The sequence below is a fragment of the Mytilus edulis genome, chromosome 4, assembly GCF_963676685.1.
Source record: "Mytilus edulis chromosome 4, xbMytEdul2.2, whole genome shotgun sequence".
Classification (NCBI taxonomy): Eukaryota; Metazoa; Mollusca; class Bivalvia; order Mytilida; family Mytilidae; genus Mytilus; species Mytilus edulis.
In genome coordinates this window covers 88,886,485-89,030,663 of record NC_092347.1, presented here as the reverse complement: position 1 = coordinate 89,030,663, position 144,179 = coordinate 88,886,485, and the positions used below count along the sequence as shown (strand labels likewise).

At 32.8% G+C, this 144,179-nt stretch overlaps 3 protein-coding genes across 3 annotated transcripts; all 3 read right to left on the bottom strand.

The window, feature by feature from the left end:
• Positions 1-8,257: 8,257 nt before the first annotated feature.
• LOC139520938 (conoCAP-like) lies at positions 8,258-21,327 on the bottom strand. The gene is made up of 3 exons (XM_071314039.1): positions 21,014-21,327; positions 20,247-20,445; positions 8,258-9,784 (listed from the first exon to the last, which is right to left on the bottom strand). Exons 2-3 carry the CDS (start codon positions 20,337-20,339, stop codon positions 9,368-9,370), a joined length of 510 nt encoding a protein of 169 aa, XP_071170140.1. The 5' UTR covers positions 20,340-20,445; positions 21,014-21,327; the 3' UTR covers positions 8,258-9,367.
• A 7,939-nt stretch (positions 21,328-29,266) lies between these two features.
• LOC139520937 (latrophilin-like protein 1) lies at positions 29,267-64,389 on the bottom strand. The gene is made up of 26 exons (XM_071314038.1): positions 64,182-64,389; positions 63,891-63,957; positions 62,228-62,320; positions 60,688-60,859; positions 59,788-59,898; positions 58,708-58,814; positions 57,612-57,886; positions 55,000-55,116; positions 54,017-54,082; positions 52,029-52,128; positions 51,128-51,226; positions 50,368-50,443; positions 47,008-47,140; positions 45,765-45,823; positions 42,450-42,561; positions 41,556-41,659; positions 39,532-39,634; positions 37,299-37,452; positions 36,632-36,698; positions 35,297-35,363; positions 34,100-34,185; positions 33,748-33,874; positions 33,133-33,174; positions 32,168-32,245; positions 30,023-30,155; positions 29,267-29,420 (listed from the first exon to the last, which is right to left on the bottom strand). The coding sequence occupies exons 1-26, from the start codon at positions 64,323-64,325 to the stop codon at positions 29,365-29,367; spliced, it is 2,748 nt and encodes a 915-aa protein (XP_071170139.1). The 5' UTR covers positions 64,326-64,389; the 3' UTR covers positions 29,267-29,364.
• Positions 64,390-79,758: 15,369 nt separating this feature from the next.
• LOC139520936 (serine/threonine-protein phosphatase 6 regulatory ankyrin repeat subunit C-like) lies at positions 79,759-143,850 on the bottom strand. The gene is made up of 8 exons (XM_071314037.1): positions 143,755-143,850; positions 135,376-135,591; positions 119,347-119,768; positions 116,432-116,600; positions 106,447-106,658; positions 105,413-105,461; positions 102,342-102,380; positions 79,759-83,898 (listed from the first exon to the last, which is right to left on the bottom strand). Exons 2-8 carry the CDS (start codon positions 135,476-135,478, stop codon positions 79,895-79,897), a joined length of 4,998 nt encoding a protein of 1,665 aa, XP_071170138.1. The 5' UTR covers positions 135,479-135,591; positions 143,755-143,850; the 3' UTR covers positions 79,759-79,894.
• Between the last annotated feature and the right edge of the window lie 329 nt (positions 143,851-144,179).

Sequence of the window (144,179 nt, the reverse complement as noted above, 5' to 3'; positions counted from 1 at the left end):
CATTCGATACATTGGTTTTGTACCTATTCTGACATCCGACTATGGCGTCTTTAAACCTGAGTTTTACTGTGCGAAACAAATGTGTAGTAAAACTCAGGTTAAAAGACGCCATAGTCGATGTCAAAATAGGTATTAGATGAAACTGAGCAAATTGACCAAGAGTGTGTGTTAGTTCTGCATTGGCTAGAGATAAAGGGATAGGGGTTGAGATTTAACAAAACACGTTTAACCAGCTGCATTTTTGCGCCTGTCCCTAGTTTGGAGACTCTGGCCTTTAGTTTTGTATGTTTATTATTTTTTATCTTAGTTCATTTATATGTTTTTGAGTTTGGCGTGATGTCCATTTTTACTGAACTAGTACGCATTTTTGTTTAGGGGCCAGCTGAAGCCCGACTCCTGGTGTGGATTTTTCTCACTGTGTTAAGACCCGTCGTTGGTCTTGAAATGTTTTCTGATATATTTGGTTTGGTTGTTTTCTTTTTAATACATTCCCCATTTCCCTTCTCAATTTTATTATTGATCTCTTCTGATTATAATCATGTAGAATATAATGAATATATATGTGAAATGCATTTTGATTACCTCGTTTTGTTACATGTATATCTAAAATTAATGATAAATCGTACATTCTTTGAACATGTCTAGTATATTAAATAGGACAATTTTGTGAATGTACCCCTCAAATTATGTTATGGAACATATTGACATTTGATCGAGCATTTAGTCAAAACCATATGTTTAATTATTTTTTTCTATAACACTTACAGCATAAACAACTGTTAAACAGTCGTACAAAATAGTTCATAAGATTTATAAAACTTAAAGTGGCTTTCAAATTTAAGACTTGACATATTTTAAACGCATATAATAAAGTAAATATATGGCATTAGTGCCAATGCAACAATTCTCCACAATAGACAAAATGACACAGAAAATCAACAAATAAAAGTCACCATTCGGCCTTCAACAATGAACAATGCCCATACCGCATACTCAGCTGTAAAAGTCCCCAAAATGACAATGTAAAATAATTCAAACGAGAAAACTAACGGCCTTATTCAAAAATGAACGAAAAACAAATGTGTAACACATAAACAAACTACAACCACTGAATAAAAGGCTGCTCCTGACTTGGGACAGGCACATACATACAGAATATATGTATCATGTTTTAAGACTATATTCTTCTCTACAGATATCTTATGTGTCGTTTGGTTATAGTTTCTTGGAGTACATATAGTCGTTTTAAATTTCAAATGTTTCTTGAGGCGCATTATAAAGATAGACATTTATCCTGTCTCGTATTTTCTCAATACTGGTAGCAAACGTATGATCCGTACTGCATGTTAAAGCAATGGTTTTAAGGAAAAAGACAAATAAAGTTTAATATCTTTTTTTTATAAAATATTGACATTTTGTTCTTCATGGCATAAAAAAATTTCCAGTTGTTTTTATGATATTGTTTTGTGTGTTATATACTGCAGAATAGAATTTTGTAATCATTATGGTACTTACTATACAATACTGGACGTTAAGCAGTAACACTTTACAGATTAAACATTTAGTTTCATTTGGATGAACCTTTTCACTTTAGACAAAGTATTTATCTTGCCGACATGGAAACAAATAAAGTTACAAAATATTGTCACCTTTTTTATGAAGCCTATCTGACTGCTAACAAAAATAAATAATTAATTTGGTTTCGATAAATAAGAAAAAAACAAAATAATTTAAACATTGGAGTTTTGAAATATATTTATTAGTCTACAAAACTAAATTGAATAATATGATACTTGGTTTAATTGTCAATAAGCCAACTATCGACAAAATACAAATAAGGGTACAAACAACAAATCGTCAAAGCTGGTCGAAACAATGAGCAAACTCCGTAAACCGTAGAGTCGGCATAGGACGTTTGCAATTTTATAAACAAGACATTTTTTACCTAATTGACGTTTGCAGCTACATTGTGTATTTACGCTTTTTTGAAGGGACTTTTGCGCTTTATCAAAATGACATTTGCGCTTCGACAACTTATTATTTGAGTTATCATGGTTAATTCATAAATGTTTTTAAAAAAATCATTACATATCCAAAACGCAATACATTCATATATATGCATATTAATTTCTGTGTTATTTGGTCTCTTGTAGAGAGTTGTCTCATTGGCAATGTTATCACATCTTCTTTTTTATATACGTCTTCAAACCATCATTTTTATTTCTATTGAATTCGGTAAACTTGGTTAATATTTTATGTAAACTATCGTCACAGGTAAAAGGCGCAAGTGTCCGGTCTATTTAGTTCAGATGTTTCAAATTTTAAAGCGCAAATGTCAATATTGATAGTGTAATAAAAATCGCAAACGTTCTCGTAAAGTGTGGCAAAAGGGTGACAACTCAAAGAGAAAACTTATACTCAAGCAACTAAAAACAATTACAACCGCTGGACTACACGTTTAAATTATGTGACAGGCATATATAAGATTGCGGCGGTGTTTTAGTTGTGCTCAACATTCGACTTACTGTGATGATTCATACAATCAGAAATAAAATTTGTTAGAACAAGTTGAAAAGGCTTTCGGGTTAGGGTGGAGGTAAATCAAATGTATTCGTTCAGCGTATATTCACTTGTCATTTGATTGAGTTATAAGCCATGTAAATTGATATTTTATACTGTGTCTATATACTGTGTTGAGATGTTTCACCATTGTTTCAAGTAATGGGGAAGATTGGTTCCTATTAAAACGTTTAAACCCACTACATTTGTTTGCACCTGCCTTTAGTCAGGAAACTGATTATCATTAGTTATCGTCTGTTGCTGTGGTTCATAAGTGTTTCTCGTTTCTTAATTTTTATATAAATTAGACCGTTGATTTTCCCGTTTGAATGGTTTTACACTAGTCATTTTTGGGCCTTCACATATAGCTTGCTGGTCAGTGTGAGCCAAGGCTCCGTGTTGAATTACTTTTACCTATAATCGTTCACTTTTACAAATTGTGACTTGGATGGGTTGTCTCAATGGCAATCATACCACATCATTATATATATCTACTAACAACCAGTAGATAATAAAAGAACAAAATAAAAAAAGTCCCGGATTACGAATTCTCTCAGTTACTTAAAGCTAGAGCATAGCCTAAGTCCAATTAGTAAATTATAGATCATGATTGTGTTCCCGGACCAAATTACCAACCTTCTCATCTCCAGGGGCGGATCCAGAACTTTTCATAAGGGGGCCTGCTGACTGGCCTAAGGGGTGGGGTCGCTCCAGTTATGCTTCTGTAATTCCCTACATAATCAACCAAAATTTTCCCACGAAAAAGGTAGGGGGCGGGCACCCAGCACTAAATTCTAAAATAAGGATGTTCGCTACACTGTTTTACAATAGAAAAAGCTTTTTAAAAGACTGTTATACATTGATAGTATATATAAAGGAATTTAAAAAGCAGAAAAAAAGAAAAGGTCCGTGTGCTTGTTTTCGAAATATAAGCCATAGAAAATCTGGCGGGAACCGTTTCTCTCTAGTTTTTCATGTATTTAACATTGGCACTTTTTTTTCTTTCAAAAAACATTAAAAAAAAAATAACAAAGATTATATTAGATTTTTAAAAACGGCTTTTAAAACAACATGTTTAAACAATATGAAAAAAATAAGGGTTAGTGGGTAAATTTTTATTGGCACTTACAAGGATAAAACTAGAGGATACCAAATATCTGACAAACAGTCAAAAATAGGGGAAGCAAACATCCCTAAACCCAAGACCTTGCTAATATGAAAATAAGATGTGGAATGAGTTCCAATGAGACAACTCTCTATCCAATTCTCAATATATATGTTTATACAAGGTAGTTGCTATTTCTTTAATGACAACATGAAAGGGTACATGCTATATATGGCTTTCTTTTATTAGTGGCCATTGATGACGGATAAAAACGTTAAATTAAATCATTATTCCATGGGACGGATTTCTTCCATTTTAATCTGAACCAATTCAAGAATATGACAACGGATTTACTTATGTATCATACGTGATCATGGAACACTTAATCTATTATTGGCGATCTTTGGATATGATCTAACGTTTATTTCAGATAATTACCAATTTTTAACTTCATTTCATGTATCTTTTTAATTATAATTGAACCACATGGGATGTCTAAGACATTAACATTCATATTTATTCACTTATTTATATGGTAAATGGTTATATTATATCTAGTTGTAGCATTTGTTTCCTCAATGATGCATTTAATAACCACACCTTAACGATATTGTTTATATATCTACATCATTATATATTTATGAATTTCCACTTGAAATATTAAACGACTCGGTTTTCATTCATATGACGCCTTTTCTTTTCCAAAGATTCTTCATGCTCTGTAATGTTCGTTTCAGGCCATATAAGAAATCGTTCACATCAACATGACCAATGACTAAATGAATAAATAAAGACCTCAATTGTGTAGATTTACAAGACATTCCTTAAATAGATATTAAGTCGATGAAAGAAAAAGAAAAACTTTTTTGTATGAGGCTGAGAAACTGGGTAAGGGTAAGGTTCTACCGAGCCCTTCCACAGTAAAAATGTTTATATTTTTATGACATTGACCTAATATTGTTTTTATACTGCAACTAAACTAATACTTAAACATTGATATGTTATTAAATCATAACATAATTGTCAAATTTATTTTCATCCCTTAATTAACCCCTAGCTGATTGTGGAGAAAGTGTTTCATGATGAAATTGACAGTATACAAAATATAGGTATATGTTGCTATATTTAGGAGATAAACACAACGATAGTTGCAGTATAAATAGTCCTAGATATATTCAAAAACCAATCTGTCAAACGAAGCACAGTTCAAATTGTATCTAAATTTGGTGCACGAGGAAACATATCAAGAGGCTACACTGACATGTGCAACTAAGACTAGTATTATCTTCAAAGGGGCTTAACAGAGGGTCTTAACAGTATATTAAAATGTATAATGTCAAAGACATGTTCTTAGTTTTATGGCGTAGTTTATCATAGAGGCATGCACCGAATTTAGTTCAAAGTTCTCAAGTCAGGGTACGATTTGAGTTAAATGATTTTACACATTCTGTCACATGTCGATGAATGTGCAGTTACACCACTGTCTAATGTTAGGGTGCTCACAAACATGATTAATCCTACCACATTCTATATGGCTTTACATGTATGTCTATCCCAAGTCAGGAGTCTGAATTTTAGTGTTAGACGTTGATTTATATATCTGTGATATGTTTTCGGTAAATATGTTTGATTAAAATAAGGCCGTTAATTCTGTTTTGTTATCCTTTTTACGCTTTTATAAATATGTAATTTTATCATTGTTTAAGGCCGTACGACAGACTAAAATTGCTAACATTCACATCATTTGAATATACTGTATATATATATTAAGTTGTCTCAATGGCAATCATACCACGTCCATTTATTTTGATAAATATCTTCATTTGTTTAAATTTTAACACAAAACCTTTTAAAATATGACAAACGAAAGCTACTGACGAGGTACCATACTTGAGACTTGTGAAAGACAATGTGACTGAGATAAACCAGCTATTGTTTTACATCACACTCCATCTTGATGCATACATATCAAAATCACCAAAGAATTACAAAAGATACAGTATTATTAAAGAATTTAATGCTTGCGGGTTCTGAAATCAAGCTAACAGTACTCCACATGCTGATAATTAATCATGCCGTCTATATAATAATTTTATAATGATATTATATTATGCTCCTTGTGAGCCCATTTTATGGAAATAAAGCATCTTCTTCTTCTTCTATAGGCGCCAAGAACGCCAACAAAGAGGAAAAAAAATTAGGGTTGACGCCTTCGAACATGTTGAACACCGCCAAATTCTATATGTGCCTTTCCTATGTCAAATAACGAGCCTGTAGTTCAGTGGTTGTCGTTGGTTTATGTTTTACATGTTTGTTTTTCGTTAATTGTTTTGCTTTACATTAGGTCGTTAGTTTAGTCAATTGTATGGTTTCATGTATTCCATGTCCTGGCCTTCTTTGGCCAACTATATGGTATGGTTTTTCTCATTGTTGAAGGTCGTATGGTTGCTTTTATTGCCAATAATTGCTTACAATCCCTTCATTTGCACTTTAGTGAATATTTGTCTCATTGACAATCGTACCATATCTGTTGTTTATAAAGTGTGCTGCTGGAAGCTAAGTAGTTTCTGCTCCAGAGTGATATCCATCAGTAATGTGCACACACTAGACATATCGTTTTATGCATATAGTAGTGTTAGTATTAGTTTTGTAATTCAGGTTATATTTTCCACCTATATAGTCTTCGTCTTTATTGGTCCTACGTATTTATACGAAATGGACAATGACTATATACATGTATATACAAATTAAATTGCATCTGGGTCAATATCCCTAATGCCCCTCCAATTGACAAAAGTTGTGTGTAAACAAAAAAAATGTGTAGTGATATTGTACATATTTCTATTTTTAACAAGCTAAGTGACTGAGCTTAACCATTTATGTTGATTTGGAAAGTAGAGGACCATAGAATAAATGTGCAAAAACTATGGAGTTGATATATATATATTCAAAGTAATAAATTTTCGAAGAACTTATTGTGTGAAAAAAAGAGATTTTTTTCCATGAAGAGCTGCATCACGAAAGATTTTTTGGTGTATGCTTATTTTATTGAAAAATGAATCACACTTATATTCAAAACAAGCCATCATACACATATAAGTTTACGATATGGACTGAGCTACAGAAGAAAAAGTTACCATTGCCGCCTATGGAGAAACATTTGCGCATATTGCCCGATCTGTACATTTGTATTTACATTTCCTTAATCGTGAGCAAGATAGTCGCATTGACATCAATAAAATCGTATTGCAAAGTGAATTCAAAAACAAGAAAATATTTAATACTGGAACTACTGTCTTCTGTTACAACAAGGACTTGGTTGTTGTTTTTATTGTCCAATTCCTGTCGTACGTACATATTGTAAATGGTATAATACAGACGCGGATACAGCATTATGGATAGGACATCCAATCCGGAAAACTATGAAACGTTCACATAATAAAAAAAAAAGATAAACGAAAAATTATAAATCGAAAAAAAACATGTGTGTGTGTGGGGGGGGGGGGGGGGGGGGCAACTTCATAACACGACTCCCACCCCTGTATCCAACAATGTAATCTTGTTATGGACATCATATGTATATAACAACATAGCTACAATCCATTTAGGTACCGCAATGACTCTAACATACTTGAACAGTTCAATCCATTTAGGTACAGCAATGACTCTTACATACTTGTACAGTTCAATCCATTTAGGTACCGCAATGATTCTAACATACTTGTACAGTTCAATCCATTTAGGTACCGCAATGACTCTAACATACTTGTACAGTTCAATCCATTTAGGTACCGCAGTGACTCTAACATACTTGTACAGTTCAATCCATTTAGGTACCGCAATGACTCTAACATACTTGTACAGTTCAACACATGTAGGTACCGCAATGACTCTAACATACTTGTACAGTTCAACACATGTATGTAACGCAATGACTCTAACATACCTTACAGTTCAACACATTTAGGTACCGCAATGACTCTAACCCGCAATGACTCTAACATACTTGTACAGTTCAATCCATTTAGGTACCGCAATGACTCTAACACACTTGTACAGTTCAACACATTTAGGTACCGCAATGACTCTAACATACTTGTACAGCTCAATCCATTTAGGTACCGCAATGACTCTAACATACTTGTACAGTTCAACACATGTAGGTACCGCAATGACTCAAACATACTGTTACAGTTCAATCCATTTAGGTACCGTAATGACTCTAACATACTTGTACAGTTCAACACATGTAGGTACCGCAATGACTCTAACATACTTGTACAGTTCAACACATGTAGGTAACGCAACGACTCTAACATACTTGTACAGTTCAACACATGTAGGTAACGCAATGACTCTAACATATTTGTACAGTTCAACACATGTAGGTACCGCAATGACTCTAACATACGTGTACAGCTCAATCCATTTAGGTACCGCAATGACTCTAACATACTTGTACAGCTCAATCCATTTAGGTAACGCAATGACTCTAACATACTTGTACAGTTCAATCCATTAGGTACCGCAATGACTCTAACATACTTGTACAGTTCAATCCATTTAGGTACCGCAATGACTCTAACATACTTGTACAGTTCAATCCAAATTTATTTGATAATCAATGATTTACATTAGTGATTATAGATAAAAAGAAATCTATTAGCATGACCAGTTCTGAAACTTCACTAATGTGTAATATAATTCCACTGACTTGATCGTTAAAAATTATATAAGTAAGCTCACTATATTAAATATTTATCTCTAAATTAGAGAACTAGTAAAGATAGAACCAATCAGTCCCATTTCCATAACGTCATGACAGAAATAGTACAATTAACGGTCCATTTCAGACAGAAAGAGTCGTAAATTTGATCTACAACAAGATCTGTGGATAATTCCTTTTAAAGCAAGCGTCACTATATGTTTATAATGACGTTGTAGAAACGATTTCATTTCTTTTAACTTGAAAAGAAAAACAAATACTTGTTAAAAAATAAAAAGTAATTAGATATTTACTTGACTTTATCTGCATTATTCAGAATAGAAAACTTTCATCTGTCAACAGTCCTTAGTGCTAGCATACAATAATTAAAACTGAAAAGAGGAAATTATCCCGTGTCCTTCTACAGCAAAATGGATGAAACAAGATTATAATAATAACGTTTCAAAATAGTTAAATAAATAAGTAACCAATAAATAAATAATAAAAACTAAAAACTAAAATCAAATATAATGCAAAATATAAAGGAGGTATTGAGGAAACATCTTATAACATTTAAGATACATCGTAGGTGTCGTCTGCTTCAAAGGCCGATTTAAATCTTCTGATCATGTTTTTTTTTAAATATAATATTTCAATTTTTGAAATAGTCTAACATCAAAAATCAACAACAAAAGCAATCGAAAAGTAACTTGCTATTTTAAGAAAATAAAAGACAACTAATATTATTATATTTACAAAAATAGTGTTCGAGATGCATCCTTAGGCTTTCACTATCACTCAAGCGCCAACGAAATCAATAGAAATCTAATCATATCTCCAGAAGAAAATATAAATACTTTTTTATCTACTTTAAAGTTTTGGTGTAATTTTTTTTCGACAATTTCAATGCACAGACGACTAAATATCGTCAGGAAAACCATCTTGATTAGAAATTGTCTGTTGTTTTATTTAAAAAGTGTTATCTTTCGCGCCTATTTTCAAAGGCTTTTGTCGTCTGCTTCCGGTTGAAGTCGGTCAAGTAAAGCAGAATAAAGCGTTCTCTTTCCATATCCATTTCCACACCCACCCATGTTACAGAAAAGCCTTTTCTGTTCTGGTCTTCTTTGTTCATCTCTTATCACAGGTACATTATAGGACCGTTTCCCATTCCCACATCCGAAGAATCCATTACAGAAAGGACGCTTTTTAATCTGGGGCATCTGTTCTTCCAAATCTTCTTTCTTGCGTCTAAATCTGTTTATACAACCGACAGCCCCGTTACAAAATATTCTTTTTCCTGACGTCAGTTGTCGTTCGTCAGCTTCTAACAGAGCGTCAAGGGAAGGTGTTTCTCGTTCCAATAAAAGTTCATCCACAATGTCTCGAAGTCTGTCCCTTGATGGGTCTGTTAGCAACTAAAAAATAAAAGACGATCATGATCATTATGTAATTATGAGTTGAGAATATAATCATAATTTATCGTTTTAAAAATACAAACTATAATGACATTTAAAAAAATTGTTTTGTAATGCTAAAGACATTTAACGATAAGAAAGAAAAAAAAAAGATAAACCCTTCTTCTATAGTATCTGAGACTGACACAATATTTTTAAGTCACAGCTGAAATTGACCTTTCTTGACTTTTCTATTATTACTGGTTTTCAAAAAAAAAATCCTGTTTGTTAAAGTCTATCTTACACTGGATCCGTCTTTTTAAATAACAGTTCTAACTCAAAGCTTTGTCTTATACGTAATCATTAGGATAACAACAAGTATCATACAATCAGCCAATAATTGTACAAGTAACAGGTACACAACTACAAATATGTGCTTTATTTACACTCAATGTCTCGTGTTACCAAGGTTCCATGTTGAGCCAGGAGTGATTTGAATATATTTTTATGTAACATAAAATTTAGAATGGAAATGGGGAATGTGTCAAAGAGACAACAACCCGACCATAGAAAAAACGACAGGTCTTCAATGTAGCGAGAAATTCCCACACCCGGAGGCGTCCTTCAGGTGGCCCCTAAACAAATATATACTAGTTCAGTGATAAGGAACGCTTCATATTTGTTTTTTGTTTGTGAATTTTATTATAAAGGAGCAAAGACTGACGTCCAGAATATGAACCAGCATTCAATAAATTAAGTTATGTAAAAATGATAAATCTGTTCGGCTAAAGATGTCAATCGCTATCCGCTGAAAACAGTTCGATTTATGGTCCTCTTCGCGGTCCGCGTTTAAACTATCCCGATTTCTTTAAAACATTTGATTTTTAAGTGTTGGGTGTAAATTTAATGATAAAAACAATCTATGCACATTGTTGGAAAATATACAATTTATTTGTACCTGCTACAGACCAGGAGAAAAGTTTGACGAGCCCGTTTCGCGGGGGAAATTTGGCTGATTATATAGGAAATCATTGAAGCATGACTGGAGCGGGCCCCCCTTAGGCAGGAAAAAATATTATCAGGAAAAGGTTGACTTCAAACGTGGCGTCAAAATGTCCATTTTTGTCCCTATGAATTATACAAAACAGTCTCAGCATCGAACTAGGTCACGCTCATTTCAAAGACCAATCGTTCCGTCCAAAGCTCAGATGTTCACATAATGCAGTCATCAAAACAGAATCAGTTTATTGGCTCAACAATTGTACAACCAAATATAACATTAATGAACAAAGGGTTTATTGGACTATTGACATGCGGTCATATGTATTTTTCCGTCCTTTATTTAGAGCTTAGCGAATAAGAAGGACTTCCGTTTTGGTTGTGTGGGATGTATAGATACGCAGCCACGTGAGGTCGGATTTGCCGGTAAAGTTTAAATTTGATTCTCAATTTTTTTATGCATAGTAAAATCTTCATTTAAAATATTAGAATGCAGGTTTAAATTTCAATCCCATTGTAGATTTTAATTATCATGAAATCACTAGTTTAACACCCAAAGAGAAAATTTCAAAAACATTCTTATCATAATGATATTTGATTGTGGTGAGGGTCAAAATCGGATAAATGACCTCTCAAAACATATCGAAACAAAAACATTAAAATTATACAAAATATAAATAAAAATTAGTTTTTCTAATCTATTTTTTACATTTACTATTTTAAAAGTCACCTTTCATACTGCTTATCCCTTTATATAAATACTACAAACAAATAGTGATCGGTGTACAAATGTACATTTGTTATTTATATATAATAATTCTTCCTCGTGAGTATAAAAGTACAAAATCGACAACGTCAAAAGTTAAGTGAACAGTCGGATAACCAGTGAACGACCAGCGTACGACTTTGATACAACATAATTCCCGTATGATACCAGACAGTAGTGCCGTCTACTTATCTTCCCAATATAGTTATGACTTACAATGTAAGTTCTAAATAATAGATTTATCATATCTATTTATTCCCAGTTATGATACGAGATAATTGCATTATTAACAATAGAACTTAAATAATTTGCCTGTAAACATTTGAATATTAATTTTCATCGACTATTACCCTGTTATTAATCGTCACAAGATTTGTGTAGGTAAACGATCATTCAAATCAATTAGTGCGTAATATATACAATCAAAGTACTGAAGTACTGAACATTGGATGACCGCAAGTTCTTGTGGATAGTCAAAAGATCTTGTCTCAGAAAAAAATCACATTTCTATACCTGAAACTGAGGTTAATGTACAGAGATATTTTTTTCTGAGACAAGTTCGTGCGTGGAAGATGAATAAATGACAGGAAATTCAACCTGGCCGTAATATATATTATATTATAGACTAAGTGACACAAATCAGTATACACTTGTTTGTTGTTACAAGGATTTGTATAGTACAAATCCTTGGTTGTTATGTTCCAGACCATATGAGTATTTGGACCGTACGCGTACGGTCCGGACCGTATACGTATACTCGTACGGTCCGACCATACGCGTACGATCGGACCGTATGAGTATACGCGTATGGTCCAGTATGAGCTGACCATACATGTTATTGGATAATATGGGTTACATCTATACAAACATTTATCACAATCTTTATTTTTAGTTTTACAAATTGTTATTATAACATAAGATGGATAAAATGACCTACCTAACAATTTAAATTAGATATTTGGTTAATTGTATATCTGAATCCTATTTGAAACTCTCGCCAAAGGTGACACTCGCTACCAAAAGTATATTTTTCATATTTACATTTTTTCAGTTCATGCATGTTCCTTTCAATTAGCATTTTTTTGAAAAGTTGCTACATATTCTAAAGCAATTGTCCTTCCACATTATTCGCATTCAATTTCAGTGAAAATAATTGTCATAATTCAAATAGTGTATTATGTATTACTGATCTACATGCTAAATACTAGAGATTTACAGATTTAATTAGCGTGAATTTTTTAAATAGTTAAAATGTAAAGTTTTTATTTCAATTACAATTGATTTTTTTTTCTATTCATTTGAGAGTTAAGTTATGTTGATCTGTTATATGTATTTGTATCTAGTACAATTGACCAACTCCTTGATATTAGTCAGACCGTACGCGTACGGTCCGACCGTATGAGTATTTCGAAAAAGTACGCATACGGTCCAGACCGTACGCGTACGGTCCAAATACTCATACGGTCTGGAAAAGTTATAAACAAGTATTATATTAATGTAACAGTTACATGTATATATAATTTTCATCCATTTGTATATCATTCTATTCTACTATTCTAATAATAGTGCAGTGCAAGTGCATAGGGGACACTCTTCTGTAAAAAAAAATATTTTTCTAACAGATTGGATTTGAGAAGCCATTCATATTTTCCCTCAAAACCAATCTTCCATGCCGAGTTATCGGTAAAGCAAGGTCTGGTAACTCTGCATGAGGGATTGCCGAAAAAAGTTCTTGAGCTATTCTATAATAGAGCAGGCTAATGCCACTACAAGGCAGCACTCGCACCCGCAAAGTGGAAAGGAATTAATATAAGTTGTAATAACTTGTTTCCCAATCCACTATAAACAAATATGTTTAAACTAAATTTATAAACCTTGGGACACTGGATTGTTGGCAAAATGTCAAATAAGTTTAGTGTTGTCCATATAGCCAGAAATTAGTAGTGCTTTTGCTAATAAATATTTATAATATGTAAATGAGAATTGTAACACATGATAATAGTTTGAACTGGACTGGCTTGATAAGACTTGATATCATTAAAATCTTTAAAACACGGATATTATAAGTTGTCCGTCACAGAGTCCTTATTTACAATCACTCTGATATTTTTCCGTAAAGTTGTCAGGCGGTCAAAATCAAAACAATGAACGCGAATTTAGTAATGTTTTCGAGTTTACGTGAGTTCATTCTTCTTGAAACAGGGGCATTTTAACTTTACGTGGAAACCTAATGTTCAACGACTACACATACAAGGTTTGGCCTTGCTTATTCTTTGGACATTCAAGTTTCAAATTTCACCCGGCAACCTGTTTTTCTAATGACCTTGTATGCCAATTTTCAACACGAAGTTCGCAAATTTGACGTTTCAGCCATTTTAGCCGGTGTTTTACACTGCAATGTTAAAAGCCTCTCACTTCGATTTTTAAAATAGCTCAGGAACCTTGATTTTTTGCACCAACAGTCATTATATTTCGTTTAAATGGTGTAGATTGTTGTGTATATTTATTTTCTGCCCCGGCAACCTGTCTATCACTTAAATTAAAATTTAAAATTAAAACAGACATTTTTTTCAAAATTCCCTACTGTATCATTTTAATATAATTTCCGTGACCCGTATCCGATTTCTTTTGTATAATATTCAAATAAGCAAAGTGGCGTTGATTTCTGGATATGATTTATATAACATGGGTTGCTGTCTCTTTAAGTATATGCATAAATCCTTTTATTCAAACTTGCAATCGGATTAAAATACAAATCTTGTGTCCACGCTTCGCTTTTATTTGTATTCTCATTCTAATGTTTTTGTTGTGGGATTGCGGTCTCATTGAACTATATTATATACAATATCTCACTTTACTTAAACTTACAGAAATCAGAACAAAAGCAATGGATTAGAAAACATGTACAGATTTTAACCTTACTCAATCCTTATTGTTAATAGAATGTTTTCTTTCTTATTCCCGATCTTCGATAATCTAATCAGAATATGCAAATCTTTAACTGAACACGTGTTGTATTAACGTATGTGAGTGATTGAATAATAACTGTTAAATTCAATAGAGTATCCTTGTTAATTGTAGTGCTAGTTACTTTTAATCCCCTGAATATTTTATTCTTTATATACTTCATGAACAATCGAATCACTACTAAAAAGATATTTAAAATAGCCATCCCACAATTTGTATACCGTCTACACCCTTAAGAAAAAAGATCGCTCGGTATAATCTAAATAAAAGGGGAAATATTTCACCATTCTTCAAAACTCAAAAATGTACTTTGAAATTACGAGATTAAGTAGTTTTAAACGTGTAGTAATTTCGGGGCCCTTTATAGCTTGTTGTTCGGTGTGAGCCATGGCTCCGTGTTGAAGGCCGTACATTGACCTACAAAATGTAAATTATGGTTTACTTTTATAAATTGTTATTTGGATGGAGAGGTGTCTCATTGGCACTCACATCACATCTTCCTATATCTATATGATAATAAAAACATTGTCTGCATGAATCATATATTTTCAGGACCAAATGACTACATGATTTATGCAAATATAACAATGTTGTTACTAGTCTCTATTTTCCCACGAAACACAATATGTTGAATTTTGGAAAATAACTTCAAGAAATATATAAACGAGCTGATAAAAAAATACGTCAACTGTTTGACTTAAATGAGCTTCGGACATTGGACCCTCTGATTTTCTTTATTTTGGTGTTTTATTTGTTAAAAGTAAATTCAAAATATTTCATTTTTTTTTTATCACTATTCAAACGATCTTACAATACCGATGGTTTATACGTGCTAATAAATAGAAAGGAGAAACATCACGTATACAACTGCCAATTAGTATGAAATTCAAAACAGTGTAGCTGTGGCCATTGATTGACCCATCAAAATCATCCATTGACTGGGACAATTTACGTGAACGTTTGTCTGTAACAACCACTGTTCATGACGTACCTACGATAGACATTTAAACTGTGGGGTCACCAAAGGTTTCTTAACGCCTTTAATTATAAAATAATTCGAAAAAATAATCAGGAATAAACTTTGTGTTTTGATTTATATAATTGATATAAATCAAAATATCGTGTTATTTCTGATTAATTTTTCGAATTACTTTATTTAGGTTTTGAGAACCTTTGGTGACCCCATAGTTTAAGTTTCTTTAAAAAGTACATAGTGAGCATTGGTCGTTACATACAAACGTTCACCTAAATTGTCCCAGTCAATGAATGATTTTAATGTGTCAATCAATGGCCACAGCTACACTGTTTTGAATTTCATACTATATAAGACGAATAGGAGAAATTATACACCTTTAGCGTTGACTCTAGCGAAGGGAAAATGACAGATAAACCAAGATCCAGATACTATCTCCAAGATAAATGGTTTCAGTTAGTAACTTTTTAGTAATTTTGGATCGGAGAACGAGCTGTGTGTCTGTCCTGCGAAGACAAAATGGTAGAAAAATAAATATATAGTATGGTCTAAATACATGTACTTATATTGTCCAGACTGGAATGACCAAACATGTATATGTAGGACTTTTATCTGCGATGGTACTGAACTCAAATGTGCGATGGTAACGCACAAGTGCAATGGTCACGCTGAAGTGCGATGGAAACCTTAAAGTGAGATGGTCGCGCCAATGTGCGATGGTCACGCTAAAGTGCGATGGTCACGCTAAAATGCGTAGGTATAATATAAGGTGCGATGGTGTATCAGGAATGGGCTTCTGACAATGTTTTTTGTTTGTCGTTAAGTTTCTTTTATTGTATATCTATACTATTAAACGAGAAGACCTCATTTTTGGTGTCGCTTCTCTCCTTTCCACAATAAATTAATCAACACGCCTCTGTGTCCTATAGGTACAGTGCATAGTCGCATTTGTCATCCATTCATATGATTATTCAGATTGAGTTATTTTGGGAGAAAAACGAGAAAAAGGCATCCGGATATTGTCCCGTCATTGGACAAATTTTAAGTCAGATTAGACTTCCGGTTTGCGTTTTTCTGTATACTTTGAACATACATATACAAAGAATAAAGTGTATTTTCAGAATTCTATCTGCTATCATTTTCAAGTTTACTATCCACGGCGGTCACAGAGTTTATTAAATAGAGAGGGTCTGTATACTATATCAATGACCACCATGGATCGATTAGTAAACTTAGAATTGAAAGTAAATACACTATATTTATATAATAATGATTCATGTGAACTTTTGATACCTTTTCTGAAATTCTCCAGTCATTAAATCTTTTACAAAATTCATTGATTACAAAAAAAAGAAGATGTGGTATGATTGCCATGTTGAGACAACTCTCCACAAGAGACCAATATATGACACAGAAATTAACAACTACAGATCACCGTACGACCTTCAAAAACGAGCAAAGCCCATACCGCATACTCAGCTTCAAAAGGCCCCGAACTGACAATGTAAAACAATTCAAACCAGAAAACTAGCGGCCTTATTTATGTACAAAAAGTGAACGAAAAACAAATATGTAACACATAAACAAACGACAACCACTGAATTACAGGCTCCTTACTTATATGTTCATAACATACTAAATGAAAACTATGTTCATATTGAAATTGATAGAAAACCAAAAATTGGGAATTTTGGAAATAAAGGAGGAGGGATAAAAAAAAAAAGCAGCATTTTCCTGTCCCAAATAACCTATATATGACTTATGATACTTTTGCTGAAATTCTCCAGTCATTCAATATTTTACAAAATTCTTCCAACAACACTTTACATACTTTAAACTACGCTCTGAATGCCCGCGATTTCGCGGGTGTGTTCTAGTTTAGTTTACATGTATTATGTTTATTAACCAAGCCGTTGTCTTTCTCTTTTAATTTGTGTTACACTAGTCATTGCGTGGACCTAATATACATGTATATAGACTGATATGCGGCCTAGAATAATGCTCCGCGTTAAGGACCGTAGTTATAAGTTGCATATATCAACGACATTTTACCCCTTCTCTATAACGATTCATTCTAATTTTGCCAAACCATATGGACAGGTGTTCTTTTAATTTGTTTATTATTTAAAAGGAGGCGCATGTATACCCAAGGGTAAATGTAACAATACAAAAATAAGTGATATATTTATAAATGCAGTATTCTATTCTCGTAAATTAGATGAATAAAAAAGAAATGATCCGAAATAATCGAAATTAATTGAATTGTTCTATAACTCAAGGACATATCATATCGACTTAATGCCTACGTAAAAAGAATTAGTTGAATTATAAAGTTACTTTACACAAAAGTAATATTATATTTTGTATTAAACGTAGCAATTTAAACTAATCCACATTTGGTAATCAAATATTTGTTTGTAATTCGAATAATATTTTCAACAAGAACGAAATCCAATTGGGACTGGTTATCTTTCTTTTCCTTTTTTCGTCTCAAATATTGACATATATTTCCATATTAAAACAGCAATGCATATACATGTACAATATATATAGATGTCACCACTACACCAAGTGTGTGTTGCGATATTTCTCTAATGTTTGTGCTCTTTTCACATTTCTTGAGCGGATTGATAAACATATTTTTTTTTATCACTAGTAAAAAGTAAAATCACAAAAATACTGAACTCCGAGGAATATTCAAAACGGAAAGTCCATAATCAAATGGCAAAATCAATAGTGCAAACACATCAAACGACAACAACTGCCATATTCCTGACTTGGTACAGGCATTTTCTTCAAGAAAATGGTGGACTAATAAGATATAAGAACATGTGGTATGAGTGCGAATGATACAGCTCTCTTATCCAAGACACAATTTGTAAAAGTAATTAAAATATTATAGATCAAAGTACGGTCATCAACACGGAGTATTGACTCACACCGAACAGCAAGCTATAAAAGACCCCAAAAATGACTAGTCTAAAACCATTCAAACGGGAAAACTAACGGCCTATTTTCTATAAAAAAAAATGAGAAACGAAAAACGCGTATGAACCACATCAACAAGGGACATCTACTGAACATCAGAAACCTGATTTTATATAGCTAACTTAACCTCTCACTTGTATGACAGTCGCCTGAAATTCCATTAAATTGACAACGATGTGTGAACAAAATGAACATTGGTAAAAATGTCACAAATAGGTGTACAGCAGTCAACATTGTGTTATTATCTAATCACTATAAAAACAAACAAATATATTAACAAACATTTACAATGCACAATAACGGGATGTAAATGTACAGAGCCACGTCATATGTAAGAAGAAAATACAAAAAGGCATAAAGACAAAGCATATAAGCAAATATAAAAGACAAGAATACAGAAATTTTCATAGAACAAAAAGACAATGCCGGGATGTATAACTACAGAGCCACGTCAAATGAATACCACCGAAAAGAGACTAAACAGTAAAAGTGGTATAAGCAAAGACAAATAAAAGAAAACTAAAACACATTTTTTATATCTGTTCTCATGATTATTTGAAATTTGATTATGACGTTTAATTTTCTTGAATTCTTTTGAATTTCCTATTGTGGCGTCTTGAAAAAAAAGACGACCATGCCCGATGACATCACATAATTAGAACACAACTTTCTCCAAATGTGTGAAAAGGAAGGATAAAAATCAGTAGAAAAACAGATTCCTCTACTTAACGCGTGTATATCAATATTTCTCCACTGTCAACAGTTAAATTTTAAATATTTAAAGAGCTCGACAAGCCTCGCGCTTTAGATTTTAAAATTAAACTGTCTCGAATGGAAAAACATCGTAATACACTCGCTGCAGTGATGGAATCTTTATTGTTCTACTCGAGACAGTTAAATTTTAATATTTAAAGGGCGAGGCTTGCCGAGTGTTTGAAATAATTGAAATTTAAGTGTTGAGAGTGGAGAAGTGTCATAATACACGAGTTATGCATACATCAATACTTGTGTCTTCCATCTGTTTACGTTCAATTCAGTAAGTTTTCGTATTCATTGTTTTAAAATAACTCATCTATAGTTTTATGGAAGAAACAATGGTCGTTTGATAATCAAACACTTAAAATTAAAGAAGTCTTTAGATATTCTAGATAAATTCGGTTTGAGTCCAAATTTTTAACTTTTAAATTATTTTTTTTTACAATATATATAAGAAGATGTGGTATGAGTGTCAATGAGACAACTCCTCGTCCAAGTCACTTTTTATAAAAGTAAACCAGTATAGGTAAAAGCCTGAATTTTTATGTTTAACACCTTTTAAGTTTGGTTATATTCGTAGAAAGAAAGTTGTTCATCAAAATGTAAGTTATAATGACCACACTATATACTTTCTACCAGTAACATTTTGTAAGTCTTCTTGGGGAGGGTGCAACTTCATTTATTTGGACAAATAATTAAAGTTTGTTCCGACTTTGATAAAAATAAAAACAAAAAAAACAGAAGGAATTTTTTTTTAAATCTTAATGTCCAGTCCTTTTTTTTTTTCTTTTTTTTAATATTATATATTACTATTAATTTTCATATTTTAAAAATAATTTAATACATAAAAAACGAAAATATTTTTTTTATACAAAAGAATAGTTTAAACATAGACGCGTTCATATATACGACGCGACGTGTTGTGCGTTAAGATAGCTTTCCTGGAAAATATATTTAAATACACAAATATCTATTTGAAAAATTATTATTTAAAGTAAATAAATAAATAAAAAAAAATTTGCTTGTTTATTTACCGTTTTTAATAATTCTTCGTCTGTTACATCGTCTGCCAAGCATACCAAAATCATTGATAGCAAATAAATACTCCCAAAAACTAATTTCTCCATTGTGTTTGTTGTCAGTCTGTGTTTTGTCGTCAATTCTTGTCAGTTCTATGGCGTGTAACAACGTGCCTGGCGGTGCAAGATTAGGATGCCGTCTCACTTTATTGGTCTTGAAAATGAAATGAAAGCTAAATGAGCAAACTATATAGGACAGAAATATAAACTTATTTAAAATTTATGATGAGAATTCCCCAGTAGTGCAGGCGGCTATTAGAATGACTTGAAACATGATTATCGCCATTTTATATCATTAACTATAAAGTGTTAATTTGTTGCTACCTACGGTAATTTAAGTTTTGACTAATGGTACAGTTTTAAATCAATATGCTTCATTACATATTTTAATAATCCATATTTGGAAAACGGAATCGGATACAACTAGTGAACATGTTAAAAAGCATCCAAATGTAAAAGTACGAATTACAGTGACCAGAGAAAAACTTTTGGAAAAACAAGACCAAGAGACATTATTTTTTTTTTTCAATGCGATTTTTTCAATAAATGTCCACTATACTATGCTTTAAACATGTTATTCCTGATTAAAAAGTGTTGAAAGATGAATAGATGGTAAAACTTTTTATGCACGATAATTTATTAATTCTGAAACCTTTTTTTTTTTAATTTTTATTAAACAATGATATGATTTCTTGATTTCTCATAAGTACTAATTTACTTACCTGTCGTGTCAAAAAACTGATAAAGTTTCCATTTTAAAAAATATATATCGTTTAGACGAAAGTTCGGAAATAAAAGACTTAAGAATATGTGGGATATAAATTTCCGTATGGCGCATGCATACAATTTGTAGGTGCGTTAGTAATATCTGTTTTTGTCTTAATCAAGAATATCCTCTTACAACCTCTTATCCCCGGGCATTGTCAGATCTAACTATGACAACATCAATTGAATCACACTAAAGACCAAAAAGGAATAATTTAATTTCCTTGTATGTTATGTTCGAGTTTATATGATAATTCCTATAGAACAAGCATTCCGTTGTGTTGTTGAAACTTATCGGGGGCAAATGAATAAATGGATGGGACAAGAAGTACTATCGAGGGAATTTGATTTGAGAAGAATAATTGTAATTTTCAATAATGGGACACACCGATTTCCATTTACATATGGAATATCATTGGCAATTACAATAAAGAACATCTCTTCTACATGTAACTTGTTGTTTGTCATCTGTCTTTTTAGACAGTCATTGAAAGATGCCATCCAAGAACGCCATACATCAAATCGGAATATCTCTATGTTTTAGGAAACACTTATTGACACCTTTTATTAAAGATAATTGTCTTTATTTTATAATCTGATTTGCAGTCCAGACTTCGAATATTGTTTTGTCTATCCAACAATATTTTATTGCTTTCACGGTTTTATGTGTACCATTGTGGATGTAATTCTCTTTCTCTTATATAAAGTAACTAATGAATAGATTTCTTTTATGCTCATTTAAGAATTATATTAGAATGCGAGGGTGTCTATATACTAGGATTAAACTCATTCTAATGGGACAGGTTGTGTGTTTTTTTTTTTTTTTTTGGGGGGGGGGGTACAATAATGGAACACGACAGTCTAGAAGAAAAGAAGAACTGGATGGGATTTGAATTCGTCTGTTGAACAGAATTGTCTGAGGTCAGGAAATCAAAACGACAGTTTTAACATTTTAAGATACCAGTTTTGGTATACCAGATATGTGTCACACGCAGAAATTTTGTTATAAATAAGCAACGAGGTATATAATTGCATCAATTGGAATGAGAAAAAAAAACATATTCTAGACTTTTGTACAACAAAAATAAGTTGTTGCATACACAGGTTGGAGATTAACTTCACATATGCATGGAACCAACCAGAAGTCAACATTTGGGGTCTCCTTAGTTGATGACATCCAATCAATGTGCGAGGAAATAAGTTTTTTTTATGGAAACAATAATATCTTGAGATTTTGATGGTATTAAAGGATAGGTTCGGACAAGATCTTATTCATTGAGTATCATTTATCTTTTTAAATTTGCATAAAATTCTTGTCTGACTTTAGCAGGATTCTGGAGGTGAGGATTAGATTTGTATCGGTGCATAATTCTTTTTGCCTTATTGTCAATGCATTTATAAATCATAAAATCTCTATGCTGGACAAACACTCACATTTACAGGTTTTATATATATTCGCATAAGCACGCACACATATTAATTACTCAAAACCATAGATTTACTTGCATATAAGCTTGAATAATTTGTTCGGGAAAATCAAATTATAAATCGGTGAAATTCGAATGATTTATTGTAAAATAATTGGGTACTTCCACGTTAGATTAAGCGTCGACAATTGTAGATAACACTTACGCACTAGCATTTGTGAGAAATTGAAAAGAAATCCAAAAGAGACTTAAAAATCCTTCTCCTTCATGTAACTGTTACGTGTGTACCTCGTATATCATGCTGGCAGAACAACGGTCTAATATAAAAGTAAAATCACTGAAATCAAGTGATTGAAAGGGGATATTCTAGAATATTATTCTCATGTTTCATACATGTTTGTCTGTTTATGACACTCACTTATTCGTCTTGTAATATGCTTGACTGCTTGTTGGTTATCTGTAATCTCGGGCTCGGAAGTCGGTTTAATGTGTCATTGATATTTCAACCAAATACGAAGACCTGTATCTTTTTTCTGTCTATCTCAAAGCAAAATTACAAAAGTGTCCTTACAAACAACGTTATATTGCTAGATATTACGAATACGTAACGAAACCCCTTTCCAAATTATTAACAATTGTTTTTATACCAGAGATCAAAACCGGGCATCATAGTTAATATGAATCTATATTCTCTTTGAGTACCATTGTTTCGGAATTTGATGTGGAAAATGAACAGAGCGTACCACTATTTCAGAGTTTGATGTATAATATAAATCTAGAGTACCACTATTTTTAGAGTTGGATGTAGAATATAAATCTAGAGTACCACTATTTCAGATAATGATGTAGAATATAAATCTAGAGTACCACTATTTCATAGTTTGATGTAGAATATAAATCTAGAGTACCACTATTTCAGATAATGATGTAGAAAAAGAACAAGAAAAACTAATTGTTTTTATGTTTGCTGTAGAAAGCGAACCATGAGTACTACTTATTCGGCGTCTGATGTACGGCATGAGTACCATTGTTTCTGAGTTTGGTGTAGTGTTTGAAACAGGAGTACCTCTATGACAAAGTTTGATGTAGAAAATGAACTAGGAGTACCATTGTTTCAGAGATTGATATACATAAAATGAACCATGAGTACCATTGTTTTGGAGTTTAATACTAGAAAATAAACAAAGAGTACCATTGTCTCTGAGATTGATGTAGAAAATGGCGTACCATTGTTACGGAGTTTGATGTAGAAAATGAACCAGGAGTACTTATTGTTTGGTGTTTACAGTAACAAATGAACCATGAGTACTAATTGTACGGCGTTTGAAGTAAAAATGAACATGAGTACTAATTGTCCGGCGTTTGAAGTAAAAATGAAACATGAGTACTAATTGTACGGCGTTTGAAGTAAAAATGAAACACGAGTACTAATTGTACGGCGTTTGAAGTAAAAAATGAAACATGAGTACTCATTATACGGCGTTTGAAGTAAAAATGAAACATGAGTACTAATTGAACGGCGTTTGAAGTAAAACTGAAACATGAGTACTAATGGTTCGGCGTTTGAAGTAAAAATAAAACATGAGTACAAATTGTTTGGTGTTTACAGTAACAAATGAACCATGAGTACTAATTGTACGGCGTTAGAAGTAAAAATGAAACATGAGTACTAATTATACGGCGTTTGAAGTAAAAATGAAACACGAGTACTAATTGTACGGCGTTTGAAGTAAAAATGAAACATGAGTACTAATTGTACGGCGTTTGAAGTAAAAAATGAAACATTGTTCGGCGTTTGATTTTGAAAATAAACCAGTAGTACCATTGCTCTGAGATTGTTGTAGAATAAAAGGAGTGTAGATTGCTGGCCTCACTAGTATCATGATTATTGTTTTACATATAAATACGCCTTCGATTTGAGACTGGAATTTTTTTATGCTTTTAATTTGATTGTTTTTCAACACAGGGGAAAATATCAAATTATGAAAGCCACATACAATGTATGATACTATTCCCTTATGTTTTGGCTCTTGAATTAATTATTGTACTCGCTTTATGATTATAATCTGAAACGGACTTGTGCCAGAGACCTATTTCTTGGATGAATTAACGTAATCACAATGGGTTTTGATAATATGCAGTTCATTCATGTATGCAATTAAAACCATTAAAATTTAAACATAAAATAGGATAAATACCTGTTTAAAATTTGATTGTTTTCAATGGTCATGCTAACACATTTGTTTTCAACTGGTACTTTCTCTTTAAGTATCATCTACAATTCTATTTCTACTCGTACTAAAAGATGTTTTTGCTAATTTATGCATCGCCGGACGTTTCTAACCAAAATGATTTAGTTTTTATCCCAAAGACAATGTAAGATTTACTTCAAATAGAATTTCGATTGTGGCTAAGAATATCTTTCTTACATATTTTAGATATAATATTTTATACTTAAATAAAAATTGACATATTGATCTCTTTTTAAGCGTTAACGTTTTGGCGATTTTTTAAAATATATCCTATCTTTGTGAATACATGCACATAGAGCTGTCATGCTATGTTATAAGGATAAAAAGACCTTCACATAATATTGTTCCTGTTGTGAAATAAATGTAGGGAAATGTTTCCATATTTCTTTCAGAAACAAAAGAATAAATAGTCTCCTTTCATTGACAATGGATATTGGTAACCCGGTCAGCGTCATCGAGCATTTCTAATTGACAAAGAATATGGTATTCCGTCATCGAGCATTTCTAATTGACAAAGAATATGGTATTCCGTCATCGAGCATTTCTAATTGATAACGAATATGGTATTCCGTCATGGAGCATTTCTAATTGACAAAGAATATGGTATTCCGTCATCGAGCATTTCTAATTGACAACGAATATGGTATTCCGTCATCGAGCATTTCTAATTGACAACGAATATGGTATTCCGTCATCGAGCATTTCTAATTGACAACGAATATGGTATTCCGTCATGGAGCATTTCTAAGTGACAAAGAATATGGTATTCCGTCATCGAGCATTTCTAATTGACAACGAATATTGTATTCCGTCATCGAGCATTTCTAATTGACAACGAATATGGTATTCCGTCATCGAGTATTTCTAATTGATAACGAATATGGTATTATGTCATGTAGCATTTCTCAGTACCGATTGGGATTTATTTTGACCTGGATTTGAAAATTAAAAACAGGGCTCCGGAGGAAAGCGAGGTTTCCAATTTACACTTGTTCCAAGTGCTTATGATGAAATCCTCCCTTCGAAATTTTACAGACATAATCACAAATGAAAACATCTGTATCACACATATGATAGATATGGTTTAATTGTCATAACCACAATAACCACAATACCGTTTTCTTTTCCTCTTATGTAACCTACCGATCCAGATCAACACGACGGGTGCTACATGTGGAGCAGGATTTGCTTACCCTTCCCGTGCACCTGTGATCACCCCGGGGTTTGTTTTTTTTTGGAGGGGGGGTCGTGTTTCCCAGTCTTTAGTTTTTCAATGTTTTGTATACTGTTCACACTTTTACCATGCCATTGTCTGTTTATTTTCGACTTTTGAATGTTTTTTGGTATCTTTGTGAACTGAACAACTTTTTGGAGATTTTAGATTGATATTGACTATGTTTGAACTAGCTACAAATTAATTTTTAAACACGTTATTTCACCAATTTTGTTTTGAAATTCTTTGATATATATAAATTTTGATTCGAAAGTGTGGATGTATCTGTAAAACCTTATAAAACGGGATATACCTAGATAGATAGTTTATAGAACTCGTACATTTACTGCAAGATCTTTAAAGGTTGTCTTTTTTCGGTACTAACATTGATTATGTTCTCGAACTATACTAGTATATATGACGTCTTTACGTTTCATGATTAATTGTTGATATTTTAGCCCGGAAAACATTGTGATTTATTAAGTTGAATTGACTTTTAATTAGCTGTAGATATTTGCACTCTGAGATTGGACAGGTATTTTGTGTTGTTTTTTATTTTGTGTTTTTTTCTTTTCTTTCGTAACGATCTGATATTAGTCTTGTAATTTCCGGATTTGTACAGCTGTCGTCTATGTTCCGCTGTAACACCATGTACCCAGGTTAACGTACGTATCTATTTGATATTGTCAAATAGCGAATACGATGTTTGTAATAAGTCATACATTCTTCCATTACATGTTTTCGGCATAACTACTTACTATAAATAACTAACAGACGAGTATAGAAAATAATGACACTACCAGTCGCTGGGATATTTGTAACACTTATAAGAATGTTGAAAACCAAAGGAGTTTTTAGGAATCTATCCTTTTTCCATTCATACAGTTTAAAACGTTACTAAAACTATTTTTAGTTAAAAAAAAATCAGTGAACTGCTCTTTCAGTTTGTTTTAACAAGTTAGCAAATGGAAATAGAATGAAACGTAATGTCAATGATATTTATATTTGAAAATAAACGCTTGTAATGATATTTAGCATTTAGTGATGATTAACTGAACAGTGCGTGAGAATTATTGATCACTTGGAATATTTAGTCCTAATACAGTGGGTGTATTTGTTCCTCTTATAGTGGGTGTGTTTCGCGCAAATAAATCTGCACATTTGTTGTAAATGGGTTTTTATGTAATCAAATCATCAATTATCATCAGTCGCGAGACGTTACTTTTTTTCTATTTCTTTCTTATGCAAAGGAAATATTATTTTTATCAATATTAACTGTTTGTTATATTGGTTTCACAGTTTTCTAAAATCCAAAAACAAATGATTATTGCTGGCCGCCATAATGTGTATACCATACAATTATCCCTTTCATACATATTGCAGATACTCTCTTTACAGATATTTGATTTGATTATAGCGTGAACCTCCGGGTCCTTTTTTTTTTTATAACGCATCAAAAATACCGAGCTCAAAAATAGTGACGCAGAAGATACTATAACACGATATTCATGGAATATAAAACTGTTACAGTAAGTGAAGAATCTTTTTCTCCAGACGATTATTAGATATTAATATGATAGTCTGATGTCCTGCATATAGACTTTTATTTCTTGCAAAGTGAATATAAACAGCGTGTGAATGATCTATACGTTTACATTACGTAGGGCTTATAAAATGTAAGGTCGGTAGCAGGACAAGGAGGTCTTAGCAATTCAGTTAAGCAATGACTGTACTATTTTTGCAACTATTTATGGTTGTAATTTCTTTTAATAATTAATTATTATAAATCGTAAACCACATTTACACTTAAGATGATCTGAAGGTATACGGTCATATCCTGGAAACAAGAATTTAATGTCGGATCTTTTGAATTATATTTCATCCCAGATTTTTTTAGATTGGTGTACGTTTACTTTGTCCGAGTCGTCATTGGCTCGAGTTGTCTTGTTGCTTGACTCGGGACGGGCAAATAGAGAATGTGACAGGGTCAAACATGTCTGTGAGCTCCGAACCATACCATAACTTCTGATATCAACAACAGTACAATACAAGATGGATCACCTAAATCAATACATCTGTACGGAGCAAGAGACACAAAGCATAGAGTAACAGTTACTAACGGATAGTTCAACGCTATTTTATACAACGAATAAAGCAAATCATGTATTTCAAGACTTATTATTGTCTATGTAGTATATCCAATCATACGACTCTTTCTGTTAGCGTGGGTAAACTTCTGGTGATCTGTTTATTTAGTCGAAGATGCCCTAATGTAAAAGGTATCGTTGTGTTTTTGCTGTTGCATTGAAACAATCTCAACATTTTCCCTTTTTTTATACGTATTTTGACTACTATTATATCGCACATACAGTTCTGTTTTCTGAAACGTTTGTATACAGAGTCACACCCTCATAATGAGCTTGATATATGTTACACAAATTACTAGTAAAGCAAATAATTTATTGATAATTATTCATCGTGATGTTTAAATGATCATTAATTTGATTTCTAATTTAATGCACTTATAGTATCGATGACATTGGACAACTGCTCAAACAAGAACGTTGCATATACCAGATGTTAACGATATGAAATATTTAGTATTTCGTGAAATCTAGACATTTCAATTTAGAATATTTGTATACCCCGATCATAGACCAATATAAGGTTACTTAATTCGTCATCATTTTTAAATATGTTTTTTTTGTAAAAGTGTCATTTTTTATATCTAGTATATAATTTCTGATTAATGCTGCATATTGCTTTGGAATTGCCGTTACTAGATCAGTTTACCAATGTGATATAAAACACAACTGAAAATCCTATGTTGGTAGTATTCAATTTATCTTTTGCATTATTAAAATAATCAAACAACATATGGCCAATTATTTCATTTAAAATTATTCCTTTTTGTAAGTCCGTGTCTAGTGTTACTTGTAATATGTAGGAAGTATAAACCAGTTAATATTACTCTCTCCACAACGATAAAGTATTGTGTTTGTACAGAAAATCGTAGGCTGTTAACTGCAGTGGAAGTGGTTTGAACCGAGTACAAAATTCTTCAGAATTAGCTTTGGTATCTATCAACATGTATTTACAATTATATTCCGTATCCCAGCAGTTATATTTCTATGAAAACATGTTATAACAAACATTAATCGAAACCAAATCAACAAATTTTACAATTTTATATGATAATGTAACCATGGGAGTGCAAAAGTTCATATCAAATATAGATGTAGCAAGAATTGTGTTGAACGGAAATGGAATAGAAATTGCTAAATAAAGTTAATTAACTTGACCAAAATTAAGACTAAAAGACTGCTACTCTATTTACTAGATAAATTTAAACAGTCCAGTTCAAGTTCCATCAATTTTTAAAAATGATGTCGTCGTAAGCCGGTAACACGCCTATGTTATATATAACTCAGTTCTAATTCTTCTCCATTTATATCTTCCACCACTATATCATCTAAAATTAATAAATATTCTATATGTAAGCAAATTTATTCTAATACAAATTAGTTCGGAAAGATAAAGGGATAAAACAAACTTTTTTTTAATTTTTGCATTTTATGTTAGATTATATGTTGTATGCGTTTTATTTGGTCGACTACACCCTTTTTTTCTGATATCTTTGTAGTTTCAATTTCCTGTAAATTTTAAAAACAAACGGTAATCCCTAGTAATCGTAACCTAAAATATGTTGTCATTTTGAATATTTGACGTCTGAACTACACTAAGAATCTGAAATGAACTTTCTTAGTACAACACCAGACGAGCCTGCAACCCATTCGGTTCACCACTCTATTGATACTATACGTTTTTATATCCGGGTTCGACCGAACTAGTTACTCCGATTTAAATTAAGGTAATTGGAACGCCTTCCTTAGGGTGAATTATTTACGGGATAATTTCCTTTGTTTTAGGAGGAGTTTTTGGAGCAAACCCAGGTTAATTATTTGACCTTCTATATGTGAACGTAAATTGGAGTTTGAATGCGGTTATTGCTATGGTGATAGATGACGTCTTCTATACCCATTCTAGTGCCTAATCTTTTTGATGATAATGTACCTGTCAACTTTGAACTTCTACTTGCTATACTATTTCTACTGCCTAAACTGGTTGACGTTGTGCCACTAGAATTTTTGCGTTCCAGACGAATAATTCTCTGCTTCAAATCCTTATCCTTTGATGAACTATTTCTCTATTCAACGAAAAATTGGAAGTTTAAACATAAAAATTATTCACTTTTGATATCGATTTAGGCTGAAGTCGGAAAATAAATATTAACCAATTGTTTTTAGTTTTGGTTTTTTTTGTGTTTTTTTTTTTACATTTTCAACATTAAAAAATAGTGTTTTTTTTTAATTGAAGTAATTTTTTTTCTTTTTGAAAATATTTACAATTTTTCTCCGTTTGAAGTTATAATTTCAATGATACTGTCTGATAATTAAAACATTTAATTATTTTGTTGGAAGCATTCTTCGAACCGTAAAAATCCATCGTTTGATATTCTAATAATGTGAGGTAGTTATTGAAACCATAAGCTAAATATTTGATATCACAATTATACATATAACTCTCCTTTTTTATTGTCTCTATAATAAATCTTATGTAAATTACAAGGTAAATCCTGCTAAAAAAAGGAATGTAGTATTTGTTTTTAAGCCATTTAACGTTCCAAATATGTACACAATACAAAGATTTTTCACTTCCAATCAGAAAACTTTAAACTGATATAATTCATTTCATCCTTCTTTGAATTTTATAAATGAGGTACCAAAAGAAAGAGGAAAGATTAATCTTTCAAATTGTGATAATTTCATTATGACTTAATTATTACATAGTTAATTGTTATGTACTCAGTCGATATATTGTGATGTCCACACTTGAATGAATTTAGCTTCTTTGTTATTCATAGCATCCCAAATATATATATTGAGATTCTTGTACAACGCAGCTTGACCTCCAAAACTGTGTCTCAGATTTCCACAATCATCAATAGAACAAATTTCATACCCAATTAAATTTAGTGATCTCTTGTGAATTGATGTTGCAATTTTCATTTGAGGTTTATGAGAGAATGAAATATTAAAGGAAAAATCTGAGACACAGTTTTGGAGGTCAAACTGTGTTGTACAAGAATTTATTAAATATTTTGAGATGCTATGAATAACAACGAAGCTAAATTCATTCAAGTGTGGACATCACAATATATCAACTAATTACGTAACAATTAATTATGTAATAATTATGTCATAATGAAATTATCACAATTTGAAAGATTAATCTTTCCTCTTTCTTTTGGTACCTCATTTATAAAATTCAAGGAAGGATGAAATGAATTATATCAGTTTAAAGTTTTCTGATTGGAAGTGAAAAAATCTTTGTATTGTGCTACCTCAAGCTGACATACTTGTTACAGTTATGATAAAACAAATCAAATAGTAATATAGCATAAAATCGAAAACAACCGCTCACTTTAAAATATAATGTATTAATGCTTTCAAAAATACAATAGAAACGGTTATTTTATTTAGGTATTTGGATTTCCAAAATGAATATTAAAATTTTTTCAACCATAACATTTGTTATTTATCTAAGGTTACTTTATGTTGATAGATGGTAAAAGATTGCTTTGACGTCTGACGTCTGACGACCTTTTTTGGGACTCTGTGTGGTAATTGCAATGCGTTATACACAAGAGAAATCTCAGACTGCATTATTTGGTACTTGATAGAAAATGTTATACATTTTGTAGCAAGAAATGAGAAGTCCCTTTTTCCAAATCCGGTTTGAATTTACACTCATATGATTCTATTTTACTTGGACATGTGTGATAGAAAATTTGACGGTATACTACTGTTTATATTTGTTAGCATTTTATTACAATTAAGGATTGACTGTAATATTTTTGGTCTATGAAGAAATACCATAAAAAATGTTGTGAGAACTGAATAACCAGAGTAGCGGTCTATTTTAAAGTGTTCATCACATTTTTTATTTTATTTCGAATAGACAGAAAAAATATTACAGTCATACCTAATAATTTAATTCTTAATTCCATTTTGAACTGGAGAAAATCATGAAAAAACGTTGATGACGTCACGATCCGGTTTCATTACTAAATGATGTCCATGAGCCTATAAACAAAACACTGTTAGCCAATCAGAAGACGTGTTACATCCAAAATTAAATTGTTCATATATTACGTACAGAAGATGCGGATGAAAATGATGTAAAATCTCTCATTAACCGCTGACGTTCTTGAAGTCTTTTCAGTGCTTGTCTAACCTTTTGGATATAAATGTTATACATTCTATATTCATTTGATTGATTTAACGTTGAATAAAATATACTAGGTTAAGAATGTTTAACAATTTTCTTATGGCATTTTCAAAATGGAGGCCTTGATGACAAAGTATTGGCAACTTTAAATGCTTTAATGTTTAAATATTTATGTGATTAGCATCGTCTTACATTTTATCGTCGTCACAATTATTCTTATTGTATTGGCCCAAATAGAACATTTCAATCCTGGCATCTTTGATGATTTTATTGCTAATTGTTAATTCAAGAAGGTTGCGTCAGCATCGTTTACTTAATTGGATGTTTGGTATGCTTTTATTAAATTTAAACAGAGAAAATCTGTGTTTGTTTTTCTGTTGTTTTCTATATTTGAAAACGCCTGTACCAAGCCAGGACCATGACAGTTGTTATTGATTCGTTTGATGTGTTTTATCATTTGATTTAGCCATTTGATTAGGGACTTTCCGTTCTGAATTTTCCTTGGAGTTCAGTATTTTTTTGTGATATTACTTTTGCTTGCTGTTGCACAAAGCCATTTTAATCATTTATCTTCTTTCTGGTGTTCTTATTTTGGGGAAATTGATAAAAACAAATCAGTTAAAATCGTTATCGCGTGTAGCTTATTTCTGTCCTGTTACGTCAATTACTTTTCAAATCACTGCATATTGCGACATTTTGTTTATGTAAGGTCTAGTAGATTTCTCGTTTGAGTGTACTTGTCACAAGTACGTCCCATAACAATGGGTTGCGTTTATTGAAATCGACATCATGCAATATCACCTATAAGATAATCAGTTATGTAGATTCATAGTAAACGTGGATGTTCTGTATACTTTACCTTAAGGAATATAATACGTCAAGAAATGATTTACCTCTGAATTGAAGACACAATGAAAAAGGAATATGAAAAATCCCTGAAAACAAAGTAAAAGTTGTTATACAGAAGAAATTGATTGACATTTTAAATTGAATCACACAAAAAAGTAGTGGTGGCTGACATCGACAAAACTGTATGAAATAAATTTCTTATATATTGGTTCTTAACATTATTCGTATTAATGATTGACATTGCTTATTTTGTGTATGCAATCTATAACGTTTAATGAAACACTCGCATACTAGGATAATTGAATTTCATCAATACAAAAATCCTTATTCGTGTTTTCCGTCTTCATATCCTGAAATAATAGTAGCTCCACGGTGCTAAACCAGAAACCGTTTGAATTTACGTTACTGTCAAACAAAGTGTAGAATTCATTTAAAGTTATGAATTATATGATAAGATATCTCTATATGCCTTATACTTTTTTAGTTTTTGAGATCTTTGTAGGGCATGCTGGCTTTTCATTGAAGAGAGGAAATATTATTTCAATCGACATAGCTGGTCTAACTCAATTATGTTTTTGAAGTCGTTTTGGTTCACTACCTCTATATATGTATAAAATCTCATTTGAAAACTAATGCATCTGTTTACCACAAACATTTACCTGCAGTGAATTAAAGATAGCAAACAGGTACTGAAATATAACAAAGTCTTCATTGACGGCCATAAGACCAAACATCCACGTCAATCCTAGTAGTGGTATCAGAATCAAAGCTCCCTTCACTCCAGCCCTAGGTCATGAATTAAAAATATTAAGAAAACATATTACAGTATGGCATACAAAAAAGAAACATAATTATAATTGCCAAATAAAATCTTCCTATCTTTACAAAATCTCGAATAGTCTTTGAAGTCAACCGTATACTGTCAAATTGTAGACTGCCATTGACTATTTACACTTGTATAATATACTATACAGATATTTAATGATATGATTTAACTTATCTAGGACCTACCTTATTTGACTGTATTCTGTTTTCTGGTCATGTTTTGCTGATGATATGACAATCTTGATTACCATCCATAAAATAACAACATTCACCTATAAATGAAATTAAATTGAAACACATGTTTAAATTATGCCACAATATACACTCAATACAAATGTATGTAAAACGACATAGCAGCATTACTGTTTCACTTTGAGTTGTTCAATTTTGTATAAGAAACTAAACTTTTCTGTTAAGAATAAGAAAGCTATGTGTATGAAACACGCCCAGTAATCCCTTAAGCTCTTCGAATGAACAATATACTATTAAACATTGGTGATATAGATATGTGTTATTTTTGCTTTATAACTCATTGGATATTAGTAACCTCATGTAAAAAGCATTATGTCTGAGTACAATTCGTCAACGAATTATTCATTCGATAGGTTTAACCCTTAGAATAGTTTAAATTGGTCTAAGCTCGCTCTAACCAACACGATATAATATTGTCGTCAACATCAGACACCTGTCTCTTTGGTTAAGCAAACATATACTATATTTAGCTAAGTTGACAAATTTTCGGTGGCCTTTTACATTTTAAACTAGTACGGAAAAACGTCGAATTTTTTAGGCGTGTTTTGTACACCATAGATTGACATTTGAAACATTTTAATATCTAAATGATGTAAATAAACTCATCATAGATACCAGGACTAAAATTGTTGAAACATCTATCTTTAATGTTGCAAACATTACCAAATTAACCTGTTTGAACTGTTTGCAGGTCCTTTGGTACATGTCCTCGATCATGTATTGTGTCCACGTTACTATTTTTCAGGTCCATATTTGTTAACACATATTGGTTTCTCTGTTTTTGATAAACTGTCCACTGGTAAACGAAGGCTATGTAGCCACTATCATATGTAGTAATATTTTTTAAATTTAATAAGTACATTGAAATTTCTAGAAAAAATCTTCGTTCATTGGTATTACATTTTCACTATCCATTTTATTGGTGTCTTTACTTTTTAGAGGAATAGAAAACCTTCTTTCAATCACAAAATGTAAGTAAATACATATAAACATAAGGGGATGTGGTATGATTATCAATGAGAAAAGTATCCATTACATTTCAAACAAAGTAAATGCATGCAGTTGTAGGCAACCATGACGATGTATGTTGTGTTATCTTTGTGATTTTACTTTTTAAGTAATTACAATTACCAAAATAATTGCGATGGCTGGTCCAACAAATGCCCAAATTGCTCCCGTCCTTGTTGATAACCAACAACTATTTGAAAGTAAGAACATAATTTTGTATTGAAACTGTGCAACATATAGTATCACATGTATTTAAAACAAATTGAAGGAAAGCCATAAACATATTATAGGTTACTGCAGTTCACTTCCTTGATAAACTTCATAGTATGACCAGTTCACATCAACATAAATCGTACTCAAAAATGTTTCCGCGTCGGTATCTGTTTTGATCATTTATTTCGTATGCCTGCCATAACCCAGGAAAATGAAATTCGGTGGCTATTGTGTTCATTTTCTTGACTGCTTTCTCGTTTGAAATGTTTCATTTTTGTCCGGTTCTTTTATGTCGTTATGGAGTTTGTCAGATTTTTTTACAACTGAAAGATATTGATTTAACTTAGGCAAGGAAGAATACTATTTTGCAGTTTTTCTTGAATTAAAACTTCTAGGAATCTAATAATCTGTTGCAATTTGACAAAATACAACTTTGAAAGCCAAGAAAGTGGAAGAAACACTGACAACGCAAGAACAAAAACGAAAAACTATTAACAGTTAAACGTTGATTAATAGTTGTTAATTTCTATGTCATTTGGTATCCGATGACAAAAATATTTTCATTTTCACACGTCTACAAAACCCAACATAGAAAACCAGACTGAATAACACGAATACCCCCAACACCGATTGTTTTCTTCTGAGGTGTCTCGATATGTCAATCAGATCCTGTTTAACATACGGCATCTATATAAAATGTGAAGATTGGAATACTTCTAAATAATAACTATGAAAGGTATGTTGTCTGCTCTATGGTCGGCTTGTTGTCGCTTTGACACATTCCCCATTTCCTTTCTCAATTTTATGGAAATTTTGTTAGTTGAGGTTGTTATATTGCACATGAGACAACTATTAACCCGAGAAAAGATGTAACATATGCATAACACTTTATGGAATTTTCAATGGGAAACAACCATACCATGTTTTGCATCTACACGTCTTTTTTTATAAAATGGAATAGCAATTTACACACCCTTTACTATTTTATATTGTTCTGGTCTATAAACTGTGATAGGGTAAAACATATCTTAAACTGCTGTAGGTTAGAACTATCATATACTCGCTAGTGTAGAGCTTTTATAAATCTATTTTTTTTTGTAGAAATATCCATTACTGTTCAGGATACTATCCTACCTGTTCTAAGGTAGACTATCAGGAGTACTGTTTTACAAAATCTACCAGAACAGATTACCTGGAAGTTCCTGACATGTTTTTAGAGATAACAAAAGACATTACTATATTTACCTGGAAGACGTCCCGTATCCGTTCCAATTAGCAGAAGCAGAAATAGCAACTATAACGACTGGCACTCCTAACATTGAAATCAATAAAGTTAAGTACAATAGTATTTTTGTTTTAAGATTAAAGAATACTATTATGTAAGACACTCCCTACTAATATTTTTACATTTGACCGAAATATTATACTACTTAACAGATCATCATAAAATGTAAAAGTACATTCAAAATATGTAGATGTCTTTCGCATTAACAATGTGTTTTAACTTTTTCTTGGTCTTATATCTCAAGACACCAGACTAGTAGTATGATCAGTAGTATATTCGTGTCTGATTCCGTATCATAATATGTCAGACCGAATCTGGATTTGAATTTCTGAGAATGCATGTATAACAAGAGACTATTGCCGATTTAAGGCATTCGTTAACATTATCTTGGGTTCGTGTGGTTGTTGTACCTATTTTATATTTAGGATTTATAATATCAGCCTCCGATCAGAAATAATAGTTTTTACTGCATGGAAACTACATATTTTACATGACTATAGTGTTCTAGGTATGACATATGTTTCGACCAGGAAATGAACGGCATTTTTCTGTCATTAAACATTGACAAACGTATTTTTGATGTTTGGAAATGGCAACATAATTCATAAAGATAATACGGAAACTCACCCCAACCAAATATACAATAGTATGTCACACGTGACTTCTCTGTGCCAAACACTTGAACTACTTTACTGTACAGGAGTAAACCTTCCACCAACATCCATACAAACACAGCTGTGTAGAAATAGTGCAAGACAGCTGCTACTATAGCACATACCGTCTGCATGAAAATATATATAAATGTAGTAAATAAATATGACAATTTCATTAACTCTTTGGTGCGATTGGGGAGTGAAAACACAGTAAACAAGGTATAATGTCCAGACTGGTTTAAATTGCACCTTTAAATTTAATTTATACATTCCATATCATAACATATCTTTCAGTCAACAAAAGGTATATTTATGCAATTAATATGCTCTCAGGTTAGTATGGTATTATATGCTTTACTATCAAGATATATTTTGCATAAAGCCGATGCTTAAAAAAAAGGAACAAGAAGATAACAATGGGAGAATAACACCAATACAAGAAGGCTATTTATGATAAAGTCATATCGAGATATGTTTACGAAGTACAGTTTGATTTGGTATGTTCAATTGGTAGTTGCTGCTGTCCCGTTTGGCTCTATTCATCGATGACTTAATTGAACAAAGAAGATCAAAATATACCAGAGGGACAGTAAAACCCATAGATGTACGACTTATTAAAGATACCATCCGGACTTACAACTTAAAATGTGTGTAGGATATAATTCTTAGATGATTTGCATATTAGGGAATACGTTGATATGATTGGTCGAGATGACTTCCGATAGTTGATCTTGACGTTGGTTATTTTTCGATAGACGACGTTGACCGAACTTCTTTTCGTAACCAACGTGAACAAGATGGCGGCGATAATAATACAGACGTTAACAAAGTTATTTCACTGCACGTTAATCGTTAAATAAAATAACAAAAAGAAAAAGATTCGTTTGAATGTTAATAAGAATTTTTGTAGTTTATTTTTTTCAGATTGCAAATTTCACGGAGTACATATTTTTGCGTAAGTCAACAAATAAATTCATGCGCCAGGCCTATTCAATGACAAACATTAATACAACTTACGTGGGATAGAGGTTACGAGTGTGGAAAAATATTTTTCCTATTTCCAAGAATTGAAGGGATTAAACGGTTTTTTTAAAGGAATTTATTGGTGTATAAACTGGACCAAGTCACTCACAAATATATCATAAAAGTCCAAAGTTGTTTGTGAGTGAATTGGTCGAGTTTATACACCAATAAATTCCTTTAAAAAGGCGTTTAATCCTATAATATACACATTGAAATCGTAAAATATCAAGCCATAATGTAAACCTAGATATGGCCAATTTATGCAGAAGTTTTCATTCTAAACGAATATTACTTGTCAACGGATATCAACAAAGAGAAGTAACGCAGTTAGTATAATTAATGAACCGATAATAGATGACTTATGTCATTACTACAATCCTGCTCCCTTTCCACGAATGTGACCTACCGAATTAGGCTTTTTATCGATTTGTAATAACACGAACAACACGACGGGTGTCACATGTGGAGCGGGATCTGCTTACCCTTCCAGAGCACCTGAGTTTTTTGTGCGTTTCGTTTGCTTAGTCTTTAGTTTTCTATGTTGTGTCTTGTGTACTATTGTTTGTCTGTCTTTTTCTCTTTAAGACATGGCATTCTCAGTTTATTTTCTTTCAAAGAGTTTGAATGTCCCTCTGGTATCTTTTGTTTTCTTTTTTTTTTCACTCCTCTTACATTTCAATGCACTGTCGATGTTATCTTTGGTCGATTATGATATTCGTCTATATTTTTTTTTTGCTTTGTTTTTCAGACTGTTGTTTGTATTTAGAACCTTTTACAGTTTGAGTCATGTTTTTTATCCGTGTATCATAAACTAACGTTTTGCCTCCAGGGTTTTTATTTTAAATACAGCGGATCACAGAAAATAGGTCAAACAGTATCAAACACTTGTATTATACTGCTTAAATGAATACATAACTGTTTGTTGTTTGAATTTAGAAATATAGTGTAAGATGTTGAGTGTATGTCAATGTGACAGTACCTTAACAAAAAACAATTTAAAAAGTCACCATTTATATAAGGGAAAATAAGTATTTAAACAGAACACCTGTCTTTCCTGTTCGCCTTTAACACCTGTTATCGTTGCTTTTTGATTGCAATGTGCGTTTCTTTTTCTCTTCTTGTCAATTTTAGATCCACCTTCTATCATAGTTGGTTATAGATTTTGTACTTGTTGTGATGATTACCTTGTATTCTATTGCCTTGATGCCAGACAGAAATCCTAACTGGGCACAAATGATTGATATACAAAGATTTCTGTGTACAAACACACGCTCCGAGTTTAAGGATCTGAAATTGATATATGAATATCAATCATGATGTTTCATAACATATACAATGTATTTTAAAGATACAACACTTCTTAAAATTTTGACTCATAAAGTAATTTGAAAATGAAATTATAATGAAGAAGCGACATGTTCGGGATACGCAAATGAAACAGCAACTTTTTTGTAAGCATTTTAAGATATGTTAGGGACTAATAACAATTGTCAACCTCTAAACCTTAGACAGATTTGGTTATTTTGTTCAGATTCTTTTGTTCATAAAGCTTCAAACCTTATCAATGGAGGAAAATCAAGAAAAGCGCTTCGAACGGAGGAAATTTTATCACGTGTTATCTTTCTTCACTGTCAGATCGTCTTTCGCATCGTATAGGCAGAATTAAAAGCTGTTAGTATATTCCATGTTCTTACGAGCACCTAGTTACGATATTACCATTAAGTAAAGAAAATCTTAATATTTACATTGAAACAAGTTTTAAAAATATTTCAGACTTGGATTACGTAGATTAAAATTATAATAGTTCCCCTTTGAAATATACTTTTGTGAAATGACAAACGCATACAAAAAAACCTACAATTTAAAAAATCTGTTTATTTAACAAATTTAAACGGTAATTATCCTGAATAAAGAATATCTCAAATTTGAATCTGTAAGTAACACATATTATTGAAAAAAATACAAATGCAAGTTAGAATTTATTCAGGTGCTTCTCAGTAGAACAAAATGAGGCTAGCTAAATCCTTCAATTACCCGTTACGGTAATATAACCATTGTAGTATTTGACTTCTGTATAGTTTGGGTTTTGCCGGGAGTTATCTTATTGACACTCAAATTCAGATTTTAGTTGCTGACGTTTTTAATTACCTTAATTACGTGTTATAGTGTTCTTTTATTTGTCTACATAAATGATCACTTTAACTGTTTAGTTTAATATTGGTGATATCCATTTTGTTCGGTACTTTTACATCCCGTCATTGTGCTATTGTACTACGTTACACTTTTGTATTCTCGTCTGTCGTGTTTGCTAATGTGTTTCTGTCTATATGCCATTTTTCTTTTTGTTGTTGGCATATTTGTTTGTTTTTATAGTGATTAAGATTATAACACAATGTTGACTGCTGTACCCCTATTATTGACATTTTATCTATCATGTCTGTTTGTTTTGTTAACACATTGGTGTCAATATAATTGGAATTGTATGCGACTGTCATACAAGTGTGATATTTGGCTAGCAATAAAATCAAGTTCAATACTACATAAAATGCCTGTATCAAGTCAGGAATAAAACAATTGTTATGCATTTTTTTGATGTTTTTGAGCTTTTGATTTTGCATTTGATAAGTGACTCCGTTTAGAACTCTCCTCGGAGTTCGTTTATTTTGTTATTTTACGTCTTATTATTTTTGTTTAGGTGTTTGAACAGCGGTATACTACTGTAGCCTTTATTTATGTATATAAACAACTATCACTTAAACGCAATTTGCTTTTTTGCAAAAGCATTTGTGGTAGGATTGATGTCTTATCAAAATTCTTATGGACGCCATCATAAGTCAGATGAATATCTATTTCAATGGCAACAGTCACTAGTAACTAGTCACCCAACACTTGTAAATAACGTTGATACTCACCTAACACCTGGTAAATAACGTTGATACTTCCCCCCTACAGTAACAAAACGTTGATACACCTCAAACAGGTAAATAACGTTGATACTCACCCATTACAGGTAAATAACGTTGATACTCACCCATTACAGGTAAATAACGTTGATACTTACCCAATACAGGTAAATTGCGTTGATTATAACCCAACACAAGTAAAACCGTTGATACCATCCAACGCAGGTTGATGACGTTGATTCTCCCCCAACACAAGAAAAAGCGTTGATACCCACCCAACACAGGTTGATGACGTTGATACTCACCCAACACAGGTAAATACAGTAAGCGTTATGAGCTGTGTCAGTAGTGATATACTACATCCTATGTATGTTATAACGTCCAATACCAAAACATGGACATTGTCTAGCTGTAGATGAAATAAAAACAGACACTGTATTTCCATTTTAGCATTGCCACAGTTTGAAAACGTTAATAATATATAAAGGCAACAGTACTTTACCGCTGTTGAAAAGCATAAATCGATTGAGAGAAAACAAATCCGGGTTACAAACTACAACTATATTTTTTTTAAAACTTTTTTGGAATCGAGCGTCACTGATGAGTCTTTTGTAGACGAAACGCGCGTCTGGCGTATATACAAAATTTAGTCCTATGATGAGTTTATTTATCTACTATGAACTGAACTAATTAATCTGGCAAGAAAAAAAGTTAAAAATGAGTAACCTGTCTGACAACAAAACCAGAAGATAATTGTATGCAAAAGTAAAACATAAATTGTGAACAGCGCTATGCCTCGAAAAATAATAAAAAGAGCCATCTATCAATAGGTAAACATGAACATTCCGGGTGCAAACAATCATCCTCCTTCTCTAGTAAATAATTTTGCCGGGCCCGTTTACATTTGAAATACGATCATAATATAAGATTCAATGAATATATCCTCTTTTCGTCACATGCTGTACACCGTGATATAATCGACAGCTTCACAAATCGCCTAAATGACTGATTTTGATTAATCCTATTGAGCCTGACATGCAGTTACAGAGGAGATGTCTTCGTGTACATTTGAATGGATACAACTCTGCCTACTGATCTGACAGTTAAAAATTGTTTCTTTTCACAACACACTCTTAGTTAAGATTTTAGCACCATTATCAATCAAAGTAGCCATAACAAACAAAATTAGGAAACGATACCTTTAGTTCACGAACTTGCATTAAAATAGCAAAGTTTGTTGTATGGTTACATTTACACATCGTCTGATGACTATTTTCTGTCAGTTTCAAACATCCATAATCTGACCACACACTAAAACATAAACCATCCTTTTTATAACAATATTGAAAAGATGTTTATTTTCATATGATACCGTTTTAGGTTTAAATAGTATCTTTGGCAAAACCTTCAGTATTTTATTGCGTTTCTTTTTCCTGGTTCAAGGCTAAAATCCACGCGTGGTATATACAGCGTATTTATCAAGAATTTATTAGTCGATAACATGATTCTAATGTAAAAAAAAGAAGATGTACTAGCAAATTGATCAAATTCATCACAGAATAATTAATTAAACATTTTTGTCAAGGCTTACTTGCTCAAGGACGTGAAAGATATATATACCTTATATAATATTTTTTGTACTTGAAAAATAAAGGCAACAGTAGTATACCGCTGTTCAAACTCATAATTCCATGGACAAAAAACAAAATCGGGGTAACAAACTAAAACTGAGGGAAACGCATTAAATATAAGAGGAGAACAACGACACAACACTACAATGTAACACACACGGACCAAGCATCAGACAAAATCCCATGAGAATAACAAATATAACATCAAAACCAAATACATGAATTTGGGATAGACAAGTACCGTGACACGTCTTATCGAAATGTGAATTTACACTCAAAAATAAGAGAAAACAAACGACGCAACGTTCATGAGAGCCACCTAGAGACCAAAGAATAAAATGGAAATAGTTTCCATTTTATTCTTTGGTCTCTAGGTGGCTCTCATGTACTCATTTGAGGTTTATAATTATCTTTTGTTAAATATGGCTGTTTTGACACCACTGATTGTCGTCTGAATAAAGACAAACATTTTTTAAAGACGTGACAGGAGACGAATAATAGTCAAATCTATTTAAGTTTCAGAATCTTATCCGAGAATTGATAGTTCATATGAACTACAATTTTTTTCAAAGGTCAAAATATAGGGCTGTGCGGCATATTTTCAACGTTTATATGACCTGAACTTTTCAGAGTTTAAACTAACACTAACTTTCTACGTCGAATGAAGGGTTACCACAGATTTCAATGTAAACAACATGCAGATGTATATTCACTGGAAACATTCCCAAGTTATGTCTCTATGAGATGGAACACAGAGAGCATAACTTGGAACCAGTATGTAAACAAAATTAATTGCCATGAATAATCTAGATCTTCCAAAAAGAGGCGTGGTTTGCGAAACAGCTGTATTTACAAAGTGCAATTTATCAGTACACAAGGGAACATTGCAGTCAATAAAAAGGACGACGTGCCTTTGTCAAATTCGTTTTTCTAAAAATATATTATTTGAATACTTTCAAACCAGAGACAATAACATTTCTTACTCTTTGAATACACAATGGTATAATCATTCAGTTCGGCGAATGAAAACCAACTATACCCTTTTATCTGTGATTGCATGAACTTCACGTTTGTTTAAAAAAAGTGCAATCTCATTCATCAAATTCGGGAAAAATAGAGTGAAACGCCATAAGTTTGTATTTAAATTTTCATATTGTTTTTGTTATGCCACGAGAGTATTGATTTAGAATCTATAAAAATCACCAATAACTACCATTTATAGCAGTCGATAATGTGTTATTTTTATAACAGTACAACAGAATATATATCCTTTCGGATGAGATCTCTCGAGGGACTTTTACCAGTGTGAAGACGTCAGATTATTATTCGATTGAAACGATCAGTCTCTAATTTTCTATTTATGTATCGAAAAAATTGCATTTTTATCTTGTCCTTTCTGAAAACAATTAAGATAAAGCCTTTGGAAAATTAATAATTAAGAGGAAAACTATTGTTATATACGACATATACGTAAGAATTTAAAAAAGTGTCGCTATGCCCTGACGTGTCAAACCCAAAGGGAATTCCGTTCTATTTATAGATCCTATTTAAGATACCATCTAGTTGTATTGCACCAATTTAAGTGGCAATATCATTGCTTGGAGGGATTTACACTATACAACTCAGAAAAAAATACATCAAATTTCCCAACTGTTTTCTTTCTTTTTTCTATAATGAAAAATGTATTACCTTTAACTACACACTCATTGAAATCGGCTGTAAATATAAATACAATGATGGGTAGCTTAGTCGATTTTCTTAAATTGGAGAGAAAACCTATTGCGACTTCTATTTAAAACCTTTCCATCCTTATTTAATTCCAATTCCAATTGTGAACTTTCCATTTCTAAGTAGCAATATTCCAGCAGCACCTGCATACGGGGATATATCTCCCAATTGATACGATATTCCCGTGCTTGCATTTCCTATCATGATTTCCTTGATAGAGGGTTGCTGCTTACAAGGAAGCTATTAAACCAAGAGTTCCAAATGGTGAAGTTGAAATCATCCCTTCGTAAATTTTACGGACGCCAGCACGAGTAGGTTGACCGTTATGGAATAACCGTTTCACAAATGATATCGGATATGTTCCTTACGTCGTAACTACAATCCCCTTCCCTTTCATCGTCCCTCTTTTAAAGCATGTTTTTTATATAAATATCCCGATGGAGAATAAATCATTAAATACAAATATCATGGTGGGTAGCTTAGTCGATTCCTAAATTGAGGGGTGTAACGTGTGCAAATCGTTTGCATAGGTCATAGGAAAATCTCGAAAATGTTTACAGAACTAGAAAGAAAACCTATTGCGACTTATATTTAAAACCCTTCCGTCCTTATTTTAAACATGTTTTTTTTTTATATAAATAATTTTCCGGATAATTATGATTAAATATAAATACATTGATGGTGAGTTTAGTCAATTCTCAAATTGAGGGGTGTAATGTCGGATCATCTGCTGCAGGTATTGGAAAATTTTGAAAAATTGACCTAGATAGTCAAACTTATATTTGTTATCTCTATATTGTTGTTAACTATTCGATACCATATGCATATTTAAAATATCAATTAATAAGATGATCCGATATTCCTATATAGTAGATTTCCTCGAAATATTTGTTTCATACTGTCAAGATGTCCTTGAGAATCTTCAAATGTCAAAGGTATAGTTTATAATGTCTGTGGAGTTACATAGACACAATCGGGATTTGGTTTTGAACATCACGAAATATAATTGTCATGTTTAACTGTTTTGTTACAACCTTATCATCTTCCCTGTGAATATCAACGTAGTAAACTATTTTATTAATGTTTTCAATATGTTTACCATAATCAATAAGTTAAACTATTCATTAAATTTGTATTGTTAATATGTAATCCTACCTTTCATTTTTATCATAATAAGCACACACAGTATTGTTTGCGCCTTCAGATATGTTGATCTGCAATAAAAATATAAAAAAATCAAATATCATTATAAAATATATGGGCATGCTCAGTGTATTATAAAAAAAATAGTCAAAACAGCAATCTTGCAAAAATAATTCAAAACATATTTGCAAAAGTTTTGATTTTATTTGACTGATCTGAAACAGGCAATCAAAAAAAGAACATTCAAATATCGTTTTCCTTTATTTTGACCTCGAACATCACTGAAGAGACAGTTGATGCAGTTAGGTTTCCATCGGTTAAGATTTTCCTATTGTCAACTTCCAATTTCTCAGCAGCAGCATACCTTCTGTATCGTATAGCGTTTACTCATTTTCATTTACTTTACTTTAAACGCCGTTCATATGATTTTATTTAAATGGTTGTCCTCCTTGCTACTGATATCGACTATACATATGTTTTCCGGTCACCATAACGATTTGGTTGACCGACACGTTATGTCTGTTCCCAATTCATCAGCAACACATTTTCGCACTCTATGATTTTAAGATACCAGACTAATCATCTAATACGTTATTTTACTGGTTGTGTCCTATTTCTAAATGTGATTGTTTGGTTTGGATTCGTATCGCGTGTATTGCATACATTTCAGGAGACGCTTATCCTCCTTCCCTTCTTTAGAGTTCTTTTTTTTGTAATTGTTAACTATATTTGTCTTCTAAATCGATTGATTAAATTTGAACATCGGTAAACACTGATAATTATCGAATGTAATTTATAGGACCATGTAAATCATGTTCCAGCCATTAAGTCAATTAATTCGGATTTTGTTGCGACCAATGCAAGTCAAGTGTAACAGTAAGTCGAAATAATACAGGACAAAATTCCGGAAGATTATCCAAATAACAGTAGAGACAGTATATAATCTCATCATTTAACAGTTGTTTTGTTTTTGATAAAGGTACTGGTATTGTTATTTTTGTTTTGGTCTTACCAGTATTCTTTTTTTTTCTTAATTGTCTGTTTGATTTTTTTTTATGAAAACAGACGTAAAATGTCAGCTTAGATGTCGTTATAATAATAAACGTTCACTATAATAAAACGTTTTGCATTTCAAGTACTTAAAATGAATAACATAAGTACAATATGCCTGTGTTAACTATTCCTCAAATACAGTTGAAGTAAAATTGACTTTTTATTGAAATACAACATATACACTAATATTGAAGCTTCTTACCTGAGGTATTAACGTATAATGTTGAATTTGAAATATATGACTAAGTGATATATCCTTGTTTCCAGAAAATGCTGTTAGAGACAATATAGGACTAATAATGTAGGCTTTGTCACTATAGAACGAGGTATTTGATCTGAATAAAAAAAGTCTAAGTGTAAACAACAATATTTTCTAATGCTTTTGTAACCATATAACCATGAATTCATTTTAATGGCCGAATTGTTACCAAATTTGTACTTCTGATAACTAATAAATTGATATATCCAAGACAAAAAAATTGGCTACAATAAAATGATTGAACTTTTAAAAAACATGGTGTAGGAAGGACTTTTTAAAACTGTTTACCTTGTGTCATTACGTAAATGGTAAGATAATGGCTAAATTTATTAGTTGTATTTGTACTTGTATATAGAAATAAGAAGATAAGGTATGTGTGCCAATCTCTATCCAAGTAACAATGTGTAAAATAGATCCAATAATAAGTTTACACTTTTTGCATTTACTGACGTTATTTATTTGTAGTTTTCTATCAATTTTTTGTTGCAAAGAAGGAGATATGGTAGAAGCCATTGTTTTGACTCCAAAGTACAATATTTTTCTTTTGCAGGAACTGTATGAGTTATGCGATATGGGGTTCATTGTTGAAAGCCGACCAGTGTTCTATACTTGGTAGCATATACATACTTTGAACTCGGGTTGATGGTTGTAGCGTTGGAAATCATGCCAGAGCTCTAAAATCATGGCAAAAGATATCCAGAGTCAGATTCATGGAAATTGATTTAAGTATGAAACACATCTATTAACCACCTATTCTTATATTTTAATTCAGGCAAATACACGTCGTAATGTCTATTTTTGTTGTTTTGTTATGTTTTGTTTGTGTTTTTTTGTTGTTGTTTTGATTTATTTTTGGTTAGGGGGCATCAATATACATGTACAACACCATAAGTTGGCTAATGTTACTATTACTATAGGTATTCTACACAATATTCCAAGCAATATTATAAAATAATAGTGAATTCGAAAACATTAAAGGTAAGAAGCTTGTATTTACTGTGTATAATTATAATGACTTGATGTGCCCAAAACAGTCTGATTTTCTGTTGTTCATATTTAAAGATAGTTTAGGAAAAATACATCAATTTATTTCATCCGAAATGTCGTGTGATTTTTTTAACTTTGTAAATTATACTCCTTAGTGTTTTTCTGACTACATATACTACTTCATCGACCTGCACCATAACATTTCTATAATTATGCAACAACTCATAACAAGAATGTAATTCAGTAGCATATATCCTACATCGTCTACGATTCATTAATACATTTAGCAATCATGCACATCAAGGTCAACATTTTTATTACAATTATAAAAACAAACTATGTCCCTAAAGTGATACGTCTTGCGATGTCAAAGTGGATTTAAGGCTAGTCTTAGTAGTTATTCCGAATTTATATTAAAATTGCAAGATATTGTCATTATATCCTATTAATATTTTATTATAATTACAGGTAGAAGTCACGTTTTAAATTGGTAATATAATGGAAATTGAATATCAAATATAATGTATAATGTGCTGAAAAATAAACGATTTAGTTAATAGGTAAAATTATATAATTATAAAATATATCCAGGATCTTCTTTTTTCAATCAACTCGGCGGTCCCATTCAATGAAATATTAACATGAATATTTCGCGTATACATCATCATAAAGATCAGGAAAATATAAAAAAATAACATTGCAGTTATAAATGTTAATATCATTATACATTAAATGGAAAAGTTACTGTTATATATATTTTATAAAACATATCGAACTCCAAGGTACATTTCTATTATATAAAAGAAGTAGCATATATATGTTCTTTGTTGATGTCAAACATCTGCGTACGTAAACAATTAAACACTGACCGTTACAGTTTGTGAAATATAAAAGGGTAAAATATAACTAACAATTAAGTTTCTACGAAACAGAAGTTTACACATACTGAAGTTTAGAGTATTAGTATTTCCCAACTTATTCGATATTAAAGAGCTTGCAGCTCCTACTCAGACTTTGTAAAACGTCACCAGTGTCTGAGCAGGAAGTTGATGAACCAGGGGTATGTCAAAGAACGTCTCGTCATTTTTCGAAACAAAAAAGTGCATCGGAAGGTAACAAGACCTTGTTGATAAATATTCCGTATCAACTTCACAAATAAAACATGATGGTCTTGATGTATAGATTCTGAATACTGACGTTGTTTATCATCTTAACAAAGTGTTATATTGTTCTTTGTTTTGTCTTTGTTCTATTATTTATATTACTTTTACTATTTGGATTGTTTTTTGTGATATCCATTTGACGTGGTTCGGTACTTATACATCCCGTCAATGTGTTTGTATTATCTTTCATTTTAGGTGGTGTGTTTTGTATATGCGACTTTTTGTGTTTCTTTGGTTCTTATAACGTAAATCTGTAATTTAAAAGATCCCGTCATTATGTTATGGTTCTATTACATGTCATTATGTTATGGTTCTATTATATGTCATTATGTTATAGTGCTATCATGAATAAGAAAATACTTTGAACGACAAAATTACTTTAATCGCGCAGTGGGTTCTCAGAAATTCTAAGGAACTTCTCGACAATCTTAAATTTCAGTCTATTTCTGAAATTAATTCTAGCATAATTTTGATCCTGTATGCCAACATTCCCCATGTGAAATTATAAAATTGTTTTGTATAAACATTGCACGACAACATTTCTTGCTATGTGACGTATAAATTTTCTGACGTCAGACACGCGAAGCCATGCATGTGTTTTTAATTTGATAGATGCTTTTGTGGTTTTTTTTTGTTAAATTGTTTGAAGTACAGTGATGACTGCTGTAACCATATTTTGACTATTTTATTTATTATGTCTTGTTTGTTCACGCATCTTTGTAAATATAACGGAATTTGATGAGACTGTCGTACAAGTGAGAGGTTTGGCGCTTTAAAACCAGGTTCAATCACCATTTTATACATTTGAAAATGCCTGTACCAAGTCAGGAATATGACAGTTGTTGTCCATTCGTTTGATGTGTTTTGGCATTTGATTTTTCCATGTGATTAAGTACTTTCCGAATTTTCCTCGGAGTTCAGTATTTTTGTGATTTTACTTTTAAGAACTAATATTGGGAACAAAAAAGAACACATGCCCAAATAATCAAAACAATAGACTGAGGTTTAAATTATGGAAATAAATAGAGGAAAACGGAACAGTTATGCTTAAAGTTTGGGAAATACAGCTAGGGACAATTAGCAGTATTCGATGGTTATTGAACGTATGTGTACATTATTAATAAACAGTGATATTAGTACAAAATATACTAACCTATTCATTCCTATGAATTTGACCTCTGTTGATAGGTTTAGACGTAATACCAGGATTGACAAAACCAAGTCTGTATCTGTAAAAAATAAAACAAAAGAGGGATAACTCATGGTATAAACAGGTTCAAACTAAAAACTGCTATAACTACTTTGATTTCAAAGACTGAATATTGTTAATAAAACCTGCCATGCAAAACTTATTTTTACACACCATATGTAATTAAACGCGTATTCTGCCAAAACATATTTTAAAGTAAATGTTAAATGAAGATTGGAGCATGTTGATGAGACAATAAAAAATACCAACACACCTCTACAGAGATGACATATGTTGCACAGGAATCTGTGTTTATAGGTTACATATCTGTGATTTTGGTATTTTTAATAAATACTTCTGAAATGAGGATTGAAGACTAATACCACAAATAGGCAAATATATAATCAACATTCACCTGAAGTCTAATTTCAAGATTAAACATTATTGTAAACATATTTTTTCACAATGAGAAGGGTAAGTTTAAAATAATATTCTATTTTATTGTACTACTATAATCGGTTTGATGACGGAAACAATACCCGGACGCCTTTTTTAACTTTTCTCGCAAAATAACTCAATCTGAATAATCATACGAATGGATGCTAAATGCGACTATGCATGGTACCTATAGGACACAGTTGCATGATGATTAATTTATTGTGGACGGAAGAGAAGCGACACACAAAATTAGGTCTTCTCGTTTAATAGTATCGATATGTAGTACCTGCATTGTCCATGGGTTCTATCTCCTGGATTCTAACGTTCTGTAAATTATAGTTTTTATCCGAAACATTGTTTATGTTAACTATGTCTAGAATATAATCTGAAAATTATAAGAACAATAAGTAAGTGTAGGCAACAAATGCATATGCAAGCCCATGTAGAGTAATAATGTGCTAGCATATACATATATAACCATACACGTGTCATTACATGTTTAACACGATGCATAGATGTGAGTATTGCAAAAATACAAAAAATGACATGTTTTAAGTTTCCCTAATATCCAGTGGGTAAATTATACGCCGTTTTAAGGATTTGTATAATTTAATTTTTTAATCAATTTTATTTGAAATTTGAAATATCATTGACATGGTCATAGTTGTTGTTACGAAACGTGTTCGAATACATAGGATTTTCTAACCCAGAACTACATTTGTAGATAACATAAGCCATTTTGTACAAAATCGTCCAAAATAGGTGGTTCTCAATGCTGTTTTTTACTTTGCTTTTTTATTCGGGCGTCACTGGTGACTCTTGTGTTGACGAAACGTGCATCTAGCGCACAAAAGTCTGGTTTCTTTGATTATTGTTTTTATAAATGAAAGTTTGATAGAAAAGGGCTTGTTGTTCGATAACGAGACACAGGATTCAAAGTACCATTTCCATCTTTCGTGGCTGCATATTTATACATTTAAAAAGTTTAACGGTGGACATTCCTTGAGTACTAAGTGTATCTGTCGCTTGATTATAATACAAAATTAAGAAGAGGTGGAAGGGTTGTCAATGAGACGACGATCAAACAAATGACATGGAGGTTAACTAAATTTACAAATGATTTAGTCACCATAATTTTGTGACAAAGGATTATGGACAAATTACTTTTTTTTTGCTATTTATCTCACCTAGGTTTTGCAGATAAAGTTCTTGCTTCGAAGTTATGTTCAATCTTTTCAAAGCAAAACTAACAAATGGTTCGATCAAAGTTATAAATTCTTTAGATTGCTGAAATATTTTTTATACAATTTAGATAATACGTTTGTTGTCAATGCAATAGTGTATTAATTTACATGAAAGTGTTTTATCCACGTCTTTTGATTTTTGGTGGATAGTAGGGAAAGAGTCTCTTGTAGAGAGTTGTCTAATTGACCATCATACCAAATCTTCTTTTTATATATATATATATATATATATATATATATATATATATATATATATATATATATATATATATATATATATATACGCAATCATAACACATATATATCCTTCTGTTTTTATATATCTATCAATATATGTTGTTGAATATATTTTACATAAGTACTGTAACAGTTGGTTATCAATATGAGTAAAGATGATTTTATTGCTACATTTTAATATAATTTAATTTTGGATGTAACGCGTCTTCTGATTGGCTGACGTTATTTTGTTATCAGATCATAGAAATAATTTAGTCATGTAACCGTGACGTCATCAACGTCTTTTTATGGTTTTCTACGGTTTAAAATGGAATTTAGAATTAAATTATAAGAAATGACTGTAATATTTTTTCTGTCTATTTGAAATAACATAAGAAATGTGGTGCACACTGTTAAATAACCCACTACGCTCGTTATTCAGTGTGCACCAAATTTGTTATGTTATTTCTTCATAGACAGAAAAAAATATTACAGTCATTCCTTAAGTGTGTTTGTTTAAGTATTTTCACCAAACATATTTAGAAAGTGATAATCCATATAAGCAATTCTAGATAAAAGTATGACATGTCAACTGAGTTGGAAACCCCATGACGCAAAAACATAGAAAAATAACTCTTCTTACGAAAAAAATCCAGAAAAATAATAGTAAATTAATGTCTGTAAACGTTCTGAATAAAACAAAATTATGTGTGAATTTTAGTACATTTTAAAGAAAATATATGCAAGGGAGGTAATACTTCATCAGTTTATTCTCCAATGAAAATTACCATGAACGATTTTACTTGCGTTCTGCTGTTGTGCTTCTAAGCGTCTAAGAATCTAAGAATTAACTAAATTGTTCATTTACTGTACATCCTTAAAAGAACCTGTATTGTTGGTTCAGAAAAATATAAACGATATCTCTTTCAAGATTAATTAACTTCTATTTAATCAACAATACAACAGACCTGGTGAGTTATTATGAAACTACCTTCTGTTTGCAGCAGTGTTTATTGTATTAACAGAACATTATTTGAAATAAGGCAGCAGTAAAAAAGAGTTTTATATCTAGACTAATATCTGTTAACCGTCATGAAAATCACTTAATTATTACTCTGTTGATGTTGTGCTAGTCGCTGACATAATCAAGTGGACGTTTCCAAGATCAAACCGAAATACAACGTATCATTGAATGCAAACGCTTGAAGTGAGAAACACGATACTAGTGGAGCACTAATTTGTTATCATATTGGAACACACGTATTTAGTATTGGTGTGTTCGTGTCGTTCGGGTTGCTTTTTCTAAAAAAAAACAATTATGTGGTTTTTTGTCGACTGTTTAAGTATTTTCACCAAACATATTTAGAAAGTGAATTTTCTATCCCAAATTCATGTATTTGGTTTTGATGTTATATTTGTTATTCTCGTGGGATTTTGTCTGATGCTTGGTCCGTTTCTGTGTGTGTTAGTTACATTGTAGTGTTGTGTCGTTGTTCTTCTCTTATATTTATGCGTTTCCGTCAGTTTAAGTTTGTTACCCCGATTTTGTTTTTTGTCCATGGATTTATGAGTTTGAACAGCGGTATACTACTGTTGCCTTTATTTATTAGTATCACACAGAGTAGTTCTATTTTTCCGCGATTAATTGATTGCACTCCTTTAATCCTCTCTAAGCCCTGTTTGATTTGCAAGAAAATTAAAAACAAAGCTCTTACCAGACATTTGTGAAGGCTGCTGTCGATATTGTTTTCCAATGCACTATCCAAGATTTTTAATAGAACCTACAATAAAAATATGTCACAAAATTATTCAAATCTAGAAAAAATATGAATCCCGCCTTAGTCTAGTATGCACTTCCCAAACTGGGAGTCTGTAATTTAGAGACTGTTTATCATATTTGGTTTTATTAATTAGTTTTCTCGTTTGAATTATTTTATATTTTTCATGTCGGGGCATTGAATAGTTTGGTATGCTGTATGATGTCCGTTTACTCTTAAAAGGTCGTACGATTACTGTCATATTTTTTGAAAACTTATTGGACGTTTTTTCATTCTGTCAATAGATCTACGGAGTTAAAAAGTTAAAAAAAGACAATTTAAGGAGACCATGTGATCTTCAACCTGGCAAACGTCGCAGTCTTATAATTGCTGTTACCCATAATTTATGTTGATTAAAGAAAAAAATCATTTTTAAAACGTTGTTTTTTGTTTGCAGCGAGAATCTTTAAAAAAAAAAAAAAAAAAAAGCTTTATAAACGTATTCTGCATTTAATAAACTTAATATTATATTATGGTCGGTGTTTAGGTGTAAAGTTAACATTATCGGGAACACAGATTTGAAATCCATGATGTTGTCATGGCTGCATCGTCTTCATTAATGTATGGTTATTAAACGTTATAGTAACAAACAGTTCCTAAATGTGTGTTAAAACATCTACCGAAGCATTAAGATTATCATCGTTTGTTAATGTTAGCCTACATAAATGGAATAAAAATCATCTAAATAGAGAGAGCTGAATAAAGGTATGTGGGAACAAATATTATACATGTACCTTTGATATGAAACTGTCACCGCAAAAGCCAATTTTCAAAGGATATAATTTGATCGACTGGTTCGTTTTTAAATGTAAGTGTACACTTGATAATATCTACAGTCTGACATTACGTACGTTTAAAGAAGAAATTTACCTACAACTTACCTTCAAAAAGACTGTGTAGTCGATCACATTAAGACAGTTTGTACAAATTCCTACAACAGCCTTTGTCATATTATCCATTCCATCCGCACTACACTGAACATTGATTTGCTGTGAAAACTATATTAAAATGAAAATTTAAACAAACGGAAAATTTCATGCCATAACATAACTTAGGTGAAAAGAATACTTTAAAAATTTAAAGCGTTTCTATCACCTTTGTAGAAGAGGAACGAAAGATACCAGAGGGACAGTCAAACTCATGAATAAAAAATATACTGACAATGCCATGGCTAAAAATAAAAAAAGACAAACAGACAATCAAAAGAAAATATGACACAACATAGAAAACTAAAGAATAAGCAAAACGAACCTCGCCAAAAACTAGGGGTGATCTCAGGTGCTCCGGAAGGGTAAGCAGGTCCTGCTCCACATGTGTAGATTTACTTCCATCAGCAACACTCAAAGCAAAATTTTGTATCGAAGGATGTTAGTATTGATAAACTTAAAAAACTATTTTTACAAAATATAATCCAACAGTTAGCATCAGCAGGAACTTGATGAAATAGCTAATCTATTCTAAGGTTAACATTGCTTGAGAATGGTCCAACATTAGTTGTGTCTGTTTTTATATTCATAGATGGATATTGAGCTAAAAACATTTTTTTTGCTCATTATACCCTTTTGTTAACACAAGTATTCTTTATCTTTTGATATATATTAAACAAAAAAGCCAAACAAAATCAATTATACTAGGAAACGAAGCAGTACTAACACATTGATCTCAATCTTCAATTCTGGGGGAAGGAAATTTCGATATCAATTAATAATTGATAAATAAAAAAAACAAAGAAGGTGCACAATGATATTTTGAGCAAATTACATAAAATTCTGATTTCATGTTTAGACAGAGACAGAAATATAGATAAGAACTGTGGAGTGTACATGGTTTGCTGGAGAAAAACATCCCAAATATATTCTAAATATTCATTATTGTTTTATATGGTTACGATTTGTCACCAAATTTTAATAAATTGTAACAAATGGTATAGGAAGATTTGTGGATCCAATCTTGCTTTCCAAAATGAGCAATAGCCATTTATTGGAGAGAAAAAAAAACAAAATATAATTCGGACGAAAACAGGAGGTAAGCAAGTTTATTATCATAATTATGGGTAAATATACAGCTTAAGTTTAATCAAAACATTTTTAAGGGGTATATAAAATCCCGCTCAGAATATTTTTTATCTCTGTAAGGGACAATCCTCTTTTACGGAAAACAGGATTGGAAATCCAGCTCTGAAATATCGTATCAACTCAAATATATCATTATCCAGGCGCAGCTGAAATATTTCTACGTAGGAATGGAAATTTCAAAACAATTGTTAAATGAAAAACGAATAAATCCATAAACAGAACTATTATAAAAAAATTTAAGAAGCAAAACGGCACTAAAGATTTAATAACACAAAAGAGTAGGTCCAGTTAGACACCTTTTTGGCACCAAAATATAGCAGTTTTACAAAATTGTTAACATGTTAACGTTAAGTTATATATTGGAAAGTAGAATGCCTCTGCTACATAAGTATGGGCTGTTTTTGCCAATACAATGCACATATATCGGGTACTAGCATCGTTTAGTCATGCTTAATTACTGAAATTTTCACAATTTTAGCATTTTGGTTAAATTTTAGACGGTTTCCGTCTTAAATGAAAGACGCCGCATTTGTGGTCATTCTTGATATTGCAATGTAAGTTGTATTTGATGATAATACATAACATATATAAAGGTTAAGGATGAACACGGATGCAGCCACTTTATTTTTTGACAAAATCATCTGACATTTTTCGGCATATTTGATAGATTTTTCATATTTAAGCTTGAATTGTAGCGTTTTTAATGACTAAATCAGTTAAAAACTTACACATCAACAAATTGAATCAACTGAAATAGACTCTTAGGTGTTTGAAAAGTATCCCAATCTTTCGTCAGAAGAACCTGATATTTCATGCCAAAATCGGCCCTTACCGGACCCACTCCTTTAGTAATAACAACCCAATATTCCACCAAACAGAACGTTACTGTGAATATCTCAAATTTTGATGGGATTAGTTGACGACAAAACTGAAAAATTACATATATGTGTCAATTTAAACTAACATAATTTGTTTATACCACTAGTAAACCAAAATTATCTGACAGTCATTTTGATATTAGTAGCTCTTAAAACCGTAAACAATATATTATATTATTATTAATAGTAATTTTCAGTTTTTAGTCTATTTGCAGACTTATCCATTAGCGGTAAATTCAGTATTGTTCAGACAATTCACTTGCAATATTTAAATCTTTTCCATCCATGTCTAGACTGTTCGTTAGTTTTTTTTTAGCCTGTTCACATCAACATTACGTTGAATTGCCTGCAAACCTTCTAAATTGTATCAAATTAACTGCAAGCGGATTTTCAGAACAGTACTGAAATTATTGCAGTTGCAAAATTTACTAAAAGACAAAACATGACTGAATGATTAATTGGTCAGACCTTTCCAGATGATGTATCAAATTGACCGTAAAAGACTAAATTAATTTACGAGAAACAGTGTGATATTCAAACCTGCAATGCATCTTTTTCAAGATGATATTGCCTTTCCTGTGGAGAATATGCTGTCATGTTGTTATTTATATTCTGTGTTGTAAGCCCGGTTATTGCATCGTTGGTAGACATCTTGGAAGAAGGTGTAAACAATTCAGTGGTGGTGTTTCCATCTAACGTCGACGATACTGTCACCGTTACTTTTTCGTCTATCGTTGTTATTGCATCTGTTGTTGGTGATGTATCTGTTGGTGTTGATGCGTCTGTTGTTATATACGTAGTTCTACGGCCAGACACTATTCAAATGAAAGCATTAAATATAAAATTGGACGAAAAAAACGGTTTTTGGTACACGAGTTAACTAATCAATATTCCTAGTTGGAGGAAAATCGTTGTTGTCCTGTATTGAATATTTAAAATTAATATTTTAAGGGGCATAATTTACGAGATAAAAAAAGTTATTCATTCTTTGATATTGGCTATGAACTAGCTGTCAGTATCCTACAATTACTCTTATATATGAACATGGTGTTGTTTTTGTTGTGGGGAGGTGTAAATACACTATCACGTCCGGACAGCGACAGTTTCTTAGACACCTTGAATTACACCATGTACTTTAAAATGATATTTGTTTTTGTATTCTATAATGTTGATAGATTTCGATTATTTTCTAATAAAAGTTCTGAATAAGCTCAATCTTTTTTTTTTTGCGACTCGATAAACAGAAATGAACTGTCGAAAAGTGTTGTTATAAACTCAATGTTTTCAAAATCACGGAAAAGTACATGTCACTTAATAAAATCGCATTTACATATTTTGAGAATTAGACATAGCGTTGGCCGAAGGTTTTCTTTAGCAAAGTACTCATTGACATATTTTTTTTTCAATTATGAGAAGGAAAAAGATCTTTTCGAAAGGTGATAAGATATGAATGATGAACAGTCCAAACTTTAACTAAAGACCTTCTGAAAAACTAGATATATATATTGTACAAACATTGAACATATTCTTTATGCATATTGATTTTATTTAAGCTACCGTACATATAATTCATCTTATTCATTAATAGTTACATATAAATATATATTCGTGATATCTCATATTAAAATGAACTCACCAAGTTGACAAATAAATCCAATTTGTTCATCACATGATCGCTGAGTCATTACCGATTTCTGTTGATTATCATCTGGTTGCAAAGCTATACACTGTTTTGAGGTTGAACTAAAAATTAGAACCGATAGATCAGAACAACACAATATACTGAATTGCTTTCCTTTTAAGGGGCAATTTTTGTTTCGTGTGATACATGTATTTTTCTTTCGTAAAATTTAAAACAAAACAAAAATACTTAAAATATCGGTTGAATCAAGCACAAGATATTCAGACTGACAAAATCAAACGCTTGACTATAGCAACTTACGGAACGCAACAACTAGAAAACTACTGCAATACTACTGAATGGTATCAGGCTTTGTTCAGATACATTATAAGAGAAGGTTGTTATCACAAATAAGTTGAATCAAGCGCGTTAACAAATATATGGGTAAGTGTCAAACATTTGCCACTTGACCCTAAACAGACGACAATATCTAAATCGAAGCTTAATTGAACAATTCAATAATTTATGAGACCAAACGGTAAAAGTTTATTAACCAATGCCAGATGTCATTCAAAATAAAAAAAAACAAAAGAAGACCTTGATTAACTAAGACGTTCGAGCATGGGTGATTTTTTCATCGCGTGTATCCTCATATTTGTAGTCATTGCTCTGAATGTCAGTATGACAAAAAAGAATGATATAGCATGATGAACAATGAAAACACTATTCAAAACGGAAAAAAAGTAGAGACGTTAAAATCATAGATCACAGCACGGATTGTAACAATGAACAAAACCCCTAATGTATTGTTAGCTATAAAACAAGAACAAATTATAAAAGGTTTTAAACGAGGAAAAAAAACGTATGCTTTATGTTCTAACCTTTAATGAAAATCTGATATGATAGATAAAAATTATATCCATGCTTTTTATACTGTATTATCTATTAGAACTTACTTAGAAAAGTAGATATTATTAATGATGCTAAAAACTCATAATTCGAATACAGGATACTTATCCTAAATTCTAAGGTGTATTAATATTGTTGAGTTTGCTTTTGTAACTAAACAAGTCTTTAATAGGCATTACTACTCACGTAAATGTGTGTTGACTTGATATAACTGTGGATGCTGCTGTTCCATTGACCCAGGTAAATAACTTATTTGAATCGTTGTAGTAAAGTCCAATCCACAAAGTAATGTCCAAGCTGTAATATAATTATCTAACACAATTGCCTTCTCATAAAACTCTAAGTCAAACAAACTAAACTTTTATAAAATAAATAAGCATAATTAAAGATGTAAGTATGAATGAAATCAATTTTGTAATGTGGCAGTAATTAACGTGAAAGGGATGGGAGAACACTAACATGTGGTTTGGAAGTCATTTATGTGTTATTTTGTAAAGCTTATACCCATAACATATTAAACATAAAGTATGGATAGTCGCCTATTCTCTTTTGTCAAAGATAAACATGTTAACAATCGATGATCGTGTGAATCATATCAGTTAAAGATGTGTGATTAATTAACTAACTGAGGTTTGATTGACGTCCAGTCCTTAATGTATCCAAGGAGAGCGCTTACGAGGGATCTCTTTCCCTAGTAGCCAATAATTAAGTGTTGGCATGTTCCACTTGATAAATTATATCTAGAATATGAACTTGTACTCAAACAAAGCTTGCAACTACTATCGTCTGAGCTACATTTTCTCTACTGATTTTAGACGATTATGTTGTTGATTCGTTTAAGTTTTAATGCTCTCTTAGTTTCATTTTTTTCAGCAGGTGGTACAGATTTGGTCTTTTGATAGGAATTACCTGAACTTTGGAATGCTACTATTGATGGTCCTTACGACACTATTTTCAAGTAGCAATTACAAACGGACAAATCATTTCTGTAAATGATTATCCAAGATGGAACAATTAAACTCACTTCGATATCTAGTCATTAATCATAGCTTACTGACATGTTAACATAGCATACTTATAATGTACCTGACGCTGATATTTTTTAAAATCTGTAGTTCAGTATTGCTATCCCATAAAACCAGATCTGCGTTGTCGTTTTCACAATATTCTCGGGCTTTGTGCCAAGTTGTATTTGACTGTTGTGCCTTGATACAATGATAGCTTGGTGTTAACACCCATTCATCTGCAATATCACATTCTACAAAAAAATGTGAATTGATCATGAGCTGTTTAAAGTTCCATGGTACCTAATATTTTTATTTTATTTTCATGACTTGCCCATCTCCTTCTATTAAATATTCGTTGAGTTTTGTTAGTTGTTAGATGCGTATTTAATTGTACACACAATTGTACATTGTACGTACACAAAATTATGTTATTTGACTTAAACTGATGGTTTTGTCAACTTGAATAATAAAACGGGGATAAAAGTTAAAATAATTTATTTTCGCAGTTGATAGCGATAAGGTTTGTTTCTGAAAGAGAGGCGAAATATACAACAGGGACATTTACCCTTTAGTGTCGAACATAAACTGAGAACGTCATGGCTAAAAAAAAATCCAACAGACAAACTGTAGGACACAAAACGCAACATCGAAAACTAAAGACTGCGCACCACGGACAAATCAAAAACAAAGGGTGATTTCAGGTTATCCGTAGGATAAGTAGACCCTACGCCACATGCGTTGCTCATCTTAGTATAAATCCGGTTATACGTCTATTTTGGTAGATCACACTCGGGGAAAATTGAAAAGAATTGTAGTTAGACATTTTGAGCATATCCGCTATCATCTGTGAACCAGATGTTCAATAACGGTCAACCAACTCGTCGTTGTGTCCGTAAAATTAACGAAGGAATTATTTAAACGTCACCACTCGAACCTCTTTGTTTGATAGATCTTTTATGCGCATCAACCCTCTAACAAGGAAATAATGGTAGGAAATACAAGCCCTGAAATATCGTATTAACTTGCAAATATGTTCTCAGCCATACACAGGCGCTGCTGGAAAGTGGTTTGCATAGAAATCGAAATTTCATAATGGGAGGTTTAAGTCATATCTTTTGTCGCAAACCTTTATTGTCAAATTATTGATGTGCCAAGATATGAGGCAGATTTAAATGTAGCTCGAATAGAAGCGTTCAATGTCACAAAATGTTGATTTATTTAGTTCCTAAGAAGAAAGTTGACTGTTCCTGTAATCTGTCATCTGTGATTATAATGTACTTTGTATTGATGGTCGTGTAGCGCAGTTACTGCGTCTGAGTTTGTTTAATAAAGTTGAAAAGTTGTATGAAGTCAACCTTATATGGGTAAATAAACAAGTTGACCAGAAGAAGGGTAGATTACGTTCTAATGGGAATGCCGATTAAACATATGTATGAACAGTTTATTTAAAAAAAATATTTGAAGGTTTTGAAATATTGCATATTTTCCAATTTTTGATTTGTCTGTTCATTTTTTCAAAACCGGATGGGTTTTCAGAACAAACATGCATTTGCAGTCGATCACGCACCTGCAAGTTGCAATTTATAACACATCCGTACCTTTGTGGTAGAAGCACATACCTGTGGGCACAGCCTGACACACAACTGGACGATTGTTGCTGCAGTTTGTTTCATACCAAAATCTTCTATCCATCATCACACATTGGCCATCGTCTGGTTTAAAAACATATATATTTGCAAATGCTATCTTGTGTTGATGAAGACTATTATCATATATTAAATTGACAAGAAATGGCTAAAGGAGTAGGTCCGGTAAGGACCGATTTTGGCCTCAAATTTCAGGTTCATCTGACGAAAGATTTTGACCACTTTTTAAAGACTTAAGTGTCTATTTTATTTGAATTAATTAGTTTATGTGAAAGATTTTAACAGATTTAGTCATTAAAAACGATCCGATTCAAGCTCAACTATGAAAAATCTACCTAATATGCCGAAAATTGTCACTTTTCAGATGGTTTTTGGTAAAAACGAAAGTGTCCGCATCCGTGTTCATCCTCAACCTTTATATATGTTATATATTATCATAAAATACAACTTACATTTCAATATTAAGGATGAACACGAATGCGGCCACTTTCGTTTTACACGAAAACCGTCTAAAATTTAACTAAAATGCTAGAATTATGAGGATTTCAGTAATTTAGCATGATTTAATGGTGCTAGCACCGGATATATGTCCATTGTATTGTCAAAAACAGCCCATATTTATGTAGCAGAAGCATTCTACTGTCCAATAAATAACTAAAGGTTTACATTTTAACAATTTTGTAAAACTGTTATATTTTGGGGCAAAAAAGGGGTCTTACTGAACCTACTCCTTTCCAATGAGACAATGATGCACCAAGAGTAAAAATGAAGATGCATTAAGAAATTATAAACCACAGTACGGACTCTAACAATTATAAAACTATATAATTTGACTAAAAAAGGCACGAAGAATAATGTAAACGAGAAAAACTAACGGTCAAATTAACGAAAATAAATAAAACAGTAGAAAAAACAGTTTTTCATTAGTTTGATAAGGTTGAGCTTTTGATTTTGCCATTTGTTGAGGAACTTTATGTTTTGAGTTATCCTTGAAATCGGTATGCATGTTATTCTACTTTTTTTAATAAATGAATCAACAACAACCACTGTAGTACAGTCTCCTGACTTGGGAAATGAACATAAACTATTATTTGGTGGGGTTCAGCATGTTTGTGAGCGATTAAACATCCATCTGCCTACCTCTATGTCCAATTTTTGTATTAACAAACTTTTATCAAAAAGTAAAAAAATAGACTAGAAGGGAGAGAGAATAAAATATGCGAACAAAATAATTAACTTCAAATAAAATTTCAAAACCTCGGAAATACAAATATAGATTTTGCTGTAGAATGCATTTGTATGTTTTGGATGCCTCCTAATTTTATAAACCGCATCTTAATCATGTTATATGTAAACAAAACAAATGAATGCATTCTTATGATTTTCGGAGCTGTAAACATTTATCCTTCAAGTGGGAGGCTTAGTTAGCTATAATACCAAGTTTAACCTAGTATTGTATATGAAAAACATTTGTACAACGCATTTAAATTATAACTTCCATGGTTGATAATGTTGACTTAGAAATTTTTTAGGACTTTCTATTTTTGAATTTACCTCGGATTATCTTTTTAATACATTTTCTTATTTCCAAAAAGCAATATATGACATCCCTAACATGTACATGTGGCTTTTGTACCTTGTGTTTGGTCTTTGAAACTGTTATATTGGTTACTCTGACCGTCTGTCCAGGTCCAACCAGTTTTCTGAAATTTATAATCTAAAAGCTGTTTAAGATGACGTACAACATCAGTAGGCTGTAACAATACAGAATTTCTTAAATCATATTTTCTAAATACTTTTTATAAATATTCTTCCCATCCAAATACCGAAGACATTGATGTGCCAGTCTCTGTAAATAATAACGCATGCAATGTTCTCGAATCATAGTTATGATACACATATCTATTTTAAAACGATGTTGCCTTACATTTGCTTTCAAACCGATCCACACGTCATCATTCATATTAGAAAATAAACTCTTCTGAACCTCCGTTTGCTGAGGTATATCTTCAAACTGTACAAGATGTCCTTCAATGGTAATACAATGGACCCTTGCATCCTCCCAAGACATATGAGTATGTTCTACTATGTAGCAAAGATCAGAAAGCCAAGTCCATCCTTGATAGCATGCTCCAAGATTTCTAGATGATGCTAAAATGATTAATTCATTACCATTATAAGAAATGTATTTCGTTCAGAAAGGAAAAACACTCACACATCTTGATATTTCATACAATAGTTAAAAAGATACAAGTTCAGGAATACGACATAATATCGCATTTAACAATACTCGCAATCACAAAACGCAAGCTTAAAGCTCTACGACTTAATCGATACACTCCTGTTCATACAGGTGTGAGAGGTGTAATTAGCAATAAAACCAGGTTCAATCCACCATTTTCTACATAAGAAAATGCCTATACCAAGTCAGGAATATGACAGTTGTAATTCATTCGTTTGATCTGTTTGAGCTTTTGACGTTACCATTTGATAAGAACTTTTATCTAGAGAAATTGACTATGAGGGTCGTATGAAAACAAAACATTACGAAATAAGAGATGATTTTAGCTTCACAATTATGATTCTTTATTTCTAAACTAAGAGTTCTAAATTTTACGGACGCCATCACGAGTTGGTTGACTGTTATGGAATATATGTTGCACGGATGATATCGAATAAGTTTCTTATGTCGTAACTACAATCCCGTTCCCTTTTCGCGAATGTAACCAACCAAATTAGACTAATTATCGGTTTTGTAATACCATGAGCAACACGACGGGTGCCACGTGTGGAGCAGGCTCTACTTACCCTTCCGGAGCAGCTGATATCTGTGACATTTTTACATATCTTGTCTGTTTGTTTTGTACACACATCATTGTCAATATAAAGGAATTTGATGCGACAAGTGAGAGGTTTAGGTATCTTTAAAACCAGGTTTAATCCAACATTTTCTAAATAAGAAAATACCTGTACCAAGTCAGGAATATGACAATTGTTATCCATTCATGTGATGTGTTTGAGCTTTTGATTTTGCGATTTGATTAGGAACGTTCCGTTTCAAATTTTCCTCGGAGTTCAGTATTTTTTTTATTTTACTTTTTTCATATAGCAAACAGTAAGCCTAAAGACATTATAGGATTTAACTTGAGTTCATGTGCAAAAACACAAAGAATATTATAAGATATTTTGTTTGAAACACAAAACACCAAAATAAAACTTAATAAAATTAAACAACATAACATAACAAGAAACCAAGGAAAATAACACATAGTCATATTAAAAGTCCCTTTCAAAAAACAGTTGGAAGGCAACATTTTGGTAGGTGACCATCTTGTTTGACGTGAGTTGTTTTTGTTTGGTTTTTTACTATTTTGACGTTGTGTTAACTTGTAATTATTTGTAAAGTAATATTAGAATTTTTTGAAATACTAAGGCTTTTCTACCTCAGGCATAGATTACCTTAGCTGTATTTTGAAACACTTTTAGGAATTTTGGATCTCTATGCTCTTCAACTTCGTACTTTATTTGGCTTTTTCAACTTTTTTGGATTCGAGCGTCACTGGTGAGTCTTTTGTAGACGAAACGCGCGTCTGGCGTATATATATAAAATTTAGTCCTGGTATCTATGATGAGTTTATTTACCCAATTACTATTGAAAGATATGGGTCTACAAGTTATTTGTTTAACTTTGTTCTCTGAACAACTATTGGAGTTGCAATTCCCTCAGTTTTCTGTATGTTTGATACCTTGATTTCCCTCTTCGTTATCAATTTACAAAATTTACACATCGCCTTATCTTAATAAATATGTTTAACGTTGTATCAATAAAGTATTTCCAGAATCTTTAATATAATACATTTCAATCAAATATATAATCCTACCTCACTGTTCTTATCTAGTTAATTGATAACTTGTCATTTACTTAATGTTTAATATGAAATATTTCAACGTCAAATAAAACAGCAGAATATGAAGAATTTCTTTGTAACAACTGCAATATGTTATTATATTATACTGATAGCAGGTTTATTAAACGTATACATGCTTTAGTGTGGCGTATACATTTTATTGGTTTTAATGAAAACTTTTATATGTTATTTTAGATTCTTTTCTAGTCAATGCTTGAACAGCTAGGAGTATGTGCATTTTGTTTTACGTCGGTATTTTCATCACGTAGTTTAATTATTAATTGGTTCAATTATCTATACTATTGAGAAGACCACATTTTGTGTGTCGCTTCTCTTCCTTTTTGATTCAATCATAGTTTGTATACCACCCGATATTGTGGAGTACCTATATCACTTTGATCCATATCTAATTGTAACACATACCTGTACATATCAGACTGTAAGCAATAAACAGTGTTACCTGTAAATAAACAATAGGCATTGCTCTATGGAATAATGCAACTATGGGATATGTTTAAATAGGAGCATATAGTGCTGCTGTAAATCAGGTATAAAACAGTATGCAGCAAAAACATTTCAAGCTTCTACTCCCATGATGTTTTGTTTAGAACAGAAGTGTTGTATTTATTCCCTTATCAAATGTATTTGCATCTTTGGCATAAAGCATTCCAGCAGGGATTGCATATGGACTATTTGTATAACCCGCCAGTTGTAACAATTATTCATTATAGTATGCTGCACTATCATTATTTTCCTGATTGATGGTAGCCGCTTACAATGAAAACTTTTAATTTTGCCTTTTGATTTTGGACTTTCCTTTTTTAATTTTCCTCGGAGTTCAGTATTTTTGTGTTTTTACTTTTTAAGCGTTCTTATCGGTAAAAAGTGATATAACAAAAATACCGAAACGAATTTCGAGGAAAACTCTAAACGGAAAATTCCTTACCAAATGGTTTAATCAAGAGCTCAAACACATCATTTGTGGGTAAAAACTATCATATTTCTGACTTGGTATAGACATGTCCTTATGTAAAAAATGGTGGATAATTTGAAGTTATTCGTTCAAATGTTTGATGGATGTCATCAAAATTTGAATGACCCTCACGAAAAGGTTGACCGTTAAGCCTCGGTCACACCTTACCCGATAGATCGAACGGACGCCTAAAGCCTCGGTCATACCTTACCGGATAGCTCGAATGGACGCCTAACGGATAACTTTTATTTAATCCGTTCATGTCCGTTAGACGTCCGTTCTTATCCGTAAGGCCTTCGTCCTTATCCGTTGGGCGTCCGTTAAGCGTCCGTTTTATCCGTTGACGTCCGTTCTGTCCGATGGAAAATTTTGAGCATGTTTGAAACTTTGAACGGACGTCCAATGGATAAAATGTCCGTTGAACGTCCGTTAGGCGTCCGTTTTGTACGGTACTCGTCCGTTTTGTATCCGTTACGTGTCCGTTATGCATCCGTTGGAGATCCAGTAGACCAATTCACCAACGGACGTCTACTGGACGCCTAACGGATAAAACGGATGTGAAACGGACATTAACGGAAGGATAACGGATAAAACGGATGCCTACCGGATGTAAAACGGACAAATGCCAATTGAAATTTCTCATGGTTTATTGCCTTTAATTTTCAGAATATTTTGTTCATCCGGTACTCGTCCGTTGGATGTACGTTCGACGTTCGTTCTGTCCGGTACTCGTCCGTTGGATGTACGTTCGACGTTCGTTCTGTCCGGTACGTATCCGTTTCACGTACATTCAATTTCCGTTGTGTGTCCGTTAGTCATTCGTTACATCTCCGTTAGTACACCAACGGACTCCCAACGAATAAAATTTTTTTTTCAACGGATAATTTTTTTTTCATCCGTTAGGCGTCCGTTCGAGCTATCCGGTAAGGTGTGACCGAGGATTAACGGATAACTTTTTTTCAATCCGTTCATGTCCGTTAGACGTCCGTTCTTATCCGTTAGACGTCCGTCCATATCCGCTGCATGTCCGTTAAGCGTCCGTTTTATCCGTCGACATCCGTTCTGTCCGATGGAAAAATTTGAGCATGTTCAAAACTTTGAACGGACGTCCAACGGATAAAATGTCCGTTGAACGTTCGTTAGGCGTATTTTTTGTACGGTACTCGTCCGTTTCGTTTCCGTTTTGTATCCGTTAAGTGTCCGTTATACATCCGTTGGAGGTCTGGAAGATAAATTCACCAACGAACTTCTACCGGACGTTTAACGGATAAAACGGATGATGAATGGATCTGAAACGGATAAATGCCAATTGAAATGTCGCGTCAGAAATGCAAATTATTGGTATGTCAGATTTCTTAAGTTTATGAATTCTTATTATTCATAATCGATCTTAGAGTATAGGCACATTTTCACAATCAAGCAGGGAACTTATTCAGGCTAGACACTGCCCTTTGGCGGAATTTTGAAAAACAAACCAAAACCAGTTACACAGAAACATTTCGAATATTTATGCGATTAACATGTATTATATTGTCGCCTTTGATTTTTCCGTATATCTTGTTCATCCGTTTTATCCGGTACGCTTCCGTTTATGCGTTACTCGTCCGTAGGATGTACGTTCGGCATCCGTTATGTCCGGTACGTGTCCGTTTCTCGTACGTTGCATATCCGTTGTGTGTCCGTTATGCATCCGTTACACGTACATCAACGGACTACCAACGGATAACAATTTTGTCAACGGACAACTTTTATTTTCATCCGTTAGTCGTCCGTTCGTGGCAACTTCGTGCTATCCGGCAAGGTGTGACCGAGGCTTTATGGAATAACCGTTTCTCAAATGATATAGGATATGTTCCTTACGTCGTAACTACAATTCCCTTCCCTTTCATGGATGTGACCTACCGAATTAGATTATTTACCGGATTTGTTATCATAAAAACAACACGACGGGTGCCACATGTGAAGCAGGACCTGCTTACCCTTCCGGAGCACCTGAGATCATCCCTATTTTTTGGTTGGGTTCTTGTTGCTAATTCTCTAGTTTTCTATGTTGTGTCATGTGTTCTATTGTTTGTGTTTGTATTTTTCATTTGTGGCCATGACGATGTCACTCTATTTTCGATTTATGAGTTTGACTGTCCCTCTTTTATGTAATATGTCTGTCACATATGACCACTCTTTTGTTCCATTTGTCGTAGTCATGATTATTTCCCTTTTTCCTCATTTTTTATATCAACTTATAAGAGCAACGTGGTATATAAAAGTACCGGCGTTTTAGTGTGCTTCGTGCTGATTATAGAAATAATAAAGAACAACTTTCCAAAGTTGAGAAAGAGAAAGAGTAAGAGAAAAGTAATTGAAAATACGACAGTACTAACAAGAAGAAAACAAGTTGAAAACAAACACAGACTTAATTATTTTTCTTTGAATTGACAGGAAGTATTCAGAGCGGAATATTTTAGACATTACAAATGAAATGTCATTGTAATGTGTATGTGAATTAAATGGTAGAATGGGTAAAACATGTATACGAGTGTAAAAGTAAAATCACAAAAAACACCGATACCCAACTACAAAATAACACAATATACTGCATGTATAGGGCAACTAACAATTTAGATTTATTTAGATATAAAAACTTGGAAAACATTTAAATCATAAAATAGAAACTCTGCCAAAATTAAATCCCTCAAATACATAAATAAGTGTCTTTTTTTTTACTTTTTGCAATGCTTGTTGACGTATTCTAAACATTCTGGACACATAACTTTTCAATTTCTAAAATATTGCATGTATATTTGGGAAGGGATAAGCAATTAAACAAATGTTTCTGCGATAATAAAAACCTGAATAATGCATTAATATATGTGATAACTCAGTTCTAATGCAGCAATCAGAATTTCTTTACATGTATAAATTTCATTATATGTTTATAATGTCTTTCATGTTTGCATATATGCTGTGTCGATATGTCTTTTGTGATTTTTTGTTACAGATTTGTTTGTTTTTATAACGATTAAAATTATAACACAATGTTGACTGCTATACCCCTTTTTTAACATTTTTGCCTGTATGTCTGTTTGTTTTGTTCCCACATCGTTGTCATAATTGATTTTGTGCGACTGTCATACAAGTGAAAGGTTTAACTAGCAATAAAACCAGGTTCAATCCACCATTTTCTACAGATGAGAATGCCTGTACCAAGTCAGAAATATGACAGTTGTTATCTATTCGTTTTAGGTTTTTGTTTTGCAATTTTAATTTTAACATCACATTTTAAATTTTCCTCGGAGTTCGGTATTTGTGATTTTACTTTTTTCAGAAATCAATAAATGAAAGAATTTTACTATACACCAATTATCTTTCAATACGAACTAACTTATAATGTAATATAAAAAAGAAGATGTGGTATAATTGCCAATTCTCCACAAGAGACCAAATGACACATAAATTAATAAGTATAGGTCACTTATAAGTTCATTCATTTATTTATTTTTCGATAGAGAACCCATGTTGGACATCAATCGCAACTTTGTATATCTTTTCTAAAAGTATACGTAGGAGATACTCCGAATAGAATATTTAACAAATGACTCAAAACCGGCATCTTTCCCTTGTAGGAACCTATTTAAGTAATAATTAAACTACCAAGAGTCAAGATATCCTCTATTTAGAAAGTAGTTTCTTTTCAGATAGGAACTATATACTTAGATTAAGAAGGACAGTCATTATTAGTTTTTGATTACAGGATTTAAGGTATGATATGCTTGTTTGCAAATGTAATTGATTCTTCAATAGCATTCGTTATTTTAAGTATTTATGTTAAAAAAAAATGTGTATATTTTGGGATTTAAGACCTATATTCAGTTTTAGGTTTAAAATGAAGAAACCAGGATTTTATTTTGCTAAAGTGCACCTTTAAAACACCACAGTTAACGTTGCTTCAACAATAATGCTTTTTAAAAGGATTTGATGAATAATTCTCCCAAGAATTAACTATGTTATTCCATATGATAAAATTTTAGTAGGTTTTTCTATGTGATTTTGATTAAATAAGCATTTCCACCTGCGGAAAAAGGATATCCACCGCGCAAAACGTCGCTTACTTTTACGTGCATAGTTTTGGTAAAAACACGTTTGGTGTACAATTGGTCTTGGTAAATAATTGCCATTCTATACATTTCTCTCGGAATATAAAAAGTGAAACTATTCCTGTCTTTTGTTTCGGAAAATATGTGGTTTAATTGACTTTTGAAAAACTGATGTTCACTTCGGCCGTTGGCCTCAGTGAATATCCGTTTTTCAAAAGTCAAAAAAACTACAATTGAGAAAGGAAATGAGGAAATTGTCAAAGCGACAACAACCCGACCATAGTGTAGACAACAGCCGAAGGTCACCAATAATTGGTCTTTTATGTAGCGAGAAACTCCCGTACCCAGAGGCGTCCTTCAGCTGGCCCCTTAAAAAGTATGTATTCTAGTACAATGATAATGGAAGTCGTACAGTGACCTATAATGGTTTACTTTTTTTTTAAATTGTCATTTGGATGGAGAGTTGTCTTATTGGCACTCACACCACACCTATATCTATTAACTCCGAATTATACACAAGAAACTAAAATTACTAAAATTGCATGTTGATTTATCATTTTTACGCACTATTTTCTTATACTGATGATAAAACTTCATGTTTACTTCATCAAAGACAGTAATTGTAAAATATCATTCTCTAAAACAACTTACTCACATTTAGCGTGTACTACTTAAATTTCAAATAAATTAAGTCAAGTGTTTATATTTCTTTCTAAAACTCTGCATCGTTGTTTATTAAACCAGACGCACTCCTCACATTAACAATGCTTTATACTGTTTGTTTTATTCAAGTTCATTAGTTGGTGCACCTGATTACGATTGTATTTTCGCTGTTTATAGTTGTATGTCATTTTTTTATACATAAAACAGGACATTGGTTGTCATCTTGATACATATCTACATGTATGGTATCTAGGTCTGTAAAGGCTTGTCATGCAGGATATATGTTCTTCAAGGGATTTTTGTGCGAGTTTTGAATTGTTCGTGTGCGAGTAAGGATTTTGTCATGATTGAATATAGATTTTGACATGAACGAATGGGATTTTCTTTTATGAGTAGGGATTTCGTCATGTAGGAATAGGGTTTTGTTCTGTGCCAGAAGTCATTTCATTAAATATGATTAGTGATTTTGTCAAGTGCAGTTTAGGTAATTCGGTAGGGCATTTTTGTCAAGTACGCGCAGGGATTTTATAAAGTGCAAATAGGGATTTCGTCATGTGGAAGTTATGAATATTCCATGTGCAAGAGGGTATTTTATCAAGTTTGAGTACGTAGTGTGTCATGTGCGAAGGCGATTTTGCAATGTGCGAGAGATAGGAATATTTTGTCAATTGCTAGTAGGGATTATTGTCAAGTGCAAACAGAAATAATTTATCATAAATTAATATAAAATATCATGTCCTTTTTATTGTAAATACAAATCTTTTAAGTACTCGTCTTATAAAGAACATAACAATACAGGTTAGGACTTTTGGCATTTATAAAGAATTAAAATTTATGTTTTGAAAATTGGAAATTAAGAAATTAATAAACACATTAATCAGAAAAGATTTAAAAAAAAAATGCTTACCATAGGATTGTCCATTCTTTGAGTTATATTTCCGTATTTCTTAACATATTGTTTATCCCAACAGACATAATCCAATTAAATCCGTTTCCAAACAACATTGGATTCGATAAGGCTGAGATTATAATTTTATTTGAACAACGTCTGTTCATTTTGTCAATTATTTTGTCAGAAAGTTGTGTATACCTTGCTGCTTCCAGATAAAACAATCTATATTTTCAAAGAAATATTCAGTTCTGTAATGTTATCTTGGTTATATGATATTGTTGCAGGTCAATATTGCCATGTGATTATGGATTTTCCGATTTGATTTTCCTCTTGAGTTCAGTATTTTTGTGATTTTACTTTTTCCTCGATTCACTACAAGACAGGAACAGTTTTAATAGTCTACCAATGTTATTTACCATATTTTACAGTATCATAGTGTGAGATTCTAACACACGTGTATGTCTTATTAAAATATGACCAAGTAGTTTTAAATTTCGTAAAAAGACAATAACGGTTTTAATAGACTTAAGTAATTTCTAATATATTCATAAAAGAAGATTTAAAAAAAAGTTTTTATAATTTAGGTTATTATTCAGTTAGATACGACAAAATTGTTTTTTGTTTAAAAATGGGACTCCATACTGAATAGAGCATTTTTAGCCGCATCTTTTCGAATTATTTCCAAAAAAATTGTTATGAATCAACATCTTTTTTTATTATATGACTATTAATGTTCAGGTGTTTCAATGGCTTACCACATTGGAATACTCTTTGATAAAACATTATATACAACACGGTAAAATCACGTGTAGTTAAATAAGATTTGGAACAGCATCCATGTATCAAATTGAGATATTCCATGGTAACATAGACATAGGTCTATGACATCATGTAAATTCCATGGTTTTTTATCCTTCTATTCACCGTATTCACACCATAAAATCTACTCCGACTCGAACCCAGACAGAAATGCACATATAAGCGCCAACATGGTAACCCGCATCTGTTCACTGTTCACATGTATATTATTCTTTTTTGTCACAGTTGCCAACTGAATCGATATTTCCTTAAATGCGTCAGGGCTAAACATGTTTAGTGTTAAATTAATTCACCTTCCCTTTTTACACCTCTAGCCAATGTTCTAAATAAACAAACACACATCAATACGCACAGTTAAGATCAATGTAAAAGAAATCTGAGTCCCATTTTCTCGCTGTGTTGTAGACCCATTCGTGGCCGTCGACTATTTTGCACTCTTTAGTTGGGTTGTTGTCTTTGACACATTCTGTATTCCCATTCTCAATCCTATCAAATTCTGTAATATGAAGGTGAAGTAGAGTCTGCCTATCCATTCCGGGGGACCTGAGATCATCCTAGTAATTTTGTGGGGTTCGTTTGTTTTAGATTGTTGTGTTTTGTTTTACTGTTGTTTATCTTTTTCATTGCTTGACATGTCACTGTATGTCCGACTTATGAGTTTGAATGTCTTTTTGGTATATGTCGACTGTCTTTGACTATAGGTAACACATAACTTACACTGTACCATTGAAATTAAAACTTGATACCTCCATAAATTGATAACACAGAGCCACCTACATAAACTCTCATTCGCGTTAAAAAAAAAAACAAGTAGAATTTATGTCCTAATTATACGCCATTTACATTAGACGGAAGTATAGAAAATAATATCCTTCAATATGAGACTGTGAAACATCGAAGTTTAGATATGTTTACAACATCGTTCAATACCAAGTGTTATCAACCTTTCTGAAATAGGACCAAAATATCGCCCGGGTCAACAAAAATTAGAAAGAGTATCTTCAGGTAATCAAAGGTACTCTGACCTTTTATTTCAACAATTCTCGTGAACAGGACCAATCTGACATGAGGTTTTTAAGTTCTATTAAAAAAAAAGTCTGGTTATTTTTTATATCGGCTTTTCATATTTCGAAACATAATTTAGAACTGAATACAAAAGGAAGTAAAACGCCCATTTCTAAGTTTCTAAACAAAGTTCATTTACTCGCAAAGCGTTTTGAGTTCGTACAGACCGACATATCAGTCAACAATATGGTGGTGGTATAACGAATATACTACACGGAAGTCTGTATGAATATAATTGTAAATTCAACTAAATTGAAAGCCGTGCCCTCTAAAAAGAATCAAAATAGTAAATATTCATAGTTTCCATTATGCCTCCTCTGACCATTCAGAAGTCTCCACTATTTATTGGGTACCTTAATTTCCACAACTATTTCCGTTACGGTGTTGATATTTTGTTCTATGAAAAAGCAGGTTTTCTCTAATTATACTGCTGACATTTACCCAAAGTAACGTTTACTATAAGACGTGTTACAGTACTTGTCTATCCCAAATTCATGTATTTGGTTTTGATGTTGTGTTTGTTATTCTCATAGGATTTTGTCTAATGCTTAGTCCGTTTCTGTGTGTGTCATATTTTAATGTTGTGTCGTTGTTCTCCTCTTACATTTAATGCGTTTCCCTCAGTTTTAGTTTGTTACCCCAATATTGTTTTTTGTCCATGGAGTTTTGAACAGCGGTATACTACTGTTGCCTTTATTTACTATATAAATCAAAACTGACAACACTTTCTATCCTTTCATAGATTTAGATTTAATAGCTGTGCAGGAGAACACTCTAAACAAGACAGTACGACAAAATATACGATCTTTCTTTCACATCATTTTTCTTAATTTGACGTTGATGTTCTTTTGGTACCATCTTATCTTGTTCGCTACGGAGCTAAACACATTTATAATATTTATACACCAGTTGTTGGCCTGAAACGGTTTAACGTTATGTTCTTCTCATATTTGTTGTGATGGTATGCTACTAAACCCCTAACGGGAAAGATTGTGGTTGATATGCATATGATGAAGACATAATCTTTCAATCAGTTAAATTGAAGTCTGGAGCTGGCATGTCAGTTAAATGCTAGTAGTCTATTGTTATTTATGTATTATTGTCATTTTGTTTATTTTCTTTGGTTACATCTTCTGACATCAGACTGAGACTTCTCTTCTCTTGAACTGAATTTTAATGTGCGTATTGCTATGCGTTTACTTTTCTTGCATTGGCTAGAGGTATATGGGGATGTTTGCATTTTTGCGCCTGTCCCTAGTCAGGAAGCTCCGGCCTTTGTTAGTCTTGTATTATTTTTAACTTTAGTTTCTTGTGTACAATTTGGAGTTTAATATGCGTTCATTATCACTGATCTAGTATATATATATTTGTTATGAGGCCAGCTGAAGGACGCCTCCTGGTGCGGGAATTTCTCGCTGCATTGAATAATTGTTAGTTACTCTTCTGTTGTTGTCTGCTCTATGGTCGGGTTGTTGTCTCTTTGACACATTCCCCATTTCCATTCTAAATTGTATGTGTATGAAGTGACGCTTTTGAATTTCTATGTATTACTGGTAAAAGTCACGGATGACTTTGGTAACCAATTGAACCTTGTAATTATATCTTTTAATGTTGTTTCTATTTTTATTAATATGCACGGTACTACGTACAACCTGTCATTGCACAACGTCATGTTTTCTCTGACTGTCCATGACGTACTTAGTCTACATCAATTGACCTTATTGATATTGAAGTCTTTGATACATGATTTTTTTTTAATAATTGTTATAAGTTTGAACCAGCTTTAAATAAGCACAATTAATCTCAGATCTGAACTTTGTGTCTTTTTTTGTCTTTATGAATGCAAAGATACCATTTCACGTCTGGTCCGTGATTTTGTTAGATGCATTTTCAGCTTTGCAGCGATCAAATGAGTCAAGCCCGTTTCAATTGAATTCTATAGTTTGTTCTAATGTTGTACTGTTACACCACTGTCCAAGGTTAAGGGACTTAAACATGTTTAAACGCACCCCGAATCATGTATGCGCATGTGACAAGTCAGGAGCTGGTAACTGTGTGGTTGTCGTTTTGCTGTTTCTCATATTTGTTTTTTCATTTATTGCTTTGCAAAGCTTACTCTAGTGTTGTGTCGTTACGGCAGGTTTCGTAGTAAGGGGTTCCGCTTTCAATCATTTTTTACCTGTCAAAGTTGTTGTACAATTATACAATATGATTTTTTTCTTTATTGAGGGCTGTTTTGTTGCCTATAATTGCTTAACTCAACCTCATTTGCCTCATTGACAATAATTTGACACAACGTCGAATTCCCAAGTTAATAAAAATGTTTAAACTTTCGACCCGTATTCAAAGACAAAAAAGATGTGGATTGATTATTCTCACTTCAAGATAAATATGGCGTTGTTCCTGTCAAAAAAATGTGAACAGTTGACTTTTTCTGTAAATCCTATTAATATGGTGTATCAAAGAGTTAGGAATAAATAAAGTACGTCATGCTATTATAAAATATTTCATTGGATCTGAGGACATTCATATTTGCATCGGATAAATAAACTTCACAAAACTCCGTATAAACAACAGTACATCATATGATCATCTAGATATAGGAAGATATGGTGTGAGTGCCAATGAGACAACTCTCCATCCAAATAACAATTTAAAAAGTAAACCATTATAGGTTAAAGTACGGCCTTCAACATGGAGCCTTGGCTCACACCGAACAACAAGCTATAAAGGGCCCCAAAATTACTAGTGTAAAACCATTCAAACGGGAAAACCAACGGTCTAATCTATATAAACAAAACGAGAAACGAGAAACACGTATATATTACATAAACAAGCGACAACTACTGTACATCAGATTCCTGACTTAGGACAGGTGCAAACATTTGCAGCGGGATTAAACGTTTTAATGGATCCAAACCTTCTCCCTTTTTCTGAAACATTAGCATAACATCACAACATAGAAAAACATACGATAAAATATCAATTGGCAGACTTAACTCAATCAAAAAACGTATGATTACACAATGAACGAATAAATTTGATCTGCGATATCTGAATACAAATGCACAGTTAACTAAATATTAGAGACAAACATTCATGACCAAAAAGCTAACAAACAAATTCAAACACACTGAGAAATATTTAACCAATCAATGTTCACTTTAGAAAAAAACGTTTTTTTATAATCTTGAAGTTTATACAAATGTTGTAAGAATAAGTGAAAAATTGAAGATATTACAAATAATCAAAGCTGGTGTACAGACAAGATCCATATAAATAAAAAATAACAAAAAAGCATTATAAACAGTATCAACAGGTTGAATTAACAAGAAAATACGATTTGAGAGTACTCGCAGTTACTGACAGCTAGTTAAAAGCCAAAACCAATTAATAGTAAAAAATCATGCATCAGAGACTAAAATCGACTAAAACACATCACAGGGATTTAGTATTTTAACGTCATTAATAGTCAAAGAAGACATGACTTGTGCATTGCCAAAAATAAATGTATCGACAGGTAGTAGTATAGTGAAGAGCGACTTCTATAGAAATAAAAGTTAACGTGTCTGTGTCTCTATACATCTCGCCTCAAAAGATAATGAAATTTAGTTATGTTTTAATTTGCTAGTGACAAAATCAATATTAGTGCCAATGTGAACTGCATATATTACTAATAAAATGGCAGGAAAATTAATCAAACTCATTCCAGCGGGAAAGAGGAATAACAGAAAATGTGTGGTACTATTTACAAGTGTAGTGGATTTAAGGGATATGTGGATGCTTTAACACAACTAAAACTAACTGTTACAATCCGCCTTTTCCCCTATTAATACCACCATACCACATGAAAATCTGAAAACCCGTTTTAAAAGAGCTCGCAGTTATTTGTTCAAAAAAAGGTGCTTTACGGTACAAATTTATTGTTTTTGGATACGATACGACATACTTGTTACAAACTACGTGAAAACAGAACAAAGGTCCTTTATAGCTTCGATGTTAGCTAAGACTCCGTGTTGAAGACCGTACTTTGACCTATAAAGGTGAGAGAGTTGTCTCATTGGCACTCCTACCATTTCTTCTCATCTGTAACCAATATGCTGGAATTTCACAAAAATATATTTGTTGAATACGGATGTAGAGTTTTCCAGCAGGTTGTCAACATACCTATGGGAACCAATTGTGTTCCACTTCTTGTCAACCTTTCTAATTTTGATATGTGTCGAAATTCTTTAAGAGCGTAGTAAAAAAAAAACATAAAACAAATCAAAGAAGCATGATTATTTAATTTTACATGTAAGTATACGTTCTTTGCATTAACAATCCAGACTAGACATAAATAAAATATAGATACGGCATCATTTGCATCATTTTAAGACAAAATCATTTTACTCCTATAAAAGAAAAATATATTTAAAATTAATAATTTGAATTGCATTACACTATAAAGTAAGCGACACATGAATAACTGATGTACATTGTACACTTTATAGGATAGATTAAATCACCTCAAATTTCAAAAATTGTGAAGGCGCATAAAAGCCAAGATCATTATTGGAAAACAATAAATTAATTAAGGTTGCATATACGCGAAAATTCTAATTAAACATAAAAAACTTTATGATCATTTATTTTGAATATTTCTTAGAAATTTAATGGGTGATGCTCAATAAATTGACCAGAAATAATTGTGTGCGTAAAACATTTATAACTTCTTGATACCTTATTTTTGCCGTTTGATAATGTGCTTGCATTATGAGTTTTATTCGGAGTTTAGTATTGTTTATTTTACTTTTTGCTTCATATATATCAACAGTTTTGCAACTAAACATAAACACAGCAGTCAAAATACAATTTTATCATAGAGAGGTATGCAAGAAAATATATTTGATAATGATCAGATCACATAAAACATACACTTACGGTATGTTACATATATTGTTTTGCTGTTCTAAGAGTAGTTATTGATCATTTGGTTTATATGTACGTTTTGTCGTCTCGTTTTACTCTTTTAGGCAGCTATAACAGTTGTCGTCTCATATCATTAACGTGGTTTACATTACATCCTTGGTATACACTCATTAAAGCAGCTGTTAGAGGTGTCTGTCGATTCCATCACCATGTTTTACATGATATTCCCTCAATTTACATGTAAGTAACTGCAATATCTTTTTATTTCTCCAATACAAACAGGTGTCAGAGGTGTTTGTCTAATATAATCAACCTGATTTACTTTGCATCATTGTTTATAAGTAACTTCACGATATTCTCATTTCCTCCATCACAAGCAGCTGTCTGAGGTGTCTGCCTCATACTATCCACGTGGTTAACATTACATCCTTTGTTTTTAAGTAACTGCACTATCTTCTCATGTCTTCCTTCACAAGCAGCTGTCAGAGGTGTCTGTCCCATACTATTAACCTGGTTTACACTACTTCCTATGTCTATCAGGAACTGCACTAGCTTCTTATGCCCCCCCTTGCAAGCAGATGTCAGAGCTGTCTCCCTCATACCATCAGCCTGATGTACATTACATCCTTTGTCTATAAGTAACTGCACTATCTTCGTATGTCCCCTCTTACAAGCAGTTGTCAGAGCTGTCTCCCTCATACCATCAGCCTGATTTACACTACATCCTTTGTCTATAAGTAACTGCACTATCTTCTTATGTCCTCCCTTACAGGCAGATGTCAAAGCTGTCTCCTTCATACCATCAACCTGGTTAACATTACAGTCTTTGTCTATAAGTAACTGCACTATCTTCTTGTGTCCCCACTTACAAGCAGCTGTCAGAGCTGTTCCTCCCATACAATCAACCTGGTTGACATTACATCCTTTGTTTATAAGTAACTGCACTATCTCCTCATTTCTACTTTCACAAGCAGCTGTCAGAGGTGTCTGTTTCATACCATCAACGTGGTTTACATTACAGCCTTTGTCTAATAGTAAATGCACGATTTTCTCATATCCTCCCCACACGAAAGCAGCTGTCAGAGGTGTCTGCCCCATACCATCAACATGGTTTACATTACAGCCTTTGTCTAATAGTAAATGCACGATTTTCTCATATCCTTCCCCACAAGCAGCTGTCAAAGGTGTCTGACCCATACCATCAGCCTGGTTTAAACTACATCCTTTTTCTATAAGTAACTGCACTATTTTATCATTTTTTCCTTTACAAGCAGCTGTCAAAGGTGTCTGTCCCATACCATAATGGTTTACACTACATCCTTTGTTTATAAGTAAATGTACTATCTTCTTATTTCCACTCCAACAAGCAGCTGCCAGAGGTGTCTTCTCCATACCACTAACATGGTTTACATAACATCCTTTGTCTATAAGTAGCTGTACTATCTCCTCATTTCCTCTTTCACAAGCGGCTGTCAGAGGTGTCTGCCCCTTACCATTAGCCTGGTTAATATCACATCCTTTGTATATTAGTATCTGCACTATCTCCTCACATCCTTGATCACAAGCAGCTTTCAAAGGTGTCTGTCCCTTACCATCAGCCTGGTTACTGTTAAATCCTTTGTCTATAAGTAACTGCACTATCTTCTTATTTCCCTCCTCACAAGCAGCGGTCAGTGGTGTCTTTCTCTTACAACAAACCTGGTTTACACTACATCCTTTGTCTATAAGTAAATGCACGATTTTCTCATACCCTTTCTCACAAGCACTTGTCAAAGGTGTCTGCCCAATATCATCAGTTTGGTTTACATTACATCCTTTGTCTATAAGTAGCTGCACTATCTTATCTCGTCCTCTCTCACACGCAGCTGACAGAGGTGTCTTCCCCTTACTATCAGCCTGGTCAACATCACATCCTTTGTCTATAAGTAGCTGCACTATTTTCTTATTTCCTCCGCCACAAGCAGCTGTCAGAGGTGTCTGCAAAATACCGTCAACGTTGTTTACATTACATCCTTTATCTATAAGCAACTGCACTATTTTTGCATTTCCTCCACCACAAGCAGCTGTCAGAGGAGTCTGCAAAATACCATCAACCTGGTTTAAATGGCATCCTTTGGTTATCAGTAACTGTACCATATTCTCCCGTCCTGTCTGACAAGCAGCTGTCAGAGGTGTCTGGCTTATACAATCAACCTGGTTGACACTACATCCTTTGTCTATAAGTAAATGCGCTATCTTTTCATTTCCTCCGACACAAGCAGCTGCCAGAGGTGAAAGTTCCATATTCTCAGCCTGGTCTATATTACACCCATTATCTATAAGTAAATGTACTATCTTTTCAAATCCTCCCCAACAAGCAGTTGTCAAAGATGTATGTCCCATATAATTAACCTGGTTTACATTACATTCATTTTGTAAAAGTAACTGCATTATCTTCTCATTTTCTTTCCTACATGCAGATGTTAGAGGTGTCTGTCCCATACCATCTCTCTGGTTTACATTACATCTCTTGTTTATAAGTAACTGCACTATCTTCTCATGTCCTCTCTCACAAGCAGCTGTCAGAGGTGTCTGTCTTAAAATGCTAGTTAGGTTTACATTACATCCATTTTCTAAAAGCAGATACACTATTTTCTCATCTCCTCTCTCACAAGCAGTCGTCAGAGGTGTCTGTCCATCACCATCACACTGGTTTACATCACATCCGTTTTCTATAAGAAGCTGTACTATCATCTCATTGCCATCCATACAAGCAAATACCAGAGGTGTCTGACCCATAAAGTCGTCTGTATAACATCCTTTGTCTACAAGTAATTGCACTATTTTCTCATTTCCTACCCTACAAGCAGCTATCAGAGGTGTCTGGCCGTCAAAATCAGTCTGGTTTACTTCACATCCATTTTCTATAAGTAATTGCACTATATTCTCATGTCCTCCTTCACAAGCAGCTGTCAAAAATGTATTGGAAAAAGCAATATTAGGAACACTGTTCTCTAAATCAACATCTTTGGAAATAAAGAATTTAACTATATCATAATATCCTCGGTCGCATGATAATATTAGAAATCCTAAACAACTTTCATTGAAATTTTTTGAAAAGGTTCCCGGATGTATTTCTTCAAAAAAGAACTTGTCGTGTAAAGACTGTAATACTTTGATAAAAGAAGCTCTATATTTTTCATGATCCATCTGTGGATTGTAAGAAAATTCTTCCAGGTTACCAAGTTTTAATTCATTTAGTATTCTCTCAAAGTACTCCTGTTCATACTTATTTGTTATCAATATAGTAAATTTATGACGTTGTTCATTGATCGATTCTAGCTGTGTACGGTCATTTAAAATGCCAATGCATGCATGACGCAACATGCATCTGACCATTGTATCCTTGTTACCGAAATAACCACACATAAAATCAAACATTTGGTCATGTATAACCTTATACTCATTACCTATTTTCCGTACGTAGGTTCCAATAATGCTGTCAAAGACCGTTTCCATTTTACATCTTGGTGTACCACGGTTTAATCCACAAACTTCAAAAATGGTGTCCCACTCAAGGTTTTTGCTGTCAATGTTTTCAGTATAGATATCAAATAATGACTCTTTAATAATGCCATTATGAAGAACACAAAGAAAAAGTGCGCAATATTTGTATGGATCAATTGATTTTAACTTTATCCATTCATTTTGATATGTTTCGTAAGGACAGTTTAAAAAATCTGTCAGATTGAAATTTTCATTTTTAGAATAAAGATAACACATCAATGGTGTAACTGTTTTGTTTTCATCTTTCAACAGCTGAATATTAGTTTCGGTCAAATACTTGGCACAGATGGTTAGCCTGTTCTCTTTTGAATATTCTTCTGACAAATTAAAAATATTCGATTTGAAAACAGTACATGTTGCATGAAAGTTTTTTTTGTCACTGTAAATATCTAACCGACATGTTGCTGCTATTTTTGTCTTCCCCTTTTCCAGCATCCTTTTGAAATTTTCTTCTTTTTTTTGCAAATATTTAATCTCATCAAAACAAGCTGTAAATCGTCCACAAATATCATCAAAAACAAACATCTGTTTTTTGTCCTCTTTATAATGATCAATTATATCCTTAATTGCTAAACATGGAATTATATTGTAATCTGTTGTTGAATGTAGTTTCAAAGCGATATGATGGACCAACATACTCTTACCAATACCAGGTTCACCTACTACCAATACACTATGTTCTGAATCAAGGATCTGTGAAATATCTTCTACAACAGGTGTTTCAACGAACATCACGTCTTGCTCTTTCCATAACTCCATCTCGACATTGTGCGAATCTACAAATAAAATAAAAACATTTTCACTACTATTTTGAATCGATTTTGAGCGCATTAATGAAATTATTTTGTTTCAATATCATATGTTAAATATGATAAACCTTCATACATATATATTTCATCTAATGCCTAATATAGCATGTACTGTCTCACAACTGTAGATTCTATTGACGAGACGATGTTGTCTCGATATCCAAATAGCATAAGTTCGATTCCCGGCGAGGGAAGATCACAAATTTCCGTCTGTTGTGCTGATATTTAAAACAGTTATGTATATATATATATGTATATATATTCTCCTGGTCATAAAAAGTTATATCTCCCTCAGAAAACTAGAGCCTCTAAAGAGCCTGTGTCGCTCACCTTGGTCTATGTGAATATTAAAGGAAGCAGATGGATTCATGACAAAATTGTGTTTTGGTGATGGTGATGTGTTTGTACATCTTACTTTACTGAACATTCTTGCTGCTTAAAATTATCTCTATCTATAATGAACTTGGCCCATTAGTTTCAGTGGAAAATGTTAGTAAAAATTTACAAAATTTATGAAAATTGTTAAAAATTGACTATAAAGAACAATAACTCCTAAGGGGGTCAATTGACCATTTCGGTCATGTTGACTTATTTGTAAATCTTACTTTGCTGAACATTATTGTTGTTTACAGTTTATCTCTATCAATAATAATATTCAAGATAATGACCAAAAACAGCAAAATTTCATTAAAACTAACAATTCAGGGTCAGCAACCCAACAACGGGTTGTCCGATTCATCTAATAATTTCAGAGCAGATAAATGTTGACCGGATAAACAATTTTACCTCATGTCAGATTTGCTCTAAATGCTTTGGGTTTTGAGTTATAAGCCAAAAACTGCATTTAACCCCATGTTCTATTTTTAGCCATGGCGGCCATCTTGGTTGGATGGCCGGGTCACCGGACACATTTGTCAAACTACTAACCCAAAAGATCATTGTGGCCAAGTTTGGAATAATTTGGCCCAGTAGTTTAAGAGGAGAAGATTTTTGTAAAAGATTACTAAGATTTACGAACTAGAGGCTCTCAAGAGCCTGTGTCGCTCACCTTGGTCTATGTGCATATTATCAATGGACACAGATAAATTCATGACAAAATGGTGTTTTTGTGATGGTGATGTGTTTGTAGATCTTTCTTTACTGAACATTCTTGTTGCTACAAATATTTCTCTCTATAATGAACTTGGCCCAGTAATTACAGTGGAAAATATTTCCTAAAAACATGACGAAAAAGTTGTTAACAATTGACTATAAAGGGCAGTAACTCCTTAAGGGGTCAATTGAAAATTTTGGTCATGTTGACTTATTTGTAGATCTTATTTTGCTGAACATTATTGCTGTTTACAGTTTATCTCTATCTATAATAATATTCAAGATAATAACCAAAATCTGCAAAATTTCCTTAAAATTACTAATTCGGGGGCAGCAACCCAACAACAGGTTGTCTGATTTGTCTGAAAATTTCAGGGCAGATAGATCTTGACCTGATAAACAATTTTACCCAGTCAGATTTGCTCTAAATGCTTTGGTGTCAGAGATATAAGTCAAAATCTACATTTCCCCTCTATGTTCTATTTTTAGCCATGGCAGCCATCTTGGTTGGTTGGACAAGTCACGCCACACAATTTTTAAACTAAATACCCCAATAATGATTGTCGCCAAGTTTGGTTAAATTTGGCCCAGGAGTTTCAGAAGAGAAGATTTTTGTAAAAGATTACAAAAATTTACGAAAAATTGGTCAAAATTGACTATAAAGGGCAATAACTCCTTAAGGGGTCAACTGATAATTTTGGTCATGTTGACTTATTTGTAGATCTTACTTTGCTGAACATTATTGCTGTTTACAGTTTATCTCTTTCTATAATAATATTCAAGATAATAACCAAAGTCTGTAAAATTTCCTTCAAATTACTTATTTCGGGGCAGCAACCCAATAACCGGTTGTCCTATTCATTTGAAAGTTTCAGGGCTGATAGATTTTCACTTGATGAACAATTTTACCTCATGTCAGATTTGCTCTAAATGCTTTGGTTTTTAACTTATAAGCCAAAAACTGCATTTTACCCCTATGATTTATTTTTAGCCATGGCGGCCATCTTGGTTGGTTGGCCAGGTCACGCCACACATTTTTTAAACTAGATGCCCCAAAGATGATTGCGGCCAAGTTTGGATTAATTTGGCCATGTAGTTTCAGAGGAGAAGATTTTTGTAATAGATTAATAAGATTTACGAAAAATGGTTAAAAATTGACTATAAAGGGCAATAACTCCAAAAGGGGTCAGTTGACCATTTCGGTCATGTTGACTTATTTGTAAATCTTACTTTGCTGAACATTATTGCTGTTTACAGTTTATCTTTATCTATAACAATATTCAAGATAATAACCAAAAACAGCAAAATTTCCTTAAAATTACATATTCAGGGGCAGCAAACCAACAACGGGTTGTCTGATTCATCTGACAATTTCAGGGCAGATAGATCTTGACCTGATAAACAATTTTACCTCATGTCAGATTTGCTCTAAATGCTTTGGTTTTTAAGTTATAAGCCAAAAACTGCATTTTACCCCTATGTTCTATTTTTAGCCATCTTTTTAAACTAGAAAAAAGTTAGCCTATTTTTAGCCATCTTGGTTGGTTGGCTGGGTCACGCCACATATTTTTTAAACTAGATACCCCAATAATGATTGTGGCCAAGTTTGGTTTAATTTGGCCCAGTAGTTTCAGAGGAGAAGATTTTTGTAAAAGTTGACGACGACGGACGACGGACGACGGACGACGGACGACGACGACGACGGACGACGACGACGACGGACGACGACTACGACGGACGCCGGACGCAAAGTGATGGGAAAAGCTCACTTGGCCCTTCCGGGCCAGGTGAGCTAAAAATGGCTCGAACAATAAACCCATTCAGATGACCTTGTAGATTGTGTTTTATCATGATATAAAATGTATGATTTAGCTAAACGGCTTGAAATCTTATAAAAACTTATCAAGATATCAGGTATGTATATAGATTCTACCACTGCATCCAGTGTGATACGATATTTATCCTCTCGAGACAGTTTTTAAATTCAAAACTGTCGAGAGTGGATAAATATCATATTACACAATATTTGGTGGTGGAATCTGCTTCTCTAACGATTCTTAAACATATATGCAGGCAAACTAATTCCGTCTTTCAATTGATGTGCAAAAAGATGTTGTTTCTATGTGACGTCATCAGTTGTGGTCGTCTTTTCCATGTCGTCGCAATAGGAAATTCAGAGGAAAAAATAAAATTCGACAACATAATCGAATTTTGACCAACGAAGAACTGAGATCAAATGAACCACAAGTTGATTAGATAAAAACAATCAAGATGTCAGGAAAGGGATACAGTGTAAGAATTTATAGAGAAAATGTGTTACACCATTTGTTGTATGTTTTGTCTACTTAAAGTCCATCAGTGATGCTTGAATTAAAACAGTTGGCTGGAAAAATTAAAAACAAAGTTGAAAAGCATTAGAAAATGTGGAAAAGGTATACCCGATAAAGCTAAGGCAATCTATACCTAGGAGTTTACACACTTATATGAGCTAATGAATAAAAAAAGCTATGATTGTTTGGATTGGAACACTATATCAAGAAATCTTCTTATTTATGATGAACGCATAAAGAAATGAAATTGAGAATGGAAATGGGAACAACCCGACCAAAGAGAAGACATCAAAAATTGAAAGAGAATATATAACACCCCCCCCCCCCTTTTTACAAATATATAAATTGTACCGACTTCCGTAGAGTCACCATTTTAAGGGTGTATCCTAAAACCAAGCGTACAAGTAACGCAATATTGTTTAGCCTAACAGTTTTTATTTGTCATGTTTTAATTAAATACGCCAAGATCGATTATAAATTTTCACGTAAAATTTATTATAATGTAATCCAAAAAGTGCTAACATTGCTATGCAAGTATGTTTTGAAACATTGTTCTTGATTTTGAAATGTCAATCAAAGGGTAAATTCGTACGGCCTAATCCTGTTTATTTGTTTACTTTCAAATCATTAAAGATTTATAATCAACTTTAATTATATGTAGTTTTTTTTTTTACATTTTGCACTTTTGAAATTCCAGCAAGATGGTCATGATAAACAGCATTGATACACGTTATATTGTATTCATAAAATAAGTAATTTATATAAAAAAAAAAATACAACATACATAAATATACTCCTTACCTGTCCTCACAACGATTTATGTGTTCGAAGAAACCAAAATAGATGGTTGTGCATATATGAAAATAAGGAGTTGTGGTATGATTCCCAACTAGACAACTATCCACAAAAGTTCAAATGAAGTAGATTTAAACAATTATATGAAATAGTGGGGACTTTAACAATGATAAACAACCCACTTCATACAGTTGACTATACAAGGTCCAAACATTAAAAAAAAATGTAAATAGACAATTGATAAAACTAACGACCAAATCTATAACAAATACATTATATGGTTATCTTATTTATATAAAAATATATACATTAACTCGTGTAAATGAGACAGGACAATGTTAACTGGACACAAGACAATGTACATCAGACAAAGGACAAGAGATATAAGACAATATTAATGAGACAGGACAATGTTAACGAGACAAGAGACAAGACAATATATATGAGACGAGAAACAAAAGACAAAAGCAAGACAATGAAAACGAGAGACAATATACAAGAGTCAAAAGACAATGAAAACAAAACTAGATACAAGAGACAATGTAAATGAGACAAGATACAAAAGAAAATGTTAATGAGACAAGATACAAGATACAAAAGTCAAGATACAATTTTAATGAGACAAGACACAAGAGACATGAAACTATACAATGTAACCGAGACAAGATACAAGATACACGAGACAATGTAAATGAGACAAGACGCCATTTTAATGAGACATGACACATGACAATGTAAACTAGACAAGATACAAAATACACGAGACAATGTAAATGAGGCAAGACACCATTTCAATGGGACAAGACACAAAAGACATGACACGTGAACGAGACCAAAGACAAGAGACTCGACAATGTGTAATAGACAAGAGACAAACGGAAATAAAAACGAGACATGATGCAGACTGTAAAAGACAATGTACACCGTGACAAGAAACAAAAAACAATGTACAAGTAACAGTAAACATGTGACGATACACAATGAAGACGAAACAAGAGACAAGAAAAAGTAAACAGGACAAGATACAATGGACAAGACAAGACAATGTGAACGAGACAAGATACAAAATACACGAGACAATGTAAATGAGGCAAGATACCATTTCAATGGGACAAGACACAAAAGACATGACAATGTGAACGAGACCAAAGACAAGAGACTCGACAATGTGTAATAGACAAGAGACAAACAGAAATAGAAACGAGACATGATACAGGCTGCAAAAGACAATGTACACCGAGACAAGAAACAAAAAACAATGTACAAGTAACAGTAAACATGTGACGATATACAATGTACACAAAACAATAGACAAAATGTAAACAGGACAAGATACAATGGACAAGACAATGTGAACGAGACAAGATACAATAGACCATGTAAACAAGACAAGAGACAAAAGACAATTTAACTAGGTAATACAAGCAAATATGTATATAGAATATTTGTTATTTTTTATTTTATTTAGGCACTTAGCTATGGCTAAAAATTACAGTGGTGTTCTCTGCAATAAGACGAATTTAACAGTCAATAACAGAAGAACATTATTAAATAAAAAAAATAATAGATTATTTGGCCTCTTAAAAGGAATATTGACAATGCAACTACGTGTATATGCTTGAAATGCAGGGCACAAATATACCGGGATATGAAAAAAGTGATGAACTCACCACAGATAAGACTAGGTACAACAACTTTCCAGCCAAACGATGATAATGATCCCGATTTTTTGGCAGATGAAACATTACCAACAGAACTGATAAGCCCCAAATCTATACAGTTAAACCTTTCATCTACATCTAAATCATATAGACGTTGTACTGTTTGTCAGAAAATTAGCAGTAATCGACATCGACAAGTAGTTGTACCACATGAGGCTCGAAGTCAGGCTTTCATTGAAAAATGTATCGTTATACCAGCAAATAGCAGATATTGTCCAAATCATCTTTTGGGAAACTATTTTACAACAAGAGTTTATTTCAAAGATACCAGAAGTAAACAACACTACACTTTTTAATAGATGTGACATCACTGAACTTTTAGACAGGGTTCGAGGATCATTGACATTAAATGGCAAACTAAACTTTGACTGTGCACACTCATTGCCAGAGGAGGACTACCAGCGACTGACTGGTTTAACAAGGAATCAGTTCGAAGCTGTTGCAAATACAGTTACTGACCTCAGGAAATCTGAAATAAGATCTGTAAAGACATGTTTGGCCATCCTTTTAGTTAAACTAAGGACTGGATTTTCAAATTCAATTTTAGCAACATTATTCTCATTAGAATTACGTCAAATTCAAAGAGCGACGCATGCTGCTAGATCATCTTTGATGAAGTCATCTGTGCCAAAGTTTCTTGGCTTTCAACATATGTCCAACGAAAAGTTCACTAGAGACCACATCACTCCAACAGCAAGAACTTTGTTTGCAGATAATGAACAAGAGACAGGTATTCTTGTTCTTGATGGGACTTATATCTACCTACAGAAAAACAGACATACAAAAACAGACATACAGTATGCATAAAGGGAGATCCTTAGTAAAGTCCATGATGATTGTTGCAACAGACGGGTATATTTTAAATGTCCTCGGGCCATATTATGCTGATGGTCATAACAATGATGCTTCTATCATTAAGCATGTATTTAAGACTAATGCTGACGAGATTAACACATGGATGCACGATGATGATGTCATGGTTGTAGACAGAGGCTTTCGTGATGCGGAAGAATTTTTGAAAAAATTTAATTTCAAAGTTGAGATGCCTTGTTTTCTAAAGAAGGGTGCAAAGCAGCAAACAGTCAATGAAGCGAATACAACACGACCTGTTACTAAAGTGCGCTGGGTAGTGGAGAGTACAAACGGCAGAATCAAACAGTGGAAATTTTTAGATAAAGTGGTTGCCAACCACTACGTTCCACACATTGGGGACTTTGTACGAATTGTATGTGCTCTTGTGAACTGTTTTAGACCGCCTCTCATAAATGATTTTGGCACTGATGATATAGGAAAAGAAATGATTGAAAAGGCACAATTAGACAACCATGTTAGAATATATGTAGAGGAGCACAACCTTTTGAGAAGAAAAACTGTCTACAAAGAAGTTGATGGTGCAACTGAGCTTGATATGTTTCCCAGAATATCTATAGACAATCTAAGACAAATTACAATGGGTATTTACCAAATTAAGTTAGCTAAAAGGTACACGGGTGTCCATCAGGAGGACGACAACTATGCATTGTACATTTGCAAGGATATACCAGATTTGTTGCGAGTAAAAATGCAGTCTCGCCATTCATCTTCTAGATGCTATCATTTGTGGTTGGAGTACGATGAGAATGATGTCAGTGGGTGGTACTGTACTTGTAAAGTTGGGTCACGTATGGTCGGGTGTTGTGCTCACATCGCCAGCGTTGTTTGGTATCTTGGATATCAGAGGTGAAATATTGAGGCTGCTCAATCTGTCAATGCTTCCGGAAAGTTTTCGAGCTCCATACTCAATGTTAAAGATGTTCATGAAGAGTCTGACATGTCTGACGTAAAAAGTGTTGATTCATATGTAGAAGAATGACATTAACCGTGTATATATGAATGACTTTAACAAACTTCTCGTAACTATTGTTGTTGATTCATAAGATGTATATTGCTGTATAATCTAAATTAAATGAAGGTTTCACATTCCATATGTAATCACATTTATATATTTTTTCTTAACAACAAGATTTATTTTATCTGAACTTGTAACGAAAGAAGTGGAAGACAAGATTTGGTATTTTTTCAAATTTTTCAATTTTTCGTCTGGCGTATATACTAAATTTAGTCCTGGTATCTTTGATGAGTTTATTTACAACCACTGGGTCGATGCCACTGCTGGTGGAGATTCATTTCCTCGAGGGTATCACAAGCCCAGTAGTCAGCACTTTTTGTGCTGACATGAATTGTCATTGATATGGTTATATTTATAAATTTACTGTTTACAAATTTTTTAATTTTTTGAAATACTAAGGCTTTTCTACCTCAGGCATAGATTACTTTAGCTGTATTTGGCAAATCTTTTAGGAATTTTGTTTCTCAATGCTCTTCAACTTTGTACTTTATTTGGCCTTTTTAACGTTTTTGGATTCGAGCGTCACTGACGAGTCTTTTGTAGACGAAACGCGCGTCTGGCGTATATAATAAATTTAGTCATGGTATCTATGATGAGTTTATTTGTAACTTTGTCAATTTCCCTTAATACTATTGGAAACAACATTAACATAATGTTCAAGCACGTTAAGATATCTAATCAATTTAAGATGTAGAGTTTTAGTAAAATATTTCATACCAAGTACATTGTTATAATTGTTTGCAATTGTGACAACTATCTACCAGAGACCTTATGTGTTAATTTCAAGAAATCTAGCAATATAATATTTTGTAGAGAAAAATGTAATAGTTCATGGTGATCACCCTTTTTACGCATTTTCCTTATATGCCTTGTTGACGAACACTGAACTTTGCAATCGTTTTTTCGCATTAAAAATGTCCCTGTAATTGATTAACAGTTCCCTAACAGGTAAAAAAATGAATTCTAGAAGCAACAATCATTTGTTACAGAATACTTTGTGATCAGCTTCTCATTTTCAATAGTATTTTTAGTCGCTTTGTGTTTAAATGTAGTTCAACAGTAAGGTATATGCTTTATTTGCTACTCTTACTTTTGTTTATAAAGATAAGTGTCACTTAAAAGTTCTTGTATATTACTGTCAATTTGTTAATACATGTATTACCTAATGTAAAGAACCATAAACAATAATTGTTGACGGAACCATACAAGTCCATGTGAAATTCTATTTATGAGAATGAAAGTGTATGAACAAGATCATTAGTTATGAGTTATTTGTTTGTGAACGTAGATGGTTTAATATGTAATTGACTCTTACCAATACTATGTACAAACGTATGAATAAAATCTGATATAAAAAAAATATCATTACTTTAAATTAACTTTCTTAAATCCATCCATAAATAGCACAAACTACATGTGATTATTATTTAAAGTAAATCAAGCAATGTCGATATGTCAATCTTCTATTCTATGCTTTAGCTTGATGTCAGTATGATAGTTACTGCAAAAAGTTAAAATTGAACTGACTTTTTAATTTCTTCACGTCTTTTATACAGAACTAGAAAATTAGATGTTTAGATATTTGTACAATGAAAATAGTAGTTGTCTTTAATCTAAACATGATTGATAGCTGCTTAGCAACATTTGTGTTGCTATGCAACATATAGACTTCTTACAAAAAACGATTGATAAAGATCAGTATTAGAGTGTACTCGATGCGAAAGAAAATTTTTGAAAAATACCAAAACTCATGCTTGAGATTAAATAAAAGAATCATTATTAAACTGTTGCTAGTTCCACACCAATTTGATTCCTTGTTCGACGGACCCGCCCGCACCTATTTTTTTCAAAACAGATTTTTTTTTTTAAATTTATATTCCCGCTTCCCGCATCCGGAAATGTAATCATGTCCATTTCCCGCACCGTTTTCTTTTTGTAAACATTATAAAAAGATATCAACATTTGTTTTTAAAATCACAGTCTAACCTGTATATATTAACGATTTTAAACATAAAAGCACCCCACCACACTGTAAATATCTGTGAGAATATTTGTATCAGCATGAAACCTATTTATCCAAAGTGGGAGTGCTCCAAAATAAATTTATAACAGCGGAAATACCTATAAAGACTGTAAAGAACAAAAAAAAGGTTTCTTTCCCCCTTACTTATATTCCCTATCAAAAAATGTTCGTTGTTAGAATAAAGTACAAAGAACTTCTGAAGGATTTGCCTTCAACTGCTATTATTTTGTATGCTGGCGAAACAAAACTATCCATAGCCGCTGCATGTTTATGCACCTGTCCTGATTGAATCAGGGGCCTGTCATTCAGCAGTCATCGTTTGTTGATGTTGTTCATTGGTATTTTCCCGTTTGGATATATAAATTAGATCGTTGGTTTTTCTGTTCAAATTTGTGTACGCTAATAATTTTGGGGTCCTTTATAGCTTGTTGTTTGGTCTGTATCAAAGCCATTTGTAAAAGGCCGTACTTTAACCTGTGTTTGTTATTATCAGGTTGAGAACAACCCTCCTTCAGACAAGGGGTAATTTTACTGATATAGAAAAGAAAATAGAAATACCAAGGATTTGTATAGTTCTTCAATACAAAACCTTTGAAAACTTAGAATTTTGTACTCAAAAAGAGGAGAGTTACATCATATTTTAAACATTTTTTTCTAAAAGAGGGGTCCACTTATTTTAAACTGTTAAAGTAAATGTGTTAAGATGGTTAAAGTCCAGGAATATTACAAAATTCTTGGATATGTTTTGACCATTTAATACGAGATAGATGTGTTCTTCGAAAATATGAGCCCCTTTGTACAAACAAATATATTATAACTTACATTGATCTCTAATAAAACATGTAAAAGGAATATTTATAACTTTAAGGGGTTGCCCCCAAAGTGATTATGACTTGGATGGAGAATTGTCTCACTGTCAGTCACACATACATAGACCAAATTTAATTATTTCTTAGTGAACAGGGAAAAATACTTCAGAAATTAAAGAAATGTCAAAGTACAAGTGATAAATCAAGTTTTAATATTGTCAAAACCTACTTCGCCTCAAAAATTTGCAAATTAAATATTTTTTTATTAAAATTTTCAAATCGCTCGCTCGCTCCAAAATTTGGAGTCCAAAAATCTGTAGAACAAGAAATTAAATTGGTGTGGCCTAGGTTCTATTTTTTTTATTGAAACGTTGTTGATAGACATGAACTTCAATTGCAATTACTTTTATTTATTACAGTTATTTATTTTATTATGTAGAGTCATTTTGTTTTTATTTTAATTTGTACAATAAAATGATTGTGCTCACATTTCTTTTTAATTATAATTTTGTGTCTGTTGCTAAGCAATATTTGTGTTGCTATGGTCGATATCAACATCCACAAAAAGAATGGTGATGACTGATCAATCATATCAGTCTAAAAACCAATTTAGATTTTAAATTTACAAAAATTGCTATTTTTTTATATCCCAGAGGAAAAACTGACCAAAGTTTGAACTGTTGCTAGGTTGTTGCTAAGCATTTAAATTCACTGAAATTTAACGTGAACATTCGGTGGTAACTTCAGGTTCCCATAAAGTAAACAATAACATTTGGAATTGAGCTCATTTGTTTAGATAATACTGTCCATAAGAGATAATTTGGCTTTTTAATAAAACCGTTGCTAGGCAACCATCCCTTGACCGGAACATAAAAAAATCAATGTTTTCTATACAAAGGCTATCAATGAGATATAAGCTTATTTTGAGAGGGGACCAAAAACACCCCTTATCATAACTTGTCCTTTAAAAACAATGATTTTATTGTTAGAAGTACGGAAGTAAACATGTTTTACAAAATGAACAAATGTGTTGTTCACAGTAAGAGTACAGAAGTGACAACTTATTACCATACTACATATTTATTAGAGATTTTACATTTCAAAATTATTTAGACAAAATATAACACAAAAAGTGTAAACATTGAATAACTGAAACGCAATACAAATTGTATCAACGGGTCAAATAAACACGAAAAACAGATTTGAGAGTACTCAAATTTACTGAAAAGTAAAATGACAAGAACACCAACCTCCGAGGAAAATTTTAAACGGAAAGTCCCTCAGCGAAAAGCAAAATAAAGAGTTCAAACACAGCAAACGAATGGCTAACAACTGTCATATATGTGACTTAATACAGGATTTTTTCAATGTAGAAAATTGTGGATTAAATTGTTTTTTTAGCTAGCTAAACCTCTCACTTATATAACAGTCGCATAAAATACTATTATATTGACAACGAAGTGTCAATATGAAAGCTACTTTAAAGCCATACTTAATTGATAATAAAAAAAACATGCATCAGAGACTAAAATCAATTTAAACACAACCAAAAGATTTAGTGTATCAACACCGTGAAATACCAAAATTGAAGTATCGACAGGCAGTAATATTGTTAGGATCTAACCTTATAATAAATATGTATCATTTTTTATATATATAAATCTATCTCTAAATAGATGTGTATTTATACATCTAAAATAAATCAAAAAGAATACACATTTAGCTATGTTATATTTGTTGAAGACAAAATTGATGTTAGTGCCAATGTAAACAATTTTCAAAGATCTTATTACAACGTTAATACGATAACATTTGGTCATAATAGAGTTGTAGAGTTTACATGGATCACATAGGGATTTCCACGCTTTTACAGGTTCAGCCAAATTCATCAATAAAATCTGTGGTAACAAAATCCTTGACTTGATAATTTCCCAGTGTTGCATTGATTACGTTCGTTAAAATCTATGACATCACTATAAACACGGTTATAACAAACAGGTTGGGATATATAAACACATCAACCACAGTTCCTCTCGTGAGGGATTTGATATCAGGTCATTATAAAATATACTAGAAGACCATTACTAGTTTCATGCCATATGGTTTTAAATAAATTATATGTCTGTAAATATGTTATGATGCAAAACCCTTTTAGTGATTCAATGTCAATTATATAAATATGCCATTTTTAACGATTTAACAGAAATATCGTAGAGTATATTTTTACAAGCCTCCATTTTATAGCTAAATGAAAAACGTTGAATTTTAACAACAGAAATTCCTAACAAAATAAAACAAGGTATGTCAAGTAGGTAAGCATACAGTACTAACTGTGACTTATCTTATTAATTGTGGCCATAACAACTATATCCACAATGATGGCCCTATATGTCAATCCTTATACCGCCTGTTGCTTATTTAATACACAAGGTATTAACGATGAAAGGAAATTATGACTGCATTGAAGTGTTAAAATTATATAACTTACAGGTAAAAAAGTGTTTCGGGTAAAATGTATGTGTTTCGATTTGTCGGACTGTATTTGCGACTTTTGGAAGTGTTTTCTTAGTTTCACCAGCAACCGGAAGTTGACTTGATAAGTTCGGGTCAAACTTACCAACGTCGGTTCAAATATTATGACGTCGCTGATATGTCCGGTCAAAGTCATTATGGCCCGGTCGACGTATTTGACGTCACAAAGCCGTGATACGGAATGATAAAAAGACCTGAGCACATAATTTTGTTTTTAGAATAAATCTATATCATACTCTAATATAATGCAAACTTTCACAATACCTGCCTTCTTCTTTTGAAAAGGTGTTTTTCAAAAATAAAAATTAAATGAAAATTGTTTATACTTAGACAGTTAGGGAGACTGATTGCATTCAACATTGTTAAACAAATGATTAAGATTATCTTTTGAACTTTAGACAATTCATTATTTCTCTATTGAATAATATAGGGTTATTGCATGAATACTGGGGAATATTGTCCCGAGTAGAATTTTATATTGCACGAGCTTGCGAGTGCAATATATGTTCTATGATCAAATATTATATTGCTATACAATAACCCTTTTATTGTATAGCAATATAATATTTGAAAGTAAAAATTGGTTTTGTCGTTAATGACGTCATGAATTTTGAAGATTTATTGCACTAGTCTAATAGTGCAATATTAGAATTTATTGCACGCTAAATTTTGGTTACTTTCTGTGGGAAATATTATATTACTATGCAATAATATTCATTACAGCAAAATTTGATAATACTTTTATTGTGATATGAAAAAATATTATAATTAGTTTGTGACTAATTTGTTTGTTTCTTCCCTCTGTTCTAATGACTATTTTATAATCTATTTTCAAATAGATTATCTCTAAGTTGTTTTGGTAATTTTGAAATCAAGGAGGAAGTGTTCTTCATCGTCAAGCAAGTGGCACAGTTTACAAACTCTATTTTTTCTAGAAATTTTACATTATCCACCATTTTCTACATTTCTATTTCTAAATTATGACCGCTTACTCGTAACCTAGTGAAGCATTGGAGGTAACAGTTTTCATCATGATTTTTTATTCTAGATATTTTCAAAGATATTCTTATATTTTTCCATAAATTAATTCTTTCAACCAAGGGCTTTAAAGAGTCTATTCATTCAATTCCCTGTAATTATTACCTTTATCTAAAAGGCCTGGGTTGAGGGAAATATTTTTAGCAAATGTTTACCAACAGTTTCGACAATACAATACACAGGACAAAAAGTGACATTATTAATAGACCATAAAAATGTCACAATCTATAGAAGTTTACTTTATTTTTTCTGGGGGAAAAGTTTGGCTGTTAACTGACAGCAATTAGCCGAACTGAAAACACCATAGTTTTTCCCCATACAATTTAATGATATTTGTAGTTTTTCTGAATAATAATAGATTGTATAACTTAGTTATTAAAATTTATTGGAAAAGGAATGATATTAATCATTTTATTTTGTTATGGCTTGTTAAATAACTCGCTTTGTAGTTCCTTTAAACATATATATCATTTGCATGAATATAAGTTATAATTTTAATGATAAAAGAGGGACGAAAGATACAAAAGGGACAGTCAAACTCATAAATCTAAAACAAACTGACAACGCCATGGCTAAAAATGAAAAAGACAAACAGAAAAACAATAGTACACACGACACAACATAGAAAACTAAATAATAAACAACACGAACCCCACCAAAAACTAGGGGTGATCTCAGGTGCTCCGGAAGGGTAAGCAGACGTGGCCATTTATTGGGGTATTTAAGCTTGAGATATTGGCCAATTATCTGGGCCTTAAAACATAAGTTCCCTGCTCCACATGTGGCACCCGTCGTGTTGCTTATGTGATTACAAATCCGGTAAATAGTCTAATTCGGTAGGTCATATTCATGAAAGGGAAGGGGATTGTAGTTACGACGTAAGGAACATATCCGATATCATTTGTGAAACGATTATTCCATAACGGCCAACCAACTCGTGATGGCGTCCGTAAAATTTACGAAGGGATGATTTCAACTTCACCATTTGGAACTCTTGATAATTCATGTAAGAATGCAAACTAACAATTGAATACAATGTACAATCACTTTTTTATTTCTTAAAAAAAAAAAATTTAGTTTACGATTCTCTACTTTGTTTTCAAATGCTAATAATAACTTATCTTTGATTTATTTTTTGTCATTTCTACTCAAGATCATAAACCAAGTTAAAATTAAAAGAATAAGCAACAATAAACAAATAAAAAAATATACCAAAATTAATAAAAACAAATAAAAACATTAAAAAAGAATAAGAATATTAAATTTAAAGACAGAAAAATCGACAATTAATACAAATTTACAGACTATTTAAACATATTATTCTACATTTAAAACTAAAGGCTTTAAAGAGCCTGTGTCGCTCACCTTGGTATATGTGCATAGTAAACAAAGGACACTGATGGATTTATGACAAAATTGTGTTTTGATGATGGTGATATGTTTGTCGATCTTACTTTACTGAACATTCTTGCTGCTGACAATTAGATCTATCTATAATGAACTTGGCCCAGTAGTTAAAGTTGAAAATATTTCGTAAAAATTTACAAAAATTTACAAAATTTATGAACATTGTTAAAATTGATTATAAAGATCTAGATCTTACTTTACTGAACATTCTTGCTGCTGACAAATAGATCTATCTATAATGAACTTGGCCCAGTAGTTAAAGTTGAAAATATTTCGTAAAAATTTACAAAAATTTACAAAATTTATGAACATTGTTAAAATTGACTATAAAGATCTATAACTCCTTAAGAGATCAATTGACCATTTTGATCATGTTGACTTATTCGTAGATCTTTTTTTGCTGTACATTATTGCTGTTTACAGTTTGTCTCTATCTATAATAATATTCAAGATAATAACCAAAAGCTGCAAAATTTTCGTATATTTACCAATTCAGTGGCAGTAACCCATCAACGGGTTGCCTGATTGATCTGAAAATTTCAGGGCGGATAGATCTTGACCTAATAAACAATTTTTGTCCATCAGATTTGCTCTAAATGCTTTTTTTAGAGATATGAGTCAAAAACTGCATATTAATCTACGTACTATTTTAAGAAATGTCGGTCATCTTGGTTTGCGGGCAGGGTCATCGTACACATTTTGTAAACACGATACCCTAATGATGATTGTTGATAAGTTTGGTAAAATTTGTCTAAGTAGTTTCAGAGAAGAAGATTTTTGTAAAAGATTGAAAAATAAACGAAAAATTGTTAAAAATTACTATAAAGAGTAATAACTCCATTTTGGTCGTGTTTGACTGATTTGTAGATCTTATTTTGCGGAACATTATTGCTGTTAACAGTTTATCTCTATCTATAATAATATTCTAGATAATAACCAAAAACGGCAATAATTCCTTAAAATTGCCAATTCAGGTGCAGTCACCGTAGGTTGTCCGATTCATCTGAAAAATTAAGGATTTACTTAGGTGAAATCAAATAAAACAAGAATTTAAAATTGATACTATAAGCTAGTAGAGCATTGGTTTAAGATCAAAATTAGCTAAAAATATTGATAGGCCATGGAGTTCCCTTTCAAGATATTTGATATCTAAAATATGGCGGGAATAGGCTGACTCGAACTTTTACCTTATATCTGCATTGGTATTATTTGTGTCTCAAATCAAAAGAAAGAAAATTAACAGTCTTCCAAAATTTTGGTAAATGACCTTTTATGAGCCAACAAGTCTGATGTGAAAAATTGAATGCGTGTTATGGGGCAAAATATTTTACCTTGTATTGTATGGAAAAACACCAAGGAGTCCGAACATTTGACACAAATTCCAAAACTTTACCTAGGTACATCCTTAAAAGGGCAGATAGATCTTGACCTGATAAACAATTTTACCCCGTACATGTTTAGCCATGGCGTCCATCTATGTTGATTGGCTGGGTCACCGAACACATTTTTTAAACTAGATACCAAAATTATGATTGTGACCAAGTTTTGTTAAATTTGGCCCCGTAGTTTCAGAGAAGAAAATTTTTGTAAATGTAAAAGTTAACGACGACGGACGACGACGGACGCCAAATGATGAGAAAAGCTCACTGGGCCCTTTGGGCCAGGTGAGCTAAAAAGGTAAATTTTAATGAAACATACAAACTGGAAACATCAACCCTGATTGATTTTTACAGGAAACATAATTAGCCAAAACATCAACTTATGTTTTAAGGCCCAGATAATTGGCCAATATCTCAAGCTTAAATACCCCAATAAATGGCCACCATTAGATTTTGACCATACAACAGGGTGGACATCATTAAGAGCATGTCCCATGTTGTACAGTATCTTGCTAGCAGACATCAATTATTACTTGATTCACACATTTTTACATATATGTCAGTATCAAAACAGGAATCATGATTAAACCGGTTTATATATTACACTTAGATGATTGATACGAAAAATTTGTGAAATCTTCCTTAAAAACTATAACAAGACACGTTCAAGTATGTTGTCCCTTTCAAATATTGTCATTTAAAGTAAACGATTTAAAATCCATGGACTTGATATTATGTATCATCATTTAGAATGTTTAGAGTTTATTTTTTGTCTAAACACCCTGTAAGTATGTATTAAAGTGACCTCCGAAGACTGCCGACGTTTATATAAACCGGTATAAACATAGATGGCTAACTCGTGCAATTAGGTTTTTTTAAAGTCTGTTTAATTTTATATCAGAATTTAAAAATAAATGTTAATCATCGTCTTTTAATACATGTACAACGATCATTTTTTTTTATGATCGAATCAGTCAATCGCATGGTTTACCATTGTTTCACGTTCAATGTTGATATAATTTTCCTTTTAAAAACAGAACAAGCATAATTCATGTGTAAACCATTTCTAGCTGCGGTTTAAAATTGAAGGTCACATGAAAACGGTTCAATGAGGTCAAATTATTCACTAACAAGTGAATAATTTTTCAGTAATATTTTTTTTTTTAATTATTTTTACTTGTTCACTTCAATTAATAATTGAACATAATCATATAATGTTTTTTATGTATCTCGTTGCTAATGTCCCTTTAATATAATTTCTTTACTGACATTTTTTACTGATAATTCCAATTATATCACCAGTATATAGTATACATACCAAAGAATAATTGCATTTGCACATTTTGAAAGAAAGTCAATCAATACAATATTTTGAAAATGGTAAATTAAATCTCACCATGACATGCACACTGGCTAAGGGTTTTACTGAAGTCATCTGAAAATAATAAAGATCTAGTATTAACAATATTTGACGAAAAAAAAATGACTTTTAGGATGTTGTATTCATCCGATGCCTTTTCTGTATGTATCTTCATCAGGAAAGCTCAAACTCGAATTTTAAAAAACCAAAGCATTGTAAATATCGAAACACACGAAAATCTATATGGCATAAGGAGACCTAAAATAAGAGAAGATGAAATTGGCCTGCATTTCAAGAACTTTTCAATTTGAAATTTGAAGCCAGACACATATACTAGTGATATGAGGAAATGGAAATCTACCAAATTTCAAACTTATCGTCAAAATTCATCTCATTATACTGTATCATCTTGTTTGTTGTTCGTATTGTAGCGCGCAAGGAGTTTTGATGATAGAGGGTATCAATGACCACCAAAATCTCTAAACACTATAATAGATGAAACTATACAATTCCACAATCCTTATTCTTAACGATTTGCGAAAAACAAATATGTCGGACATGATCCAACGACAACAACTGTACAACAGGTTCCTGCTTTTGGTCTGACACATAACGAATGTGGTGGGGTTTAACATGTTTGTAAACACTCACTAGTCCACTTGAACTGCACAATGGTGTAATAGCAAAACCTTAGACTAGATATCAAAAGCAGAAAAAGAGTCTAGATTGAAGTCGTCGATGTAGGTAATATCGAAGAAAAGATCAAGATAAATCAATTATTGTGTTCAATTAATGCTTTAATAGATAAAGTTTGTCATATATAAAGTTACTACTGAATTGAATGTTAATCATTTCGACTACCGTCGCCTTATCAGTGTCGTCATCGTGAATGTATACGTGTTGCTTTATTTATATAAGGCTGACTACATACATGAAGTTCTTAGAAAGAAAGAAAAGAAGTTAGTAGTATACTTTCCACTATATAACGTAACGGTACCCAAATTGCACCGAGTACCCAAATTGCACCTATTTAGCAAAACTAGCAGCGAAAATCTTACAAGATTTTCTAGAGACTAAACAATTGTTTTTTTTATGATTTGATACTAATCACATCTTTCAACATAGGTAAAACTATTTAGATATGCACAAAACGTTCACAGTATCTATCAACAGATGAAGTATTTACTGAAAAAGCAAAATGTACTGAAACGTCGCCATGCGACGTCATCAAAACGTCATCTTTTCAAAATGAGCAAATACAATATGTTACAAGTATCCATTTAAAAAATAATGAAGAGTAAGCATGGACTAATATCCAATTGTTCAAAATATTTAAAGAAATTAAACAAAAGCTCTGTTATTAGACTTTTGACTATGTGAATTTAAGCATGGATGCAATTTGGGTACTCCTAATTTCAGAATCATTGATGGTTTGGAGGTCAGTTTAGACCAATTTTTCTATGATTCCATATGGAATAAAAATCAAATTGGTGTACCTTTATAATAAAGAAGGATAGGGCTACAAAATAAACACAGAATGGACATTTTTGTCTTCATCATAAAAAAACGTAGATGAAAAAACTGTCAAAATAGGTGCAATTTGGGTACCGTCACGTTATAGATATTTAGAAATTGACAATGATGGTCGATTTAAAACAACTTTTTCGACACAAGAGATGATTTCAGCTTTGAAATTGTGAACTTTCCATTTCTATACATAAAGCAAAACGTAAAATAACAAAAATTACGAACTCCAATGAATATGGAAATTTGTAAATATACAGTCCCTAATCAAATAGCAAAAAGTTCAAAAGAATGTATAACAACTGTCATATTACTGACTGCGTTTCTTTATGTAGAGAATTTCAGCAGTGCCTTCATACGGCATGTACGGAGTGTATATCTCTCATTTGATACGATAATCCAAGATTTGTATATACTACCATGATTACCTCGATAGAGGTTGCTGATCAAAAGGAAATATTACACAAATAGTTTTAAACGGTGAAGTTGAAATCATCTCTTCTTAAGTTTCACGGACGTCATCCTGAGTTGGTCTATCGCTGTGGACTATCCGTTCCAAGGTAATAGCGGATATGTTCTTTATGTCGTAACTGCAGTCCCGTCATCTTTTCCCGAATGTGATCTTCCAATCAGAATTATAACCAGGTTTGTACTAACATGAGCAACAGGACTGCTGACACATATGGAGCAGGATCTGTTTAACTTTACAGAGCACGTGAGATCAATCCCAGTATTTTGTTGGGTCCGTTCTGCTCAGTCTTTGGTTTTTTATGATGTTTTTTGTAAAGTTTTCTTTGTCTGTTGGGTTTTTTTCTATTTTAGCCATGACTTTGTCAGTTTATTTTCTACATATGTGTTTGAATGTCGCCGCTCTAGTATCTTTTGCCTCTCTTTTACAATGTAGCAAGTAAATTGTTAAGTTAAAACTATGGATTGACCAGAATCGGTATTTTTTTACATAGATAGGTATGAATACAATAAAATTATTAACTTAAAGTTCATGTAGAGAAAACAGTATTGGTTATAATGTACGAAGAAATAGTTGCGATTATCGAATTCATAAATGTTATTTGAATTAACTTCAAATCCTCCCTCACTGCCATAATAACTTCTATTTCATTTCCCAAAATATTTTTCGTTAATGCTCCCCAATTAGATTATCGTAATCTGATGCCAAAAGGAATTATTTCACGACATATCAGACTTTTAAAAGAACAACTATCTAATATAATCACTGACACAGGTTGTGTGTAGTGATTGAATGCGGTTTTCATAATCCTTTTGCATGTCAATGCGTAAAGTTCATAAATTAAACAAGCAATAAATTTTATTGAATATTTACATTTTTGTAAATTTCAAAACCAGCATGGTTACATGTAATTATTCAACTTTCGTCTCCAATATAGCGACAACATTGGTGTATTAAAAGCTATTTAATCTAGTCCCCATTATTAAAAACCTTATTTGATAAAGGTTAGTATAGACACAAGAATCTTTCATATTCGTACTGCAAATAAATAAACTAGTAAAATCAATAGTCCTCTCTTATACTCAATTGTGTCAATATCAGTTCTATTACTTACCTAGTTGTGTATGTTGATTTTTCAGGATTTTATCTTGTGCCAACATCCTCTGCAAATGTAAAACGATATAGAGTGTTTTTTCTTTTATAAGAATATTGTTTTATTACAGGTAACGATTACAAAACAAGTATCGGTTCCCTCTGATTTTGGTCAAAAGCCAAATCCAAAAGTTAACAAAATTAATGTATGGCCGAATTAAATAGAGTTACAACCTTTTCCTCATGAACACTTATGCATGCATTCCATGTCATTTTAGTAGGTTCGTAGTATATATATTTCCCTGAGAAGTAGATCAATTACCCTAAACTCATTTAAAGTAAAACGTACGTCTTTAAAATTATTTGAATATTATAAATTATGTACTCTAAAGTATCAATCAATGTCTTAACAAAGTTCTGGTATCTTATCTGCCCAATTCCAAACCAAAGTTTTCATTGAGTTTAGATTGGACACAAACATTTTCGTGAAAAGTAAAAATATAAAAGATTATTTAACACACCAGGCTAATATCAGAAGCATTCAAATCATATAAGTTTGAATAAAGACATACGCACACAGCGCTTCCCATTGGCACAGAATGTCATATCAGATATTTATAAAGATGAAATAAAAAGCGAGCTCCTTTCAGTAGATATAAACAAGACCCAAATTTGCATTAAAACGACTTAAAATTTATTCAGTCATTGTCCAAAAACTGGAAACTCCACCCTTTTTCATGAATAAATTCCCATAATCCAAAATATAGGAAACTTACGTCACTATATATAAACAATTCACAAAAGTAACATGACAATTGGTCAAATTAATATTGAGTTACAAAATGGAAAAAACCCCAAATCATTTGATGAATGAAATTCCATTACTCGGAAACATAAAATCTAGAAGAGGTTTTCAGTTAATGACTGACGTGTTGACGACGGACGGAGGGGCGGATAACGGAATACCATAATAAGAAACGAAATACCATAATAAGAACCGTCTTTAACGACAGGCGAATAAAAAATGTTTTCTGTTACATCTACCAATTAACTTACTTTGTCTTTTTCTTCCACGTCTTTCTCTAACTGAGCTATTTTATTTAAGAGCAAGATTTCAATTTTCTTTATTTCATTGTTGATTTTTGTAAAATTCTCATCTGTTCTTGTTCCTATCAGTTTTGCATATTCAGCTAATACATGTGTCTGTTGATGAATAATCTCATTTACTAATTCAAGACCAACAGTTGTTCCGCTTAAAAATTGTTCACCTAAAGAAACACACCTTGGATGTTAAGTTAAATAAGTAAAAAAAACCTTCTTATACAAGAATGAAAAATTATTTGAATGTTAAACAAATTAAGATAGTAAGAAATGGTTATAGCATTTTACATAGGAACAGCTGAACTTTTGAAACATTTTAATCCACATCAGATGTTTGGTAAGCTAGGCTTGTTTTGGTCAATCGCTAGTTTTATATCCAAAGCGTTGTTATAGTTTTTAGTCTTTTTATCGTTTAACATTTTGCCAATGATGATGTCTGTAGTTATTGAATTTTCTTTAGCCTCCTTTGAATCCTCTTTTTTTTTGTTATATCTATAGCACCTTGTTAATTGAATAAAGTCATTTGCCATGTACTCATATTACTTATATCTCTGGACCCGTCTGCATAAAACATTTTAACTTCAAAGGTAACAGCTAAAGAAATACATGTATAAACAAATATATAAATTTTGTTTTGTGCAATCATTAAGGAAAGTGAAATATTGGAATGAAAATTCGCTTTAAGCAGACAGACAGTATGGTTCAATTCTGACAAAATAAGTTAAAAAAACCATTATTGATGAATTACTCACATGCCAGTGACTAAATCGACCTCATTGAATCCGTATTAATGTGAACCTTTATTTGACCCCTTTCTAGAAATGAATTACGCATGAATTATACGTGTTCAATTATTAAAAGGAAACGAATGTCAGCATTAAAAGTGAAACAAAGGTAAGCCAATTGACTGACTGATTCTGTCCACACAAACTCATTCTAATACAGGTAAAAACGATAATTTATTTATGTTTAACCTATAACATGGACTCAAACAGACATAGAAATATCCAATTGCAAGAAGTCGATATATATTCTCTTGTGGACAGTTGTCTCATTGGCGATCATACCATATCTTCTTTTTTATATAGTTATGTTTATGTTAATATACACCTTATCGCCAATCCTCGCTGACCCGGCCGATTGAACTTTTGACGCATACAACAATTACTTTTCCATTGTTGCGTCAGATATTTTGTTTTATGACGTCAAAATTTTACGGGAACCTGTGTGATATCCAGTAATGGCGGACAAATAGCGATAAGGTGTATTGTAGCATGTTTCTCTATTGTCATAAAAATTCATAATATCTAATAAAATTAATAAATTTAGCTAACAAAGTCCTTATATTTCAATAAGGTAACTTTATTTGTTAGTGGAAAATTGTTTTAATGTTAATTAGGCTTAAATTAAAAATTGTTTGCTTTCCCCTCTCTGTGATTAAAGTAAGATAACTCTGGTCACTTTTCCTAACATTCAATCATTATGGGAAAATGATATAGTTCTATTTTCATTTATAGTCTTTTTCAGAAAAGTTCTAATTGTTTTGGGTAGGTCCCAACTAAAATTTTACACTCTAGCATTCGGCATCAGTAAGAAGCTTCTGGAATAAAGTGGTGGCTATGGTGTACTGTTTTGTGTTTGTGCGTAGGTGTGTTTGTGTTAGGCGTTATTACACTTCTTTCATGTATTTGTCTTAGGAATCGAGTAAAGCAGATAAGTAACATCAGCTTTCTGCTTCATTTGAGTTCTGGCATAATGGTATACACCATATCGATCTTAGAAACAAATGCCTTTACGAGTAGAAGGACGAATGCTGTTGGACATTTTTTTATGCATATCACAACTTGAAACAGTGTATTCTTGACAGCACAATTAATGTTTATCACCGGCATAGTGTACTTCAAATTAAAAGTAGGAAAAAAACGGGTTTTTTTAATAATTTCCAGGATATGGCTTTAATAGAGAGCAATTTCATGAATACTTGGAAGATGCTTTTTCTGTGACATAGTCAATTGTTTCAGAATATTTCCCCCTATATACCTTAATGGTATATTAAGGTATAATAAAGGACATTTTTCTTCTGAAACGAGTGCCTGTGATCTGGATTTAGAGCAGTTTGTCTCATTGCTCTAAGAAAGTTAAAGATGATGAAGGCAGATTTGACCTTGCTTAATTTTGACGTATAAACACGGTATGAATACTTACAGATAACAAAAACATATTTATAAGATAACAAAATACCTCTTTATATTGGTATATATTAATCTTAAACATTTTAAAACAAATCAAGAAATTATAGATATACATAAATGTCTTTGATAAACTAATGAAAATTACAAGTATCTAGTACATTACAGGTTTTGTAACGATTTTAAATTCAATAAAAAAAAATGCATGTTTAAGATAAAATTATAACCCTGTTCAAGGTAGACAATCAACATATTGACTTTATGAAACTGAACATAGACTCATAGTTCAAAGGAATATAACTCTTGTATACAAATGACACCTCAATCGAGTTATTTAGCTGCGAATTTGTACGCCACCTTCATATATAAACATTCTAAATTATCAATATAACCACAAGTTGTTAATCTATAGATACTGACGACTAATGAATGCTAACCACAGTAAAGAATATTTGTTTGAAATTTTTTAACACTTACTCAGAAAAATGCTCGAACTACTTGATTTTCAAAGCTCATAATTAACGTGTTTACACACTGATATAAAATGGTTGTCAAACATTACAACCCTGTAATCGTATAAGACACTATACATCTCGTGTGCTTGCATTAACTTATCCAAAAATATATTTATTGCAAGCCTAAATATTTCGACATGTTTACATTTTATAAATCTAATTGTGTCACAAATTCCGGTTAAGATTTGACTAAATACCAATATCCTGATATCGTCAGGTAAATATGCCATGTATTGTGTTATGTGGTCATCGTTAGTTTTTGAAGGTCATCTCGATAGTTGATTAGATGGTGTCTACCCAAAAATACACACGAAATTCTGATATATATTATCTTGTTTATGAATTGTTAACTGTTTATTTCCGGCTTTTTAAAATTTAGATATGTGTTTGAGTATGTTATAAATCAAATATGAAAATTTGAATCAAATCAGTGACCCTTCACCATGTTAACGTTTTCTTTAAACTTAACCTCCTTTGCATTTTCTATTTATTAGTTTATAAAACATAAGATTTTGTTTTGAATTATATCTATAGCACCTTGTTAATCAATTAGTTAATTTGACATGTACTCATTTTATGTATTACATCCCAGCTCCTTTGTTCTAACATGGATGATCTGAGCCGGATCACCCCTACCAGATCACCCCAGTTTGAGTTTCTTTGTTATGCATGCTTTCCATTGTTCTGTAACATTTTGGCGGGAATGTCAAATCCACTATAAAACTTATAATTAATTATTCGGAAAAGACTATCTATCAAAATTCACGTAGAAAAAATCCAGTGTATATGCTGGGATTCGATCTCAAGAAGTTTAGCATATCAAGCCACGAAACATACCACTACACCAGGAGGACTGCATACGAAATAATAATAATTTGACATACTTAAAGGAAGCAAGATCTTTTTATAAGTGGGGCGAGTTGTCAGACCTTTATTCAGTGGGGTTTTAACCTTTTTCGTTAATAAGTGAGTTTTCAGACTGATTGTTCAATTTGATTTTACACTTTTTCAAAGTGGGGCAAGTCGGTAAACAAGATTGAGACGATTTTTTTATAAAGTGGCGATATAATGTGGGCCGATTGGCAAGTGGGGCGAGTTTACATTGTTTGATATCTACTCATCGTGTTTGGGGGTCAAAAAGGGTATACATCATATAGTAATATATAAAGTATATTGTTATGGTTGTGTGGCGTTCTAAACTAGATTTTATGAATTGTAAATGGTTTTTCGTCTAATCTAAAACAGCTGGGATGTAAAATAGTTATCCCAGTCGGACTTGGTGTGTCAGTGTTAGATCACCCTCTGGCCTCCGGCCATCGGGGTGATCTTACACTGGCACACCGCGTCCTTGTGGGATAACTATTAATTACTCTTGGCGCGTATGCATATAACAACTCAACTTAAGTGTTCCTTAAACTTTGATTTTCACTAAAAATTTCCTTAGTTAGGTGAAATTCTTAAGTCGCATGCATACAATTGCGTAAGTCTACACTTAACTAAGGAAAACTTAAATTGGAACCTTTCTCTAATTACCGTATGATATAAGTTATCTCATCGCATGAACTCGTCCGGGCAAAAGTTTGTTTTGATTAGTTACATTAATTGAACAATACATTATTGTATAAAGAACTGGGGTTAAATTGATGTTGGTGTGTAAAACAATTCGTAAATGCGTAAACAACTAAAATAGCTAAACAAATTGTCGTACAAGAGAAAAGATTGTTTCTATGGCCGAGCGTGGGAGGAAAAAATATGTATATTACTAAACGTCCCCCTATTTTTACTTAAAAAGAGATGGAAGGAAACTGATTGATTCATATATGTTTGCTACAAATCCAGTAGAAAATATGTCATGCATGTTCCCCACAAGAACAAATTAACAAATTTGCGTATTGCCATATATTTGGCTTAAAAGTTATAATGCCGATGAATTCACACTAGGTTTAAGAAAAAGTTCAGCTATCATCGAAAACTGGCGAGAAGTACTTTCTTAACCAAAACAAACATTATATTGGAATTTATAGCAACAATTTGTTACAGATACACAATAATTTATTCAGGTTAGAGTCCTCCTTCTATGGAAAATTTGCCATATTCTCGTTTACAGTAATATATCACTAAATATAGACAAATAATATAAATCTCCTGAATTGCACGGAATAGGTCGTCAACCGTCTTGATTTTTTCCCGATTAGTGAAAATATTATTATGTAAAAAAAAACTCAATATAATTGAAAATTAAACCGAGGTCCCCTAAAGAAATCAGAATTTTGGACGCCTAAAGATCTTCATCGCTTCATCGCTTCACAGTTGTTTTTCATTAATAGTTATCCCATAAGGACGCAGTGTGTCAGTGTAAGATCATTCCGATGGCCGGAGGCCAGAGGGAGATCTTACACTGACACACCAAGTCCGAATGGGATAACTATTTTACATCCCAGCTGTTTTAGATTAGCCGAAAAAACATTTACAATTCATAAAATCTAGTTTAGAACGCCACACAACCATTATTATATACTTTATATATTACTATATGATGTATACCCTTTATGACCCCCTAACACGATGAGTAGATATCAAACAATGTCAACTCGCCCCACTGGCCTATCGGCCCACACTATATCGCCACTTTATGAAAAAATCGCCCCACTCTTGTAACCGACTCGCCCAACTTTAAAAAAGTGTAAAATCAAATTGAACAATCAGTCTGACAACTTATTTAATTAACGAAAAGGGTTTAAACCCCACTGAGTAAAGGTCTGCCAACTCGCCCAACTTATAAAAATATCTTGCTTCCTTTAGGTATGTTAAATTTCTAATAGTTCGCATCCAGTCGTCCTGGTGAAGTGGTATGTGTCGTGGCTTGATATGCTAAAAGTCTTGAGTTCGAATCCCAGCATATACACTGGATTTTTTTCTACGTGAATTTTGATAGATAGTCTTCTCCGTATAATTAATTACAAGTTTTATAGTGGATTTGACATTCCCGCCAAAATGTTACAGAACAAAGGAAAGCATGCATAACAAACTGGGGTGATCTGGTAGGGGTGATCCGGCTCAGATCATCCCTGTTAGAACAAAGGAGCTTGGATGTAATTTGTTTGATGTGTTTTATCATTTCATTTTGCCATTTGATTAGAGAGTTTCCATTTTGAATTTCCTCGGAGTTCAGTATTTTTGTGATTTTACTTTTTTCATTATTTAATACTTTAATGATCTAGCGGTAACAATTGGTACATACAAGGCGATGTATTTTATAAATCTATCATTTGATGTACCTTTTCTGTATACACAATATATAGACTGTGTAAAGTTTGTAGAATTAAATTATTAAAACTACGCTCTTTTATCTCTTAATTTTGTGTATTATGGGTGATTTGACGACAATAACAATTACATCCCATCTCCTTTGTTCTAACAGGGGTGATCTGAGCCGGATCGTCCCTACCAGATCACCCCAGTTTGAGTTTATTTGTTATGCATGCTTTCCTTTGTTCTGTAACATTTTGGCGGGAATGTCAAATCCACTATAAAACTTATAATTAATTATACGGAAAAGACTATCTATCAAAATATCAAAAATCCAGTGTATATGCAGGTATATGCAGTGTATATGCAGGGATTCGAACTCAAGACCTTTAGCATATCATGCCACGACACATACCACTACACCAGGAGGACTGGATACAAACTCACAGTAATTAAAATTACTTAAAGGAAGCAAGATCTTTTAATAAGTGGGGCGAGTTGGCAGACCTTAATTCAGTGGGGTTTAAACCTTTTTCGTTAATAAGTGAGTTGTCAGACTGATTGTTCAATTTGATTTTACACTTTTTCAAGAGTGGGGCTATTTTTTTATAAAGTGGCGATATAGTGTGGGCCGATATGCAAGTGGGCGAGTTGACATTGTTTGATATCTACTCATCGTGTTCGGGGGTCATAAAGGGTATACATCATATAGTAATATATAAAGTATATTATAATGGTTGTGTGGCGTTCTAAACTAGATTTTATGAATTGTAAATGTTTTTTTCGTCCAATCTAAAAGAGCTGGGATGTAAAATAGTTATCCCACTCGGACTTGGTGTGTCAGTGTTAAATCACCCTCTGGCCTCCGGCCATCGGGGTGATCTTACACTGACACACCGTGTCCTTGTGGGATAACTATTAATGATCGTAAATATTTAGCGCTACACAAAATTAAAGGGGCATTGGGTGTTTTAAATTCGCCGATATGACTCAAATTCTCATATTTGATTTATAAAATACAACAACGTATAACCAAATTCTAAAAAGTCTAAAATAAACAATTTACAAGACCTGTGCTTGATAATATGTATCATCGTTTCGAGTGTATTTAAGTCTTTGCTCCATCTAATTATCTACAGAGAGAAGACTGCAGACGGTCATTAAAGCGATAAAAACATAGATGAAGATAAATAGCTAGCGAACTCCTGCCATTTTTTCTATTTGATACTGTTAATCTTCAATTTTATCTATATAAAGAAGTTAAAGTGGATCGAATCGGTCAATCAAATGATTTACCTTTGTTTCACTTTCAATGTTAACTTTGATTTCCTTTTAATAACTAAACACGAACAATATATGCTTAATCTATTTGTAGCTTAGGGGTTCAATTAAAGGTCACATGCATACGGATTCAATAAGGTTAAACTATTCACTTGCACTCTGTTGTCACACACCTTACCGGATAGCTCAAACTGACGCCAAACGGATAAAAAAAAGTTGTCCGTTGACAAATTTTTCATCCGTTCGGAGTCCGATGGAGTACTTGCCAAATAAAACGGACGCGTAACGAATCAAATTCCGTACAGTAATCGTTTCCGTTCCGGAACTATTGTCAATTACTCCATAAGTGTATAGTAGTATGCGGATCGGAGCAAGAATTGTCGGGGAGTTTGGTAACGAATGCATAACGGACACACGCAGGATTTAATAACGTACGGGAAACGGAAACGTATCGGACAGAACATTAACGGATGTCGAACGTACATCAAACGGACATCGATATACATGATGTGTGTGCAAATATAGCGCTACTCAGAATCGGAAAATTTTGAAGCAATGTTTTTATTTATTCTATCAAAGTTGAAGTTAATATTTTAAATCTGTTAATATTATGTACCCCTGGTATGAAAACGGATATGGTGTTATGCGCGAAACTCTGAGACTCCATCCGTACTGCATGCTACGATATTTTGCTCCAAAAGCACGGTGTCTAGGTGTAATTGCAAACTTGAGTCCTGTTTTTAACAGATATCTTTAAAATGTGATCTGGTTTGCTATGCGAGTGTTGGCCCGCTGCAATGTCTCATCGAACATATCTGTGGCATTCGAAGAAAGTGTACAAAGGAATGTCAATCCTCCCGCCTAAATTCGGTCATGTTCTCGTCATAAAGACCCTGCTCAAAACTTTCCACCCGACAGAACGGACGTCGACGGATAAAACGGACATGACACGGATATAGTGGAAGCCTTACGGATACGGACGAACATCCAACGAACATAAACGGATTAACTTATACTGAAGTTATTGTCTGTAAATGACAAACAATTGTTTTTTTTATCTCTTTTTGGGCCCTAGTTTCTAAACAGCTATGACCATAACCCCAAAAATTATTCCCAATCTTCATGTTGTGATGCGGAACCTTGTACCAAAATTTTTACCAAAAAAGATCTCCTATATTCAAATTATTGTCTTAAAACCAGACAAATAATTGTTGATGGCCTCTTTCTGGCCATTAATTGCAAAACAACTTTTAAAACAATTGGTCATAAATACCATACTGGGTCGTCTTTCAGGTCAAAGCCACGATCTTGTCCACCATCTCCATAGGTTTATTTTTGCAACATTTAAGTTCAATCTTGCTGATTGATAGTGAAGACGTGCTCTAAATCCAAGATCCATCATGAATAATAACATTCACGACACTCAAGTAATTTGTAAAACCAATAATTTCCGATGCGAAATTTTCAAATGGCATTCATCCCTTTCACATTCAGTACGTATCCGTTTTATCCGATATCCTCCAGTTCTTTTCCGATTCACGTCCGTTCATCGTCAGTTTTATCCGTTATACGTCCTGTACAGTAGAAGTTTGTTGGTGAATTTATCTACCGGACCTTTAACGGATCTTTAACGGACAAGTAATGGATCCAAAACGGAAACGGAACTGACGAATATCGTAAAAAAACGGAAGCAGATTGGACATTCAATGGACGATTCATCCGTTGGACGTCCCTTCAAAGTTTTGACCATTTCTTAAAACTTTCCACCAGACAGAACGGACGTCGAATAATAAAATGGACGCTGAACGGAAATGTCACGGATTTGGACATATGCCTTATGGATACGAACGGACATCTAACAGACTAACGGATTAACAAAATCCGTTCGCGCTGACCGGTTAGGTGTGACCTGGGCTTAAACAACTACAACAATTACCCTATTTAAAAAATCCCAATCTTTCTAGTATGGTTTGGAACCTTGGGCTAAAATTTGATAGAGATTCATACACTTATACTCAAGTTATTGTCTGTAAATGACAAGCAATTGTTTTTGTTAATCTCTTTTTGGGGCCTAGTTTTTAAACAACTATTCCATAACCCCAAAATTGTTCCCAACCTTCATGTTGTGGTGTGGAACCTAGTGCCAAAAGTTTTACCAAAAAATATCTCCTATATTCAAATTATTGTCTTAATACTAGACAAATAATTGTTGATGGCCTTTTTCTGGCCCTTAGTTACAAAACAACTTAAACAATAATCCCCAAAATCAATACCAACCCTCCTATTGTGGTACAGAACCTTGAACTAAACTGTCTAACACATCCATACACTTACACTTAAGTGATTTATCATTGTCAGCGAACCAACTGACCTCTTGTGGCCCCTAATTACAAAACCGCAAGTATAATAGCCTCCAAAAACAATCTCAATCATATTTTAGTGCTAAAATTTCATAGAATTCCATGAATTCGTATTGAAATTTGGTCTGCAAATCAAAATGTCTTCAGACGCACTTGATACTACTCCGGTCATATGAAAAACGCTTTAGAATCGGGATTCATGAAATACTGTTTAATTTCTTGAGATTAATGGTGATTAATTATATGTGGGTGTATAAGTGAGATCTACCTAGTTATTAATATTTTCTTCTTTAGATTTTGTAAACTTAGTTACTGTATCAATCAAGGATTTAAATGTGTACATTACCATTTATTTCCCATTTTTTCAGTTTCCCTATGATTTGATGCTCTTCGTTTGGACTGAGACTCATATCTAGAACAAGCTTCTCCATCAGACTGAATGCATTTGAATACTTTGCAGCATCCCATTTAGTAAAATCACAATGAGCCCATGGATTCCTCAGATTACGTCTTACCTATGAAAAAAATAAACTAAACTGAGCGTAAAACTATGGCAAGCCGTTTTACTATTTATTCGAATTTCAAGATAGCTCCTATAATATATAAGATATCTTATATAATATATAAGATATCTTATATAATATATAAGATATCTTATATAATATATAAGATATCTTATATAATATATAAGATATCTTATATAATATATAAGATATCTCCTTTAATATGCAAGATATCTTATATAATTTCATTTTTATAAGATATGTCATATATTATATGAGATATCTTTAATGTTATATGAGATATCTTTACTGTTATATAAGATATCGCATAAAGTTTATATGATATCTTCTAAAGTTTATAAGATATCTTCTAAAGTTTATAAGATATCTTATAAAGTATATGAGATATCTTATAAACAATTTTTATATAAGATATCTTAAAATATCTATAAGATATCTTAAAATATCTATAAGATATCTTAAAATATCTATAAGATATCTTATATAATTTATAAGATATCTCATATAGTTTATAAGATATCTCATATAGTTTATAAGATATCTTATATATTTTATAAGATATCTTATAAAGACAATTATATAAGATATCTGATAAATTATATGAGATATCTTATAAACTATATAAGATATCTTATAATCTATATAAGATAATTTATATAAGATATCTTATAAAGTTTATGAGATATCTTGAAGTAAGAATAAAGAGCAAAACGGCTTGCCATATAAAACATTTATGTCTATACAAAGATAAGTTAAATATTGTTATCGAAGTTTGGTGTATATAATATCATGTCACAGAAACCTGTCAAAATGTTTTTAACGCGACCCTTCAATAAATATTTCTATCATTTGCCAATGACTTTACTTATACAAAATAAAAACGTGAGATTTACTGTTTTTTGCGTAAAACTGTCCACTGACTTAGATTTGTCTCCTTCATCAGGTTACAGTTTTATAAAGTTAAACTTTTTTCTCAATGTACAATTATAACTTTATCTAAAGTTCTGTTAACGATATATCGGGAATTCTGACACTCAAATGTTTTTCCTTTTATGAATAGTCCGCTATATCACAAATACTGATAATATTCTCAATTCTGTAAAACTGTACTTAGTTCACAACAAGCATTGAATAGGTAGGCGCAGTTTGCATAATGTTTGAATTATTTTATCATCCAACCTATTGGTTGCACTTTATAAATACAACTGTTTCAAAAGCCATGATTCGTTTGAAGAGATATATAATATTCCTAGTTATCATATCATCGATGTTTCACAAAATATTTCTTTGGTCTTACTGACTGATAATTTCCTTTCTTGGCACATTAGAGTGAAATGAAAAACTTTCGCTAGAAACTTAGGGCGAACGTGTCGGTTGTCAATGAAACTAACTACGTCGTCATAGGTAAAATAGCAAAAAACAGATTATCATTGGTCATTTCAACTCGATTGCTTTTCTCTCTTCCGCCGTACCGGCTCAAGCGAGAAAATCAATATCGTTGAGATGACCAACGATAATCTATAGACATTAAGTGTTGTTAACATATTGATTCACATATATGATTTCGTTGTGGTAAAAAATTAATTCTGAGGAGGACCAAAAGTAAAGGTAAGATAGTGCAGAATTTCAGTATAAATTTAAACTCTTAGAAGTTCTGGGCAATATGTTGAAAATTTGCCGCATAGCCTAATGTATTAGCTTTGAATAAATAACAGAAGTGCATATCAACTTTCCGTTCTAGAATTATTTTTTTTTTAAGAAACTTCATAGTAAAATTGGCACAGCTTTAGCCGCAAAGGGATTTCCTATGGGAAATTGCATTGTCTGTATTTATAGAAGTGCGCCCTATAGTTTACATCACTTGGTCTATTTAGGTTTTGCGTTTGAAATCTAATGATTTCGTATCTATGACTGACGGTTTCACAAATAATGAGTATCTATAATACTAAAATTACGAGGTCCAATTTGTCAGCCGTCATCACGTAAAAACGACGAATCAAAGAATTCAACTTTATATTTAACTAATATAGTACAAAGGTGTAGATTAAAAATTACACCACTCCATGCCCTTTTGTTTTCCACGTTATAAATATTGTCAATAATTAAGAAGTTCCGGGTCGAGTCCGATACCGATACCGATAGTATATTCACCTGTTACCTATTACCTTATCTGTACGTTCCGCATCTGACAGGCGCACCACCAAACGGTGTATTCAGGATTAATATGCTATATACACGGGTCATAATCACAGGGTTGACACTACTAAATTGTCAAATTGTTACCTTAGTGTTGTAGTATTTTAATCAGTAAGACTTTCTAAGATAACAAATCTGGACTAAAAATAAGGCGTATAGGTACAGTTTTCAATTTGTTAGTGGGCATGCATGACATAAAACAGCGAATCAAAGAATACACCTTTATTTATAACTAATATATGACAATGCTGTTGATTAAAAAATACTCCATTCCAAGACCTTTTGTTTTTCAAATAATTAATATTACCAATAATTAATAAGTTCTAGTTCGACGGGTTCAAACAGAAAGATTTGAAAGCAGAGAAAACTGTGTATCTTATAATCGGCATGACTTTAGCAGATGACAATACTAATACTAAAATAAGGCTTGCGCATAGTTATATACTTTAATCATTCACGGACCCGCGATATCACGGGTGTGTTCTAGTTACTATAAAGAAAAAAGAAAATAACAATAGTGATATCAGTTTAGGTTACGTACTTCAACTGCATCTGACCTTACATCTGGAGCGAATTTATCAATGTTGATAACTAATTCCAGCAAACCACTCATTTCAAATGTTTCATCAAATCCTGTATACTGTGCCATGTGTGTAGGTTGAAAAAGCTTGGATAAGTCAAGTGCATTTTTTATCGTGTAGTTGCACTTTGCCTTCTGGTAACGATAAAGTCCTTTGTTGTTATTGACAGTTTCATAATTCAGGACAGCATGTGTTGGTGGATATTCTTGTAAATGTGTTGGATATATTTGCGTTTCGATCTTATTAGAGCGATTTAACTCATCATAAAGGTCTGTTAAAATTGGAACAATGTAGTTCCTCAAAGCTGGTGCTATTACACTATGTAGACATATTCCAACAACCAACCATCTTTTTTTATAATCGTCTAAATCTCCTGGTGTTTCTGTAAATAAAATTGAAAAGTATTGCTTTTTATCTTTTGTCAAATGGGCATCACTGAAGATCTCCTTATTTGTTCAAATACCCACCTTGTGCATTAAATTTTCTTTAATTCTTTACTGACAGGACATGATTCAGATTCAAGCATTGAACTCGACTTGAATGCCGTGTCTATATTTTATTTCTTCGGAGCTGAAATTCTGTCAAGCTAGCAAGTTAATACTAATCAAAATTATATACCAAAACATTTCTTACTATAAATCTGCAGATAGCTCCTTGATTGAAAATAAACTCATCATAGATACCAGGGCCCAGTTTCACGAAGCTGTCTTAGGACTAAGACATGTCTTAGGATGGTCTTACGACATATCTTAGTCCTAAGTGGGTTTCACAAAGCGGTCCTAAATTAGGACATCTCTTAAAGTTGGTCATAAAGTTAGGACAACGCGAGAGGTGTCTTATGATGGTCTTAGGATAGTTATACGTTTATTTATATAAATTACACTCATTTTTTATATCAATTTTGAAAAAAAAATATCTTATTATTATCTAATTATCTATTCTCCTGTTCCTGCTTAAAACATATATACATTAACGGATTATCAGGATTTGTCAACAATGAAAATTCGATGTATTGATATAAAAATTGCACGATTTTATCTCTTAACCTTTTATAACCAATAAAGTCGAAATTGAATTCAACTCACTTGTACCAAAACAAGGTCATAATTTTATATTCTTTTTTCTTAATTTTGCATTGAAAATTTCATATTTATATTGATGTATTGTTTAAAGATAATTTATATATAAATTACTTTTATTTTTTTATATTTATTTTCCAAATTATGTCATTATATTAATCAATACGTTTAGAATAATTTATGGTAAGACATACTACATTTACATGATTTTTTTCCGTAGATCATATTTTTTTTGAAAATTTAAAGAACTTGCGACAGGTTTAGGATGTCTTAGCTAAGATGATCCTAAGACAGCTTCGAGACGAGGTCCGAGATATGTCCTAGGATAGTCATAAGAGGATCATAAGACGAGTCCTAAGATATGTCTTATGACATGTCTTAGGATAGTTTCGTGAAACTGGCCCCTGCAGGACTAAATTTAGTATATACGCCAGACGCGCGTTTCGTCTACAAAAGACTCATCAGTGACGCTCGAATCCAAAGAAGTTAAAAATGCCAAAAAAGATGCATAAAAGGTAATTCAAGTTACCATAAAAGCAACCCATATATATCCAGCCTTCTCTGTCCAATTATTATTAAGAGAGTAAAAAAAACTCTGTCAAATTATTGCTTTCGACATAATTTTTTGTCTTCTAAAAATAATATTACACATGTAATTTTAAAACAGTACTAATGCCTCAACCAAAACTGACTATATTAAACAAAAATAATCTACAAATACTTTGATTCAGATTAAATTTCAATACATTTGCCTCAGCATGGTCACAAGCTATTTTACCATTAATTGGTTAGGTTTCGCTGGAACGTTTTTCTGTCAAAGGTAGATAGTTCACTTTTGGTATTCCGACTCCATTCGTAAAAACATTGGCCACCATGTTTAATTCAAGCGTGCTGGTAAACTTTACACCAACATCAATCAGTTAACCATGAACTAATTAGTTGTTTACAGTTACTTTTTTTTTCATTATAAACATAATTATATTGGAAAATGCTAAATATATCCAACGCAGTTTTGTCTCAGGTCACGGATTCGATTTTGAGCACTTTTTTATTAAATTTCAAACCCGTTCATTTTCTGTATGTCTTTAACCTAGTTTAAATAATTATGACGTCTTGCAAGGCTATTTAAAAAAAAATCATGTGGCGGTCGAAGGAACAATAAAATAGCCTTGCAAGACGTCATAGCCATTTGGACTAGTGCTTTACCCAAATCGGGAACAACTTATTTGTTGCTGTTAATTATATTCATTTTCAAACTTATATTTTTACACAAAAGAACAAAGGTATGAAAGCCATTTTCCGTCAGGCGTCAAACCGACATTTTCTGAAATGTTTCATGAAAAATAATACGATTGACAGTTACGAATTTCGGGTTCCGTACTCGAGGGTCGTAATGGAGTTACCTTCATGAGTAATAACGGTAAAAAGTTGGACTATTCATTTGTTAAATCCCGTTTTTGATCACTTATAACTTTAAAACGTAAGGCAATAAAGGTAATCATTTGGGACTTTCCGACAACAACTGACATGAAAACTACGTGCTTTCGATATGGATTCCGTCAACTGACATAAGTTCGTGCATTTATATTTCTGTAAGCTGATGCATCCATTGAAGTATGAAGCACTGGCAGTTTTAAGTGTGTGCTTATCTCTTTATTATCGCAATAACATACTGAAATAATCGAACTTACGTTTAAAAAAGTCATTTTTCCTAAAACCGGTAGTTTGAACAGCGGTATACTACTGTTGCCTTTATTTAAGATCTGAACACAGACAGACCAACTAAATCTGTGTATATTTGTCAAGCATCATTGAAATGAAGTCGTACTCTTCTCTTTTATACGTGAAATTAACACATAAGATTCATTTAATGAGGTTTTGAAACATCATTATTTTGAAATCATCGATTGCACAATTTAATTTCCTATTTAGTCACACGCGTAGAAACGTATCCAAGGTGATTTGGATTACCCCGAATAATCCAGTTGTTTATGCCGAATACTCTAACGAGAAGCGGCAGTAGATGGAAGACGCCGAATCATTCGATTTAGTTTCTAATTATAATTTTAAAAAATGCATGCTTTTTACCAAATCTATACTTTAAAAACATACGATTTCGAGTAAATAAATAACGTAGATGTAAGATGAGATGAAACCTAATAATTGAGATAAATAAAAAGATAGATACTAAAAATGAGAAATTATAACATTAACGATGACGATTGTTATAAAATGGGCGTCAAGTTGGTTACCTATTCCCTATTCCCTATTCGTTACCTATTCCCTATTCCCTATTCGTTGCCTATTCGTTACCTATTCCCTATTCCCTATTCGTTACCTATTCGTTACCTATTCCCTATTCCCTATTCGTTGCCTATTCGTTACCTATTCCCTATTCCCTATTCGTTACCTATTCGTTACCTATTCCCTATTCCCTATTCGTTACCTATTCGTTACCTATTCCCTATTCCCTATTCGTTACCTATTCGTTACTTATTTGATTTTTAATATCCTTCCCCCTTTTTAATTATGGCATGGAATAGTTTAATATGGCTGCCGTTACCATGGAAACGGCACAATTGTGAAAAAAATGAGTTTTTGGTTTTTGGTGAACTGTTTGGATATGCTTCAACTTAGAATCATCATATTTTAAAACAATGTAGGTGCCCACTATATGCAGGTGTTGGATGATTTTGGCGATCATTGGAACTACTATGTTGCCATGGAAACTACACCAAAATTTTCAAAATTCTAAAAATGCTCAAAACTTCATGAAACTTCACAGTAATGATGAGCAACATTGGAGTTGGAATTTCCAAAATAGGTCTTGTTACCATGGAAACAATGCAAAAAGGTCAAAAATTTCAAAAATAACAATTTTCCTCAAACTGGATGAAACTTTACAGGAATGGTTACTGGCATAGGCAGAGTTTGATTTTGAAGTTAGAATTTTCAAAATGGCCGCCATAACCATGGAAACAGCAAAAATATCAAAAATTCAAAATGTTCAAACTTAATGAAACTTTGCAAAAATGTTACTAGACATCTGTAGATGCTCTCTTTGACTTTGGAATTGTCAAAATGGCTGCCGCTCACCTGGTAATAGGGGGAAGGGGTGCCTTCCGTTATTGCTAGCAATTACAAATCTAGTTGTTAATAGTCTTACATATGGTAATAGTTCTGAATTGGTTGAGGTAAAATGATCTTTTTATGACCTATTTATATGTGTTTGTGCTCAACCGATCCTTTTACTTCATGTTCGATACGCATTTGTTCCTTACTTGTTTTTTATACGTTCTACCTTTTAACTGCTTTATGTCCGTATGTTTGAAGATGGATCTTGGTTCGACGGGATGAAATCACCGTGTTAGCGCTTGCGTAAAAACGAAGATGTGGTATGATTGCCAATGAGACAACACTCCACATTAGACCAAAATGACACAGAAATTATCAACTATAGTTCACTGTACGGCCTTCAACAATGAGCATAGCCCAAACCGTGTAGTCACCTATAAAAGGCCCAGACATGACAACCTCATACAATTCAAACAACAAAACTGACGGCCATATTTCATATACAAAAAAAATAAACGGAAATATGTAACACAAAAACAAACGATAACTACTTAATTTCAGGCTCTTGTCTAGGGACAGGCACATACTTACATAATGTGGTAGAGTTAAACATGTAAGCAGGGTGTACATCGTTTCGGAGCATGCTATTACCTTGTTTAATTCGTTCCATCACTCGCTTATAATTCGCTTATAATACGTGTATCTTACGTTGCACCTTTTAAAACATGATTTTCAATTGTTTTGTTGTCTCTGGTGGAAGATTTGGGCTCTTAGAGGTGATATAACTCTATAAGTGCATTTGTATCCGTTCCAGCGGTCGGATAATACCCTGTTAAATATTCGTTACTAATTCGCTTTTAAAAAGTTTGTTGTACGTTGCACCTTTTAGAAAAGGATTTCCAATTGTGTTCATATCTCTGGTGGTAATAATGTGTTCTTATAGATGAAATACCCCTTGAAGCGCATATGTACTCGTTCCAGCGATCGGTTAATACCCTGTTACCTATTCGTTACCTATTCACTTATAGTACGTTTGTTGTACGTTGCACCTTTTAGAATAGGATTTTCAATTAAATTCATATCTCTGGTGGTAACAATGTGTTCTTAGAGATGAAATGACCCCATTAGAGCGCATGTACCTGTTCCAGCGCTCGGTAAATAACCTGTTACCTATTCGTTACTTATTCGCTTTTAATGCGCGGGGTATACGGTGCACCTTGAAATAAATAGTTTTTTAATTGTGTTCAGGTCTCTGGTGGTAAGAATGTGTTCTTAGAGATGAAATTACCCTATTAGCGCGCATGTACCCGTTCCAGCGCTCGGTTAATACCCTGTTACCTATTCGTTACCTATTCGTTACCTATTCGCTTATAATACATTTTTTTATACGTTGCACCTGTTAGAAAAGGATTTTCAATTATGTCCAGGTCTCAGACGGTAACAATGTGTTCTTAGAGATGAAATGACCCCATTGGAGCGCATGTACCCGTTCCAGCGCTCGGTAAATAACCTGTTACCTATTCGTTACCTATTCGCTTTTAATGCGCGGGGTATACGGTGCACCTTGAAATAAATCGTTTTTTAATTGTGTTCAGGTCTCTGGTGGTAAGAATGTGTTCTTAGAGATGAAATGACCCTATTAGCGCGCATGTACCCGTTCCAGCGCTCGGTTAATACCCTGTTACCTATTCGTTACCTATTCGTTACCTATTCGCTTATAATACATTTTTTTATACGTTGCACCTGTTAGAAAAGGATTTTCAATTATGTCCAGGTCTCAGACGGTAACAATGTGTTCTTAGAGATGAAATGACCCCATTAGAGCGCATGTACCCGTTCCAGCGCTCGGTAAATAACCTGTTACCTATTCGTTACCTATTCACTTTTAATGCGCGGGGTATACGGTGCACCTTGAAATAAATCGGTTTTTAATTGTGTTCAGGTCTCTGGTGGTAAGAATGTGTTCTTAGAGATGAAATGACCCTATTAGCGCGCATGTACCCGTTCCAGCGCTCGGTTAATACCCTGTTACCTATTCGTTACCTATTCGTTACCTATTCGCTTATAATACATTTTTTTATACGTTGCACCTGTTAGAAAAGGATTTTCAATTATGTCCAGGTCTCAGACGGTAACAATGTGTTCTTAGAGATGAAATGACCCCATTAGAGCGCATGTACCCGTTCCAGCGCTCGGTAAATAACCTGTTACCTATTCGTTACCTATTCACTTTTAATGCGCGGGGTATACGGTGCACCTTAAAATAAATCGGTTTTTAATTGTGTTCAGGTCTCTGGTGGTAAGAATGTGTTCTTAGAGATGAAATGACCCTATTAGCGCGCATGTACCCGTTCCAGCGCTCGGTTAATACCCTGTTACCTATTCGTTACCTATTCGTTACCTATTCGCTTATAATACATTTTTTTATACGTTGCACCTGTTAGAAAAGGATTTTCAATTATGTCCAGGTCTCAGACGGTAACAATATGTTCTTAAAGATGAAATGACCCTATTAGAGCGCATGTACCCGTTCCAGCGCTCGGTAAATAACCTGTTACCTATTCGTTACTTATTCGCTTTTAATGCGCGGGGTATACGGTGCACCTTGAAATAAATCGTTTTTTAATTGTGTTCAGGTCTCTGGTGGTAGGAATGTGTTCTTAGAGATGAAATGACCCTATTAGCGCGCATGTACCCGTTCTAGCGCTCGGTTAATACCCTGTTACCTATTCGTTACCTATTCGTTACCTATTCGCTTATAATACATTTTCTTATACGTTTCACCTGTTAGAAAAGGATTTTCAATTATGTCCAGGTCACAGGTGGTAACAATGTGTTCTTAGAGATGAAATTACCCTATTAGCGCTCATGTACCCGTTCCAGCGCTCGGTAAATAACCTGTTACCTATTCGTTACTTATTCGCTTTTAATGCGCGGGGTATACGGTGCACCTTGAAATAAATCGTTTTTTAATTGTGTTCAGGTCTCTGGTGGTAGGAATGTGTTCTTAGAGATGAAATGACCCTATTAGCGCGCATGTACCCGTTCCAGCGCTCGGTTAATACCCTGTTACCTATTCGTTACCTATTCGTTACCTATTCGCTTATAATACATTTTCTTATACGTTTCACCTGTTAGAAAAGGATTTTCAATTATGTCCATGTCTCAGGTGGTAACAATGTGTTCTTAGAGATGAAATGACCCTATTAGCGCACATGTACCCGTTCCAGCGCTCGGTTAATACCCTGTTACCTATTCGTTACCTGTTCGTTACCTATTCGCTTATAATACATTTTCTTATACGTTTCACCTGTTAGAAAAGGATTTTCAATTATGTCCATGTCTCAGGTGGTAACAATGTGTTCTTAGAGATGAAATTACCCTATTAGCGCTCATGTACCCGTTCCAGTGCTCGGTAAATAATCTTGTTACCTATTCGTAACCTATTCGCTTTTAATGCGCGGGGTATACGCTGCAACTTGAAATAAATCGTGTTTTAATTGTGTTCATGTCTGGTGGTAACAATGTGTTCTTAGAGATGAATGACCCCATTAGAGCGCATGTACCCGTTCCAGCGCTCGGTAAATAACCTGTTACCTATTCGTTACTTATTCGCTTTTAATGCGCGGGGTATACGGTGCACCTTGAAATAAATCGTTTTTTAATTGTGTTCAGGTCTCTGGTGGTAGGAATGTGTTCTTAGAGATGAAATGACCCTATTAGCGCGCATGTACCCGTTCCAGCGCTCGGTTAATACCCTGCTACCTATTCGTTACCTATTCGCTTATAATGCATTTTCTTATACGTTTCACCTGTTAGAAAAGGATTTTCAATTATGTCCAGGTCTCAGGTGGTAACAATGTGTTCTTAGAGATGAAATGACCCTATTAGCGCGCATGTACCCGTTCCAGCGCTTGGTTAATACCCTGTTACCTATTCGTTACCTGTTCGTTACCTATTCGCTTATAATACATTTTCTTATACGTTTCACCTGTTAGAAAAGGATTTTCAATTATGTCCATGTCTCAGGTGGTAACAATGTGTTCTTAGAGATGAAATTACCCTATTAGCGCTCATGTACCCGTTCCAGTGCTCGGTAAATAATCTTGTTACCTATTCGTTACCTATTCGCTTTTAATGCGCGGGGTATACGCTGCAACTTGAAATAAATCGTGTTTTAATTGTGTTCATGTCTGGTGGTAACAATGTGTTCTTAGAGATGAATGACCCCATTAGAGCGCATGTACCCGTTCCAGCGCTCGGTAAATAACCTGTTACCTATTCGTTACTTATTCGGTGCAACATACAACAAACGTATTATAAGTGAATAGGTAACGAATAGGTAACAGGGTATTAAACGAGCGCTGGAACGGGTTCATGCGCTGTAATAGGGTCATTTCATCTCTAAGAACACATTGTTACCACCAGAGACATGAACACTATTAAAAAACGATTTATTTCAAGGTGCAACGTATACCTCGTGCATTAAAAGCAAATAAGGAACGAATAAGGGTATTAACTGAGCGCTGGAACGAGTACATACGCGCTAATAGGGGTATTTCATCTAAAAGAACACATTATTACCACCAGAGATATGAACTGAATTAAAAATCCTTTTCTAAAAGGTGCAACGTACAACAAACGTATTATAAGTGAATAGGTAACGAATAGGTAACAGGGTATTTATCGAGCGCTGGAACGGGTACATGCGCGCTAATAGGGTCATTTCATCTCTAAGAACACATTGTTACCACCAGAGACACGGACACCATTGAAAATCCTTTTCTGAAAGGTGCAACGTACAACAAACGTATTATAAGTGAATAGGTAACGAATAGGTAACAGGGTATTTACCGAGCGCTGGAACGGGTACATGCGCGCTAATAGGGTAATTTCATCTCTAAGAACACATTGTTACCACAAAAGACATGGAGACAATTAAAAATCCTTTTCTAAAAGGTGCAACATACAACAAACGTATTATAAGCGAATAGGTAACGAATAGGTAACAGGGTATTAAGCGAGCGCTGGAACGGGTTCATGCGCTCTAATAGGGTCATTTCATCTCTAAGAACACATTCTTACCACCAGAGACATGAACACAATTAAAAAAACGATTTATTTCAAGGTGCAACGTATACCTCGTGCATTAAAAGCAAATAAGGAACGAATAAGTAGCAGGGTATTAATTGAGCGCTGGAACGAGTACATGCGCTCTAATGGGGTCATTTCATCTTTAAGAACATATTGTTACCGTCTGAGACCTGTACATAATTGAAAATCCTTTTCTAACAGGTGCAACGTATAAAAAAATGTATTATAAGCGAATAGGTAACGAATAGGTAACGAATAGGTAACGAATAGGTAACAGGGTATTAACCGAGCGCTGGAACGGGTACATGCGCGCTAATAGGGTCATTTCATCTCTAAGAACACATTCTTACCACCAGAGACCTGAACACAATTAAAAACCGATTTATTTCAAGGTGCACCGTATACCCCGCGCATTAAAAGTGAATAGGTAACGAATAGGTAACAGGTTATTTACCGAGCGCTGGAACGGGTACATGCGCTCTAATGGGGTCATTTCATCTCTAAGAACACAGTGTTACCGTCTGAGACCTGGACATAATTGAAAATCCTTTTCTAACAGGTGCAACGTATAAAAAAATGTATTATAAGCGAATAGGTAACGAATAGGTAACGAATAGGTAACAGGGTATTAACCGAGCGCCGGAACGGGTACATGCGCGCTAATAGTGTCATTTCATCTCTAAGAACACATTCTTACCACCAGAGACCTGAACACAATTAAAAAACGATTTATTTCAAGGTGCACCGTATACCCCGCGCATTAAAAGCGAAAAAAAACCGAATAGGTAACAGGTTATTTACCGAGCGCTGGAACGGGTACATGCGCTCTAATGGGGTCATTTCATCTTTAAGAACATATTGTTACCGTCTGAGACCTGGACATAATTGAAAATCCTTTTCTAACAGGTGCAACGTATAAAAAAATGTATTATAAGCGAATAGGTAACGAATAGGTAACAGGGTATTAACCGAGCGCTGGAACGGGTACATGCGCGCTAATAGGGTCATTTCATCTCTAAGAACACATTCTTACCACCTGAGACCTGAACACAATTAAAAAACGATTTATTTCAAGGTGCACCGTATACCCTGCGCATTAAAAGCGAATAGGTAACGAATAGGTAACAGGTTATTTACCGAGCGCTGGAACGGGTACATGCGCTCTAATGGGGTCATTTCATCTCTAAGAACACATTGTTACCGTCTGAGACCTGGACATAATTGAAAATCCTTTTCTAACAGGTGCAACGTATAAAAAAATGTATTATAAGCGAATAGGTAACGAATAGGTAACGAATAGGTAACAGGGTATTAACCGAGCGCCGGAACGGGTACATGCGCGCTAATAGGGTCATTTCATCTCTAAGAACACATTCTTACCACCAGAGACCTGAACACAATTAAAAAACGATTTATTTCAAGGTGCATCGTATACCCCGCGCATTAAAAGCGAAAAAAAACCGAATAGTTAACAGGTTATTTACCGAGCGCTGGAACGGGTACCTGCGCTCTAATGGGGTCATTTCATCTTTAAGAACATATTGTTACCGTCTGAGACCTGGACATAATTGAAAATCCTTTTCTAACAGGTGCAACGTATAAAAAAATGTATTATAAGCGAATAGGTAACGAATAGGTAACAGGGTATTAACCGAGCGCTGGAACGGGTACATGCGCGCTAATAGGGTCATTTCATCTCTAAGAACACATTCTTACCACCTGAGACCTGAACACAATTAAAAAACGATTTATTTCAAGGTGCACCGTATACCCTGCGCATTAAAAGCGAATAGGTAACGAATAGGTAACAGGTTATTTACCGAGCGCTGGAACGGGTACATGCGCTCTAATGGGGTCATTTCATCTCTAAGAACACATTGTTACCGTCTGAGACCTGGACATAATTGAAAATCCTTTTCTAACAGGTGCAACGTATAAAAAAATGTATTATAAGCGAATAGGTAACGAATAGGTAACGAATAGGTAACAGGGTATTAACCGAGCGCTGGAACGGGTACATGCGCGCTAATAGGGTCATTTCATCTCTAAGAACACATTCTTACCACCAGAGACCTGAACACAATTAAAAAACGATTTATTTCAAGGTGCACCGTATACCCCGCGCATTAAAAGCGAATAGGTAACGAATAGGTAACAGGTTATTTACCGAGCGCTGGAACAGGTACATGCGCTCTAATGGGGTCATTTCATCTCTAAGAACACATTGTTACCGTCTGAGACCTGGACATAATTGAAAATCCTTTTCTAACAGGTACAACGTATAAAAAAATGTATTATAAGCGAATAGGTAACGAATAGGTAACGAATAGGTAACAGGGTATTAACCGAGCGCTGGAACGGGTACATGCGCGCTAATAGGGTCATTTCATCTCTAAGAACACATTCTTACCACCTGAGACCTGAACACAATTAAAAAACGATTTATTTCAAGGTGCACCGTATACCCTGCGCATTAAAAGCGAATAGGTAACGAATAGGTAACAGGTTATTTACCGAGCGCTGGAACGGGTACATGCGCTCTAATGGGGTCATTTCATCTCTAAGAACACATTGTTACCGTCTGAGACCTGGACATAATTGAAAATCCTTTTCTAACAGGTGCAACGTATAAAAAAATGTATTATAAGCGAATAGGTAACGAATAGGTAACGAATAGGTAACAGGGTATTAACCGAGCGCTGGAACGGGTACATGCGCGCTAATAGGGTCATTTCATCTCTAAGAACACATTCTTACCACCAGAGACCTGAACACAATAAAAAAACGATTTATTTCAAGGTGCACCGTATACCCCGCGCATTAAAAGCGAATAGGTAACGAATAGGTAACAGGTTATTTACCGAGCGCTGGAACAGGTACATGCGCTCTAATGGGGTCATTTCATCTCTAAGAACACATTGTTACCGTCTGAGACCTGGACATAATTGAAAATCCTTTTCTAACAGGTACAACGTATAAAAAAATGTATTATAAGCGAATAGGTAACGAATAGGTAACGAATAGGTAACGAATAGGTAACAGGGTATTAACCGAGCGCTGGAACGGGTACATGCGCGCTAATAGGGTCATTTCATCTCTAAGAACACATTCTTACCACCAGAGACCTGAACACAATTAAAAAACGATTTATGTCAAGGTGCACCGTATACCCCGCGCATTAAAAGCGAATAAGTAACGAATAGGTAACAGGTTATTTACCGAGCTCTGGAACGGGTACATGCGCTCTAATGGGGTCATTCATCTCTAAGAACACATTGTTACCACCAGACATGAACACAATTAAAACACGATTTATTTCAAGTTGCAGCGTATACCCCGCGCTTTAAACGCGAATAGGTAACGAATAGGTAACAAGATTATTTACCGAGCACTGGAACGGGTACATGAGCGCTAATAGGGTAATTTCATCTCTAAGAACACATTGTTACCACCTGAGACATGGACATAATTGAAAATCCTTTTCTAACAAATGAAACGTATAAGAAAATGTATTATAAGCGAATAGGTAACGAATAGGTAACGAATAGGTAACAGGGTATTAACCGAGCGCTGGAACGGGTACATGCGCTCTAATGGGGTCATTCCATCTCTAAGAACACATTGTTACCGTCTGAGACCTGGACATAATTGAAAATCCTTTTCTAACAGGTGCAACGTATAAAAAAATGTATTATAAGCGAATAGGTAACGAATAGGTAACGAATAGGTAACAGGGTATTAACCGAGCCCTGGAACGGGTACATGCGCGCTAATAGGGTAATTTCATCTCTAAGAACACATTCTTACCACCAGAGACCTGAACACAATTAAAAAACGATTTATTTCAAGGTGTACCGTATACCCCGCACATTAAAAGCGAATAGGTAACGAATAGGTAACAGGTTATTTACCGAGCGCTGGAACGGGTACATGCGCTCTAATGGGGTCATTTCATCTCTAAGAACACATTGTTACCGTCTGAGACCTGGACATAATTGAAAATCCTTTTCTAACAGGTGCAACGTATAAAAAAATGTATTATAAGCGAATAGGTAACGAATAGGTAACGAATAGGTAACAGGGTATTAACCGAGCGCTGGAACGGGTACATGCGCGCTAATAGGGTCATTTCATCTCTAAGAACACATTCTTACCACCAGAGACCTGAACACAATTAAAAAACTATTTATTTCAAGGTGCACCGTATACCCCGCCCATTAAAAGCGAATAAGTAACGAATAGGTAACAGGTTATTTACCGAGCGCTGGAACGGGTACATGCGCTCTAATGGGGTCATTTCATCTCTAAGAACACATTGTTACCACCAGAGATATGAATTTAATTGAAAATCCTTTTCTAAAAGGTGCAACGTACAACAAACGTACTATAAGTGAATAGGTAACGAATAGGTAACGAATAGGTAACAGGGTATTAACCGATCGCTGGAACGAGTACATATGCGCTTCAAGGGGTATTTCATCTATAAGAACACATTATTACCACCAGAGATATGAACACAATTGGAAATCCTTTTCTAAAAGGTGCAACGTACAACAAACTTTTTACAAGCGAATTAGTAACGAATATTTAACAGGGTATTATCCGACCGCTGGAACGGATACAAATGCACTTATAGAGTTATATCACCTCTAAGAGCCCAAATCTTCCACCAGAGACAACAAAACAATTGAAAATCATGTTTTAAAAGGTGCAACGTAAGATACACGTATTATAAGCGAATTATAAGCGAGTGATGGAACGAATTAAACAAGGTAATAGCATGCTCCGAAACGATGTACACCCTGCTTACATGTTTAACTCTACCACATTATGTAAGTATGTGCCTGTCCCTAGACAAGAGCCTGAAATTAAGTAGTTATCGTTTGTTTTTGTGTTACATATTTCCGTTTATTTTTTTGTATATGAAATACGGCCGTCAGTTTTGTTGTTTGAATTGTATGAGGTTGTCATGTCTGGGCCTTTTATAGGTGACTACACGGTTTGGGCTATGCTCATTGTTGAAGGCCGTACAGTGAACTATAGTTGATAATTTCTGTGTCATTTTGGTCTAATGTGGAGTGTTGTCTCATTGGCAATCATACCACATCTTCGTTTTTACGCAAGCGCTAACACGGTGATTTCATCCCGTCGAACCAAGATCCATCTTCAAACATACGGACATAAAGCAGTTAAAAGGTAGAACGTATAAAAAACAAGTAAGGAACAAATGCGTATCGAACATGAAGTAAAAGGATCGGTTGAGCACAAACACATATAAATAGGTCATAAAAAGATCATTTTACCTCAACCAATTCAGAACTATTACCATATGTAAGACTATTAACAACTAGATTTGTAATTGCTAGCAATAACGGAAGGCACCCCTTCCCCCTATTACCAGGTGAGCGGCAGCCATTTTGACAATTCCAAAGTCAAAGAGAGCATCTACAGATGTCTAGTAACATTTTTGCAAAGTTTTATTAAGTTTGAACATTTTGAATTTTTGATATTTTTGCTGTTTCCATGGTTACGGCGGCCATTTTGAAAATTCTAACTTCAAAATCCAACTCTGCCTATGCCAGTTACCATTCCTGTAAAGTTTCATCCAATTTGCGGAAAATTCTTATTTTTGAAATTTTTGACCTTTTTGCATTGTTTCCATGGTAACAAGACCTATTTTGGAAATTCCAACTCCAATGTTGCTCATCATTACTGTGAAGTTTCATGAAGTTTTGAGCATTTTTAGAATTTTGAAAATTTTGGTGTAGTTTCCATGGCAACATAGTAGTTCCAATGATCGCCAAAATCATCCAACACCTGTATATAGTGGGCACCTACATTGTTTTAAAATATGATGATTCTAAGTTGAAGCATATCCAAACAGTTCACCAAAAACCAAAAACTCATTTTTTTCACAATTGTGCCGTTTCCATGGTAACGGCAGCCATATTAAACTATTCCATGCCATAATTAAAAAGGGGGAAGGATATTAAAAATCAAATAAGTAACGAATAGGTAACGAATAGGGAATAGGGAATAGGTAACGAATAGGTAACGAATAGGGAATAGGTAACGAATAGGTAACGAATAGGGAATAGGGAATAGGTAACGAATAGGGAATAGGGAATAGGTAACGAATAGGTAACGAATAGGGAATACGGAATAGGTAACGAATAGGCAACGAATAGGGAATAGGGAATAGGTAACGAATAGGGAATAGGGAATAGGTAACGAATAGGCAACGAATAGGGAATAGGGAATAGGTAACGAATAGGGAATAGGGAATAGGTAACCAACTTGACGCCCATTGTTATAAAAGCCTAACTGTGCATTTGTTTTATAAAATGATACAGACGCTATAAAACAAACTTCAAACTGCTCATGTGAAAACATTGAAGTAAAGATATGGTATGGAAGTTATGAAATTGTAAAGCGCTGAACGGGATACGACAACACTAGTACGTCTGGTAACGATTAAATGATTTTACAGCCGGTATGATATGATTTTAAACTTCAAGTTTTCCTCCACCCCAAAAAACATTATAGGTTAGAGTGTCTCACAAAGATTTAACCACCTCTAATATGGACGTGCCCCTATAAAATGTGGATGGGTGTAAAAATATCTTCCAACTTCACCGGCCATTGTTTGTGTTCTTAAGCCTTGGGTGTCAATCCTGATAAATTACACATAACATGTACAAGTAAGGTTGCAGTAAGCTTAATTCGATGAGGAACACATACCTGTTACTAATGAAGATTTTGATGCTATCTCATCGACTGCATCTTGTAACGGTTGTGGTATTGGAAGTTTATAGCGATCTGAATTCGAAGATTTTTCAGCCATGCTCTTTTGGTGACAATGCTGTATTATTTGCTTCAGTATGTGTCTTACATACTGTCTTCCATTTCTTTAGCCGTGTATTTTATTTGCAGCTTTCTTTTTGCTGTAAAATCATTCTGCAAACAAAAATATTTAAAAGCATAAGTTCGTGGACCTGTAACGGTTTTGACATACTTTAATCCAGTATAATATTTAACAAATGTTTGCAGGATGACATATTTGATGGGTTTTTTTGCACATGTATTTCTACAGCGTTTTGTTATTCAAACTTTATTTAGTTGTATGATACATGTCGGGATAGTAATCCAAGTATTTATTACATTTTGCCAAGACAAAACGTATACAGTTCAAATATGTTAGTCTTTGTTATTTAATTACATGCTTGTTTCATTAGAATATGTGTAAAAGCGTTGACCGAAGTACATTTTGTAAAACTGTGTACATGTTCAACGCTTTTACAACCCTATGAAATAACTAAAAGAAGCATTCAATTACAGTTGTTTGCTAGGACCATGAAATCACGATTACTATCAAGATTTTTCTTTGATTTAACTATGCAATTCATTGTGATGGCACATGTCAATAATTATGAATGTTACAATTCATTTTTAAATGACTGTTGATTTCAGAATGACGCGATATTCCTCTTAGCCAATCAGAATAACGTATTATAATGAAATATACATCTAATGTAATTATTTCAATTTTGTAAATGAAATGTATTATGCATGATGACACGAGCTCCTACAATAAAGTGCACCGGTAAATAAGAAAAAATGATCCTAGCAAAAAACATGTAATTAAAAGTATTGATTGCTTCTTTAAGTAATTGTATATGGTTGTTAAAGCGTTGACCGCACGCACATTATTTGAATGGTTCCTACAAATATGCGTCAATCGACGCTTTTACATTCCTTTAATTGTACAAAAAGAAGCAATTCTTAAATGTATAAAGGGAAAACACATTTGAAAAGGAAGAAAATAGTTACAATGGCTTATACATTATAAAGAATCAGGATTTTTAAACATTGAAATCTTGTACAAACATTTGCCCATTGTTGAAAAAGCTAAAAGTGTTTTTTAAATTCCCTTGAATTTTATTGATGTGAAACAGGCAGTAAGTAGATATGAACCTTCTTTCTATTGAAGTTTTCCAAAGAATATACAATTTAAAACTTCCATTTTACTTTTATTATATCTTTAGCAATTTCGTTCATCTTGCTTGGTGAGCGGGATCATCTGACACATTTTTATATAGATAAACCAATGATTATTTTGGTAGGTTTTTGTTCAATCTGGTCCTGACGTTTCGGTGGAAAAGATATTTATAAAAGTGAACAGAGGGCGGACTATGGACGGTGGACTATAAATGACAGACGACGAAGTCACATGAATAGAATAGCTTACTTTTTTCTCCATGCTTTGGGTCAGAAATAAAGGCAACAGTAGTAAACCGCTGTTCAAAAGTCATAAATCATGTAGATCGATTTAGAGAAAACAAATCCGGGTCACAAGATTGTTATGAAACTGCGAAATGCATTGTATTATGACTAGAGGACTGCCAAAATCCGTAGATTTAATGAACCAGACATTTATCAGTACTTTAATAATCAGGGGAGAAATGGAAACTAAAAATAATAGTCTAATGAATCTAAAATCTATATTGAATGATGATATCGAAATTCAAGATATAGCTTATAAACTGAAATGAGATCTTGAACGTTTTACAAACATCAATTATCACTGGCAGAAGAAAACCGCTATGTGAAAGATTAGAATATATTTACGACAAATCGGTTACTAATGATCAATAATGTGTCGACGCCATTTTCATATGACACTACGGCTGGATACTTGGGGCGTGTTTTATTGGTCTCTTCTGTACATCTCCAGAATGTCTTCTGGTGAAGAGTTCAAAAAAATGAATCTGGACCTCTTCTGGAGATATTCTACGGAAGATCAATAAAATAAAAAAATTTAATTGCCGTCGAATACAGCAGGTTCTTGTTATGTTGGATGAATTAAATTAAGTTTACGATTTTTTTAAGAAAATTAAGATACGTCCAGTAGACATGACTGTAAAATTGTGCTCTGTTCGTTACAATTTTCTTTATGCTTTTCTTCAATTCAATGTTGCTAAACAAATCAGGCTTTATCCCCCACTATTTGATTTTTAAGAACAATCTTATCCTGCACAAGAATTCGTTAATATTTGTCTGGAATATGACTCGGATCAATTTACAAAAAGGACATCTTAGTCTATCTATTTATTTTTTAAAGTAACCGAACTGGATTATTTTTGTATAAAGCAAAGCTTTCAGGAAGTTCTCAAAATCATTTTTTCTGGTGGTCCTTGAAGAAAATCTCCTCATGTCCTAACTATTATTTCTAATGCAAAATTTCGATGGTCAAATACTTCGGACTACCACTTTTCAAATGCTTTCATTATATATCGATCCAAATGTTAGTATGCAACGTAAACCAGACGTTTCCTATACTTTTCTTTTTAATAAATTTTAACAGTTGGTTGTGTACTGATTGATACTTCAGTCTGGGAGAACAAGATTTATTTCAGAACTAGTTGCAACTAGCTTTGAACAAACTTCCAGTAATTGCAAATACTCTTTGTTCGATGTTTTGAGTCTATAGTCTTAATGTTAGTTGGCCAGTTTCTTTTGAGTATCTCGTACCGATCTTTTCAGTTAATCAAATTGCAACTGATTTGCACAGGTTGTTCTTATATTGTACTGCTACACTACTGTTTCAGCTTCGAGGAGGATCGAGCGCTCACAAACTAGTTGTTGTACTGTTAAATCACTGTCCCTGGATAGGAAATGGTTGGGATCCCGCTACTATGTTTAATCCCGCCACATTCTGTATGTATGTGCCTGTCCCAAGTCAGTAGTCTGTAAGTCAGTGACTTACAGGCTACTGACTTGGGACAGGAACTCGGTGGTTGCCGTTTGTTGCTGTGTTACTTCTTTGTTTTTCGTTCACTTTATTTTATACATTAGTTAGGCCGTTAGTTTTCTCTTTTGAATTGTTTTACATTTGTGATTTCGGGGCCTTTTATAGCTCACTATGTGGTATTGGCTTTGCTTATTGTTAAAAGCCGTATGGTCAGGTGACCTATGGCTGTTAATTTTTGTATCATTTGGTCTCTTGTGAAGAGTTGTCTCATTGGCAATCATACCACATCTTCGTTTTTATATAATCAACTTCTGCCATATTCTTTATGAACCTGTCCCAAGTCAGAAGCGTGTAGTTTAGTGTTTGTCGTTGGTTCATGTCTCATCTCATATTTGGTATTTTTCAAATTGTTTTGTTTTGTATAATTAGGCCGTATTAGTTTTATCGTTTGAATTGTTTCACACTTTCATGGCGTTTTATAAACGGCTTTACAGTATCGTTTTTTTTTATTGTTGAAGTCCTTACGGTTTCCTATTATTGCTTTCATCCACTACTTCATATTATGATAGTTGCGTCATCAGCAATCATATCACATCTCTTCGTTTTTATATTATATACCCGACTTTTTCTCTCGTGTTTTCCTGAACATGCATGAAATATTTGTCACTGGGCGTTAAAAATTAGCATCAATTTTGTGTTAAATAAGAAAAAACCATCTGATATTTATTTATTTGTTGGGATGGGGACAGGAGATTTTCGTTTATGAATATGGTTGCCTGGTAAGAGCAAAACAAAAATAGGCATGATTAGCGACAAATTAAAATGAATAATGATGTCCTCTTTCCTTCTTCATTCCTCATCTATTGATTTAAACTGACTACTAGCCCAATCATGAGTATTGAAATTAGCGTTAATCACTAATGAAAATATAATAACGAAAATGTAAAAAATTAAAAGTTCAATAAAATTGTAAAGTTTAATAAATAAAAGAAAAATTGAAATGAACTAGCAACCTCAATCAGGCATGCGCCGGAAAGTAATCTTCAAAATGTTGATGGTTTTCTGTACCTAAAGAAGAATCAAAATCCCGTCTCTAGAATTTCAAAGAGTTGTCCCTTAACTGTTACTGTCCGTGTAGTTCTTATATTCATCCAGCTTATCGTCCTACAGATATGTCCTACTAAGGCTGTCATACCATAAAAACGTTAATAACAAAGCTCACATTCTAGTATATCTTCATTAATTAATTTATGAGTGTCATTTAGACTAAACGACGCCATGTTTGTTTTGTGCCTCTGCTGTCTAAACCACCTATTTAAAAAGAAGAGGTGGAAGAGAGCCAGAAGATCTTCCCAATGCAAAAAAATAGAAATGGACCTCTTCTGGCTCACTACCGAAGAACAAAAAAACACGCCCTTGGATACGGCTACTTGGTTATTTAAAAATATGATTGAAAAAACCTTAAATGGATTTTCCATTGTGGTTAGTTAATTGTATAACAAACGCTTTTTGTACAAAAATAAGGTAAGGTATTACAGAAAAAACGGTGCGATCCCTAATCAAATGGCAAAATCAAAACCTCAAACATATCAAACGAATGGATAACAACTGTCATATTCTTGACTAGGTACAGGCATTTTTTATATAGAAAATGGTGGATTGAACCTGGTTTTATAGCTAGCTTAACCTCTCACTTGTATGAGAGTCGCATCAAATTCAGTAATATTGTTTTGTATGAAGATATATGAGACCAGCCACGACATATCCAGGCTTATGGAGGTAGAAAGTCATTGTGAGAAAAACGCCGTTAACTATATGTGACTAGCCACTTCAAGGCTTACGAGGGTACATTGTCTAAAATTTGCTTTTTGTATATTTATCTAGAAGATCTAGTCATGTTTTTATATATAATTTATAATATATAATATATATTTTTATAAACATATAATTTATAAAACACAAAATTATTGTATTTATTGGCTCTTAGTGATGTTCAATAGCGTATTTGAATAAAATATCAAAGACTTAAATTTACTACAATACAAACAATTCGTTTCTCTATTTTAGAACATGTAATTTAAACTTGTTGAAATGAAGTTAGTTTAAAATTTGTCAAAGTAAACTTTAAGAATTCCTTTTTGTTTTAATTTAAATTTATTATGCATGTCTCTAAACATAGTATGCGACGCGTAACAGTTTATGAGGTGTTCTCATATATGCATTTGATACGGCGAATTTATTATGGATCTATTTCAGACTTCATTTATGAAAGAAAATCTTTAGAGCAGAGCATTTTTGTTTTGTTTGTAGCTCTATTTTAGAACATGTAATTTAAACTTGTTGAAATATGTTTAAAATTTGTCAAAGTAAGCTTTAACAATTCCTTTTTTTAATTTAGATTTATTATGCATGTCTCTTTACATAGTATGCGACGCGTAACAGTTTATAAGTAGGTGTTCTCTTATATGCATTTGATACGGTGCATTTATAATGGGTATATTTCATGAAAGGAAATCGATAGAGCAGATTTTTTTTTTTTTGTATCAATTTAAAATGTAGATTCAAATATTTTTCACTTCAAACGATAAACTTAAACTTCTTCAAAACTTATATATGATGTATAGTTCGGCGTCCGCAAAAAAGAAGCCAAGGAAAGTGTTTATCTCTTCTTCACAATACGTATTTCAATGAATCTCGATATTTATCATGTTTATATTTTTTCTAACAATGACGTTCTACCTCCATAAGCCTGCACATGTCATGGCGGGTTACATATATAAACAATGAGGAAAAGTTTGCTATTTAGGAGCAATGATAGTATGAAAACGTGTGAACTTTTATATTTTTGACTTTGTCGTATTGATTCAAATTGAATCAAGCGTAGATTCATTCATACCGACTTTTTTGGGCTCACTCTTTTGAGGTTAATAATTTACACATTTGAAGGTTTTTTTTTACTCGAAAAACAACTGCCATATCCCTGATTTGTGCACACATTGTCTAGAAAATAATGGTAGTTTATACCTTGTTCTACTGTTAGCTCAACCTCCAAATTTTAAATGTTTTATGTAATGAGACAAATTCGAAAATATTGATATTATGTTTTATTTTCTGTTTTACTACCAATGTGTCAATGGAAAGAATCAGCATTAAAACGAAATGGAACAAGTAAGCTAAGTCGATTTTATCCAGTTAGGCGCTTCAGACGCGTTAAATTTATTACGTTTTGTTTCTGTTTTAAACACTGTGTCGATATCTCTGCTGGTATACTTTTAGTCCCCAGACGTATCTTCAGGTTGTAGTCAGGGAGTCAGTTGTCCAGATGAAGGTTAATCCAGGTGTATAAGAACTTAAATATTTTATCTAAACTATCTCGCGGAAAGGAAATGAAAAGAATAGTCAAATCAGTCTAAGATTACTTCTACCTTTTCCTCGTGCTAAATTACAGGAATTGATGTTTGAAAGATTTCTTGAGAATACGACAGTAAGTCAATTACCTGTGACACAAAGGAAAGAAGTCATATAAGCCTGTTCAGACAAGATGAAAAGTATGTTGAATAATAAATAGAGGCAACAATTGTATACCGCTGTTCAAAAGTCATAAATCGATTAAGAGAAAATAAATCCGGTTTACAAACTTAAACAGTCAGAAACACGTGAATTGTAAGAGGATAAGGGTCATTATCAAAAAAGTGCAAATTTCGACGAAGTAATATTTTGAAAAATGATGTCATTGTTTAAAACATTTAAATGTGTCCCGCTATTCTATATTATGGTAGCAACGATATTCAGAAATATGCAATGGAACAATTTTAGGTCATCCTTTGATAGAATCGTGTCAATGGTGTTACTAATTTAAAGCATACATTTAGGTACTAAATATTATTGTTTATCATCAAGTAACTGTTCCAATTTGTTGTTTAGGTTTAAATTACGACTTATTAACATTATTCATATAGCTGTGCATTCTATTTAAACATAAATTTCAGAATACATTGTCGTAAAAAAGTTGGCTGTCCTAATTATGGTCGTTGTAAATACTAAAAAATACACTCAAACTGAATATATGTGAATTGTATAAGATTAAATGATAATACTATACCTAATCCTTTGTACACGACCTAAAACACTTTCATTTATGAATAAAGATTAAAAACAAAATGTCGCATTTTTATATAGTAACACCACTGACCCTTCAGTAACTCCAATGACACAAAAGTATCAGCATTGACATCACATTTCAAATTTTATCTTTATCAAGTACTGAACACAAAGCCAAGATCACCGGGCAAAAGAAAAAGATGAAAAAATAATTCTTAGGCTAAAAATCTCAAATTATATAACATAACATCCATTACTAAAAATGTCAATAGTGTTACTAAATAGTGTCATTGGTGTTACCAGTATACATCAGTTTGTGAAAACTGTGTATATGTAATACATCATATTGTTAAAACTTTGTTAAATAAGTATTGTTTTTCATAAATAATATGATGTTTCGCTTGTTAAACATGAAATAAACACAAAACAATGCTGATTGTCATGATATATTCAGTGGTGTTACTAAACTGGTCACTGGTGTTATTTTATCAAAATGGTCTCTCCATTGACAGTAACACCAATAATTTAAGATGTATTTAAAGATTCAGTTACGAAATAAGTGCTCCGTTCCCCTATTCTATATGTTGTTACTGGTGCATGATTCTATAATCAATATATTTCATTATTCAAAGATAAGGAAATGTTTTTAAAAAAAATATTTTTATAAAGGGTACACCATGAACACTATTTCCAATTACGATTAAAGCTTTACTTACTTTTACGATTTTTTTACTAAATCTTCAACATAATTGTTTGTTTTCTTTTGCATAGCATGCTTACAGGTGACAATGGAATTTGCTAAGGGAGAAACTGTTGTAAATGCACAAATTTTGCGAAAGATAACTCTTATCCTACTAACTTGTCCTTTGGTTACACCATTGACTTAAAAATGTTACATTTCCTTTTGGTGAAAATTTTTATTATAAAACCAACATACACCTCCTAAATCATTAAAAAAAAATTGTATGTATCAAAATGCAATAAAAAGTGATAAATCATAATAACAAATGATATGAATAATATTCCTATTTCAAGTCTGAAAGGATTTATAGTAAAAAAATAACAGTTCATTCTGGCTATCTTCAAGGTTTTAAGAAAACATTAAGGATGTTTTTATAACATTTCATACTGTAAACTGTATATTGTGTATCACAAAACATTCATATCTAACATATGCAAGTGTTATTTTGATTTATTTTCATGACTTAAAAAGACCCAAATAACATAGTTTTGCATGTTTTTTTGATAATGACCCATAAAATACTTACGTTAAATATGTCGATAATGGATCGCCGCCATTGAATGACAATATAACGATCGTGGATACGGCTTCGTGATTATTTAAAATCGCGGTAGAACTTTGGGAAAAACCTTGAATGAATATCGATCCCTATAAGTGTTTCTTCTCTTTAAACTGGTCTGTTTTTTGTAAACTGAATTCTAAGCGTTATTTCATTTACATACCAACTTTTTTGTGCTTATCTTTTGCAGCATGATAATAATAAAAATAGATTTATTGGTATAATTTGAGTGACAAGTAAAAAAATTCTATTATAAAAAAAGAATGAGCAAATCTTTGAAGGATAGTATAACTAATAAATGAATTAATTTGAAAGAAATTTTGGTGAATTGTTTATATCAATCGGCTTGAGCTACATCTGATTTTTATAAATTTTATATTTTACGTTTCAGT

Bases quoted from the DNA above. Each gene is read 5' to 3' on its own strand.
- LOC139520938 (XM_071314039.1), bottom strand. From the start codon at position 20,339: ATGGAGAAATTAGTTTTTGGGAGTATTTATTTGCTATCAATGATTTTG. The intron at 9,785-20,246 runs GTAAATAAACAA...TTTATTTTTTAG, and splicing joins ACGAAGAATTATTAAAAACG to TTGCTAACAGACCCATCAAG.
- LOC139520937 (XM_071314038.1), bottom strand. From the start codon at position 64,325: ATGTCTTGGGAGGATGCAAGGGTCCATTGTATTACCATTGAAGGACAT. The intron at 55,117-57,611 runs GTTTGAATATCA...ATTTTAATATAG, and splicing joins TTGAAAAAGATGCATTGCAG to TTTTCACAGCAAATCAATGT. The intron at 50,444-51,127 runs GTACTACATATC...TATTTTTTACAG, and splicing joins AGAACCCATGGACAATGCAG to ATACAGACTTGGTTTTGTCA.
- LOC139520936 (XM_071314037.1), bottom strand. From the start codon at position 135,478: ATGGCTGAAAAATCTTCGAATTCAGATCGCTATAAACTTCCAATACCA. The intron at 105,462-106,446 runs GTAAGTTAATTG...TTACATTTGCAG, and splicing joins ACGTGGAAGAAAAAGACAAA to AGGATGTTGGCACAAGATAA. The intron at 83,899-102,341 runs GTGAGATTTAAT...TTTTATTTGTAG, and splicing joins TAGCCAGTGTGCATGTCATG to ATTCGCACAATGTCGAGATG.